At 42.8% G+C, this 144,179-nt stretch overlaps 2 protein-coding genes and 1 pseudogene across 19 annotated transcripts in view; 2 read left to right on the plus strand and 1 right to left on the minus strand.

Moving 5' to 3' along the window:
* Positions 1–1,600: 1,600 nt before the first annotated feature.
* Positions 1,601–65,114, minus strand: LOC139471370 (probable G-protein coupled receptor 45; annotated as a pseudogene).
* A 54,746-nt stretch (positions 65,115–119,860) lies between these two features.
* On the plus strand, positions 119,861–120,493 carry LOC139471430 (uncharacterized). Its single transcript, XM_071253793.1, has one exon. The coding sequence runs from the start codon at positions 119,861–119,863 to the stop codon at positions 120,491–120,493; it is 633 nt and encodes a 210-aa protein (XP_071109894.1).
* Positions 120,494–135,723: 15,230 nt separating this feature from the next.
* Positions 135,724–144,179, plus strand: part of LOC139471385 (basement membrane-specific heparan sulfate proteoglycan core protein-like) — a 231,766-nt gene continuing 223,310 nt past the window's right edge. For 15 of the 18 annotated variants that reach the window (XM_071253735.1, XM_071253736.1, XM_071253737.1 and 12 more), the window contains exon 1: positions 135,725–136,063. In XM_071253735.1, the coding sequence (XP_071109836.1) occupies positions 135,974–136,063 (90 nt within the window). In that variant the 5' untranslated portion in view covers positions 135,725–135,973. Of the gene's footprint in view, positions 136,064–144,179 lie in introns of all 18 variants that reach the window. The other 3 variants (XM_071253730.1, XM_071253731.1, XM_071253748.1) reach the window with 2 other exon arrangements.

The following is a 144,179-nucleotide window of genomic DNA, read 5'->3' on the forward strand; positions in this document are numbered from 1 at the left end:
GTGACGTAAAACTTTAACTCACTCACTCACTCACTCATGGAGACAGCCTCCGTGGTGTAGTGGATAAAGCGGCTGCCCGGAGACCGTCTCCGTGGTGTAGTGGATAAAATGGCTGCCCGGAGACCGTCTCCGTGGTGTAGTGGATAGAGCGGCTGCCCGGAGACCTCCTCCGTGGTGTAGTGGATAGAGCGTCTGCCCGGAGACCGCCTCCGTGGTGTAGTGGATAAAGCGGCTGCCAGGAGACCTCCTCCGTGGTGTAGTGGATAGAACGTTTGCCCGGAGACCGCCTCCGTGGTGAAGTGGATAGAGCATCTGCCCGGAGACCGCCTCCGTGGTGTAGTGGATAAAGCGGCTGCCCGGAGACCGCCTCCGTGGTGTAGTGGATAGAGCGGCTGCCCGGAGTCCGCCTCCGTGGTGTAGTGGATAGAGCGGCTGCCCGGAGTCCGCCTCCGTGGTGTAGTGGATAGAGCGGCTGCCCGGAGTCCGCCTCCGTGGTGTAGTGGATAGAGCGGCTGTCCGGAGTCCGCCTCCGTGGTGTAGTGGATAGAGCGGCTGCCCGGAGACAGCCTCCGTGGTGTAGTGGATAAAGCGTCTGCCATGAGTCCGCCTCCTTGGTGAATTGATAGAGCATCTGCCAGGCGACAGCCTCCGTGAGGAAGTGGATAGAGTGGCTGTCCGGATACCGCCTCCATGTTGTAGTGGATAGAGCATCTGCCCGGAGACCGCCTCCGTGGTGTAGTGGATAGAGTGGCCGCAGGGGACCGCCTCCTTGGTGTAGCGGATCCTTGGGAACATTTCCAGTGAATGGAAGTTTTACGTCCGGTCTAAATCACGAACTTGCATTCGGCAAAAACCAAGTGCCGACCCCACATAGAAATAACAACAAAGTGTAAACCAACCTGCGCATTTGCGACTGCGAAATACTGTTCTTGTCTGTAATTCATATTAAGAGAGTAATATGTTCACTCACTCATTGATATCATATATATATATATATATATATATTGTGTCGTCATATTTTGTGAGATATTCACCAATTACTTGTATAATATGTGAGACGCCCCCATCATTCCCCTATTGCCTAACCAATCATCACGCTTAGGTGCTGGACAAGTAGGTAGACCCCCAATAACTCACCAGGTGGACTGAGCGCCGTCCCGATCATTGAAATTGTGCAGCGCGTCAAACATCGAGCACCCGTTTTAACCCCAGTAAGGGGAATCCCCTCAGTGGCGGAATGTTTCGTTTGGGGAACAATTTCTGCTGTCGTTTTGCAGATTTGCCTCCGTTAGACACGTCAGAAACCCATGATCGGGGATTCAAATCCCGGTTCATCCTGATTAGGTTTCTAGGTTTGTCTGCAGCATACCAGTGCTCGTGGGTTTCACGAAACTGGTGAACAGTTAGAGATCTTCATCACTTCGGGCTTCGTCTAATTATAATCCTGATCTTCACGCATAAAATAAGTCTTATATTTGAAAAGGAATAACTTGGTGACGTCACATGAAGTGGATTTGAGATTTCATGAAGAAGTCAAAATACCAATCTTAAAATCATAATTTTTATAATTACTAAAAACAAAAACCTGTATTTTTGGACATCACAAGATTTCATCAACTGACGCCAATGACGTGATCACATTCTGCTGTCGGCGACCTGGGACGCCCTTCCCCGGACTATTGCCATTGGTTAACACACCGTCGCCAATACCTATAGATAAAGCCGTCCGGAGTTTGATCGCCTTCGCGAGAGCAGCCTGTAAACTGTTTCCTGACAGACCGCTAGCAAATGATTGGGACCTCACTAATAACCGACGTTGGTCTCTGGAGTGAGAAGCCCTCGGAGTGTTGTTATTATGACTCTTTACTGTCGGAACTATTTTCCCATTGACATTTTTTAGAACAGTTCGAGACATATCATCGTTGCTATGGCAACGTCTAAAAGACATTTTGCTGAAATTGGACGGCCGAAGTAACACCTCGTCAGAGTTGTGTTTCACTGATTTAGTGGCGGTCGATTTGGGTTGTATTTTGGAGGATTCGTTTAACGCACAAGCTGTTATTAGTTCATCGTCTGTTTCAGAGACTTCGTGAATCGTAAGCATGTCTCCACGTCTGGCACATGCCACTTTGATGCTGTTAGAGCGCCCCCTGGCGACAGGTACAAACGTCCCGGATGTGTGCCTACTTGATGAGAAGTTGGTGGAGAGAGTCGTCGAGTAGAATTCCTCACTTTCCATGACAGTTGGTTCCCGACCCACGGACCTCTGTGCCGCACGCGAGAAGTATTTCCAAATCTCATTACGAGTAAGTCTGTTCATGAAGGCATAAATGACAGGATTGATAGCACAAGATAGAAACACGAGACAAATTCCCGTCATGTCCAAGTAGGCAGAGGTTTGCGCGCCAAATGCTTTCATGAGGCCCGTGATGATGAAAAACGTCCATGAAATAACATAGGAGCCGTAGATGATAAGAATCGTTTTTACCGCTTTACACTCTGTCCTTCGAGATCTCGGCATGTGAACACGTGACGTGACGTCATCAATTTCAATGGCCGCCACCATGGAAATATCCTGGGTGGCGCTTGTGCTTCCTACAGATGGATAAACCCTATTAGCTGCTTTAGTATGTTTGATTGCTGCTTTAAAAATGCTTAAATAACAACACGTCTGAACAATAAACGGCAAGAGGAATGCGGCTAGGATAAAGAACACGCTGTATTTGCTCTCTGACTCCCATGTATTTCCACACACGAACTGGGTACGTTGATAGGAGAGTTCTCCGTATGTAAACAATGGCGGCATGCCGATGGCGAAGCCTAGTAGCCAGGTGACAGCGATGAGGAGGTTGCCGAGACGAGGGGAGAAGACGTAGGGGTAGCGGAGGGAGTTGATGATGGCGTAGTTGCGGTCCACGGAGATGACGAGAAGGGAATATTGCAGGGCGATGACTAGCACCGTCAGGAGGTACGCCTGTATTCGACACCAGATGTCGCCCATTACCCACTTCCGGGAGACAAGGGAGAGCATCAAGAACGGCATAATTAAGATCGACAGTCCTGAAGAAAAAATCAATAAATTTAATATAAACATAGGTATATATTTACATGCAATGATAACAAATTATTATATACTTCAGTGTGAAAGAGTTTTCCGAAGATGAGAAAAATATTTTTTCATTGCAGTGAACATAACACATAACATTTGACGGAACTATTGTCATACAAGAGTTACCTCCCTTCAAATTGTCTCCCTTTATCTAAGTGTCTGGCCGGTACACCGACTGTTGACTTCCTTTATATCTTAGTTCCACATTGACAAGACAAAATAATGACACTTGGGCATTTATGGAGTTAATATCCCTTCCTGTCGTTTGTTATTCTCTTGAAAATATTTCGTTATAAACTGGACATTTCTCATTTAACTCGTCGTTTCGCAAAGCGCCATTTTTGTCACTTGACCAGCGTGTTTTCCTTCGCTTCCAACGACGGTCTCTTGGAATACGTTTTTAAAGTTGATTTTGTATATACTCATATCCAAATATTTGATAAAGAATTAAGTGACCTTAAATATATTTGATTTCTTTTGTTTATATTTGTAAAATGAGTCATAATGAGTCGCATCATTCGCTTCCATTTTAACTTGGACTTGTTGCGTTATTTACAAGTATGAGCATATCAGCAGTTCAGCGATAACATCAGAAACATTTGCTAATCGTTTCACTGAAGGTTGTAATTTCGATGCAGTGAATTCGGGCAATTTAGACGGGATATGAATGAGGAGACAAGTTGATTGATTGATTAGTTAGGGATGAACGAATATCGATAACATCTGATACATAATCGACATGCGTTAAACATGCACTTGGGAAAGTGTAAACACCGGTGTTAGCAACTTGTCGCCAGTTGATAAACATGGAAGCCCCTCGCCAAGACTGTGTACACCGAAATAACTGATGCTCTCTCTTGTTGAGCCAAAATACTTTCTACCCCAATCACTGGCGTTAGACGATACGGGTACTCTACCACAGAGGCTGAATACACAGTCGGGACAGAATTACCTAAAACAAGTACCGCCTCTGAAGTAAGGTAAATAACGTAGACGCAAGTCCCTGCACACTGATCCGTGAGAGCTGGCTGGCTCTGTGAGTTGTGGACGGTTATTTTAGGAAGGGTAGGCACAGGTGGTAAATTGCGCTGTGCAGAGTTACTTCCCTTAGTTGTGTCGGAATACTGTTATGGGTTTGCGTCCCGATTCGATTATGTTGACGGTCTGTGAGCACCATGGCCGTTCTCGTTGGTGGTAAACGTGGGAAACGTGTAAGACCTGAGAGAGAGAGAGAGAGAGAGAGAGAGAGAGAGAGAGAGAGGGGAGAAGGAGAGAGAGAGAGAGTGGGTAAGAGAGACAGAAAGGGTAAAAGTGGGAGAGAATTGGAGAGACACAGAGAGAGTAAGAGTGGGAGAGAGAGACACACAGAGAGTAAGAGTGGGAGAGAGAGAGGGAGAGAGAGAGTGGGTAAGAGAGACAGAAAGGGTAAAAGTGGGAGAGAATTGGAGAGAGACACAGAGAGAGGGTAAGTGGGAGAGAGAGACACACAGAGATAGGGTAAGAGTGGGAGAGAGAGAGGGAGAGAGAGAGTGGGTTAGAGAGACAGAAAGGATAAAAGTGGGAGAGAATTGGAGAGAGACACAGAGAGAGTAAGAGTGGGAGAGAGAGACACACAGAGAGTAAGAGTGGGAGAGAGAGAGGGAGAGAGAGAGTGGGTAAGAGACAGAAAGGGTAAAAGTGGGAGAGAATTGGAGAGAGACACAGAGAGAGTAAGAGTGGGAGAGAGAGATACACAGAGAGTAAGAGTGGGAGAGAGAGAGGGAGAGAGAGAGTGGGTAAGAGACAGAAAGGGTAAAAGTGGGAGAGAATTGGAGAGAGACACAGAGAGAGTAAGAGTGGGAGAGAGAGACACACAGAGAGTAAGAGTGGGAGAAAGAGAAGAAGAGAGAGAGTGGGTAAGAGAGACAGAAAGGGTAAAAGTGGGAGAGAATTGGAGAGAGACACAGAGAGAGAGAGTAAGAGTGGGAGAGAGAGACACACACAGAGATAGGATAAAAGTGGGAGAGAGAGACACAGAGAGAGGGTAAGTGAGTGAGTACGGTTTTACGCCGCTTTTAGCAATATTCCGGCAATATCACGGCGGGGGACACCAGAAATGGGCGTCACACATTGTACCCATGACGGGAATAGAACCCGGGTCTTCGGCGTGACGAGGGAACGCTTTAACCACTAGGCTAGCCGACCGCCCAGAGAGAGAGAGAGGGTAAGAGTGGGAGAGAGAGACAGAAAGGGTAAAAGTGGAAAAGAGAGAGAGAGAGAGAGAGAGGGAGAGAGAGAGAGAGAGAGAGAGAGAGAGAGAGAGAGGTGTTGTGGCATGACGTCACGCAACGTTACATGGAGAAGACAGTATTTAATACACCATAATAATTGCATGGTACTACCGCGTGGACCCTTGTTGACAATCAGTAATTGCAATCTGTTTGTGTGTCCTTTCCCTTTTATCTCCCGCTGGTAGTAATTAAATAATAATGTTTTAATAATGAACTCATTCCTTGTGCCACGCTACAGTACAGTCAGTGTGGCCTCCAGTAATGTAGGACCACATATTCGTGCGCGTCACACCCGCCTCACCACACATCCAATTTCTTATTGATGCGCGGTTTGCAATCTCAGTAATGGCGCGTTTCCTGAAGCCCACAAAATGCCTTGATACATTAATGGGGAAATATTTGTCAAGGGAGTTCTCCAACAGTGAAGGCACGCTTGTCGAAGCACCACAGACCCAGGAGTGAGTGGACGTATGGTGTTATAAGTCATAACACGTCACTAGGTCGTCAGTGGAATACAAGCAGCGCCGACAGTGCCCCGACTTTGATCCCGTTATTTTAAGGAACGAAAGGAATTTTAAACTTAATTTTGGAACGGTTGTTTAAAAGAACGAACGTTTTTAAGAGGTAATTATGGAATAGCTATTTCAAAGAACGAACGTTATTTAAGAGTTAATTATGAAATGGTTTGAGGTTGAATTGATCTAATATCAGCTTTGATGATAAATTCAGTCTTTGAATTATGTGACTTCGAAAAGGCTGCGGTCACAGATGTACTCCTGATGGATAGTTTGAGTGACTACGAGTGACATTTGATTTAATGCCACATTAAACAGTATTACAGTTACTTCACGGAGTCTTAGTTTCAAGTTGTGAAAACTCACAGTGTTGCATAAAGTGTATGTTTAACACTGATGGGTGAGTATGTGAGTTTAACGCCGCTTTGAACAGTACATCAGTTATATCACGGTGTGTCAGCTTGAAGTGAGAAGGAGGCTCGAAGTGATGCAGGTCTCAGACGTTTCCAGCTTATTTGAAGCCACTAGGCACGGGTATGGTGCTGACAAACCTAGACACATAATAACAAATCAGGTCGATTCTGCGGTAGGTTCTGGCGCGTCTAAGGCGCCGCGATTCGCTGTGCAGTGTTGCGTCCCTTGGGCACGCCAGAAACCTATGATTGTGGGTTCGAATCCCGGTTCGCCCTGATTATGTTTCTAGGTTTGTCAGCACCATACCCGTGCTCGTGGGTTTCACCGTAGTGGTAAACGTCTGAGGCCTGCATCACTTCGGGCTTTCGTCCCACATTAAGCTGACATGCCGTGATATAACTGGAATACTATTAAAAGCGGCGTTAAAACCCAACTCACTCACTCACTACTTCGTCTAAGGCGGCAGGGTCGTTGGCGCTCCACCCTTTTGATGAATTCCACAAGAATGGGAATTATGCTGACAGACCAAGGGGACTAACACGGCCGAATATGTATTCGAACCTACCCCCCCGCAGATCACAGACACTAGGGGGCGCAACTCTTTACAACGTCCGATTCAGTCAGTACGAATCACAAACAAGGGACCTACCCGTCCCAGGGACCCCCATCCCCCACCTACCCCACCCCACCCAACGGCGAAAGTCTTTAAAACCATGTGCCTTCTGTACGACAGGGCATGCCTTCTCTTTTTATAACCGATTTTCAGTGATCCATTCATATCATTATCACCCTTTTTTGCTCTCACGTCAAGTGAGACAGTGAAGGTCTGGGAACACGCCCATAGTGGTCGCGTTAGTAGAGCCCTGGGCGTACGGCGACACGTCCAAACTAAAAGAGGGATTCGTGTTTTTTTCAGCCAGATGTCTATAATGAGTCGGCTTCGTTTTTTGGCACTGCGATTCGGAAATTTCGACTTAACACATCAAAGCCAGATCACACAGGACACAACCATTCCTTCGCTTGAATCACCAAGATTGATACAATTTCCACACCAAAATTATAGCTGGGCCTTTATTATTTCCACTCGGAACTGCCCTCGGACTTTCGTTTTCAAGATCCAAAAACCAGATATGCTTTTCTTAAAGGTCCACTCGTTCATACCGATAGTTTAGAATAGTCCCAGGCAACTTTCTACGGAGGGTTTTTAAATCTTTTTGTCGAGGAGTGTTGTATCGGAATTGGGATTGGAAAATAATAATTATAATTATCTTAATATAATTGTGAAACCAGTGACCATACAAAAATAATATTTCTGATGTGACTTACCAAGTTGACAGCAGGTGAGGTTCAGCACAAAGCTATTGGACACTGTAAGGAGCTGTGGCCTCTTGTGGAACACAACACAGACAGTGCCGTTACATAGCAGAGATAGCAGAAACACTACGGCGAAGTATGATAGCGCTGCGCTGAGCCCGGCTGTGCTGATGACGTCATCGAAATCGAGCTCCACGTCACATGTGTCGCTGACGTTACATAGCGACTCCGTCATGCTGTCACTATGGAAACCTGAAAGTGAATTTAATTATTAAATACGATGTGTTGACTTATTCCTGAGATTTGGGTAATTAGTCGGACGTTGTGTCCGTTCCCTTAGCGCCGAGACGCCCGGGTTCGATTCCCCAGAACACCGGGGTAGTCTTGAAGTTAAACCGTTCTTTCGTTACTGCACAATGTGTGAAGCCCACTCATCCTACTCACTCACTCACTCACTCTTCCGCCACGCTGAAGACCTGGCCCACTTCCACAAAGCGATCTTAGCGCTAAGATGATCGTAGCTCCCACACTTTTAACATACGCTTACGGTAGTCTTAGAGCTAAGATCGCTTTGTGCAAGTGGGCCCTGGGTTCGATTCATAACACATAAATAACATGTGAGCTTATTATTGTTGTGTTACCAGGTGTTCGCGAAAAGGTGAGCGTATCCTGCCCCACCGGTGGCACCGTAAAGAATGGCTTGTTCTTACTTAAACAACAGGTTATTTATTTTCGCAAACACCTGGTGTCATCACTGATTTTCACTGATCCATTCACCGCTATCTTGCCTTTTACGGCGATGGGATCTGGAGACTGGTTACTCTCGGCTCAGACGCCTTATATTTTAAAGAGTGAGTGAGTATGGTTTTACGCCGCTTTTAGCAATATTCAAGCAATATCACGGCGTGGGACACCAGGAGCTACACACATTGTACCCGTGTCGGGAATCGAACACGGGTCTTCGGCGGGACGAGCGAACGCTTTAACCACCAGCCTACCTGACTGCCTCCTCTATTTTTACGACATCAGTACAACCAAGCATTGTCGTGATGAAGCATACACCTGGCAAACCGTAGTGTTACAATGTGATGCGTATAAACAACAGCGACAACTCCCTTTCCATAATCCTAAGTATTGTGACCGCCTCCGTGGTCTAGTGGTAGACCGTCCGCCCAGAGAGCGGAAGGTCCGGGGTTTGATCCCCGGCCGCGTCCTACCAAAAGACATTAAAAGATGGTACTTGTTGTCACCCTGTCTGGCGCTCGGCATTACGGGACTTAAACAAGGACTGGTCGTCTCGGAGTCAGTATACTGTGTCTGAGTGGGGTATTCATGTTTAACTGCGGGCTAGCACTTTTAATGGGCATCAGTCCGTACGAGTACAAGCACACACGCTATGTAAGTGCTATAATCTTGGACGCGACGTTAAACCCCATTTCACCTCACCTCACTTCATAGGTTTTGGTCCATATGCAAAACAAGAGTACAAAGAGATAATAACCGTGAGTACAACACAGCTATAGGGATGTGCTGCATACAAGACATTTGTGGAGACAATGTTACAAAGTAACAAAGACACAAAGACATGCACAGTCGCGTTTTATGGCAAGCATGGATGCTGAAGACCTTTTGTGAACCGGATCTTCACGGGTGTCTCCCGGGTAGAACTGATCTTTAGCCATGTTTGTCGTAATCTCAATCTCAATCGATGCTCATGATGTCAATCACTAGATTGTTTTTTCCAGACTCGGTTATTTACAGACAGCATTCATGTAGTGAAAATATTGCCAAGTACAGTTATAAACAACAAACAAACAAACAAACAAACATATTGTCGAGGACCATTCCTGCTTTATGATTTACTTATTCATTGTAAAATCTGAACAAATCCTTTTTCAACAGCAAATTTCTTTTCGTGACATGAATATTAACGTGTACTTTACTGAAATGCAAAACTAACTGATACAGAATTAATATCTGATGTCACCATGGAAACGACCAACGTGGTACCTGGCGAAAGCAGGCTTATAGAATTTGCCTTGCAGGGTACTTACCACACGCTGATGTTGGAATCAACGTATCAACATTGTCTTGATTGCGTTGGTGGCCTAACTCAACTGACCTTATATTCTAGGATGAGGTGAGGTAAAAAGGGGTTTAACGTCGCGCCCAAGATTATTACACTCATGTGTGTGTGTGTGTGTGTGTGTGTGTGTGTGTGTGTGTGTGTGTTTACTTGTACTCGTCCGGACTGATGCCGATTTATAGTGCGCACAGTATACTGACTCCGAGCCGACCAGTCCTTGTTTTAGCCCCTTAATGCCGAGCTCCAGGCAGGGTAACAACGAGTACCATCTTTTAACGTCTTTTGGTATGATGCGGCCGGGGATCGAACCCCGGACCTTCCGCTCTCTGCGCGGACGCTTTACCACTAGGCAACGGAGGCGGTCTTCTAGGATGCACAATTAAGAGTTGCCATTGGACAGAATACAGAGTTACATGATTTCTTAAAGACGCATCACTGACAAATATGATGTCCGATGCAATTTCCTTTTTGGATTTGTACCATATGTTCCCGTGTTATTTCAGGTGAACAATTTACATGCCTTTGCATGTGTTTGTGACGGGGGTCATCGTTGGGGCAGGATACGCTCACCTTTTCGCGAACACCTGGTATCATCCCTTTTTGAAAGTGATTGATAAACCCATGCTCATGGTATAGCCGGAATCGTACACTCGACTCTGCTCCTAGACATTTAAGTGTTATTTTATAATGTCCTATGCGCTGATAGTGTTGGTGGTGCACAGTACCTGTTACGACTATGTTTTCGAATATTTGCAAAAGCCATTAAAGAGATCCGGATTGGTACAACGGGTGCACCTGCACTTGTGTATCTGCCTTATTTGCATGCCAGCGAGATCCGACAAACGTTGTTCATGCTATCAACTACTGGTTGCCTTATGAAGTATTAGATTCCTATAAGGTGTTTACACATCCTAAACATGATAAACACACTCACACTTGCTTTAGTTTCCTATATAGTATTTACACATCCTAAACATGATCTAAACATGATACGCACACATACACTTATGAAGCATTAGTTTCCTATTTAGTGTTTACAAACACTTCACAAGATACACACACACACTTATAAAGGATTCCTCTTTTTGTGGTGTGGTGGTACCAAAAAACGTTAACAGATGTTATTTGTTGTTACCCTGCTTGGCGATTATCAAAGAACACCATCATATATGTGGAATATTGCTGAGTGTGGCGTTAAACGAAAAACAAAGCAAAATTATTTTTATCAACATCTCCTTAGAAATTCAGCTTGGGTAATCATCATGTTCAAATATTGGGAAAACAACTCTCTGAAACCTCAACAGTCATCCTTCCCAACACATTCTAGCTTTACCCTATATATACACACGCGAATACCATACATGTTGGTTAATACATAAAGAATTACTCGCATTCAAGAGATATTAAATTGGTTCGATGCACAAACGAACATACTGGTATGTTATGTGAACCGACGCTCATGAACGCATCACATGTGACGTCATAGATCCATGACCGAAGATGCAGCTTTTGTCTCATGCAGGAATAGCATGTAAAGTTCGGAAATCACGTGCAGGATATCGTGATAAGAATAAAGACACGCTGTGTTAACACTTGACTGATTGTTAGTTTTGTCATTAAGTGGTACACATTGGAAATATCTCTTCTTAACGTACATACTTCTCTATATGATTCTATGGTTCGCGTTTCCTTGGGGGGTGAGTATATTTCGTTATGCTAAATACAAATACAAACCATCAACGCCAGAGAACAAGTGTTGATCATCCCAAGAATAATATTACATTAGTCACAAGAGGCAAAACAAAGGTGAAAATTATGAATGGATCACTGAAAACGAGTGATAACACCAGGTGTTCGCGAATAACGTAAACGTGCCCTTCCCTCACAGCAGCACCTGCCACGCACAATTAAAAAAGTATGTGTTTGTTGCCTAGCAACTCGACCCGTGAAGATCCGACGTAGAATAGGTCTTCAGCAACCCATGCTTGCCGTAAAAAGGCGACTATGCTTGTCGTAAAAGGCGACTAACGGGATTGGGTGGTCAGGCTCGCTGACTTGGTTGATGCATATCATCGATCCCAACTGCGTGGATCGATGCTCATGATATCAATCACTGGATTGTCTGGTCCAGACTCGATTATTTACAGACCGCCGTCATACAGCTGGAATATTGCTGAGTGCGCAGTTAAACAACAAACCAACCAAGCCTAACAACTCACAGCAGTGCGACGGCGGCTTGTGAAAAACTCCAGACAATCACGTGATGGACCAGAAGTCCATTGACACCATAGCGCATTTTGTTGAACAAGTTCAGATATTCTGTGGCAAAAAATGCAAATCTTAAAATGATCAAATTCTATTTCATCATGATTTGGCAAAACTTTGCATCTCCCTTGTGCCTTATAGGATTTTTGGAATAAATATCAAATATGGAGGTAATTGTCTGCTATATCTTGGTTTTAACAAACTGTACCACTGAACGCTGAACACAACGCGGTATCCCCATCAATGGATGAATAGGATAAATGAAAAACAGTCGGTGAATGTAGAGATATCTCTAAGACACAAATAAATCTATATCGATTTCTGTTACACATTATTGATTGAAAGGTAATTGTTCTGGCACAGGCGTAATTGAAAAGATGAATTAACGGAGATTAACTTTAATGGCGAGTTAATATGCTGTGTTTCATCCTCTAGACGCAATAACTGCACATCTTTCTTGTGCGAAACCACGAGAACATGAATGAAAAATAAAATGATATTTTTCAACTGTACATATTAAAGAGTCCTAGTTTTGTAAGCTTTGTGTGTCTGTCAGATAGAACATACAGGAATTGCTGGCGTGTGATGGACCATTTTGAATATGGTCAGTTATTTGTCAGATGACATCGAGACAAGACCAATGAAGATCTGAGATAGAATAAGTCTTCAGCAACCCATAGTGGCCGTAAAAGGCGACTCTGCTTGCTGTAAGAGGCGTCTAACGGGATCGGGTGGTCAGGCACGCTGACTTGGTTTATGCATGTCATTGATCCCAATTGAATGGATCAGTGTTCATGATACTCACTGGATTGTCTGGTCCAGACTCGATTATCTACTGACCACCGTCACATCGCTTGAATATTGCGGCGTTAAACAAAACATCGATTCAAAACATATCGATATGCATTCAGCGTAGGATATGTTGACACCGTCTAGTGACATGCATACCAATTTCATGCTATACTCCTATAAATATTATACCTAACTACAAGTACAACTTAGTTCTTGTAATGCTGAGTATAGTTCATAAGAGTCCAGGTTCATTATTTCAATAATCACCATCATGACGACATTATAATTAAGATCAACGTGTCTATAAAAATATGAATTAGTTTACACCTGAAATATGGACATGTTTATAATAAAAATGTTAACCAAGTTAATTACCATTGAGTATGTTAGTACACGTGTGCCTATACAAGGTACATATGCGCTTATACACGGATCCGATGAATACAAAGCGTCCCCCTTAAACCACTAGTGTTCCCATCTGTTACATGTATAGGGACTTGATGAAGACGATCTAACCAGCCATGACTTAATTCATTCATTGTTCTAACTTACCTCATTGAGGCAGTGATGTTTGGTAAGTTCGAGCTCGGCATCCATCAACTGCGCTGCGGTGAGCCTTTTGACGAAACGTTTTCTGGAACTTCCGGTAGCCTAGCAACACAGTAGAATTGTGGGCCCGTTGGATGTCGTCTCGTCTGAAAGCGATATTATTGATCCGAGAGGGTAATTATTAGGACAGAATTTCCAGCCGACACACTGATGTCTTTTCATTAATATACTCAACAACAAAGGTTCCTGTGACACCAATATTTTAGTGAATTTTTCAAACAAGTAAAGTTTGGTTTTCAATATTGTAGTACATGTATGGAATCAAGTCACAAAAACGCAACTGCTACAGAAAAGCATGCATTCCATGCAAATGTTGACTTTTATGCAAGCCCCATGCATTTCACTACCTAAGAATGGGTATAAAAACATTTGCGTTAACGGGATTCCATATGCATTGTTTAGCATCGTTCTGACAACAACCACACAGAAAAACAACAAAATTAGGCAATTATTTAACATTACGAAATGCCACGCCTGTCCGAAAATGAGCGTCTGCGAGCAATTGGTATGCTTGAAGCAGGATCCAGTCAATGTGATGTTGCAAGACAATTTAACGTCCACAGGTCCATTTGGTGTTTAATGCAACGTTGGCAACATACGTATGCAGTCAGAGACCATCCTCGGAGTGGCAGGCCACGCGTAACCAATAATCGACAAGGCAACTGGATTCGAACAACACACCTACGAAATCGATTCCAGCCAGCAACGGTGACTGCAAGAAGCATCCCTGGCCTTCGACGAATATCTTCACAGCCGTACGTCGTCACCTCAAATGTGCAGGGATTGTCGTCAGAAGACCCGCCAGACGTCCCATTTTGACAGGAAACCACCGTCAAGCACGTCTACAGTGGTGCAGATAGCGTCTACGCTGGACGGCCATGCAGTGAGATCACTGACGAGTCTCGTTTTCACCTCAGCCACAGCGATGGACGGATTCGAGAGTACCGACGTCGAGGTGAACGTTACGTCAATCATTCCGTCATGGAAGAAGATCGGTCCGGGAGCAGTAGCGTTATGGTATGGGTTTAGATTACAGCAAGACAGAGGACCCGTTTAGGAAATCTCAATGGACCGCGCTACCGCAGATCCTCGGGCCTGTTGTTCTACCGTTTTTGCGTCGTCATGGCGTCATCGAGCACATGTGGGATGAGATGGATCGGCGCCTTCGACGTCAACCACGTGTTTCACAGACACTCCAGGAACTTCGAAACATGACATGGACAGATATCCCACAGGACTTTGGGCGACGCCTGGTCCGTTCCATGTGACGAAGATGTGTTGCTTGCATCGCAGCCAGAGGAGGACACACACGCTATTTATTTGTAAAATGACATTTTGGCATGTTCATGGTTTTTTTAGATGAAATCACGCATTTTCTGAGGTCTGTATGGCAAATTAAACCATTTGAACACTTACAGGAGTCTTTTATCTGTTGCACACCGAAATTGTTTCAGATTTGGTAAAAAACATAACTTTGCATTAAATCTTATTCAATGTCACAGGAACTTTTGTTGTTCAGTATATATTTTGTATGTATCTGTCCGAAAGCTGACGTCATTTTCGCTATCGTAAAGAAAATAATGACATCGTGACCAAAACGCCATGCAAAAACCGTTAACTTGATATCAATAAGGACTTTGAAAAAATGCTTCTCTGAAACAAAAATATGTTTTAACTTTTGTTCTGATTAATGCAGGCACTTTTTTGGTGACGTTTTCAACCCACTCTAATAAACTGGCCACGCCTAAATGCGATCGATGGACACGTAAGCGGATCATTGCGCCAGGGGTATACTAGCCAGCTACAGAAATAGCTGTAAGTGAATATTTGATGAGCGGCATTATCTGGTACTAAGGCTTTGCATAGGAAACCAGTGTCATTACTACTTTCTGTCACGCCCCTGGCTTGGATTAGAAGACTTATGGTTTGTGGAGTGCTTAGTTCAGTCTGACCAGGCCACGTGCTCCCACACAGTTTACCTCAGTATTCCCAAACGTCACCGTTATCCCTAGCCCATCACCCCAAACCATCACCACCCCGACATCAACCCCCATCACCCCAACCCATCACTATCACTGTTCCCATCATCACCATCACAACCCTACCCCACCCCAATACATGACAAACACCACTCCCACCCCCAATACATGACAAACACCACTCCCACCCCAATACATGACAAACACCACTCCCATACCACCCATCACCACCCTAAACCATCACCACACCCCCCCCCCCAATACATGACAAACACCACTCCCATACACACCCATCACCACCCTACCCCCCCCATCACCACCCCACTCCCACCCCAACACATGACAAACACCACTCCCATACACACCCATCACCACCCTACCCCCCCCATCATCCCCCCCCACTCCCACCCCAATACATGACAAACACCACTTCCATACACACCCATCACCACCCTACCCCCCCCCCCCCCCCATCACCGACCCACTCCCACCCCAATACATGACAAACACCACCCCCATACCCACCCATCACAACCCCCTTTCCCCCCCCCCCAATACATGACAAACACCACTCCCATACACACCCATCACAACCCCCTCTCCCCCCCAATACATGACAAACACCACTCCCATCACCACCCTACCCCCCCATCACCACCCCACTCCCACCCCAATACATGACAAACACCACTCCCATACACACCCATCACAACCCTACCCCACCTATCACAACCCCCTCTCCCCCCCCCCCCCAACACATGACAAACGCCACTCCCATACACACCCATCACCACCCTACCCCCCCATCACCACTCCACTCCCACCCCAATACATGACAAACGCCACTCCCATACACACCTATCACCACCCTACCCCCCATCACCACCCCTCTCCCACCCCAACACATGACAAACACCACTCCCATACCCACCCATCACCACCCTAACCCACACACCCAAACACATGACAAACACCACTCCCATACTCACCCATCACAACCCCCTCTCCCCCCCCAAAACATGACAAACACCACTCCCATACACACCCATCACCCCCCCCCCCCCCCCACTCCCATCCACAACACATGACAAACACCACTCCCATACCCACCCATCACCACCCTAACCCACACACCCAAACACATGACAAACACCACTCCCATACACACCCATCACAACCCTACCCCACCCATCACATCCCCCCCCCCCCACACACACACACACTCCCAGCCACAACACATGACAAACACCACTCCCATACACACCCATCACAACCCATCACCACCCCACTCCAAGAACAACACATGACAAACACCACTCCCATACACACCCATCACAACCCCCTCTCCCCCCCCAACACATGACAAACGCCACTCCCATACTCATCCATCACAACCCCCCCTCATCCACCCCCAATACATGACAAACACCACTCCCATGCACACCCATCACCCCCCCCTCTCACCCCCAACATATGACAAACACCACTCCCATACACACCCATCACCCCCCCCCCCCTTCTCTCCCCCCCAACACATGACAAAATCCACTCCCATACCCACCCATCACCACCCTAACCCATCAACGCCCCTCTCCCACCCCCAACACATGACAAACACCACTCCCATACTCATCCATCACCACCCCATCTCCCCCCCCCCCCCCCACCACATGACAAACACCACTCCCATACTCAACCATCACCCCCCCCCCCCGAACACATGACAAACACCACTCCCATACCCACCCATCACCACCCTAACCCATCACCACCCCGTCTCCCCCCCCCCCCCCCCCCCAACACATGACAAACACCACTCCCATACTCAACCATCACCACCTCCTCTCCCCCCAACACATGACAAACACCACTCCCATACACACCCATCACAACCTCCACCCCCACCCCCAACACATGACAAACACCACTCCCATACTCATCCATCACAACCCCCTCTCCCCCCCCCCCCCCAAACACATGACAAACACCACTCCCATACACACCCATCACCCCCCCTCTCCCCCCCAACACATGACAAACACCACTCCTATACACACCCATCACCACCCCCTCTCCCCCCCCCCAACACATGACAAACACCACTCGCATACACACCCATCACTAACCCCCCTCCCCCCCCCCCCCCCCCCAACACATGACAAACACCACTCCCATACTCATCCATCACCACCCCCTCTCCCACCCCGAACACATGACAAACACCACTCCCATCACCACCCTAACCCACCCCACCCATCACTATCTCCACTCCCGACCCGTCACCACCCCCATCATATCACTAACCCCACTCCTACCCATCTACAACCACAATCCATCCCCCCCTCCCAGCCGACAACCACCCTTGCCCCCACCCCTACCAACCTCTCCCATAATACACGTTTTATTCCTAATATATGATAATTACAATACGAGAACACGCTCGATTAATGACCTCCACGTATACGACTGCCATGGTTATACCTCAGCATAATCAGGGAGATTGTCTCACTCCTGATAAAAGGCTCTGTCACATGAACTCGGGTAATATTCACGGTAAACTGACATTGATGTATGTGATGAGGGTAATATATGCCAATGCTTATCGGGTTTAGAACACCAGGGTAATATTTTTATATCGGTATGGGTCAATATTTATCATGACCACATGTGTTATCTATAAGGTTATATTGAACTGCTACGATATCAAGAGTGCGTGTCAATTTGCCTTATATTTTCATTTATATAAACTCTGTTATTTGTAACAAATAAATTCGCATATTCTTTTTTAATAAGTTGAAAACAAAGGTTTCATAAACATGCGGTGAAGGCATTAATCGATATAATAATTTTCAATTACAAAAAAAACATGTAAATCCACATTGTTTTCTTTCTGAAATTCATCTGTATCCCTGGCCAAACCAGACTGTTATATGACAGTGTATTTTATTGTTGAACCATGTTACATTGTTTCTGTTGAGATTCGGAAGACGCTCATTGCATTTTATTTTGGCAGTGACTAGTCGTCAGGAATGTAGTACTATTTAATGTCAGCAGTCGTCAGGAAGTTACAACCCCAGAAGTACACTCTCTCAAAAAAGAAACGCAACCCCTATATTTTCAAGATGTTTATCTCAATATTCAAGTTATCATAACACATTTATTATTGAAGACAACAATATGAAATTTGGCATGGTGGCAGTACAGGCTTCGACAGTTCTCTCACTAAGATTGACTTGACGCAAGGGGGCGTCTTTCTCAGTACCTCGTATGAGCGCCATGAGCTGCGATCACAGCATTGCACCTCCTAGGAACAGAACGGATTAGACGCCGGATTCTTTCCTGAGGGATTGCTCTCCACTCCTCCTCCAGTGCAACGGCTACTGCATCCAACGTCTGCGGCGGCGGTGTACGTGCACGTACTCGTCGGTCCAGATAATCCCAAAGATGTTCGATTGGGTTGATGTCTGGTGGTCGTGAGGGCCATGGTAACAAGTTGACGTTAGAATTCTGGAGAAAATTCACTGTTGCATGAACAGTGTGCGTCCGGGCGTTGTCGTGTTGATAGAGCTCCCTCTGTTGGTCGATAATCGGCAGAAGATGAGGCTGTAAAACGTCATTGATATAGCGCTGGGCTGTCAAATTGCCACAAATGATCACCAAGTCTGATCTTTGGTTGTAAGACATGGCTCCCCACACCATGACGCTCCCACCACCAAATCTGTCGATTTGCCGAACACGTTTCGGGGCAAAACGTTCGTTTCCTCTTCTATAGACACGCTGTCTTCCGTCAGGGCGTTGAAAGAGAAAACGTGATTCGTCACTAAGCCAGACGCGCCTCCAGTTTCTGAGGGTCCATATCCGAACGTTGGTGCACCACCTGAGTCGTTGGCGTCGATGTTCGTGGCGTAAAACAGGTCCAATAAGTGGTCTTCTTGCACGCAGACCGGCCTCTCGTAGACAGTTCCTAATTGTTTGTGCGGACACTCTTCTCAAACCTGGCACCTATGTTGCAGTGACGGTAGGTGTGGCTAGCCGATTACGTAGGTGGGTGACCCGGATGAATCGATCCTGAGGTGGTGTGGTAACCCTTGGCCTACCACTTTTTGGGAGATCTTCAGTTGCATGAAATTGGGTGTATCGGCTCCAAAGTCGGGAAATCGTTGTTTTATGAATATTGAGGTGCAGGGGCAACGTTTCCAAAGCTTTGTCCGGCTTCAATACGATCAATGGCGATATTTCGATCTGCAGCACTCCACCGTGGCATATTCGACCTTGTCTTTCGGTGAAAACGATAGAGTGAATTGCTAATCAACGCGTGCTTTTATAAACCCATACTTCTACTGCTCTTTCCATGAATTGCACGTGCATGAGGCTTTTGGCATGGGCCACGTGAAAATTTTGCTCACTATGATAAAAGTAACAATAAAATGCCCTTGTGCACGAAAATGGGTGTGTTTGGGCGCTTACGTTAATAAACAGTGTACATGGTATACGTGCATATCAGAAAAACTGTATTTACAATCAACATTTTTCTTCTTGGGGCTTTCTAACATTCTCAGACTGGGGTTGCGTTTCTTTTTTGAGAGAGAGTATCTTCAGAACCAACTGAAGTAGAACTTGTTGTTACCGAAGCAAACTTGTTATAACTCGGTCTAGGAGTGGATGAACTATGCTGTCCTGTTTGTAACCCTGACAACTCCTGCCTGTAAACCCTTAGTGCTTAAAGGGGGCACGGGTGGCCCAGTCGTCTAAGGCGCCGCGATTCGCTGTGCAGAGTTGCGTCCCTTGGGCACGCCAGAAACCTATGATTGTGGGTTCGAATCCCGGTTCGCCCCGATTATGTTTCTAGGTTTGTCAGCACCATACCCGTGCTCGTTGGTTTCACCGAAGTGGTAAACGTCTGAGACCTGCATCACTTCGGGCTTTCCTCCCACACTAAGCTGACACGCCGCGATATAACTGGAATACTGTTAAAAGCGGCGTTAAACCCAACTCACTCACTCACTTAGTGCTTAAAGCCATCCATGTTAGTCAGCGAATAACCATCAGCCAAAGTAGCAGCCTTGTGTAACTCCTCCACTTTCTGCTCATCAGGATGTCTCCGAATGTCCGTTGACACACACTGCTTAAAATCCTCCAGCAAAACCAACTGCCTCCAACTATCAAAATCACCATTGTCCTCCTTTGAAGTACATCACCTATCAAACAGTGTTTCCTTCTTCCTTGCAAACTCAACAAGAGTAGAACTTTCCCTTTCCTAAGCAGACCTAAGAACTAAGCAAACTTTTACCTTCAGGATCTTAATCATCAGCCTTCAAAACTTCCGCCTTAACAACCCGATAATCAGAACTCCTGTCAATAGGCAAAGCAGAATAAACTTCCTGAGGTTTTCCCCTAAACACACGTTGCAACAACATAGTCTACTGATATTGTGGCCATTTTAAACTGTTAGCCACCTGTTCAAAATGTAGGAAATCTGCTTGGAAAGATCCAACAATTCATCACCTGTTCAGATACCGGGAGAGAGACCATTCTGTAATTCAAGTTGTTTTCAGCCTAATTTCGTTATCAGCTTTCAATCTCAATTTTACATTCTCAGCTTTAATGTCTTTAAGCTGAAATTCTCTCCTCCTTTCTCAGCTTCTATTCTCATTTTTATTTTTACTTCTCTGCCTCAATTTCATTAAGCCGAATTTCTCTAGCCATTTTTTCTCTTTAATAATATGTGATATATTAAATTTCAAATCCCGGACGAGCCCCCAATTCATGTTACGTGTCGATTCCCAAATTGACACAATATGTTCATCCAGAAATCTGTACGTAAAAGAACTTAGTGTGAAACCCACAAATCAATACAAATTACTGCACAGCAATCACAATGGCAGTACACAATAGAGTGGAAGTACAATAAATAATATGATAGCAGTGGTCAGTATCAAATACAAAAATACAGTGGTGATAGCAAAAATCAGTGATAATAATGTATACATTCACCCAGCGGCGACTGTGGTCAAGCTTCCGAGATGGGCTAGGCAGGGAATCAGTGATGCTTAGCGATCCTCACAACTTCCTGACGACTGCTTAGATCAAATGGCACTACATTCCTGACGACTAAACACTGCCCATGTATAATGCAAAGGGCGTCTACCGAATCTCAACCAAAACAATGTAACACCGTTAAATAATTGTTAAACAATAATAATAAACAGTAAATGCACTGCCATATAACTATATCAACATTTGAATATTAAAGTGATATTGTGAACAACGACCCACGTCGTTCGGGCACGATGATACCCTATCAACCAAGCCACGGAGCCTGACCACCCGAACCATTTTTAAGACAAGTATAGATTACTAGGGAGCAATTCTAACTCATGTTCGTACCCGTGCTCGTGGGTTTCACCGCAGTGGTAAACGTCTGAGGCCTGCATCACTTCGGGCTTTCCTCACACATTTAGCTGACACGCCGTGATATAACTGGAATACTGTTAAATGGGGCGTTAAACCCAACCCACTCACTCACCAACACCAACTCGAAATCCCCACGTGGTGTGACGAAGTACTGGCCACACGATGTTGTTAGTAGGTGACAAACGTTTAGATGAAACTCACTCAGAGACAGGGGCAGGTGTACCAGAGTTCTCGCCTTTGTTAACATATAAATTTAGTTTCACACCACGAGAGATCACTGCCCGCAGGAGATGTCAAGGTACCCACGGAGTCGACCTTTCATTATGGAGTAAAATTTACACCTTTTCTCTCCGTGAAAACATTTATCACCTGTTCGAGAAAATAACAGTTACCAAGCAACACAAAGTCTACAACATGCGCCACATTCACCACTCCCCAGTGTGACATGACGCTGTGACATGATGATGTGACATGACGCTGTGATGTGACGCTGTGACATGACGCTGAAAAGCCGTATATCGCGTACACGCATTACAGCTTGATGTCTATGGTGTTCTCTTCCCAACATCAATTGTCTCATGCTTTGGGTAGCGCAGTATCCACTCTATTGTTTAACCTATAAGATGTTGTGTGGCAATGTATTTGATTGTTAAACAAGGATTGTAACTGTATTACATTATATCTGTTGCGATTCGGTTTTGTATTGTATAGTATTTGGAAAGTGATTAGTTGTCAGGAATGTAGTACTATTTCGTGTAAGCAGTTTTGAGGAAGTTTCTATATTAAGATGCAAGTATAATGTGTAAACTTCCAAAATACCGTGGACTGCGAAAGCGTGTTGTAGAAACACGAAGACTATTCTATACTGTGATTGCACTGTGTAGAAATTTCCAGTAGACAATGAGGCTATTGATAAAGGGACAAGACCGTGAATCTAGTATCTCTCTCATACATTTCATTAAATCAAGACCAGCTTTCGTGTAAAGATCACTCATCACCCCGGATTCCCGGCCTAGACCTTTCTCGGAAGCTTGACCACTGTCTTCGCTAAGTGTATATACTATTATCTCTGACTTTTGCTGTCACCACTGTATTTATATATTTGATACTGACCACTGCCATCAAATCATATCCTGTCATTGAATATTGTACTACCACTCTATTGTGTACCGCCATTGTAATTGCTGTGCAGTAATTTGTATTGATTTGTAAGCTTAGTTAATTTTGTAATACATTTGTTGATTGTATTCCATTTATTGGTTTCACACTAAGTTCTTTTACTACAGAATTCTGGGTTAACATACTGTTTCAAAATGGGAATCGACACGTAACACTACATATAATTATTTCAATGTGCCAAGCGACAATGAATGAGAAAGAAGTTCTTTTCTGTAAATATGCAGACAAGCTGAAACTACTTCGTGACAACAATTGGCTCTCGCAGAGTCATTCACTGTGTTGCCAAGGCAACCACGGCACACATGGCAAGGTAGTCACGAAGAAGACCTTTTGCGAACCAGCAAGTTGAGTTTTGACCCTTTTTTCGCAATATGCAGACGTTGGCACAGATGGGGGCTTCGTGATAAGACATCTTTGCAATACTTATCACTTATATGAAAAAAGAAAAGTTACCAAGCAACGCAAGTCTCCCTGCGAAGGGAAGCGCTTCATGGTAAATATGCTCACGCGGTGCTCTGTCTTCATCAGCTGATGAACGTCAACAAATCCTTATATTGACAGATACATAAATCATAACAAAACAATCCATTAAACATCAAACTTTAATAATTCAAAGCGACCTATATCATCGCGGAGAGTCGTGACGTCGTGACGTCATCCGTCCCAAACATTCCATTTGCAGTGACATACCTTGGTTTTACAAACGGCAGAAAATGGCAGCTACGTCGATGTCATTCACTTGAAATTAAAGTTTCACCTATTAAACTTAGAGTTGGAAAGAAATCCAGACTCGGCTGATGCTTAAAATGTATTGATATTAACGTTCTGTGAACTTTGGGTGTGTGTTTGAGTCATTGTACGGCTGCTGATGACTGGGATTACCGCCTGAGTCGGCGCGGTTGGATTTCCCGAAGCAGCACACGACAGTGTGGAGCTCAGTTATTTCTTTTGGTAAGTTGAGCATTCTCTGTTATAACTTCGAATGGACACTTCATTTCGGTGACCCGGTGACCTGACATACACGTGATCTGTCTGGGTTCAAAGCCTGCATCATCTATAGCCTGTATCGAGGTCGCTTTCAGTGGGCCGTGTTCCGTTTTGAACTCTTTGAATATTTGGTGGTAACATCAGCCATGAAACCTTTGAAACTAGTTTTCCCTAAGGACCAGGGGGTTCGCTCAACCACATTCATGAACCAGAAGTTTATTCTTTATTTGAAAACTTAGATTGTGGCATTAGTTTTGGTGGAATGTGCTCAATCTAAAATAAATTGTCATATGATTATACCGTCCCTATTTGACGTTATTTTTAGACATTGAGGAATTCCCCTAAAGAAGTTCTGTATGTCTCCGCTCGAAAAAAACCGTAATCACGTCACATACCAACGTTCATCGGGAAAGAACGACAGTCAGCTTGGTAGTGTCCACCTGGGCGATGTAATATTGTGATATGACGCTGTGACGTGACCTGTGATATGACGTTATGACATGACGCTGTGATATGGCGCTGTGATATGACACTGTGATATGACGCTATGACATGACGCTGTGATATGACACTGTGATATGACGTTATGACATGACACTGCGATATGATGGTGTGACATGACACTGTGATGAAACACTATCCAATGAAACACTATCCAATGTCATTACCCATTCACGCAATCGCTAATCTATGACCTATCTAGTGTTTGACTGAATCCCAATGATACGGTTCGTTCATTTTAATACTGATTAGAAACAGAAGCCAAATACAATCTGCAAATGTCTTTCTACACAGGAATGACAGTTGGCTTGTCAAAGGATCACTAAAATAGTCAAACCACTGTGTCTGTCAGTAGAGTGCCATCGTTAGTGTAGAGGAGAGTATGAGAGTGATTCTTAATCGACCAAAGCCTCAAAAGATGGCGTTATATCATGTTTATTACCAACGTGACATAATTTCATTATTACCAGGTCAATTATACAGCAGTCTCCAATATCTACAATTGTAGCAAAGAGAAATCTCGAAAGCTTAAATGAGACTTTTAGGAAATAATGGTTAACGTTATGGCGATCGGATGCTGCAAATACATTTCCGAAAACAATTATCTGGCTCGGGAGTCACTCATTTAGAAAATACATTGTCAGATGTCACTTGATTTTCATAATGTATTTTGCATGCGAAGTAACCTAATGCCACCTAATGTGTAATACAAAGATTCTTCTGTCTAAAAATACTAACGATTGTGAGTCTCAAACTAATACCACTAAAGGAAAATACGATTAACAACGACATAAAGGTAGGCCATGCCCTGTGTTCAGCATTTAATTGTTATAACAGTACCGACTGCGAATTAAGCCAGACTCTCCGATCGTTTCTGTCACCGAATGATTAATAAAAAATACATCTGTCTAAAACTACAAACGAGTATTAGTCTAACTAACACTGACACTTGCGTAATAACGAAGAGCGACGCTTTATACGCCCACTATACTTTGCTCGCACACGTTTCAAGGAGAGTATAGATGCAGTAAACTACGTTTATAGCAAACACGCTTATAACGAACTGACGGATATAACGAACCGTTTTTGGTCCCGTCCATTGGCTGTATATGTATTGTATTTATGTTCATAATGAACTACGGTTATAACGAACTAGAATTAGTGGTCCCTTTGAGTTCGTTATAACCGTAGTTCACTGCACTTCATACGGTGACATAAAGAATGTGAGGCCACGCCGCTATTTGTGATGCAAAGGATATGATATCATGGGTCCTGCTATTTAACGTATGAGAACTTCCAAGCGCGCCCAAGAGATTTCATCAGACTCATTTGAGAAATGCGTGCAGTCAGTCAATAAAACATGTCAGTTTGGTACGAACGTGAGAATATCCACTGTTAATGCCTTACAAACAAATAAAACACTGCAAACAAACAACAAGAAAGATAAATTTCTTGGACATGACAAATACTTTTTTTCAACAATGCGTACCAAATGGTAATTACAGACACGTATGTTTAATAAATCAGTATTTATTACAATATAGAAAATACTATTTAAAAATCAACGTTCATCATATCTCTCTGACTCACTACAACGAAACGTATCCCACATATGAAGTTATTATTTAACAAACAGTTCTAAAGTAACAGTACAGTGTTGTTGAAGAACATCATCTTTCAAAAGAATATTTAACATTGATTCCCTAAACAATTGATCAAACTCGATATTAAAACAAGTCCAAGTTGTTCATTCCTTGACATTTCTACTTTCTTAGAGTGAACGTCTTTGCGGGTGTTACTTGGTAGGACCGGGCCGGATTAGAAAGGTTCCGACTTTCAAGCTCCCTGCTGTCATCATAACTTGATTTCTATCGTGTTCTGTTTCCAACATCTATTGTCACACATACCTTGGATATTGTAGTGATCGAAACAATGCATTGTGTGACGTATACTTGTACATGTCATTATTTTAAAATGCCCACCGACAATGCTTGAGAAATAGGTTATCGCATTCGCTTCCGCAGGGAAAGAATCGCCACATCAACTGTTTAAAGGGGATAATGAGTGAGTGAGTTGGGTTTAACGCCGCTTTTAACATTATTCCAGTTATATCGCGGCGTGTCAGCTTAATGTGGGAGGAAAGCCCGAAGTGATGCAGGTCTCAGACGTTTACCACTTCGGTGAAACCAACGAGCACGGGTATGGTGCTGACAAACCTAGAAACATAATCAGGGCGAACCGGGAATCGGACCCACAATCATAGGTTTCTGGCGTGCCCAAGGGACTCAACTCTGCACAGCGAATCGCGGCGCCTTAGACGACTGGGCCACCCGTGCCCCCTTTAAAGGGGATAGTGGGGTGTGTAAACTTCCAGTTCGGTATACCGCCGACGGTGATAGTATGTTACCGAAATTTCTGTTATGTTCTATGTTATGAGCACTGTCTGGTGGCTTGGTAGGTTGTATTTAAGGGGACAGTTGCGTATTTGCGCATCTCTGACGCATTTTCATATGAGGATCGCTCATCATCCCCGATTCCCTGTCTAGCCCATCTCGGAAGGTTGACCACTGTCGCCGCTGGATGAATATATATTATTATCACTTACTTTTGCTATTACCACTGTAATTTTGTATTTGATACTGGCCACTGCCATCATATTATATACTGCCAATATTGTACTACCGCTGCATTGTTTACTGCCATTGTAATTGCTGTGCAGTAATTTGTATTGATTTGTATACTTCGTGAATTTTGTAATACATTTCTTGATTGAATACCACTTCTTGGTTGTTTGTTGGTTTCACACTCTATTAGATATAAATAAATTACATGAAATTGATCGCCTTACCTTGTTGGTTGGTTGGTTTGTTGTTTAAAGCCGCACTCAGCAATATTCCAGCTATATGACGGCGGTCTGTAAATAATCGAGTCTGGACCAGACAATCCAGTGACGCCGAATCTTCACGGATCGCCTTACCTTGTCCATTGCATTTACTTTGTGCTCTTTGAAGATTAAACCTGATTTTCAGAATCTATATGATCAGTTCCCAAAGCCTTGTAACATGGGTGATTTAAAGGGGCATAACCCTCTATCGGGAAGTGCAAGTGCCAACAGTTGGGGGAAAGTCATTGAAGATTTTATTGCTGATAATAATTTATGTTTATTTAATGATGATTCAAGCACATATGTACATCCTTTTACGTCTTTTGTTGGTTACCAAGCCATGTCGGTAACAAAATGGCCGATGCTTTCGCAAATCTTTGACACTACTTCTTATCCCATGCAGTGATTACAAACACATAATTAGGGCGCCAAGCCTTAAAGACTGTAGAGCCCGATTGTAATCATTGTGTTTCTTATTATTATTCCGCACTACTCTACAAAAACAACCAGTGGCCAGAATCTCTCAAAAACCGACAGCAACATCGTCAAGCAACACCAATGTGAAGCAGTTACCACAAAAATCCCATTGCCATAGGCTCAATGGCTAAGGCAGATAACTCATCAAAGTTTCAACTTCAGCAGCAATATTCTTCGAAACAAATTGTCATGTGACTTCCATGAGGCAGCGCATTCAGATGCCCATCATTTCGTACTGGAGGACCATGGTAGCTACAAGGCACCGTTTGTCAGCCATTTTGGATTGAAGGTTTTCGACATGTTTTTACTTTCCCACTACCTGGCTGCCCAAAGGTTCTTCTCTCACAATATCACAGCACATTCGTCACCACTCGCCCCTTTCCGTAACCTGCAAGAAGACTCGTCCCCCTATCGATGAATGTTATGTGCGAAAATACGACAAACCAATCAGAATGCGCGTATGATTTAAGTTCTTCGTCAAAGAATCCCTCAGAAATAATTTTTGAATTTACATATGTCTTTCATCTAAAAATATACCCAAGACACAGTTAAATGTGTTCAATCATTCTGTATAATTCCGCACGTCCCGATGTGCTTTAAATTGCATCTCAAATAATGTGGGAAATCTGGGGAAAATGTGTGAACCATTACGCAACGAGTTGACAATTGTTTTAGGTATGCCCGTTTGCGCTAAGACGGATGTATCACAGCAAAGGCTTCAAAACTTCGCAGACTTGTCACTATGCATGATACCAAAGTGCTCTTACGCCGCCATTTGCGATTTGTTTTCGGTGGCCGCCATATTGAATGATACTTTCCGTCCAAAGTTGTCACAAACATTTTTGCGTGATTTCGTAATGACGTGTTTACATGGAATCTTATCATGCAAAGTAGTTGCAGCAACTGCTTCCTATGCTGTTATTGTCATTTCTGTGGATGCGCATCTGCCGCAGTCGTTTTCTCTGCCTGTATCAGTTGCAGTACTTTCAAAATGTGCATATATTGTCTTTATAACCGTTTTCAGATATCTTGATTAGTTACATACATATTACAGTTTGCTCCTGATGTAAGTTTTGTCATAATTAGTGTTTCGAAAGATCGTATCTTCATTGGTTTAGGATAGACATGTTTTTAAATTGGCAGTAGAAAACAGCTTTGCATGTCGAATATATTTTGTTCTTAGATGCATGTCAAAATGTGATTTGCTTAGCTGCCATATTGGATTCTTTCCTGTGCGACAGATAGCTGAAGTCCTGGCGAATACAGAACACTTTACCGTTGACTTTAGCTCAAAGGACAAAGAAGTTACAGCCTGTAAAAGAGGGGACTCTTTCTTCAAACAGACTACTTGACACCCTGCCCTAAACATGACATATAGCAGACCTTAAACATTTGTATCTCGGTTAATACCAGTCCGATTTTAACCACATTTCGTGACTGTATGTAGACTGGGCCTGTCGAGAATCCTGGCTTATTAAAGCCACATAGTTCCGACGACTACGGAGAGTAAAATGAAACATAATGCATGCATAACAACATCTGTTAATTTATCGTCCCTAACCTGATTTTCCAATAACTGTCAGACTCGGCACGCTTTAGTAATTAAGTATGCAAATTGATATTGAAATGCAGTCACAAAGCCCAAGTCCTACATACACCCAACTGTGATCTGACATGTTTTGAAAATGTCTTTTTGTGGGGAGACAAGCGATTTTATGACACTTCAAACTTGTTCAGTGAAGACACTGAAAGAAGCTGCAGTAAAATTTACAAACAAGCCCCGTCCACTGCATTGTTGTTCCAAAAGGCCTTCTCCAATATTGATTTCTTAACTTAATACCCGACGACGTGTCGTCTGTGATGGGATCCTGTGTCCTGTTCCCTGGTGAACTGCAACTGTGTTATTGCTATGGTTTACCGATTTTAGTAGTAGCGGAGAGACTTACTGCATAATGTCTCCTGAAACCGACCATAGAAATCACGTGCGCACAACATGTCAACATTCGGCTCATTCGACTGTCTGATGGTGCTGTTCGCGGCATAGACGCAGGGTCGTGCATTGATGGTCTGGCCCCATGGTCCAGTACACACCTTGTATATAATAGTGTATCTGCTTCCCTAATACACATGGGAATAGGTAAATGGAGTGCACTGGTGCGTGAGTCACGGTAATGGTATAAGCGTGGTAATTGAGCGACTGGCGATTTGTTGCCCAGGTCCTGAATAAACTGTGTGGCCCCATCCTGCTCCTGACCGATACAAACATGTGAACATGAGTCTTTGAATGACATTTAGAAATTGAGGCACATGAGGAAGATAATTAATGAATGTCAACCTATTTATGATTTATAGATAACGACTTCTTTATTTACGGCAATGGCGACATTCATATTTTCAGTATTAAGTAAAAAATGAATTGCGCATGCGATGTTATAGGACTCACAGCGTGTCACCTTGCCTAAGACCCATGAGTATGTGTCAGTCGTGTGCATATTGGAGCATGAGCCACGGTAACGGGATAGCGAGACAGGGGTAGCGCTATAGCGGGTTTATTAAGCTGTTGGTAGCGGGCTCATCCGAGACCCGTGCATGGGGTACTACAGTCAAAACACGACCCGACGGCCGAGAACACCGGATTTTTAAAAAGTATTTTCTTTGGGTTTGTTACTGAAAGTTGATATCGCTGTACTCACAGATTATTTTCCTAGCTAAGCACGTGTATACTTGTCATAATTTTATTACCCCAACTGAAGGTAATAACAGACCAGCAATGTCGTTTCGACGGTAGCGAGGTGACATTTTAAAGGGGCACTGATCTAACGCAATTCCCCGGACTGGTTGCTGCCTTTGTTATTGTTTTTTTCCCCGTGAGTACCCGGATGATACGCAACGCAACTGAGCGTGACCAGAGACTGGGCTACCGTCTGCAAGGACAGCTAAATGAACATGAAGGCTGGAGGTAATATTTGTTTTACGCATTTTTGCATAAACACTGGTTGGTTAACTGTGATCTATAAAGATTTCGACAAAGGGCGCATGTTAATTAATTTCTTCGGCCTAAACAAACAGACAAAAAGAACGGCGGAGCTCATCGGATGTCGTAATTTGGAAATACCCAAGATGGTTATAGTTTAATACTAAAAAAAAGTATCCATGCAGTGAAAGAATTTTCGGGTTTTGGATCGCGTCGATAATACGATTACTACTCCCTTGTTGTCATCCACGTTTTCTCGTCTAACCCTACACTTGTGTATTTGTCGTCATTCCCTTGATGCTCAGTTAATGAATTTATTACAGGTACAATTAGTGGTAGCACCACTTAGATTCCCTGACAAAGGTTCCCATTTGGCATTTATTGTGTCTGGGGTAATTATTCAATCTAAATCCAGGTTGGAAGTGAGGTGAAATGTGTGTTATGTAATATGCACGTGGCAGCCAAGCAAGAGATGAATGATCAGTTCATTTACTTTTTTTTGTAAATCAACGGATCGTTCCTAGCCATCAAAGGATTAACAGAAAATAAGTTGATTGATTAATCACTGTTATCTTGCACAGTGGATATGTCAAAAGTGAGTGTTTACATGTCTAGGTTTACTAAAACAAAGGGAATACACTCATATCATGGCGTGAAATGCCGATGTAAAAACAACATACTTTGTTCAAAGGGTTAACTGATAATACGTTGATTGATTGATCATTGTTATCTGTCACTCAATGGAACCGTGGACGTTATGAAAATAGTTGTCACGTGGGCTTTCTCAGCCGACCCTTGAAGACTTGACACCTATGTGAAACACCCGAAACAATCCAAGTGATCAGTTGAGAAACGAACACGGGTTATAATATCCCGAAACGATATATATTTTTTAAAATATTTGATTGTTACAGAGACACGTGACATCGAATAAGTTTCTTTGTACAGCTGCAGACGAGTGGGATATTGTTCCTTTGTGTGGATATTCACGGATACATTCCTCGAACAAGGAAGCTGCCTAAAATTTATACCCATAAATGTGGTGGGTTGTAATTATGGTATTTGCATTTTGTTTTCCTTCATTTGAACCGATTCGTTCAATGCGCGATAGACGTTGTTTTCATCGGTCTTTTCCTTTGTAAGCGTGTATATATTACCGTCAATTTGTAAAATTTGATTCTCTCAGGCAATTTATAAAATGTGTAAATATTTCAGCCATTTTGACTAAGAAATCTGTCCAGATTGATTAAGACGAACAAAAGGGCCTACAAACATCACAACAGATTATTATGTAGGATTAGAAGCCAAACAACATAGACATGTACTTTTCAACGAAATGTTTTTCAGTCACTTTGTAAAATATTTAGACGTTTAAAAACAATAAAAAAAACAACAACCAGTCCCGGGGAATTGCGTTAGATCAGTGCCCCTTTAACATGGTGTGCGCATGGTTTCAGTTCCTGTATAATTTTTTTCACGCTGTCTGTAGTACACTGTCAGAGGAAAGCAGGCAGTTTAGCGCATTTGAATAGAGTTGTGTGTACAACGTATATACCAGAACCAGACATAGTCCTGCAAAATGACTGTGGAATATAATTATTTTATGAAAAAAACCAACACAATCTAGAAACGTATACAAAAGCAAGTCTAGCCAGCTCTAGCTGGCTCTAGCTGGCTCTATTCCTACAGCAATCAGCATCGGGAAAATGATTTTATTCATTTTAAGAGTCAAGAAGGGTATTGTGTAATATCAGATTTTATAGACTTAACGTTAGTCTAAACCAGACACTTTGTACAACCGAATGTTTGCAGAGTATTAACGTTTTGAGCTGGGCCAAATGCAGGATTTCTATGTATAAATAGGTTTATATCTTCAATCATAGTCTGATCACCTTTGTCTCGGGTGTTTGTCAATGCCATCAAATAACAAAGTCAAACTGTATAGTATTCATTGATAAACCATCAGGTTTCAGTATATTTCTGACCCCGTTGGTTGATTAAGCTCTGTATATGAACATTTTTTGTTAATATCTGGCGAACATGTTATTCTCGAGCCAAATAACGTCAAGATAATGATAGCTGTCAATATTTTTGAGACTGCCTGGACCTTCAGTTTATCAAGAAGACATCGATAGCCCTGGCCTTTTAAATACATGCATAAAATCACAACAATATAACGTATAATTTTACAACCTGTTATATAAGGATTGAAAAGACTTAACCAAATGGATCCTTCCTTTCTTTAAATGCTTTCAATACATGTACCTCCCAAAGACGCAAAGATCCCGGTTAGAATAGGTCTACAGCAACCCAAGCTTGTCCTAAAAGGCGACTATGCTAGTTTTAAGAGGAGACTATCGAGATCAGGTGGTCAGACTCGATGACTTGGTTGATGCACGCTATCGTATCCCAATTGCGTGGATCAATGCTTATGATGTCAATCACGGGATTGTCTGATCTTGACTCGATTATTTACAGATCTGGAAAATTGTTGAGTGCGGCGTGAAACAACAAACAAGCAAAAATCCAATGATGCGAATTAGTAATGATGGTACTTTTCAAAACAGTATTTTTTATTTGATAGCAATGTTTCACATATTTTCAAAACCTAAACTATTACTCCATGTGAACATAGAATATTATAAACAATTCCTGAAATTATGTATGACGCTTTGTTTGCTTATCATGACTGTATTATCACCATTATGAGTAACACTATTAACCAAGTCATCACAAACGGGACCTATTCTAGCCCTGAATCCAAAGAAAGTAACACATTTCCATCTTGGAATATTGAATCATAAATACAACATGTTAGTGTGGAAACCCTTAAAAAAATCTTTACAATATAGAGTATCCCTGATGTGTACACAAAGATTCATGAAGACATGTTGAACGGTATCGGTTTCATGCTGCAGAAACAAAATGAGATAGATGAATCCCGTTTCTATATCTCCCAAAACACTGAGGGTCATGCTGAAGCTTCATGTTTTGACTGTTGGACCCCATCACGGCTCTCAGCTAATAATGGGCTGCCCCGGTAGATTGCGTGTTGCCTATCCAGTGCATAACTGCCCGCACACTAATTACATCAACCGGCACTGAGAATAGGTGAAATAGCAGCGTTCTAGGCTACAGCTGCTACTGGCGGGCATAGTGGCGGGTAAAGCAGGCTCAAAATGCCAAGGGGGCAAAATACAGAGTTACCATATTAAAAATGCTGAACTGGAGCATCGCCAAAACAGACAAAGAGAAATTATCTGTCAAAACGGACCAGTGCAATATCACATTGTTAATAGAGACCGTATTATAATCATATACAGTAGTACACATATCTTTCCTGATTCCGGAAGTGACTTATAAGACAACATGGGGATATACCTTATAACAATTAAGAACTTGGTTTCATTGTTTTAGTTCTCTGTATAACCAAAGTGAAATATTATGAATGGACCATGAATGTAAACCAGGATCCGCTACTATATTTCAGTAACACTTGGAGCCCGCATCGCTGCTTGCAACTACACTGAGTCAAATTAAAAACTTCACATATTTAAAAGTAATCCCATATATGATATACAACGGACGAATGTATCAGAGAAGGTGATTTTTAATCATTAATGTCCAAAGAAGGATTTTAATTAACGGTGGTAACCATAATTTGTTCCAAGCACCTACGGCATTCGGTAATAACATCAACAGTTTAAATCATAAGTCCCAAGCACGAGAATCTGATGGCACACGAGTTCAGTAGCGTGTATGGCCACCATGTTCGTTGACAACTGCAACACAACGCCCCCACATGGACCTTGTGATGCTTGTGAACACATGGTTGGGAAGACGACGCCATTGTTGCTGCAAAATGGTGCCAAGATCTTGCAAAATCTGTGGTTGGTTCTGGAGAGTGCGCAGACTTCTGCCAAGAGCATCCCAGACGTGTTCGATGGGATTGAGGTCGGGAGACCTTGACGGCCAGTCCATGACGTTGACTCCCGCATTCTGAAGGAAATTCCTTGTCAAAATTGCTGTGTGGGGTCTGGCATTGTCGTGTTGGAAGATCAAATCGGGTCCATGTGCTGCCATAAAAGGCAGAAGTTCGTGTGCCAGTACCTGGTCGGGGCAAGCAGCAGCGTTGAGGTTGCCACGGATGAAAAGAAGCCTGGAACGTGCATTGCCACAGAAAGCACCCCACACCATGACACTTCCGCTTCGAAATCTGTCAACTTTCTGTACACAACACTGGGCGTAACGTTCATGACGGCGCCTCCACACCCTCGCACTACCATCAGCAAATCGAAGATTAAATCGGGATTCATCACCGCAGTACGGCCGTCGTGCTTGAAGGTGAGCAGTTCTCAGACGGTTTCGAACAGTTTGCACACTCAGTCTACCCCTAAACAGTTCATTTCTGGTTGATGTAGCCGTCAAATATCGGTTAGGGAGGTGACGTAAGACAATCTGACGATCCTCTGCATGTGACGTCACACGTGGTCAACCTGGCCGAGGGCTATCAGCGGTGGTACCCGTTTGCTGTAGACGCGTCTGTAAATAATAAACAGTCCGTCGACTACAACCCATCGTCCTTGCGACTTCAGCTACGGACGTTCCCGTCTGCAACATGCCGATGGCACGTTCACGTTGCACATCTGAAAGGCGTGGCATGACAAATGGCCGTAAAGACTTTTGTTTTTTTGTATTTTTCTTTTTGTGTTAATGACTGCTAACAAATATGGCACATTTGCCACTATAGTGCTGTGCACATGATTTTGATCGATTCACCTGCACAAAAACGGGTGTTATCTGAAGATAATACGTGGCTATTACTGTTTAAATACACAATAAGGGCCCACAATGATAACTGGTCAAAATGTTAAAATTTTAGGATTGTGAAGTTTTTAATTTGGTTCAGTATAGTTTGCTTTAAAAATTAAATTTTGATGTTTAATTGGTTGTTTTGTTATGATTTATGTATCTGTCAATATAAGGATTGAAGTTGTTTTTGTTCACGTTCATCGGCTGACGAAGACAGTGCCTCACGTGACATTTGCTCACATGAGGCACTGTCTTCATCAGCTGATGAACGTTAACAAATACAACTTCAATCCTTAAGTGAAGGTGTTCGAGAAAAGGTGAGCCCGTCCTGCCAACCGGTACAGTACTAAACTGTTATTTCAGTTATTGATCACACAAGATCAAAGAATAATCAACAAATGTATGCAAACACATTCAAACTTTGTTTATTACCATAAACGTCAAAACGATGGGGCGAATAAAAGTCAACAGCAACAATCACATGAAGTAACTGGTGACATGAAGTCCATTCACGAATGTCCAAAACTTTGTCACTGTGAAATATCTTGAAACGGGCCCGTCTCTGTTTTGGAATCCAGAATGGTGTTTGAAGCTGGCAAAATGTGTTGCTTAAAGACAGGCATCAAATCAGCACGTATCAGGTAGATAGGAGCCAAGTGATGTCATCAAAAACCTCGATTCGCCCTCGCTTCTACAGCTTTCACAGGCTGGCGTCGCAAGGTAGGACTGCTGTGGGGTGCCGGGCAATAAAAACTTACTTTTTTAAGCGACTTGTATACTTGTCTGCTCCTGTTCGCATCTTTAGCTGTACTTAACGGTCTTGCAAGTAAACCGAGGGAGACCTTGATCTTGGCAAGTTTCAGGACTTTCCTAAACACCTCTGTGACACTGTTGTGGTCCATGGCGCAAACCTCAACGTACTTGGTTTTCCACTCTTTCTTGGCAAACAGTTTTGCTCCTTTACATGAGGTAATTCTCTTTTCATCATCTATGTCACTCTTGTTCCCTACCAAGAGAATGGGAACTTTTGTCGTCTTTTTGATGCGAACAATTTCATCTCTCAGCATGGCCACTGTTTCAAAGGAGCAGTCGTTTCCCAGGGAGAAAACAAGAATAAATGCATCTCCTGTGGCCATTGCCATCCGTCTTCTTTCCTGGAAGCAATATCCCCCTGGAGTGTCCACGATGTCCAGGGAAATTTGTCGCTTTTTGTCAGCAAGAACAGTCGTCTGTTGTTCCAGCTCGATGGTGAAGCCACTGCTTTCCAGAAACTTGTGGTGGAGGAACTGGGAGATGATGCAACTCTTCCCAACTCCAGGAGCTCCCAGGACAACGATATTGAAAGCTTTGGTGGCATCAGATGCAGACATGTTGTCAGCTGACGACGGCAGGAGTAAAGTTGAAATTTTTGTGAAGAGCGGATTCACAAGAAACTGAAGGTGATGTATGAAAGATAAGGCTTTTATACTGAAACATTTCATTTTAGTTTATCACACCTTTCTCATGTCTATCACCTGTACCTGTTCTGGTGCACGTCGTGCCACATTAATTCACAGAATTGACGTTGTGAGTGTCGGAAAGGGAGTGCCTATTCCAAAATGACGTATGTAGTCGCGGAAAATATAGGAGAGACCCGAGACAATTTATTATTGCAAGGAACACTTGAAAAAAATAAGCTTAGGTTGTGAATGATTATCTTGCTCGAATAGGCAAATACCCTGATATTGTTTACACTGTTATGTTTGAAATGGTGTTTGAAAACGACGCTGAAAAAAACCAAAATGGTGTTATTAGTTTTGAGTGTGTTCGGTTAGTATTGTTGTAGTATTTCTTGATAAACTGCGTGAATTATAAGCGTATTGGGAACAGGCTAGAGAGGAACATGCAGCAAATTCATGTTGTTAATTTTTTTGAGGGGATAACACTTTCTCAGTAGAGTACAAATTCTAATACTTTTTAGGGTTGAGTCCCATCCAGGATTCGAACCCACAATCTCAGAGAGAGACTTGGAAAGTTGTAGTCATCCCTCTTGTCATACAGTCTTGCGTGAAGCGTTTTGTCTCCCTGAATCTTTATGCATAGATCTGAATATGAAACAGATGAGGCGGTCTTACTGATCTCCTTTATTTCTAGTTCTGGTGCTTTATGCAGAGATTTCTATTGGATACGGAAAGGGTTTTGTCCATCTAATTTAGACTGATTCAGCTGAAGTGATAGGCAGGCAAACGGCCATGTCCTCAGAGTATCGTGAAGTCGACCTTATTTAAAACATGTGTTAAGTTTGTAACAAACACAGTTTATTTCCAGCTTCCACTTACATCTTGCCAGTCCGGTGTCTGTTGATTAACACATTAACAAATTAATACATTACTGTATAGATAACGTCGATACACTGGACACCTATCACTCCAGCTGCCCATGAATGAGTCAGTTTCAAAGCCGGAAGAGTCGGATTTCTGGAACTTCTGATTGGAAGATTTTGACCCCTGCATCATATTGTGCGTTATTCGGGTCCACTCGGCCTATTCGGTGAATGCTGCTCGACGCCAGCTGCAGGCAGCCAACACTGACACGTTTTGGCCAATGGTGTGAGAGCTGTGAAATGTGACAACGATCAATTGAAACGAGTGAATCCCGTTCCACTGTGGAATGAATATTGTTTGCTGAGATAACTACAAATCTATGGCAGCTTTCATTAAGAAAGATGGGTTCTGATGGGGCAAGATTCGCTGACCTTTTCGCGAAGACCTGGTATCATCACTTATTGATAGTTGTTCATAAACACAGCATCATATAGATTGAATCTTACAATCGACTCTGCTGAACAGATATTTTATTTATAATTATGGAAAGTGTTATCATCGCTGTATTTTTTCTGGAATCAATGCTATCATGTGGGTCGCGTTTTTAATGGTTGACACAAGACTAGTTAACGAAGATGTCGTCCAAAGTCTGTGACATACCTGTTTATTTCAGTATTGGATGCGTGAGGAACGTCATGGTCGCTTGATTATAGTAAGTAGAAAAATCGAAAACTTTGTGTGTGTGTGTGTGTGTGTGTGTGTGTGTGTGTGTGTGTGTGTGTGTGTGTGTGTGTGTGTGACTGCTTGTACTAGTCCGGACTGCTGCCGATTTATAGTGCTAGCCCACTGAGATACATCCCTCAGTTACCATCTGTTAACGTCTTTTGGTATGACGCGGCCGGGGATCGAACCCCGGTGTTCCGCTCTCCGGGCGGACACTCCACCACTGCTAAATAACAATAAATCACTAAAGTATCATCACTACCATCCTATTTTGTATTTGATGCTGCCATTGAATATTGTAGTACCACTCTATTCCATACTGCCATTGTAATTGCTGTGCAGTAATTTGTATTGATTTGTGAACCTAGTTAATTGTCTAATACAATTGTTGATTGTACACCATTTGTTGGATGTTCGTTGGTTTCACACTAAATTCTTTTACGTACAGATTTCTCGTGTATGTTTCATGTGAAAAATTGACTTGCCCCTGCATGTGTTTGTGACTGGAACCACTGATGGGACAGGATATGTTCACCACGAAAAGTATGACACAATATTCAGGGTTATACTGACATATCACCACGAAAAGTATGACACAATATTCAGGGTTATACTGACATATCACCACGAAAAGTACTACAGTCAAAACACGACCCGACGGCCGAGAACACCGGATTTTTAAAAAGTATTTTCCTTGGGTTTGTTACTGAAAGTTGATATCGCTGTACTCACAGATTATTTTCCTAGCTAAGCACGTGTATACTTGTCATAATTTTATTACCACAACTGAAGGTAATAACAGACCAGCAATGTCGTTTTGACGGTAGCGAGGTGACATTTTAACATGGTGTGCGCATGGTTTCAGTTCCTGTATGATTTTTTTCACGCTGTCTGTAGTACACTGTCAGAGGAAAGCAGGCAGTTTAGCGCATTTGAATAGAGGATCCACTCAATTGTGTGTACAACGCATATACCAGAACCAGACATAGTCCTGCAAAATGACTGTGGAATATAATTATTTTGTGAAAAAACCCAACTCATTCTAAAAACGTATACAAAAGCAAGTTTAGCCAGCTCTAGCTGGCTCTATTCCTACAGCAATCAGCATCGGGAAAATGATTTTATTTATTTTAAGAGTCAAGAAGGGTATTGTGTAATATCAGATTTTATAGACTTAATGTTAGTCTAAACCAGACACTTTGTACAACCGAATGTTTGCAGAGTATTAACGTTTTGAGCTGGGCCAAATGCAGGATTTCTATGTATAAATAGGTTAATATCTTCAATCATAGTCTGATCACCTTAGCTGGCTCTATTCCTACAGCAATCAGCATCGGGAAAATGATTTTATTTATTTTAAGAGTCAAGAAGGGTATTGTGTAATATCAGATTTTATAGACTTAATGTTAGTCTAAACCTACACTTTGTACAACCGAATGTTTGCAGAGTATTAACGTTTTGAGCTGGGCCAAATGCAGGATTTCTATGTATAAATAGGTTAATATCTTCAATCATAGTCTGATCACCTTTGTCTCAGGTGTTTGTCAATGCCATCAAATAACAAAGTCAAACTGTATAGTATTCATTGATAAACCATCAGGTTTCAGTATATTTCTGACCCCGTTGGATGATTAAGCTCTGTAAATGAGCATTTTTGTTAATATCTGGCGAACATGTTATTCTCGAGCCAAATAACGTCAAGATAATGATAGCTGTCAATATTTTTGAGACTGCCTGGACCTTCAGTTTATCAAGAAGACATCGATAGCCCTGCCCTTATAAATACATGCATAAAATCACAACAATATAACGTATAATTTTATAACCTGTTATATAAGGATTGAAAAGACTTAACCAAATGGATCCCCCCTTTCTTTAAATGCTTTCAATACATGTACCTCCCAAAGACGCAAAGATCCCGGTTAGAATAGGTCTACAGCAACCCAAGCTTGTCCTAAAAGGCGACCATGCTAGTTTTAAGAGGAGACTATCGAGATCAGGTGGTCAGACGCGATGACTTGGTTGATGCACGCTATCGTATCCCAATTGCGTGGATCAATGCTTATGATGTCAATCACGGGATTGTCTGATTTTGACTCAATTATTTACAGATCGCCCTCATATATCTGGAAAATTGTTGAGTGCGGCGACGCGAATTAGTAATGATGGTACTTTTCAAAACAGTATTTTTTATTTGATAGCAATGTTTCACATATTTTCAAAACCTAAACTAGTACTCCATGTGAACATAGAATATTATAAACAATTCCTGAAATTATGTATGACGCTTTGTTTGCTTATCATGACTGTATTATCACCATTATGAGTAACACTATTAACCAAGTCATCCCAATCGGGACCTATTCTAGCCCTGAATCCAAAGAAAGTAGCAAATTTCCATCTTGGAATATTGAATCATAAAAACAACATGTTAGTGTGGAAACCCACACAAAAAATCTTTACAATATAGAGTATCCCTAATGTGTACACAAAGATTCATGAAGACATGTTGAACGGTATCGGTTTCATGCTGCAGAAACAAAATGAGATAGATGAATCCCGTTTCTATACCTCCCAAAACACTGAGGGTCATGCTGTAGCTTCATGTTTTGACTGTTGGACCCCATCACGGCTCTCAACTAATAATGGGCTGCCCCGGTAGATTGCGTGTTGCCTATCCAGTTATCCAGTGCATAACTGCCCGCACACTAATTACATCAACCGGCACTGAGAATAGGTGAAATAGCAGCGTTCTAGGCTACAGCTGTTGATACTGGCGGGCATAGTGGCGGGAAAAGCAGGCTCAAAATGCCAAGGGGGCAAAATACAGAGTTACCATATTAAAAATGCTGAACTGGAGCATCGCCAAAACAGACAAAGAGAAATTCTCAGTCAAAACGGACCAGTGCAATATCACATTGTTAATAGAGACCGTATTATAATCATATACAGTAGTACACATATCCTTCCTGATTCCGGAAGTGACTTATAAGACAACATGGGGATATACCTTATAACAATTAAGAACTTGGTTTCATTTTGTTAGTTCTCTGTATAACCAAAGTGAAATATTATGAATGGACCATGAATGTAAACCAGGATCCGCTACTATATTTCAGTAACACTTGGAGCCCGCATCGCTGCTTGCAACTATACTGAGTCAAATTAAAAACTTCACATATTTAAAAGTAATCCCATATATGATATACAACGAGCGAATGTATCAGAGAAGGTGATTTTTAATCATTAATGTCCAAAGAAGGATTTTAATTAACGGTGGTAACCATAATTTGTTCCAAGCACCTACGGCATTCGGTAATAACATCAACAGTTTAAATCATAAGTCCCAAGCACGAGAATCTGATGGCACACAAGTTCAGTAGCGTGTATGGCCACCATGTGCGTTGACAACTGCAACACAACGCCCCCACATGGACCTTGTGATGCTTGTGAACACATGGTTGGGAAGACGACGCCATTGTTGCTGCAAAATGGTGCCAAGATCTTGCAAAATCTGTGGTTGGTTCTGGAGAGTGCGCAGACTTCTGCCAAGAGCATCCCAGACGTGTTCGATGGGATTGAGGTCGGGAGACCTTGACGGCCAGTCCATGACGTTGACTCCCGCATTCTGAAGGAAATTCCTTGTCAAAATTGCTGTGTGGGGTCTGGCATTGTCGTGTTGGAAGATCAAACCGGGTCCATGTTCGCCATAAAAGGCAGAAGTTCTGGTGCCAGTACCTGGTCGGGGTAAGCAGCAGCGTTGAGGTTGCCACGGATGAAAAGAGGCCTGGAACGTGCATTGCCACAGAAAGCACCCCACACCATGACACTTCCGCCTCGAAATCTGTCAACTTCCTGTACACAACACTGGGCGTAACGTTCATGACGGCGTCTCCACACCCTCGCCCTACCATCAGCAAATCGAAGATTAAATCGGGATTCATCACTGAAGACGACTTGATTCCAATTCCTCTTGAGTCCATCGTAAGTGTCGCTGTGCCCACGATTGAAGTTGACGTTTGTGTAATTAAGACAGAATCGGCCCGCAGTACGGCCGTCGTGCTTGAAGGTGAGCAGTTCTCAGACGGTTTCGAACAGTTTGCGCACTCAGTCTACCCCTAAACAGTTCATTTCTGGTTGATGTAGCCGTCAAATATCGGTTACGGAGGTGACGTAAGACAATCTGACGATCCTCTGCATGTGACGTCACACGTGGTCAACCTGGCCGAGGACTATCAGCGGTGGTACCCGTTTGCTGTAGACGCGTCTGTAAATAATAAACAGTCCGTCGACTACAACCCATCGTCCTTGCGACTTCAGCTACGGACGTTCCCGTCTGCAACATGCCGATGGCACGTTCACGTTGCACATTTGAAAGGCGTGGCATGACAAATGGCCGTAAAGACTTTTGTTTTTTTGTGTTTTTCTTTTTGTGTTAATGACTGCTAACAAGTATGGCTGAAAACACGTGCGGTATTATGGCCACGTGACCAGTTGCACGTGAAAAAACACATTTGCCACTATAGTCCTGTGCACATGATTTTGATCGATTCACCTGCACAAAAACGGGTGTTATCTGAAGACAATACGTGGCTATTACTGTTTAAATACACAATAAGGGCCCACAATGATAACTGGTCAAAATGTTAAAATTTTAGGATTGTGAAGTTTTTAATATGGTTCAGTACAGTTTGCTTTAAATAATTAAATTTTGATGTTTAATTGGTTGTTTTGTTATGATTTATGTATCTGTCAATATAAGGATTGAAGTTGTTTTTGTTCACGTTCATCGGCTGACGAAGACAGTGCCTCACGTGAAATTTTCTCACATGAGGCACTGTCTTCATCAGCTGATGAACGTTAACAAATACAACTTCAATCCTTAAGTGAAGGTGTTCGAGAAAAGGTGAGCGCGTCCTGCCAACCGGTACAGTACTAAACTGTAATTTCAGTTAATGATCACACAAGATCAAAGAATAATCAACAAATGTATGCAAACACATTCAAACTTTGTTTATTACCATCAACGTCAAAACGATGGGGCGAATAAAAGTCAACAGCAACAATCACATGAAGTAACTGGTGACATGAAGTCCACTCGCGAATGTCCAAAACTTTGTCACTGTGAAATATCTTGAAACGGGCCCGTCTCTGTTTTGGAATCCAAAATGGTGTTTGAAGCTGGCAAAATGTGTTGCTTACAGACAGGCATCAAATCAGCACGTATCAGGTAGATAGGAGCCAAGTGATGTCATCAAAAACCTCGATTCGCCCTCGCTTCTACAGCTTTCACAGGCTGGCGTCGCAAGGTAGGAGGACTGCTGTGCGATGCCGGGCAATAAAAACTTACTTTTTTAAGCGACTTGTATACTTGTCTGCTCCTGTTCGCATCTTTAGCTGTACTTAACGGTCTTGCAAGTAAACCGAGGGAGACCTTGATCTTGGCAAGTTTCAGGACTTTCCTAAACACCTCTGTGACACTGTTGTGGTCCATGGCGCAAGCCTCAACGTACTTGGTTTTCCACTCTTTCTTGGCAAACAGTTTTGCTCCTTTACATGAGGTAATTCTCTTTTCATCATCTATGTCACTCTTGTTCCCTACCAAGAGAATGGGAACTTTTGTCGTCTTTTTGATGCGAACAATTTCATCTCTCAGCATGGCCACTGTTTCAAAGGAGCATTCGTTTCCCAGGGAGAAAACAAGAATAAATGCATCTCCTGTGGCCATTGCCATCCGTCTTCTTTCCTGGAAGCAATATCCCCCTGGAGTGTCCACGATGTCCAGGGAAATTTGTCGCTTTTTGTCAGCAAGAACAGTCGTCTGTTGTTCCAGCTCGATGGTGAAGCCACTGCTTTCCAGAAACTTGTGGTGGAGGAACTGGGAGATGATGCAACTCTTCCCAACTCCAGGAGCTCCCAGGACAACGATATTGAAAGCTTTGGTGGCATCAGATGCAGACATGTTGTCAGCTGACGACGGCAGGAGTAAAGTTGAAGTTTGTGTGAAGAGCGGATTCACAAGAAACTGAAGGTGATGTATGAAAGATAAGGCTTTTATACTGAAACATTTCATTTTAGTTTATCACACCTTTCTCATGTCTATCACCTGTATAACACCCTTCTGGTGCACGTCGTGCCACATTAATTCACAGAATTGACGTTGTGAGTGTCGGAAAGGGAGTGCCTATTCCAAAATGACGTATGTAGTCGCGGAAAATATAGGAGAGACCCGAGACAATTTATTATTGCAAGGAACACTTGAAAAAAATAAGCTTAGGTTGTGAATGATTATCTTGCTCGAATAGGCAAATACCCTGATATTGTTTACACTGTTATGTTTGAAATGGTGTTTGAAAACGACGCTGAAAAAAACCAAAATGGTGTTATTAGTTTTGAGTGTGTTCGGTTAGTATTGTTGTAGTATTTCTTGATAAACTGCGTGAATTATAAGCGTATTGGGAACAGGCTAGAGAGGAACATGCAGCAAATTCATGTTGTTAATGTTTTGGGGGGGGATAACACTTTCTCAGTAGAGTACAAATTCTAATACTTTTTAGGGTTGAGTCCCATCCAGGATTCGAACCCACAATCTCAGAGAGAGACTTGGAAAGTTGAAGTCATCCCTCTTGTCATACAGTCTTGCGTGAAGTGTTTTGTCACCCTGAATCTTTATGCATAGATCTGATATGAAACAGATGAGGCGGTCTTACTGATCTCCTTTACTTCTAGTTCTGGTGCTTTATGCAGAGATTTCTATTGGATACGGAAAGGGTTTTGTCCATCTATTTTAGACTGATTCAGCTGAAGTGATAGGCAGGCAAACGGCCATGTCCTCAGAGTATCGTGAAGTCGACCTTATTTAAAACATGTGTAACAAACACAGTTTATTTCCAGCTTCCACCTACATCTTGCCAGTCCGGTGTCTGTTGATTAACACATTAACACATTACTTTTTAAATAACGTCGACACTCTGTTCCCTAGGTCACCTATCACTTCAGCTGCCCATGAATGAGTCAGTTTCAAAAGCCGGAAGAGTCGCATAACTGGTACTTCTGATTGGAAGATTTTGACCCCTGCATCATATTGTGCGTCATTCGGGTCCACTCGGCCTATTCGGTGAATGCTGCAACAAACACCCAGACACGTTTTTGCCAATCGTGTGAGTGCTGTGAAATGTGACAGTGAACAACTGAAACGAGTGAATCCCGTTCCACTGTGGAATGAATATTGTTTGCTGAGAAAACTACAAATCTATGGCAGCTTTCATTAAAAAAGATGGGTTCTGATGGGGCAGGATTCACTGACCTTTTCGCGAAGACCTGGTATCATCACTTATTGATAGTTTTTCATAAACACAGCATCATATAGATTGAATCTTACAATCGACTCTGCTGAACAGATATTTTATTTATTTTTGTGGAAAGTGTTATCATCGCTCTTATTGTGGCGAGTAATGTTTTTTTCTGGAATCAATGTTCCGCTGCTATCATGTGGGTCGCGTTTTTAATGGTTGACACAAGACCAGTTAACGAAGATGTCGTTCAAAGTCTGTGACATACCTGTTTGTTTCAGTACAGGATGCGTGAGGAACGCAATGGTCGCTTGATAATGGGACATATACTGACATATTACTACGAAAAGTATGACACAATATTCAGGGTTATACTGACATATTACTACGAAAAGTATGACACAATAATCGGGGTTATACTGACATATTACTACGAAAAGTATGACACAATATTCAGGGTTATACTGACATATTACTACGAAAAGTATGACACAATATTCAGGGTTATACTGCCATATTACCATGCCAAGTATGACACAATATTCAGGGTTATACTGACATATTACCATGACAAGTATGACACAATATTCAGGGTTATTTCGACATATTACCATGCCAAGTATGACACAATATTCAGGGTTCTATTGACACATTACTATGACAAGCATGAAATAATATTCAGAGTGCTCAATTCAGTTTATTCACATATAACTGTAAGACCACAGGCCCATAGTACAGAATACATGACAATGTGGAAGCGGTTAAAAAATGTAACAAGGATTCATTTCTTCATAACATGGCATCGTCTATAAACAGAGACATATTTCAAATAGTCGCTTTGCTCACACGTGACATTAAAGAGATAAACATGTGTTTATTTGGATGTACCAAAATATTTTTGTTCAATATATTGTTTTATTAAATTATCATATTTACAACAAACAAGCACAAAGTGAAATTTTCAACGACTTTTAAGGACCATTGTCTACACAATCTTAAACTTTTTGGTACTTTTTTGTGTGCTGCTAACTTCAACCATTAACCTGTGTGAGCTTCAACCATTAACCTGTGTGAGCTACATCCACATTGTGCTAATGATATGTGCATTTTAAAATATCTATATAGCAGAGTTGAGAATAATGTTATTTGGTCTTGGATTTTAAGTTCAACATGGTTAATTTAGTATTTCCAAAATAAATGAATACTTACCACAACCCAATAAGGGTCCCCAGGCCACAGAGAGCCTCATAGTTATTGCAAGGTGTCATTTCTAAAAAAGAAGTGTGTCATCACATTTGATTGGCTACAATCTTCTGTAAACAAGTAGAACCAGTTTGATTGGTTTGGCAATGCACATGCTTTTCGTGCTGTGGCATGCTACATGCATGATCACTTGGTTGGTGACATCAGGAGTGAGGACGCGTATTCCTTTCTTGCTGGGTTTGTGAAAACCATACTTCAGGTTAGTTTAGTTTGTTTCAGAAAAATTGTTTTAGAAAAAGTATGAAATATGGATAAAAAGTGTTGCATTGTTTTACACTGTATAACAGTAGTATATAATTGTTCATGCAATTTGGTAATAACTTAACTTGGAAAATTTCACGTGTGTAGTCGGGTACAGAATTACTGTTGATAGTAAACGTTTTGCAGTTTTGTCTATGCAGTTAATTATTGTATTATTTGGTTATTTAATACACTGTAGGATGGATATGGCAGTGGTCAATGCCTGCACGTGAGAATGTCTGGTTCAGCCCATAGTTGGTAATTTTAAGTGTGTATATATTGCATCCATTTAATTCATAATAATTATAAGGTACAGTACAAGAGATTTTGTTAATATCTCTATTGTAATTAAGCAGTCACTTGCCATTTACCTTTTGTTAATGTTTTGTATGTTGTGATGCTATTTTGCTATTAAGTTATTGTGTATGTCCTGTACGTCCTGTACGGAGTAATGTGCATCCAACTCTACATGTATGTCTGTTACAGTTGGTACGGAGTATTTTATATTGGATGTGATGATGACAGGACCATTGTAACCACGAGATCAAGCTGTACAATAAAGAACTCGGCCCAATGGATCGTGTCTTCGCTGATGGATGCATGCGTTACATGTACAATATTCGCATTTGCTAGAAACATCTACAGTAGATCTCCATGTTTGAAAGTACATGTAAAAAAGCCCCGTTTGTTATATTTTCGACATAAACATAGCATGGTTGTCCCAAATGTAACTATACCCACATTTATACAGTGGACATTTAACAATGTATGCCCAAATTTGAACTCAATATAATAGAATTACTAATAATTTCAAGTAAATGTCCCCGAAAGTACCACTTTTCATTCTTTGAAAGCGTATTTCCTTTGCTAAATACAACAATTTTTGTCTTACCCAAATTGACATTAAGTTTCCATGTATTGCAGTTCAAGTCTAGCTGATTTATAACAGTACTTGAGAACATAATTATATCATCTGCAAAATAGTAACATAAATAATTTGATAAGTTCATCATCATAATTTCTTTTGATTTGGGCTGCATCCTTTGCGTACACCAGAATGGCAGATAAAAGAATCTAAATACATGCCGTTTTGTTTAACACATAATTTAATTTCCTTCAATACTACATAAAAATTGGCCCATTTTGCTGCTGACGCCTTGTGAATTAAATGGATACCATAACTTGTCTCTACTGAATGGACTGCTTTAGAAAAGTCTACAAATATAGCGTACAATTTTCTACGTATACGTTGAATATACAGTAAACTACGGTTACAAGGAACTCAAAGGGACCACTAATTTCAATTCGTTATAACCGTAATTCGTTATAAACATATATACAGCATATATACGGCAAATGGCTGGGACCCAAAAAACAGTTCGATATATCTGCCATTTCGTTTTAAGCGTGTTAATTAGTTATATACGTTGGTGACTGTATGTATCTTTAAGAGCCTGGATGATAAACATTATCAGTGGTAGAGTAATCTTGTCTAAAACCTGCTTGCTCTTCCTCGAGTGTATCCGACCATAATACCAAGCGTGTATTAATAATGCTAATAACTATCTTACTGAATATACTGGTAAGTGTAATCCTCCTATAATCGTCAACATCGTCACTGAGCCTTTCTTGTGAATTGGAACGATAGTACCAAGTGTCCAACCTTTTGGAAACCCGTAAAGATCTGGGATAGAATAGGTCTTCAGCAACCCATACTTGCCGTAAAAAGCGACTATGCTTGTCGTTAAAGGCAACTAACGGGATCGGGTGGTCAGGCTCGCTGACTTAGTTAATGCATGTCATCGATCCCAAATTGAGTGGATCGATTCTCATGATATCAATCACTGGATTGTCTGGTCCAGACTCGATTATTTACAGACCGCCGTCATATAGCTGGAATATTGCTGAGTGCGGCGTAAAACCACAAACAACAACAACAAACAATAGTTTGGGAAGTAAGAAGTAGCCATTATTGTATTAAAAACTATTTCCAAATATGGCAGGATGTTATGAAGAGTCTTTACAGCATTCTGATATTAGTCTATCAACTCCAGAGCTTTTCAGCAAAGGTTCATCTTACAAAGAGAATCGGGACCTTTAGTGAACCCTTCGTGTGATGAGTGAGTGAGTTTGGTTTTACGCCGCTTTTAGCAATATTCCAGCAATATCACGGCGGGGGACACCAGAAATGGGCTTCACACATTGTACCCATGTCGGGAATCGCACCCGGGTCTTCGGCGTGACAAGCGAACGCTTTAACCACTAGGCTACCCGACCGCCCCTCGTGTGATGACGTTCATTCCAATCGACGGCTGGCTTTCCATACGTAATACATTGTTTTACCATTAAAGATAATACGTTGAAGAATGGAGGCCTGCACAGGATATTGACAGCTACCAAGACGATGCAGTAAATCGGACATCGGCATTGAGGATAGCAATCTACTTTCATTCTCTTAATGGATCCCTCGGAAAAGATGGCAGTCCTAATGTTTGTTAAATAGTTTCGTTTATAATCGTGGACCAGATATGGGTTTGTACATACAGACTAAGTAGACACGAACACGACAGGACACGTGTTTGTTATTTCCAGCTGGGATGTCCCTGAAGTCCCTGTGTTCCTGTAACTAGGTTTCTGTTGGATTTGATGGCCAAGTAACATCCTGCTTGAAGCCGAAGGACCTAATTAAGTTTCAATTAAGAGAATGGTATGGGGTTTCAACTACTTCCACCAAATTAAGGGGTCCGTTCATAGCGTGTCTATCCTTATATTCTAAACGCTGATCAATACAAACAATGCCGCCTTGTTTGAAACATGGTCTAATGCAATGCGCTCAACTGATTAGTGCTGACTCAAACTGCACAAGTCTTGGAATCTGGGTAATTGGTATCCATTATTTCCGTAACAGGAAACCGCAGGTATTTACTTCCTCCAGTCACAGGAGCCACAGGACGTTGGTACACACGACGCCCATGATCATGCTACAGATGTTCTTTAGGGCTGAGGGGCGTTTATCTGGCCAAGGCGGGACCGGATGTTCTCAATGACATTATTCTGTTGGATTTTAGATCCTACGCGCAAGGGGTACCGCGACTGGCTTCATATCACGATAGCGAACTCCTGTCTTGACTATAAAGACATGAGTGATGGGGCCTGGGTGATGCCAGACTCCCCATGCCGTGTACTGACGTACTACGAGTGTCTCTCATGACCACATCTCGAAACAAGACTCCAGCCATCCATAGAAATCCAGAAGAAACCTCGATCCGGCACTGGACGTAGTTTGACGCAAATGTGGCAGCTGCTAGACTGTACGACGTCGCTCTCACTTGTCACCAGTAATCCTAATCGCCCTTGAATGATGGCCATACACACAGCGTTTAGATGCTTGAGGGTGAACTGAATCGGTCCCTCAACTCCATGAGTGTTATCTAACGGTCTTCACGGACTGTAGATTCTGAAAATCAGCGTCGACAATACAACATTCGCCTATGCAGATCAATAAGCTTGACATCATGCAGATCGATTTGATGTAATCATCAGCAACCTGTCGGAGTACGACCCCCGCCTGGTCGTGCCTATTTCTGCCATTTGTCGGCTACTGTCATGTATGTCGGCTCGCCGTCATGACTACTGTCACAAAGCAATAATGTTCCTAATTTGCACGTGCCAGCATGCTTTCCACGAAGACGTCGGGAAACTAGGAAGCAAATGGATTTATCCGTGACTAATATTCATATTCAGGCACCTTCCTAGTTTATAAATGGTTTATTTACCAATTGATTTTATTAGTCGATAACACTGCCTAAACTAGATAGATAATTATAAAAAGAAACCCTTCTCCCTCAAATTGCCATGATCAAAGGAACTGTTCAAACGAGTCCGTTCGTGATTGTCAGCTGAGGCTGGTCACGTGAAGGGGTAAGACGTCATAACTAACTCGCAAGCGAGAAACGTTGATAAACATTGTCACGTGTTCCGTCTGTAGAATAGCAAATGAGTTATCCCCACTTTGACCAGTAATCATGTAATATCACTGTCCACATATTATAGAAAAAAAGCCAAAATAAGAAAATAAAACGAAGAAAGAGCAAATACTCCAAATGTGTATTTATCTTACTTACAGAACATGCGCTATCGTGTCAGTTGGTTTTCTGGTCTGTTGGATTGGTTTGTCGACAGGCCGCCGTCGCATGGCACTGGTGCTGTTGTGCGATGCCAGGCAACAAACGCTTATTTGTTTACGCAAATAGCGTGAGTGACGGGTGCTACCGGTAAAACAATTGAAAACAATTACATTTCAGTGTTGAAAAACAGGAAATTCTTCCACAAAAGATTCATTGTTGCAAGATCCTTTTAGAAGAAATATTTCGGGTTGTAGTTTTAATTCTACTCAATGGATGTATATTTTTCATACAGTGTAACGTCATTGCCTTCTGGGTCGATATTACCATTCTAATTTTCTGATCAGAACCAGAAGCGGAAGCAAAACCCAAAACAAGATGCCACCCCATGAAACCGATATGACTAAAGACGATAATAGTTATGAGGGATAAATGAATGTCACGCTGGATTGACATCTGCGCCGCTTCCTGTCGTTTTGTATTCAATATTTCTATACATTATGTTAAAACACAACCCTAATGAAATATATATACTCACACGCAAAAGAAACGCAAGTCGAGTATGCAGTATACATGTTATTTATTTTCAACAGTAGAGACAAGAAATATTGATAGGGCAAGATTGACAAAAATTTGACTGAAGACAGTTTAATGGATAAAAAGGCAGATGACATTGTTTTTTTCAAATGTTAAGGGCTTACAGTTTCGGGTCAATACCCAAAATGTCAGTCAATACCTGGTGTGACCACCATTAGCATCGGTCACTGCCACACATCTCCTGTACATTGAGAGGATCAGACGATTTGTGAAGGCCCTAGGGATCCTCCTGCATACATCCAGATTATCTCTGCGTAGTTCATCGGCAGTTGTAGGGACTGGGTGCACATTGTGCAGACGCCTTTGAACCTCATCCCACAAGTGTTCGATGGGGTTCAGATCAGGGCTGAGGGCTGGCCACGGTAGAACACGGATGTTGTGTTGTTGCAGAAAGGCCATGGTAGGTCTGGCAACATGGGGACGAGCGTTGTCCTGTTGGAAAATTTGTTGTTGATGTTGTGCAAAACATGGAACAACGTGGGGTCTGATCACTTAGTCGATATACCGCTGAGCAGTGACGCCATGTCCCCGACCTTGACCAACGTTCGGAAAGCACATGGGTCCAAGTCTCGCATTAAGTCCAATCCCTGCCCATATCATGACGCTAGGTCCATCCCACGGATCCCTTTCCACAGCGTTTTAGCGAAACGATCACCTCGACGCCGCCAAATTCTGACTCTTCCGTCTGCATGGGAGACACAAAAGCGACTTTCATCAGAGAAGATGACACGCCTCCACTCACGATGACGCCAATTGTGATGACACTGTGCCCACTGAAGTCGTGCTTGTCGATGCCGTGGTTGGGGAACAGGACGACGTGCTGGTCGGCGACATCTGAGGTTGTTGGAACAGAGACGTCGGATCACAGCGTCCCGGTAATCTGCCGATCTTGTCGAGGTGTGGTGACCCTAGGACGACCGCTCCGAGGAAGGTTATCTGTGGTCTGTGTAGCATTGTATCGATGCAGGAGACGGTAAATCGTGGTTATGTTAACGTTGAAATGACGGGCAACATCATGGATAGACTCGCCAGCTTCCAAACGTCCGATAGCCTGGTTTCTCTGAATTTGAGTTAGGCCTGGCATTGTTGACCAAGGAGTGGTAGGTCCAAGAATCGGTCACAGTTTGATACCCACTACAGTTCGTGACACTTCGTGCATTTTCGATTTCGCGAGAAATGGGTCCATGATACCCACAGTCATTGAAATGGTGCGTTTTGGCGATTCGTTTTATGTGTTGCGTTTTGGCGATTCGTTTTATGTGCTGCGTTTTTACTCGGGGGCTTCCAAAATGCAACCAAAAATATTGATAACACCATCGGGCTTCACTACATGCTAAAACTCGTACCAATTAATGGTTCCGTGTTTGTTACCTATTTGCTTAAAACCACTTGCGTTTCTTTTGCGTGTGAGTATACATAGTGACTTTCTACATGCTTTTGGTTTCTTTGTTAGTCTTTCAAGCTCTTGGTTTATTTTCTTTTGGACATTAGTTTATAAGGCACGCGGGATTCACGGATCTGTCTGGAGGCTATTCGGGATTCAGTTGTGTTGTACGCGGGACACAAACACAATTGCAGGAATCGCAGGAACAAATTCCTGTATATATACTTTCGACAAAAAATAAGGGAACTATTCATTTGAATGGCATTTTTGTTGGGGTGTACATTTACAATAGCGTGGCTTATCACAATTCAGTTTCACATCATGCATGAACAGCACTTACTGCACGTACATACAGAAGCCCGTATGTGTGTGTGTGTGTGTGTGTGTGTGTGTTTGTTTGTTTGTTTGTGTGTGTTTGTTTGTGTGTGTGTTTGTTTGTGTGTGTTTGTTTGTGTGTGTTTGTTTGGGGGGAATAAATGCTGTTACGGAAATAATGGATACCAATTACCCAGATTCCCAGACTTGTGCAGTTTGAGTCAGCAGTAATCAGTTGAGCGCATTGCATTAGACCATGTTTCAAACAAGGCAGCATTGTTTGTATTGATCAGCGTTTAGAATATAAGGATAGACACGCTATGAACGGACTCCTTAATTTGGTGGAAGTAGTTGAAACCCCATACCATTCTCTTAATTGAAACTTAATTAGGTCCTTCGGCTTCAAGCAGGATGTTACTTGGCCATCAAATCCAACAGAAACCTAGTTACAGGAACACAGGGACTTCTCGTACAACTATAGGGGGACGGACATCCCAGGTGGAAATAACAAACACGTGTCCTGCCGTGTTCGTGTCTACTTAGTCTGTATGTACAAACCCATATCTGGTCCACGATTATAAACGAAACTATTTAACAAACATTAGGACTGCCATCTTTTCCGAGGGATCCATTAACAAGAGAATGAAAGTAGATTGCTATCCTCAATGCCGATGTCCAATTTACTGTATGGTCTTGGTAGCTGTCAATGTCCTGTGCAGGCCTCCATTCTTCAACGTATTATCTTTAATGGTGGAACAATGTATTACGTATGGAAAGCCAGCCGTCGATTGGAATGAACGCCATCACACGAAGGGTTCACTAAAACGTCCTGATTCTTTTGGTAAGATGAACCTTTGCTGAAAAGCTCTGGAGTTGATAGACTAATATCAAAATGCTGTAAATACTCTCTTCATAACAGTCTTTGCCGGATACAAGTTCCCGAGCAAGGCCATGCTAACAATCATTGAACATGCTCCCAAAAAGGACGCCCAGCCCCCATTAACACAAAGATGATAAATCATCTCGAGGGTGGCATCCAAATATGTACGAATGCATTTAGATGCTGCAGGCTGGGCAGGGTCCTACTGCGATCACAACCTGAGTAATCTGATGTCACCCAAGCAGGAGCGTCAAAACCTGGAGCATGTCCTTGAGAGAAGAGACAGCCTCTTCCAAATCAGAAACCAGTGAACCATTATCACAATGCTGTTTTACATCTGGACCGTGAATTATGTAAATGGACATGTTAAATGTGAAATTGGACAAATAAGATAATATTCAATACAGTGCTCATTCTTTTTATCAATTGTTTATTAAATATCTTAAAGTAAACAAATGCTGGATGTACGGATGTATATTACTTAAACAAGCACGATGAGGATAACCCCTTGGCCAGCTGCTGGACAAGTAGGAAGTTACCTTTTATGGTGCTCCAGCAGGACGTTAGTCGTAACAAGCTCGTTACAGACATAAATTGTTGTTTTAATTATTCACAGTGTCAAGATTAGTAATATTCCAAAAGCTCCAGCCTTTGGTGTCTTTTTCCTACTTTTAGGAGTGAATTATTGTGGCTTTGGAAAGGGTTTTGTCGCTTCAATTGTATCTTGTTAAACTAGACTAACCAGGATATCTTAAACTGCCGCACTCAGCAATATTCCAGCTATATGACGGCGGTCTGTCAATAATCGAGTCTGGACCAGACAATCCATGAGCTGCCAAATTTTAACAGTGTATGTCGTTTGATAAAGGTAACAATTTAGGTATTAATAATAATTAAAGGTAACAATGAAAGGCCAGTTTACCTTGTTATCACTTTTGAAAAAGAGAACTGTATAGAAACATTCTTTGAGAGCTGACTAGGCGCCAATACAGTTCATTTGTTTTGGATATATCATCGCTAAGTTAAGATATTTTCAGGCATTCTCGAAGAGCAGCCTCCTCGTGGTGAGTGCTGGGTGAAGCTAATCGCTCTTCCCCCGTGTGGACCCGGGGTTGAATGTGTCCTCAGCACCCCATTGCTTGTAAGAGGCGACTAAATTGGGCAACCTGTTTGCCGTGGGTTGCGCCCCTGTGTGGGTGGAGGAAGGTAGTCTGGTGGTTGAAGACACCGGTTCCAGGAACTGTTCCTTTGCCCCACACACCACTTCGACCCTGACGTCACCAAGACGGGCAGCAGCATGGCCCCGGTTCTATGTGCAGTCTATTTGTTTGATTCGATATATTCAATCGTTTATTGCAGGATCTTGGTAAAAATGTTAATTGACTTTTAATACCTGTTGGCTGTAAAAAATGAATAAAATCATTGCCTAGGGTCAAATATGCGGTGGCTCATGGGCCAATCTGATAGATCTATAAGTCTTGGATTAATACTTCTGCTTGAGTATACCATCCCAGTTTCTATTATTTCTTTCGTTTGAAGGATGAATTAGAAGGAAAATACTTTCTCCTAGTAGTGTGTAGCGTTGATGTAAGTGAGTAGTCCGCCCCGCTAGCTGGCTAAAACTGTCGTATTTAAGGGGTGTGAAGATTTCAATTGTTCATTCAGTAAACACGGCCATTAGATTATTTCTATTTCTTTATGTGAAAAGTATTGCATTTGCAATGTTTTAATCTGTTGTCTGTATGTTTCAGATGTGTGACAGTGGGGACAGATTCAGATGTTATATTTTCGGGCGTATTGTTGTCGCCAGGCTGCAGAGCCATTATAATACAATGTAAGCTGCCGTATGTACAGTCTTACGATGTGATGTTGCTCTGGTCTGAAGAGAGCCATTATAATACAATGTAAGCTGCTGTATGTACAGTCGTAGATGTGATGTTGCTCTGGGCTGAAGAGAGCCATTATAATACTAATGAAAGCTGCTGTATGTACAGTCGTAGATGTGATGTTGCTCTTGGCTGAAGAGAGCCATTATAATACTAATATAAGCTGCTGTATGTACAGTCGTAGATGTGATGTTGCTCTTGGCTGAAGAGAGCCATTATAATACTAATGTAAGGTGTTGTGCGTGCAGTCGTAGATGTGGTGTTGCTCTGGTCTGAAGAGCCATTATAATACTAATGTAAGCTGCTGTACGTGCAGTCGTAGATGTGATGTTGCTCTGGGCTGAAGAGAGCCATTATAATACTAATGTAAGGTGTTGTGCGTGCAGTCATAGATGTGATGTGTGATGTTGCTCTGGTCTGAAGAGCCATTATAATACTAATGTAAGGTGCTGTACGTGCAGTCGTAGATGTGATGTTGCTCTGGGATGAAGAGAGACATTATTTCATTTCAGACAGATTTATTTCGTATGTAAGGCCAATAGTACAATGTGATTTTGTTATAAAGAAAATTCGTCGTGAAGCACCACTTGTATACTGATTAGATTGTAGCTAAATATGGTGTACACAGTTTTATTAAATTCAATGTATACCCACACGCAAAAGAAACGCAAGTGGTTTTAAGCAAATAGGTAACAAACACGGAACCATAAATTGATACGAGTTTTAGCATGTAGTGACGCCTGATGGTGTTATCAATATTTTTGGTTGCATTTTGGAAGCCTCGGGTAAAAACGCAACATATAAAACGAATCGCCAAAACGCACCATTTCAATGAATATGTGGGTATCATGCACCCATTTCTCTCGAATTCGAAAATGCACGAACTGTCACGAACTGTAGTGGGTATAAAACTGTGGCCGATTCTTGGACCTGAAAGTCGCTTTTGTGTCTCCTATGCAGACGGAAGAGTCAGAATTTGGCGGAGTCGAGGTGATCGTTTCGCTGACAGAAACGTTGTGGAAAGGGATCCATGGGGTGGACCTAGCGTCATGATATGGGCAGGGATTGGACTTAATGCGAGACTTGGACCCATGTGCTTTCTGAACGTTGGTCAAGGTCGGGGACTGCTCAGCGGTATATCGACTAAGTGATCAGACCCCATGTTGTTCCATTTTTTGCACAACATCAACAACACATTTTCCAACAAGACAACGCTCGTCCCCATGTTGCCGGAGCTACCATGGCCTTTCTGCAACAACACAACATCCGTGTTCTACCGTGGCCAGCCCTCAGCCCTGATCTGAACCCCATCGAACACTTGTGGGGTGAGGTTCAAAGGCGTCTGCATAATGTGCGCCCAGTCCCTACAACTGCCGATGAACAACGCGCAGCTGCTCTGGGTGTGTGCAGGAGGATCCCTAGGGCCTTCACAAATCGTCTGATCCTCTCAATGTACAAGAGATGTGTGGCAGTGGTCAATGCTAATGGTGGTCACACCAGGTATTGACTGACATTTTGGGTATTGACCCGAAACTGTGTAAGCCCTTAACATTTGAAAAAAACAATGATGTCATCTGCCTTTTAATCCATTAAACTGTCTTCAGTCAATTTTTTCTCAATCTTGCCCTATTAGTATTTCTTGTCTTTACTGTTGAAAATAAATAACATGTTTACTGCATACTCGACTTGCGTTTCTTTTGCGTGTGAGTATATTCCTTCTTTCAAATATCTTATAAACACAAACTGCAAGTCTGAGAAGAATATGGCTATTTTTGCTGTTCATTAACTATACAAATTTTCTTTGTGATGGATACGTATAATAATAGTTAGGCAGGTATTTGATTCTTATATCTTCATATACTGGACATATCAATAAAACATGGTATTCATCTTCTTGGTAATATTTGCAGTAAGGACACATCGATGTTAAAGCAGCATTATCTTTGGAGTGTCTGTATAATTGTATATTAAGGGTATGTATACCACACCTGAACTCTGTTAAACATCTGCGTAAAGATAAAGATCGAATTGTTGTTGAGTACATTCCTGGTATTATTTCCATCTTAAACACTGAATAGGCATGTAGCGATTTTGAACAAATTATATCGGCTGACCAGCCTTGACAATACATATCTTTACATCGTTGTTTAAACATTGTTAAGAACATTATTTTATTTCCAACATCCTGGTATATCCACGCGTATGCAAATCCATGCGAAAATAGAATTTTTCTAACAGCTGAAGCCCAGTTTATATCCCCAAAGTCATCAAGGCGCTTAAGCATTTGATAGCATCGTCTAGAGTATCATGTATCTGGTTGTCTGAGCAAACGTATCCAGTATGAGATAACCCTTCATTGATAGTGTATATATATCGGGTGCCTTCCGCATTCTGCTAAAATTGTCTTATTTGGTGACCGGTAGCCGACGCCAAGAAGAAACTTTTCTCAATACTGTGGCGATATAAGGTTCCCCAAAGTCCCGAGCCGTACGTCAGTATTGGCTGTATTTTACCATCAAATACCCTGAATAGCGATTCATCAGGTATATTTCAAAATTTACTGATAAACTTCTTAGCTGAATACATTGCTTCATCTGCTTGCCTTGAAAGTACTTCACATGCTTTTGTAAATAGATTTCGACATGAAATTGTTAAGCCAAGATATTTGTAGTATGATACTACTTCTAGTCTTTCTGGACCGAAGAACCATTTCTCATGTTTAGATATCTTTCCCCCTTTCTTGAAAACAACAACTTTGGTTTTGTTAGTATTTACAGATACTCCCCACTTGGCACAAGTTTTATAAATATTTATAAAGAACATCTATCTTTTTCTGTAAATTTAGAACACTATCTGCAAATATTACAACATCATCCGCAAATAGTAAAATCGATAATGCCTGTACAACTTCGTCTACAAAAATTCCACTACAATCAGTGTTCACCATATCCTTCACAAGTTCTTCAATGTACAGGATAAAGAGGAGTGGTGATAATATACATCCCTGTCTTACACCTACACTTGTATTGAATACATCAGTCATAGTATTTTTACTGCATCTTACAGCTGCTTTTACATTCCATATATACTTCTAAGTAGTGTACTTATCTCACCATGTATACCGTTACCGAGCAACGTATATAAAAAGTGTATTTCGATCCACGGTGTCAAATGCCTTTTTGAAGTCAACAAAAATACAGTAAAATTTTCCACGCTTCTTCCTAATATATTTATGTGTCAGTGAATATAAATTAAATATGTGATCAATCGTTGAGTAATCTTCTCTAAACCCTGCTTGGCATTCCGACAGTATCTGTAGTGTGGAGTCCCAAAAGTGTATTCGAGATTCAATAATTGATAAGAATATTTTACTTATAATGTCTAACATGGCAATGCCTCTGTAGTTATTTGCGTTATCCTTCGAGTCGGATTTTTGTAATGGGACAATACCTCCAAGACTCCATGATTCCGGGAATTGACCTGTCTCAAGAATATGGTTTAAAAGACGTTTATAGAAGGGTAACAACAGGGAACAGGCTTCCGTCACAGCTTCTGTTGGGATCCCGTCATGTCCCGGTGATTTTCCAGTTTTCAAATGCTGTAAAGCATATATAATTTCACGGTCTGATATTTCCCCACTGATCAGTTCATCGCAGTTTCTACAGTCATCACAGACTACAGTAGAATGGTTTTCTAGGAAATCTGCGACATCTTTATCAAAAGAGTGATTTGGTTTTACTTGCGGATTTAGAAGTTCTCTGAAGTAGACATACCAATCATCAGCAGTGATGGATGACGATCCCAACTCACGTCTATAGCAATATTTCTTAATTGTTTTCCAAAATAATTTACAATCTTTACTTTTTGCAGCTTTTACAACTTCTTCAGGGACAGACATTTCATATCAACCTTTTGTCTTTTACAAGTTTCTTTAAAAGGTTTCTTGGCGTTTAAATACTCACTGCAATGTTCACTATCATTCGTAATCCTAAACTTATCTAGAAGGACATATTTGGTACGTTTCAGTGTCTCGCATTCCCCATCAAACCAATGCGGCTGGTTTTGATGTAGTTTGTTTACGTGAGGTCGTCTTGCTTCATGGTGTCCCATAATGGATATAGAGCTATTTTTGAATAGGTCTTATAACATCTCCACAGCAGAGTCTAAATTTGTGTTTAATCTATTATCAAATAATGTTGAAAAACGGTCAATGCAACTGTTCGTAAAGTTTGCAAACTCACCCCACGTGCTTGGTCCCACCGAAATCTATCTATGCTGTGAGATGCGCATGCAGAACGAGCGCCTGCGGGGGGCGCTTGTTCACGCGATACATCATGTTATAAGGCTAAGTCGACTGTCAAGGGAACATGATCAGATTCTGTTCTAGTTACTATTTTAAAGTTTTTAAAGCATTTATACATAGAAGAGGGCACAATACAATAATGTACAACACTATAACCTTGATGGCCAATAAACGTAAAATCACCCTCTACGTCTGAACCCGCTCTGCCGTTTAGTACATGCATGTTCATGTTTACACACATATCGAGTAACTGTTTTCCTTGGGTATTAATAGTGAGTGAGTGAGTTGGGTTTAACGCCGCTTTTAACAGTATTCCAGGTATATCGCGGCGTGTCAGCTTAATGTGGGAGGAAAGCCCGGAGTGATGCAGGTCTCAGACGTTTACCACTTCGATGAAACCCGTGAGCAAGGGGAAGGTGCCGACAAATCTAGAAACATAATCGGGGCGAAACGGGATTCGAACCCACAATCATAGGTTTCTGGCGTGCCCAAGGGACGCAACTCTGCATAGCGAATCGCGGCGCCTTAGACGATTGGACCACCCATGCCCCCAAGGGTATTGATAATACTGTCTTTGGACTTTCTTGGAATAGCAAAGTCATCATATTCATAGTTTAACTCATCAGTTGGGTGATAATCGACGGAGTTCTGATCCTATACGAGCATTCATATCACCAAAAATAGTTATTGCAGTACCTGGATATTCATTACACAGTGTATACAGTTTTGTCTCTAAGAGTTCTACACCAGTGCAGTCTCGCATACTAGCTGCTAGTGTTGTAGCATCAGTTACATATACAAATCCCAGTACAATGGGAAGCCTGGGCAGTATGTTTGTTAGGAAGAAAACACAATCTGTCCATTCGTTGTGCAATCGGGTGAACGACTGGTTGACAGGCTTCCTTTTATACTGAACCAAATTAAAAACTTCACATTCCTAAAATTTTGACCAGTTATCATTGTGTATTTAAACAGTAATGGCCACGTATTGTCTTCAGATAACACCCGTTTTTGTGCGGGTGAATCGATCAAATTCATGTGCACAGCACTATAGTGGCAAAAGTGTTTTTTCACGTGCAACTGGTCACGTGGCCGTAATACCGCACGTGTTTTCAGCCATACTTGTTAGCAGTCTTTAACACAAAAAGAAAAACACAAGAAAACAAAAGTCTTTACGGCCATTTGTCATGCCACGCCTTTCAAATGTGCAACGTGAACGTGCCATACTGTAAACCCTCCGGTAGTTGCTGTTGGCAGTCGGTGAGGGAACACGGTTCCAGAGTATTTTCTCTAAAGGACTTGTTCACCTCTGGTTTTACGTGTCGGGCAACAGCAAGTTAATTTGTGATCAAATAGTGTATGTTTCAATGTATGTAAGATCTTAGGTATGGAACATCAAATGTATGTATGTTTACGCAATTGCGGGATCAAATCTCGGCCGTGCAATGCACAGCGTGTCCCATCATTAAGTGTGTTGTTCTAATGTAGCGTAACTGTTGGGTATAGGAGAACGTTGGTGCTCTTAGCTGGAGACCCACTTGCACACCGACAATTAATGCAAACAAACTGAAATACCCAGTTAGGTAGAAACAAACTTCATGAAATTAAACAAACCCTAGGTTAAACCTACTTGGTTTGCCAGTCCAGACATTTTTGCGACAATATCGCATTGGCTATTGCCGTTATACGCTTGAATAGTTATTGAAAGGTGAGGATCCTCCGTTGTCCCTCGCGATGAAAGAATCACAGTCAGGCGTGTTTGGCTTGACTGTATAGACTTTTCTCTCACAAGGGATACCTATTATCATTCAACGTCTCTGAAGGATATATTATTAATAATATCAATGTTCGTTTAATTCTCGCTTTTTAAAGGGAAATAGAATTATTTGATAAATTTTTAATTCAGAATTGTTATAAATTGGTACGATGTTATCAACAACTGAGACTATTGAAGGCTGTGCCTCTTGAAGTGTATAATATCAACTAGTGTTTTAATTACTTAATGTAGTTTGATTTTTTAATATTGGTTAGCATTGAATATTGCCTCTGGTGACCAAAGTGATGGCATAAATCCTGCCGGGAATCATGCAGGAAGCAAAAGCACTGTAAGTCCCCTTGATCGCCAGTTAGTGGTCTCGCTTTGGTTGCCAGTGGTATATAGCCTAGTTTTATTGTCTACTAGTTAATCTACTAAAAGTATGTTTTATACCCAAACTGTGATATTCACCTAACTGTTCTGCTGTCCTTTGTCGACAGGAATTTAATAATATTTAACTTGTTTTCATCACAATAAGGCTGGAATATCACCTATGCGATGTCAAGTTTTAACTCACTCGCTGAGATATTTTCAATTGAAAATCAAACATGGTTCTTTTGCTCATCAATTCATTATATTAAAAATAATGTCTATCGACAATCGAAAACAATCGATCTAAGGCACCGACTTACAATCACCACACGACTGTTCTGGTCCACTTGCCGATCTTAGCGCTATTGTGAGACGGCTTGTAGTTAAAAATTGTAGGGTTAAGATGGCTTTGTGCAAGCGGGCCCTGGTAATTATAATGTAGCGTCATGAGAATCACTCGGTGAATGGAATGTGACGCATTGTAGTGACTGAGTATGTTTTTTACGCCACTTTTAGCAATATCACGGTGGGGGAGACCAGGGGTGGGCATCACACATTGTACCCATGGGGATTGGTGCGTGGCAGTCACTTCACACCCTATTTCTCAAAATACATCAACTATATATTATATTAAAAATAGTGTCACACCAGGAGCTCCACCAACTCGATAGAACTATTAAAAAAATAACTATTTCTATACATGATGGAGTTATATCATGAGCGATAACCTATTTCTGTGTCAAGTGTTACTCTCCAGTAAGTCCAGAGAGTGTGAGAGGTGTTAAAAGCAATAACGTTTTATACTGACACCGTTATATTAAGAACTGAAATATCGAAAATAGGCTGACGTGAATGGGTTTCCAGGTTAGACTTGTCTGTTTGCACACGTTTTTCTTTCTGAAAATGACAAGTGTAATATACAATTTTATTCAAATTACTTTTTGCAAAGTTTGGCCCGGTCCAGAGTCGGTCAAGGTGTAGCCAATGTGAAAACAAATCAATGGATTCGTCATGACATTGCAGAGATCCATTCCCATTGGCCTTAGGACTGTGTCATTTTTGGACGCCCCCAACCTTTCCCAATTTTTGTAACATTATTTCATGGCCTGCTCATAACATCTTTTCATTTGAATGTAAAAACAATCAACTCTCTCATTCCACATTACGGTTACTGAGAACAATATATCATTCAAACACTAGAAATTAGATAATGGACATCCGGTAGTATTACCATTGCTTGGGTGAGGACTTCCACTTCGATGACAGGAAAACACTTTGTTTTTAAGGAAGTACTCTACTCAGTGCTAATAAACGGTGTTATTTGCTGTGTTTTTTTATAACAAGGCCTGGGGGCGGGGGATCCAATAAGACTCCAAAATAGGGCCCAAAAAAAATCAAATACTTTTTACGCAGCAATCCGTGGATTGTTATAAAAGCACCAACGTGTGTACTGTTAAATCATGTTTAAGTAGATAGTGAGAAAATGTCAACATTCCATCCATATGTATAATTTGAAATGTGACTGGAAAAATCTCAGCTCTCTTTTATGATTAAAACCCACCTCAGCCTCCGCCGACTGAGGTCAGGTTTAACAATTCATTAATGTTGTTTTACATATATACTTTTTATCGTATAGAAACACATAACACATGCGACCCCTATAGTGGCCAAGAGGGAATATTGCCATACCGCGAGAAAGCGATGTCCCCTCTCGGCCACCATACATTTGAGGATTCTCTTCTGATATTCAAAGCTACGCAAGATAAAAATGGATCTTACCTTCAGGTATCTGCGGACTCCGTGTATCTCCCAGCTATTATGTTCACGTTGAATCCGTTCGTTTGCGTCATCGATGTCGTCTGCTCAGACTATTTAAATTCGTCTTACAGTAAAAGTTTGGAAACAACACTTCCGTTATCACAATTTCTGCTCTCGTGATAAAACACACGTGTCATTTCATTCCATGTATCGTTTCCTCAGTCAAAATACATATCGTCTGCTTCAAGTTAAAGTTTGAAATACAGCACGATATGTTATAAACCATCCTGCGGTGACACCAGCTCTCAAGATGGATTACCGATCAGATTTCCATCTCGGCGATATATATTTATCATGACAGAGACTTCATTTCTGTCTCTAATCTACAGTTGAACACGTTACCACTTTTGAAGGTACCAAAAGCAGTGTCCAGTACAATTCCATGGTACCGGAACAAATCTTTGCAGACCTTTGTATCCCCTACTGTTAGTAATCTAATATGGTCTCCTGTTCAAAGCTTGTTCGCGCTATTTGATCTCGTCTGCTCTGGCTGTCTATGCAATGACCATATATTCGATGGTTAAAATCGACTGATGAATTGTATCTACCTTATAGAAATCGGCATCGTCTGCCCGAAAAATTACCGTGTGTCTGCTCCATACAATTCGGAGTCGTCTGCGAGGAAACTGATGTGACAGATGCAGTTGGGATCCAGTCTCCCAGAGGCTCGGGGACAAGCCTTCCCATCGATCTCGCTCTGCGTGCTCCAGGCTGTTAGCGCCAGGGATTAGTGGCCGGACTAGACTTAATGAGCATTAGGTAGCAACACGCTGGGTATACGCATGTAGATTTGATGTGTCTCTGAGGATTATTTAAAATAGACATAATCCATCTGGAGGTTAATCGATTTTTAAGCCAAATGAGGCGTATTCTAGTTTATGCTGACTTATTCGTTATGATATATTGTAGAGCTCGGAAGGCGGCCAGACTATTTGTATGTACACTTAGTGGTATTTGATTATAAGGGCGGTGTCCTCGACACTGTTACAGGTGGGGCCGGCACGACCAAACGCTACGACTGCGAGTTGAAGACGCTGCAAGGTTATTGGTATAATCCAGCGTCTCTATAAGACCAATATTTTATATATAGATGCCAGCAACCAGTTTGTCGTAAGATTTTTGTGTTTGTTTGTTTGTTGTTTAACGCCCCACTCAGCAATATACCAGCTATATGGCGGCGGTCTGTAAATAATCGAGTCTGGACCAGACAAGCCAGTGATTGACATCAAGAGCTTCGATCCACGCAATTGAGATACGATGATATGCATCAACCAAGTCATCGTTTGGGTTGTCTCTAATAATGGGATATTCTGCCTCGGAACCACAACAGGCAAGCACGCATGGGTACTGGGGACCTTTTCTGTCCTAGAATCCCACCGAGAATCAAGTATGGGTACTGGTGACCTATTCTGTCCTAGAATTCCCACCGAGAATCAAGCATGGGTACTGGGGACCTATTCTGTCCTAGAATCCCCGCCGAGAATCAAGCATGGGTACTGGGGACCTATTCTGTCCTAGAATCCCCGCCGAGAATCAAGCATGAGTACTGGGGACCTATTCTGTCCTAGAACCCCCGCCGAGAGACAAGCATGGGTACTGGGGACCTATTCTGTCCTAGAATCCCCACCGAGAATCAAGCATGAGTACTGGGGACCTATTCTGTCCTAGAATTCCCGTCGAGAATCAAGCATGAGTACTGGTGACCTATTCTGTCCTAGAATTCCCGCCAAAAATCAAACATGAGTACTGGTGACCTTTTCTGTCCTAGAATTCCCGCCGAGAATCAAACATGGGTACTGGGGACCTATTCTGTCCTAGAATCCCCACCGAGAATCAAGCATGGGTACTGGGGACCTATTCTATCCTGGAATCTACTTTGGGAGACAAGTATGGGTTTGGTACTTATTCTGCACCGGAATCCCGACTGAGAGTCCACAAGGACCTTGGGACCTTTTCTGCACCTGAATTCCTACGTTGGATGAAATTCAGATATACTTCAGAAGCCTGCTGCTAGTGTGGATTCCGCGACAAACTAGGTCTCAAGGCCCCGGAGTGAGTAAATGTATCACTTATATCACGTCGGGGTTTCCTCCCCTCAAGCTGACATGGCGTGTTAAATCAAGCTCACTATTGGTCATCTCGATGTCATCTCGATGTCATTTCAAAAGCAGTCCAACGAAGCGCACGGTGAACGGACCTAGTCCGTCACATACTCATACACTATGTTCCTGATAGTAGTCTGTCACACAAACCCTGAAACAAGTATATCCAATACAGCCCATGCAAGTCTATAATATTTGGCTAGTCTAGTCTAGATTACTGCAGTATCTGAAAATGAAGAGAGTCTCTGGGCTCCTTTTTATTATATTTTTATTTATACAAGGCCCTAACACATCCCGTATTAGGTATGGCATGGTGTGTGGTTAAACAGTAAGCCAGGTGCATAAAGGGAGACATGGGCAACGGAAACTGTTGTTCAAGCAAGGTTTATACGTTACACAAGACGTTATTCAACATGACAGAAATAGTTTCACTCCTGGCTGCGAAGACAGGTTTGTGAGATTTTACGGCCGCCTGTTATTGTTACCTAGTAGTTATCTCCCTTGGACTACTTGATACTTATATCTGTTGCATGGTAAGTCGATTCGGGGTCAGGATGCAATGCACACTTTAAATTTAGTATATGTAATAAAGGTCGTCATTTTCGCAGAATCTCTTAATGTCGGCCTTCTGCCCGAACCCGAATCTCTATTTATTGGCCTTCTGTCTAAACCGGAATCTCTACAAGTCGGCCTTCTGTTTAAACCGGAATCTCTATAAATCGGCCTTCTGTTTAAACCGGAATCTCTACAAGTCGACCTTTTGTTGAAACCGGAATCTCTATAAATCGGCCTTCTGTTTAGACCAGAATCTTTATAAGTCGACCCTCTGTTTAAACTGGAATCTCTATAAGTCGGCCCTCTAAACTGTAACTGTTATAATCAAACGTTTATTTGGAAAGATTTTTATAACCGCATTCGTGCAGGTAATATACTCAAACGCCTTATTAAAAAACCCATCTATGCTAACTCGCACCCTATATTTCCGACCCTCAGCCTTAACTGTAGTTAAAATCAAACGCTGTATATTTGAAATGTTCTTCGAGTCCCCTGAAAATATAATTATAACATCAAATATTTTCTACATTCCAACATTTACCTTTTTCCACATACAGGCACTTCTGTCCAGCCCACACAATGGAGGGCCAAATAATGTACACGCTCATGTTTGATGGTGGCATAGAATGAGAGTGGTTATTCGATGGAGGTGTATTTGATATGGGTACATACAGGTACGTTAACGTATATACGTTTACTAAATGCACATACAGACTTACATTACTTATAAGCATAAAGAAATATAAAGTTCAAAATAAAATCTTTAAAGCATAACCTTGTCGTCTAGAACAGTTGTCGCACTGACGTAAGGGTCACAACTTGACCTGTCCGTCTCTTGTGGCTTTGTCCGTCATTTGTAATTAAGGATTACTTATTGACGCCCCAATCATCCTCCCGAGGCAAGGGCTTTAGCTGGTTATAAAAGTCCAGTTTCCACCCTTGCCGAACTTGGCTGGTATTTCCAGGCTCGATCGTAGCACCATCAGTGGCTATTACGAATTATGTCGACCGACTCCGTGGTCTAGTAGTAGAGCGTCCACCCAGAGAGCAGAAGTCCGGGGTTCGATCCCCGACCCCGTGATACCAAAAGACGTTAAAAGATGGTACTTGTTGTTACCCTGTCTGGCGCTCGGCGTTAGGGGGCTAAAACAAGGACTGGTCGGCTTGGAGTCAGTATACTGTGTCTGAGTGGGGTATTCATGTTAAACTGCGGCATGGTATCTCAGTGTGCTAGCACTATAAATCAGCATCAGTCAGGACCAGTACACGCACACGCACACGCACACGCACACGCACGCACACACGCACATGCACGCACACAGGCACGTGCATGCGCGTCGCTATATAATTGCAATAATCTTGGGCGCGACGTTAAACCCATTTCACCTCACCTCACCACAAATGTCCCTGCTATATCCCTCCTATTGTCCAATCAGATTCCATTTCTCATATCACTTGCATTCAAACAAAATGGCGGCGCCCAGTCAAGACGATCTGGTCGATTATCAAGATCTATTGTCTGTATTGTAATAAAACGGGTCTTACCTCAATAAGTGCATCAAATCACTTGAGCAGCTTGAATGAAGACATGAACAGATTTGCAAAATATTTGTCGACGCCCAGTAGGCGGTACAGATGCTTTGCAAATTCTGAACATTGAAATCCATGTTGTTTACGAACCAGATGTCTAGTTCGTTACGCGATGTTGATTGGCTTATATATATATCGTTAATGCAGCCAAAATCCGGAATTCCAGCCAAGTTTGGCAAGGGTGAAAACTGGAATTTTATAGTCAGTTAACTCCCTTGATTCAGGAAGATGCGCCCTTAGTACCAGCTTTATTATAGATAAATAAGCTAAATAATGTCAATAAGGTAAAATCAAATTAGTCTAATTCAGCAAATGCATTCATCATCGTGTATAAAAATGACACTGTTGATAAAAGACATTGCATACAAAAACACTTAATACTTATGTACTTATTAATACGAAGTAACGACCACCTTTAACAGCCTGCGTCAATCCTCAAGTAACAGTATCATAGGTGTGTTTTTGGACATTAAGTTTGCAGTGTTTCGGCGACTGTTTCATCAAAGTAACGTTTTGATAAAGTTTGTAACCTTTTGGTCAAATCCAGTTGACAAGTATATACTTTCTTTTACCCGACATTTTACTATGTTGTCAGGTACACACACACCTGGTATGTCGGCCCCACAGAACGCCGGGTCAGTGCCCAACCCGCTCCGGTCTGAAGGCAACCAAAACCGCCCAATATGTAAACACTATCATGTTTATATGAGTAGAAGATACAGACTGATTTGTGTACCGCTCTCAATCTATGAAGCGGCTAGTTGAATAAACCCAATACGTCTGCATTAAAAACTGAATGGCACACAGTTCGTATTTCAATATAGCGTCGTGCTGCACCCCACGTACACATCGTGTTACCTTGGCGTCGCCATCTTAGATTTTGTTTACTTAAATCTCGTTTCGTTTACTTATACATTCAATGATTTGTTATTAGACAATGCGACACGGGTGGCCAGTCATGTAAAGTGTCGAAATTCCTTGTACAGAGTAACGTCCCTTACTCGCTCAAGGATCCGCGAATTGTGGTTTCGAAGTTTAAATTGCCATCATCATACCCAGGGTAGTGGGTTTCACCGAAGTGATAAACGTCTGAGACATGTATCAATTACGGATTTCCTCACACATAGATCCGGGGTAGAATATCTTCAGCAACCCATGCTTGCCGTAAAAGGCGACTAACGGTTGATGCATGTCATCGTATCCCAATTGGGAGGAGTAGGGGTGGGGGAGAGGCGGGGGCATTCATCGTCAATTACAGCTTCTTATAGGGTTGTGGAAGTAACCTTGATGTGTTTCAGGGTTAGAACACGGCAGGCCACAGGTACGCTAATCTTGGTGTGATTGTGACTTGGCTGAAGTCAATGGCGCCACTGATGCACCCAATCACTGGATTGCCTGGACCAGTTTCCACAAACAGGTGATTGATATTATGATCAACGCCCCGTGCTGTTGGTGCACGATGGCACACCAATCAACAAGTCACTGAACCTGACCGCCCGCTCCATCTGAGTCGACTCGAACACCAAACACAGCCTGCAATTCTACCCCTGATTCCCCAGGTATAGATATCCCACATCTATGTACGAGTTACAGACAAAAGTTTCTTTCCGACAGGGCAACAACAGGTGTATGACAAGGGAGGGGTGAAAGATGGGGTGTGGTCAAAGTGAGAGAACGAGGGTAAGGTGGGGCTGGCGGTGGGGTCGGGGTTGGTGGAGGGGGTGGGGTGGGGGATGGGAGTGGGGGGTGGGTGGGGGGGGGGTGTGGGGGGTGTGAAGGGGGTAGGATTACCTCGAACAAGAATCTCCTGTTCCGTCTAATCCGAGACAGGTACCAGGCTTACAGGTAGCCACTTGACACTCTGGCCTGGGTCTCTTTTTATGAGACCCATTTATTACATCAGTGAATACAAACAGTGTTCTTTGTATGAATAACAAATTGCACTCTGAATAGATCCTTTTTTATATTTTCAGGGCAGTTGCTTTAGACTTCTCGTTTTGGCTTTCTGTTCAGAGTCTTCATGTGAAGACTATTTACTTGCAGCGCCTTACTTCCCAGAGGTTGAGTCAGGTTTCTTCCCTGCCCGATAGTCGATACCAGGTCGACCCCTCAGGTGCAGATAGTACCTGCGTCCTGTCCAGGCCACTCTTGTTTTTGAAAGTGATAGAGTGTGGTTTTACGCCGCTTTTAGCAATGTTCCAGCAAAATTACGTCCCAGAAATGGGCTTCACACATTGTACCCATTTGAGGAATCGAACCCGGATCTTCTTCGTGACGAGAGAACGAGCTACCCAACCGCCCCTGTTGTAAGTAATGTCCATAGTTGCAGCTTGGACATTGAATCGTCTTTGAATCCCGTTTTGTGTACAGATGTGTTTTCTAAAGGAAAGGACCCTCTGAAAAAGAATGGGTATGGGGTGCACGAGTAGCCCAGTCGTCTAAAGTGCAGCTATTCGCTGAGCAGAGTTGCGTCCCTTGTGCATGCCAGGAACCTATGATCGCAGGTTCGAACCCTGGATTCACCCTGATTGTGGTTTTAGGTTTGTCACCGATATCCCCGTGGTAAACGTCTTCGACATGGATCAAGCCTGACCACCCGATCTCGTTAGTCGCCTCTCACGACAAGCATGGGTGTCTCAAGACCTATTCCAGCCGGGCACCGTTAATCATCTTTTGACTTTCTAAGTAATCAACAAGGTGTAAATAATCGAGTCTGGACCAGACAATCCAGTGATTAATATCATGAGCATCGATCCACGCAGTTGGGATCGATGACACGCGTCAACCAAGTCAGTGAGCCTGACCACCTGTTCCCGTTAGTCGCCTCTTACGACAAGCATAGTCACCTTTTACTAGTAATCAACAAGGATCACACCCTTTGCATCCCCGGATACAGTGGACCTGACTTTCTTCACTGATCTTGAAGATTTGAATTTCTTTGGCGTCGGAGAAGTGGAATGGTGCCATTCCATGGATTGACGTTTTGACAGGGGATCATAGTGGCAGACTCGTTTCATCACTCATTACAAATTTCTTTTTGAATTTGACGAAATCCTCCTCAATTAGCTTTAACGTTTCACTGGCAATGTAAGTTTGTTTTCCTTTGGCACCCAACGAGCCGATATCTTATTCATCTGTAAATGTTCATGAATAATAGATCCAATCTCTCCATGGTATAGACCTGTGTCTTCCTCAAGTTCAGCAATGGTAATACGCCTATCTGACAGTATCAGTATTTCTGTCGCCTTGATTGAAGGATGAAAGCTAAGGGACGTCCAGACCTAGGGTCATCATCAAGGCTTGTTCTCCAAGTCTGAAATATAGCTGTACAACGTTTAACAGTGGAATAGCTAGGGCACTTATCCCCATACACTTGTGACATACGGTCATGAATGTCTTGGGGATTACTTTTCTCTAAAGTAAAAAACTTGATGACTGCTCGGTACTCGTTCTTTTCCATTTCTGCGTCCATTTGGACCCCTATCACGTTCAACTGGCTGTCACTAATACACAAACAGCCTCAACAGACCAAATACACTTGAAATGAACTACTCAAATAATGTGCTGCATTGACTAGTTCACTCTGTTATGGACCATTGTTGATAGTTAGTCAGGCTTAGAACTTTTTGACCAGTCCTCGTACACTGCCTTTTGTCTGGCAGCGTAGGTGACCGATGCTTGTCGCAAGATCCTGTCCAAATAGCGATTGGTTGTCACGATGTTGATGAATGTTTTGATGACACATATCATGATATACACGCATGTCGATAGCATACGGTCGTCACATGACACCCGGTGTCGACTTTTGATATCATGCATATAATTGAGTCTGTCAATCCGTTGTCATGCAATACTCGAGTCGGACCCGATCTCAATAATCGGCTCTTACTACAAACATGGGATGCAGCGCACCTATTTTACTCCGAAGATGATATTGTTTGTCTGTGCTCCGCTGTCTGTGACAGTATTTTGTCGGTGACAAGGCCCTGTTTTCTGTTAGAGGAGTTTGGCTATCACAGGGCCATGTTTTCTTTTAGAGGAGTTTGTTGGTTACAAGGCCCTGTTTTCTGTGAGGGGAGTTTGACTATCACAGGGCCATGTTTTCTGTGAGAGGAGGTTAGCTATCACAGGGCCCTGTTTTCTGTGAGAGGAGTTTGGCTATCACAAGGCCATGTTTTCTGTTAGAGGAGTTTTGCTATCACAGGGCCAACTTTTCTGTGAGGGGGGTTTGGCTATCACAGGGCCCTGTTTTCTGTGAGGATGCTATCTACCTGGGGATGCTGTCTGCGAAAGCGTTAGACGTATTTAATGACTCCATGGCCTCGGAATTCAAGCCGGAAACCACCTAGCCTGACGTACTCAGGACGTGTTTAGTTAAATTTACAAGTTCGTTTGTAGGTTTGCTTTCCTTCGCCATGCGGCACTATAGGCAGATCCAGAGGTTGGGGTCCAGGGGGCGTGAAACGTACCAGCCCCCCTCCTTCTCCTCTTGTGAAAACCAAATGTAGTGTGTTGTAGGCAGTAAAATTATATCAGCTATCTCAGAGAGGATTTTCATATTTTAGACCCATGCCTTTTAAAAATTATGGATACCCCCTTGTTCACTTCGGGCTTTCCTCCCACATGAAGCTGACACGCCATGATACAACAGGATACTGTTCAAGGCGGCGTAAAAGCTCCACTCACTCACTCACTCACTCACTCACTCGTCCGGATTTTGAAGATGATTTGTCGCTGTGAATCCAGGCTCATGTCATATCACTCACTGGTCGACAAAGCTGTGGTCGTGATAGAGCAGAATATATACTACACAACTTTTGATAAGGATACCGAGGTGATATCTGTACCTACCTTTTGTAATGACAATAAGTAGGGTCAATCAAGATAATAATATACAATTATCCCTATCAAAAGTTGAGTAGTGTATATCAATACATTTTCCCCCAGCTTTTACTAAGATCTCTGACATAATATACCACAAGCCATGCTATAACGCCTCCAGTAATAATAACACAAGTATCAAATTCCACTTTACTTGGTCTGCTTAATCCCATTGTATAGGGTCAATCGTTCCCGTGATGACACCCTTCAGTTTGAGGCAATGTCTCAATTTCACACAGGGCATTATTTACGTCGTGCAGACTTAGACAACAGACTAGTCCCCCTTTAAGTGAGATAGTTAAATTTTAAATTCGCATCGGCATTATCACCCTTTAGTGAGTGAGTTGGGTTCAACGCCGCTTTTAACAGTATTCAAGTTATATCACGTCGTGTCAGCTTAATGTGGGAGGAAAGCCCGAAGTGATGCAGGTCTCAGACGTTTACCACTTTGGTGAAACCCACGAGCACGGGTATGGTGCTGACAAACCTTGAAACATAATTGAGGCGAACCTGGATTCGAACCAGCAATCACATGTTTCTGGCGTGCCCAAGGGACGCAACTCTGCACAGCGAATCGCTATCGCCCTTTAAGATTCCAGGGGTCTCAATATTATAAGAAAGAGCGTATGGCTAGCTCAGTGGTCAAAGTGATCGCTCGTCACGCCGAAATCCAGGCTCTATTCCCAACAGTGAATAACAACACAAAGACCACTGGTGGAATATGGCGATTTGTCCGCGATCTTGTTAAAATCTACGTCGAAACTCCCTAGCCACCTCCCCACTCACTCACTCACTCGTATCACAAATCCTGTAACCTTTAATTCATCCGACACAGTCCCTTTTAAACAAGGTCAACGCCCTCCCATGAGAAAGATGTCACGGCCACCCATCAGTTTTTTTCAAATTACGGCGACATATTTCAGCCGCCTACGTGTAGGCGATGCGAGTCGACTACTGGTGTAGGCGTATAGGACATATTTGTCACTGTACTGGAATGACGAGATCAAACCTCCATATTACCATTAAAGGATCATTATTATAGACTCGCAGCCTTTGCACCGCTAAGAAAGGCGTCATAAAATTCAAATTGAAGAGAATATTGTCAATATAAACGCCGTGTCGTATCATTTAGTTGTCGCAAGCTTAGCCACCTGTATGCTTTGTTATTGTTGAGTATTGAGGTTGTTCTGACATTTATCGTAGGTTCAGGGACCTCGGTGTGTAATCAGTATTGGTTTAATTCTAGGGCTGGTTTGTCCTCTACATGAATAAATGTATCTAGCCGCGATAAAGACCTCGTTATATTATAGCATTCGGTAGTTTCAGAAAATCGAATCGTTTGTGAGTGAGTGTGTGTTGGTAAGTTAGGGAGTGGGTGAGTGAGGCGGGTCTGAAAGACGATTGCTTGAAGGTAAACTAGTTGCCTCCCTTAGGCATTCCAGAATCCTATGATCGTTGGCTCGACCCAATTGGATTATGTTTCTAGGTTTGTCAGCACCATGTCCGTGCTCGCGGGTTTCATCAAAGTGGTAAACGTCTGAGACAGGATTCACTTCGGGATTTTCTCCCACATTAAGCAGACACGCCGTTTTATAACTTGAATACTGTTCTAAGCGGCGGTAAACCCACTCACTTATTGAAAACAGATGACACTCGTAGTCAGATGTAGCACTGTTCAACATCTTAAACACACTGCGCTTGTTGAAGTTATCACGTGACCCGGTTATAATCCTGTGTTTGATAACTGCTATAACAGCCCGTCGGTGAGTTAGACTGTAGTATTGACACAGACGGAGAACTGTTTGCCGTGTTAATAGTCCGGGGCATACATTCTTGTGGTTTAGAGTGGTGTTTGGTAGTTACTTAAAGGGGCACTCATCTTCGAAAATATTTTTTTCATCAAATTCACAGACGCTGCAGTGATAATACCAGGCATACTTTATTTGGATTTTGTCTGGAATTGAATTTTGGCCATTTATTGAACAGTTCAACATCATGCGGGGGTTACCTCCCTTGAGTGGTGCTGGGCAGAATCGTGACCAATTCGTGCCGTTCCGGGACAAGCCTAATGGAGAAACCGTCTCGAATGTAACGGAAATATCCGACTGATGAACGCTGTTCGTGGATTCAGCACGGGTAATTCAGACAGCTGGTGGATCCACTGTCAGCATCACTGGATTGTCTGGTCCAGACTTCATCGTGAACAGCCCTTTATTTAGTCTTCAATTAGCTTAATTAACAAACAAACTTTGTACTATGTCTAGCACACACACACACACACATCACACACACATCACACGCGCACACACACATCACTCACACACACATCACACACACACGCACACATCACACACGCACACACACATCACACACGCACACACACACACACACACCACACACACATCACTCACACACACACACACACACACACACCTATACCTAGGAGGCGATGCATAGTTGTCTATTTTGACATTTGATAATAAAATGTTTAATTCAAAAGCGAATGAAACCGGGTTAAGCCGAAAAAAGCCTAGAAGAAACGAATGTTTGATGATGATGGAACGAGGCTTGTGGAGACTCCAAGAACACAGGAGGGTGGGGGGTGGGGGGATATGCCCCGGACTCGTTTAACGTCACCCCCTACAAACCCCCAGGCTGTCTACCTGTCTCCCACCTCCCCCTCCCACCCCACGCTGTCTACCTGTCTTGTCATGTCGGCAAACTGGGTGACCCGGTGACTCCCTTAATACCTGTGTGGTCCCATCGCGCTACAAATTGCTTTCATTGTGAGCGCGATAGATATACCTGTGTTATCAATTATGTGGCGTTCGGGTGGTTCCGGTAAGATGCTACTCACGATCTGTGTCAGTGAAAGGAAGAGGTATGATATGGACCCTCTTGGGGCCCTGTTGGCCCACTAGAAATTTAAATTGAAGGAAACCTTTGAAGGAATCAGAACATGCGAATGGTTAAATGAGTGAAACAGGGCAATATATTCTGTCAGATCTGTCAGCAAGTCCGTGAAAAAAAGTAAATTATTTTCCGTTGTGTCGTTATCTACTAAAATGTCTGCTTGGGACAATGACTTACTGGTGCTCTGAAACCTCTTAATTCATGGACATCGTTTTGTGCTTATACGCCCATGCAAGCACATGTTCAAGTGAAGTCTAGTTCTCAAAGTGACAACTTTCATAACAATTTCTAAAATGTGTGCTCATTTAATAAAGGTTGCTGTTTTTGTTGGCTCCAAAATGTAATTTTTATGTCTTCATTTTTGTGGTAGGTTTTGATTTATATAAGGGACTGTTGGAGCCGTTTTGTGTCACTCATAAGTCCAGAAAGCTCTGTCACACACACGCACGCACGCACGCACGCACGCACACACACACGTATGCACGCACATACATACGTACATACATACGTGCATACGTCGAAATTACAATCCATAAGCGATATCTATTTATGTCAAATATAATATTCTATTAAGAGTGGCTATAATTAAGTAATATTTAAACTGTCACCGAGGCAGCGTTGTGTAATCACTCAAACATTCATGTGAAAAATGAAAGAGTGTCCCAGAATTTTTGTATTTACTCAAATCTAAGGTCTGGTCCTAAGATGACTGTAAAGACCGATTCATACTGACACATTCAGAACACATACTTTCAAGCAAATAAACACGTGCTATAGATGAAAGGATGCCGCTGTTTGCCTTATATTTATTCAACTACATACTATATTATTTTTCATTTTCATAGACATTTTGCCATCTGCTCATACACAGTGTTAAGAATTGAATTATTCATCCTTTTGAAACAGTGTCTAAATATATATTTTATTTATTTTATAAGTATTGAACACTTAAGGGTAGTACTTACAAGGTATGTGTGAGTGTGTGAGTGAGTTGTATTTAACGCATCTTACAATAGAATTCCAGTTCTTTCACAGCGTGTCAGTATGTGGGAAGAAAGCCTGAAGTGATGCAGGTCTCATACGTGTATCACCTTGGTGAACCGGGATTCGAACACACGGTCATCACAATCATCTGGCGTGCCCACGGGACGCAACTCTGCATAGCGTGATGCGCTGCCTTAGACGACTGGTTCACCTGTGAACCCGTGTTGTCTATGAACAATTGATTCATAAAGACCAAAGCGATGTTCTCAATTTTAACTCATTTGATACCGTTCACCTTCAATCACAATCATGTTTCAAAAGGTTTCGTTTACACACGGCCTTACGTCTACAAGAAGACACCTTCACACCAGGAGTGATCGTTAATACACGGCCCTACGTCTACAAGAAGACACCATCACGCCAGGAGTGTTCGTTAACACACGGTCCTACGTCTTCAAGAAGACACCTTCAAATAGGAGTGTTCGTTAACACACGGTCGTATGGTTACTATCGCTGCGTTTATGGCACAGAGCCGTCATAGTTTGATATACTACTATCAATATTTATGTTCGTGCTGACCACGTGGTATCGATATTGTGATGCTGTGAGAAAGCCACGTGGTGATGACACCAGGAAGTGCCCGATATTCCCATATGTCCACAACTGCACCTTTCAAACGCCAGTGACCCATAAGCCGGCTCCCGGCACGTGTAACACGTGCAACAATGGCTTATATATCGCGTACATATCCAGGTCAGAACCAAGTGTTCGGGATTACCTTTTACAGCTGTCTGACACCTCCTCGCAGAAGGTCGTGCGGATGCATTGGTCGTGGAATCGAATACCCACGTTTGCCCCGATGTGGATCCTGCGATTATGAAAGTAATATACCAGGGGAAATGGTGAACGTTCAGATCCGTTGTCACTTCGGGCTTTCCTCCCGCATAAACTGTGAAAAGGCCTAAAAAGGTGACCACGACGTTTTCACTTAAACGCAAAAGGGAACGGTGCGGCAGCCCAGTGGTTAAAGCGTTCGCTTGTCACGACGAAAACCCGGGTTCGATTCCCCATATGGACCCATTAGGGTGTCCCCCGCAGTGATATTGCCGGAATATTGCTAAAAGCGGCGTAACATGATACTCACCTACTCACTTATACGCAAAAAGATCAAACATTACACTTTTCCCAAACCAAAAGACCAACAGACGACAGAATGTTCTTTAGATTCCCTCTCCAAAACAATTCACAACACATTCTTTCAGGATATCTAGCATGTGCACCTTTCTTTATGAACTCCCAGAACCTCCTCAGAAATATCAAAGGGACGCGATTTTGTAGCTCCCCGTCTTTCAGTCATTGGCTGGTGATGCAACATCAGCAAGAATGTACCGTCCTCTTGAATACATGGAATGCACTCCACTTAGGTAACGTTATTTAACAGTAATGCCGTTGAGTAATTACCAGCTATTTCCTCGAGGATTTCCGATATGTCGTTAAACTGGTTTCAGTACATACCGCCGCAGTAGAACTCGGCGTCCGCCTGTGAGATGGGGGCATGTCGCACGCCAGACCCGATGTGTCATGGAGGTCAAGCTGTGTAAACTGGGATACCGACCCCACGTGACATGAGTAGACATACTGGTCTTCCTTGTCATGGGGGTGAGGGCCGGTGTTGGCGAATGTCACAGGTTATGGGTGGCTTGTTAAAGCGGGACTATATCCGTGGAGTAGGCTGTCTCCCAGAGCCGAGGTGAGGTGAGGTGAAATAGGGTTTAAAGGGGTACTGATCTGAAGCAATTCCCCAGGACTGGTGGTTGCCTTTGTTATTGTTTTTCCCCCGTGAGTACCCGGATGATAACGCAACGAAACTGAGCGTGACAAGAGACTGGGCTACTGTCTGCAAGGACAGCTGAATAAACTTGGAGGCAATAATTGTTTTACTCATTTTTGTACACTGATTGGTTAACCGTGATCTATAAAGATTTCGACAAAGAGCGCATGTTAATTAATTTCTTCAGCCTAAACAAACAGACAAAAAGAAGCTCATCGGATGTCGTCATTTGGAAATAGATATATGATTGTTATAGTTTAATAATAAAAGAGTATCCATGCAGTGAAAGCATTTTCGGATTTCGGATTGCGACTATAATACAATTACTACTCTGTTGTCATCCACGTTTTCTCGTATAACCACGGACGTATATACGTCTTTGGTATAACCCTACACTTGTGTGTATTCGTCGTCATTCGCTTGATGCTCAGTTAATGAATTTATTACAGGTATAATTAGTGGTAGCACCGCTCAGAATACCCGACAAAGGTTCCCATTTGGCATTTATTGTGTCTGGGGTAATTATTCAAATCTAAATCCAGGTTTGAATTGAGGTGAAATGTGTGTTATGTAATATGCACGTGGCAGCCCAGCAAGAGATGAATGATCAGTTGATTACTTTTTTTGTAAATCAACGGATCGTTCCTAGTCATCAAAGGATTAACAGAAAATACATTGATTGATTAATCACTGTTACCTTGCACAGTGGATATGTCAAAAGTGAGTGTTTACATGTCTAGGTTTAGTAAAACAAAGGGAATACACTCATATCATGGCGTGAAGTGCCGATGTAAAAGCAACATATTTTGTTCAAAGGGTTGTCAACGTGCATGTTGACGGGGAATTAGCTCTTGGGGGAATAAAGGACAAAATCGACATCACTGTCCCGGAACGCTTTATGCACAACATGTAAACAATAAACAACAATTGCACAATGAGCGGAATACCTGCTCTGACAACACAAACACAGCAATGAGCAGACTTTCCAGCTCAGGCGTACAAGAGGTGAGCGGAGCTCCAGCTCACCTCAGGGCGTTTCCTACGAGCAGCATCTCCTGCTCGAGGTCGTCCCTATGCCAGCACTCGGAATACCAAGCCTGACTAACACCCTAGTAACTGTGTAATGGTAGCACATATATAGTAATGAACAACAATGGACAGACAAAGAGACAACGACGTTGCTTTGGACATATGGGCGTGATTAACAAACACAGTTCATGGGATGATCAATTAGGGCAATAAATGCCATACTATAAAAAGCAGTAGTTAGTGATATGGTAGTCCAGGCTGACTGACAGTCAAAATACAATGAAATGTTGGTGAGGATTAACAACGGGGATTAGCGCCTAAAACGTAATGACAATTAAGTTATGGAGACATGGCTACAGGGTGTATTGCCCTTGAAGTCAAATGTACTGCAGACAATGGTAGTCATAAATCAGTCGCTATGACAACTTCCCTCCGTTCCGTGAAGCTTGGACCCCAAGCTTTGACAAGTCCAAATTGATATGTGTGAACTTTTTCACCAACGGAAACAATAGTGCAAAATGTGAACAAAATTAGTTAGATGAATTCATGATATCGTTGAAATTCTTGTGCAACAAATATACCTATGCAATGACAGTATGAAAGTGATCTTTGTAATATGCAAATTCACTACGAGTTAATTACCGCTTTGGACAGATTCAATAAATATATTATTGAGGTTCTTTGAATTCAGGAGTCTGGTTTGGCGGTGCGACTCAGTACTGAATAATGATAATGAGTAATGTCATAAAAAGTACAAATTAAACATCTCAGCAAATATTTCACATAAAGAAATTTGAAACCAGGAGTCTAGCTTTACCGCGTGACTCAAACGGTACTTGTGGGTACTACTGACCTTTTAAGTACAATGGGTGCTCTTCCCGTGTCTTTGACGGAGCTTGCCCAGATATTGTGGGTGCGATGCCCAAGAAAAAAAATCCTTAATTCCGACATCAAAATTCTGAAATGCTGAATACTGCTGTGCTGTTAATTACTTAATACTGACATACAATAAACATATGTGTAGGGGTGGCTCACCCAAGAATATCCCTAATCTGAATTCAAAGTCCTAGACAATACATTCAATTTTGTACCAAGCCGTGCACATTAATTACTTGTAACAAATGACAAATTTTGTCGTTTAGATCTTTGAAATTACGAGTCGAGCTTAGAGGTGTGACTCGATAACCCTACAGCTTAGGTTTGTCTGGGCCCTAGCTGCAACTATATGTCTGGCGTGGCCTGAAGACATTTCAAAGATTCCCTACACAATAACTTCAAAGATCTAGCTTGACTAAAGATGTAATTTTGAATATATTGTACACATACAAAACTGAATTTTGGAAAGACACATTTTGGCATTAATATACTGGCTTTGATTAAACATACCTGGTTGCACTTATCAACAGTCACACATCATATATCCTGGATTGAGTCCATGTAACTAAACACAAATTAGTAAGTCCCAATGAGATATTTTGTACACAGTGTCCATCTTGTAGGTGCCCGTGAGGCGGTTTCTGTATGATCTGCATCATGATGGCTGTGGTCAGGATCACTGCGGGATAGGCGTTTATACTTCCTTGGTCCTGTGTATGAACGAAATCTTGAGAGATTCGGAGAGATTCCTGTTGTTTTCTTCAATCTTGTTTCTTCATGGCTCGAGTTGATGATTGTTCTTCAGGGTGGTAGGCATACAGAGAGGTTACGGGATCGGGAGTAAGCTGAAAAGTTACTCCAGGCGGATTCTAACACCAGTTGTCAACGTGCATGTTGACGGGGAATTAGCTCTTGGGGGAATAAAGGACAAAATCGACATCACTGTCCCGGAGAACTTTATGCACAACATGTAAACAATAAACAACAATTGCACAATGAGCGGAATACCTGCTCTGACAACACAAACACAGCAATGAGCAGACTTTCCAGCTCAGGCGTACAAGAGGTGAGCGGAGCTCCAGCTCACCTCAGGGCGTTTCCTACGAGCAGCATCTCCTGCTCGAGGTCGTCCCTATGCCAGCACTCGGAATACCAAGCCTGACTAACACCCTAGTAACTGTGTAATGGTAGCACATATATAGTAATGAACAACAATGGACAGACAAAGAGACAACGACGTTGCTTTGGACATATGGGCGTGATTAACAAACACAGTTCATGGGATGATCAATTAGGGCAATAAATGCCATACTATAAAAAGCAGTAGTTAGTGATATGGTAGTCCAGGCTGACTGACAGTCAAAATACAATGAAATGTTGGTGAGGATTAACAACGGGGATTAGCGCCTAAAACGTAATGACAATTAAGTTATGGAGACATGGCTACAGGGTGTATTGCCCTTGAAGTCAAATGTACTGCAGACAATGGTAGTCATAAATCAGTCGCTATGACAGGGTTAACCGATAATATATTGATTGACTGCTCATTGTTATCTAACTCAATGGATTTTTTTAGGAACCGTGGACGTTATGAAAAAAATATCACGTCGGCTTTCTCAGCCGACCTTTGAGACATGACACCTATGTGAAACACCTGAAACAATCTAAGTGATCAGTTGAGAAACGAACACCGGTCCTACTAAATAACGTCCGGGAGCGTCCGGGCAATGCCAGGGAGCGTCCGGGAGATTGATACTAAAAAATAAAGTGTATTAAATATAATTGTGTTCTTGTATTAATTATACAAAATAACATATAGCTGGAAAAAAATTACATAAACCCCTATTTTTTTTTAAATGGTGAATCTGTGAAGCAAATACGTTTCGATTTTATTCGAACTGACGAGGTAGTCGTAACGTAGGCTTTGAAGGATACAATGTAAATTTGCTTATGGAACAAAAATAATGTTCTTTTATAGTGTCATATTCTGTATACTATTCCGTCATTAATACTGAAACACAGACGTTTTCAAAAGTTCATGCGTGGCCCCAGATGGTTCACTGAGTGTAAAACATCCGGAACTATAGCGTCCGGGCAACGTCGGGGAGCATCTAGTGGGAGCGTCCGGGAGGTTTCATCAGACGTCCGGAAACGTCCGGGAGGTTTCATCAGACGTCCGGAAACGTCCGGGAGGTTTCATCAGACGCACGGGAATTTAAAAATATAGTGCAGTCAATAAAACATGTCTTTCTCAGTTTGGTAAGATCGTGAGAATATCAACTGGCGTACGTGTTTGCCACGTGCAGCGGCCAGAAAATGGAAGTACCAGTAACCGGAAGTTTCTGGCCGCTGCACGTGGCAAAATCGTACGCCAGTTGATATTCTCACGATCTTACCAAACTGAGAAAGACATGTTTTATTGACTGCACTATATTTTTAAACTCCCGTGCGTCTGAAGAAACCTCCCGGACATTTCCGGACGTCTGATGAAACCTCCCGGACGTTTCCGGACGACCCCGGACGATCCCGGGCGTCCTCGGACGTTAAATAGTAGGACCCACGAACACGTGTTATAATATCCCGAAACGATATATATTTTCTAAAATATTTGATTGTTACAGAGACACGTGACATCGAATAAGTTTCTTTGTACAGCTACAGACGTGTGGGATGTTGTTCCTTTGTGTGGAGGGGCACGGGTGGCCCCGTCGTCTAAGGCGCCGCGATTCGCTGTGCAGAGTTGCGTCCCTTGGGCACGCCAGAAACCTATGATTGTGGGTTCGAATCCCGGTTCGCCCCGATTATGTTTCTAGGTTTGTCAGCACCATACCCATGCTCGTGGGTTTCACCGAAGTGGTTAACGTCTAAGACCTGCATCACTTCGGGCTTTCCTCCCACATTAAGCTGACACGCCGCGATATAACTGGAATACTGTTAAAAGCGGCGTTAAACCCAACTCACTCATTCACTCCTTTGTGCGGATATCCACGGATACATTCCTTGAACAAGGAAGCTGCCTAAAATTATACAGTCACATAAATTTGGTAGGTTGTAATTATGTTATTTCATTTTGTATTGGACAGATTCCTGTTTCTCTACGTCTTGGTTGGGAAATTCTTCGATGCGCGATAGACGTTGTTTTCACAAGTCCTTTCCTTTGAAAGCGTGTATATATTACAGTCAATTTGTAAAATGTGATTCTCTCAGGCAATTTATATAATGTGTAAATATTTCAGTCATTTTGACTGAAAAATCTGTCCTTTTCTTTAACAAATTGACTAAAACTGATTAAGACGATCAAAAGGGCCTATAAACATCTCAAAAGATTATCATGTAGGATTAGAAGCCAAACAATATAGAAATGTACTTTTCATCGTAACATTTTCAGTCTCTTGGTGATGATATTAAACATAGAAATGTTTGGAATTCGTTATCATAATAATCCAGATGGACATATTTTCCAGTCAATTTGTAAAATAACTGAATATTCAGGCTTTTAGTAAATTTCCAAAGTGAACAATTTTCACATTTTGACTGTAAAAAATATAAACATGTTAAAATTAGCAATGCTCAGGAGAAATATTTATTTTGTGTTGCAAGTCAAAATAGTGAACACGAAAATCGCACAATTACCAAGCAAGTGACTTATCAAAAGTTCGTCACCATTACCGATGCTACCCACAAAGATACCTACATTTCCTTATTATTTCCAAAACTGTATTTCATTTTGTTGATAGATGTGACCATAGCCCTTATACTATCAATAAAAGTGACAAATGCGCTTACGAATTGCGCAGCACAGGTCGCGAACTAGTCTAGGTTTCTGCTATATCATCCGGGTACTCTCGGGAAAAAACAATAACACAGGCAACAACCAGTCCCGGGGAATTGCTTTAGATCGGTGCCCCTTTAACGTCGCGTTCAAGATTATTGCACTTATATAGCGACGTACATGCACTCGTGTGTGTGTGTGGCTGCTGGTACAAGTCCGGACTGATGCCGATCTTATAGTGCCAGCCCACTGAGATACCATGCCACAGTTTAACATGAATACCCACTCAGACTCAGTATACTGACTCCGAGCCGACCAGTCCTTGTTTTAGCCCTTTAATGCCCAGCGCCAGACAGGGTAACAACAAGTACCATCTTTTAACGTCTTTTGGTAGCAGCCAGGGATCGAACCCCGGACGTTCCGATCTCCGGGCGGACGCTCTACCACTAGACCACGGAGGCGGTCCCAGACCATAGAGAATAAAATAAAGAGGGGTCCAACTCAAGTCTAGATGAATATAGGATTGTTCTGGGATCCATTTGGATTTTATTTGTTTTTGATTTCTAAGATATTTAAAAAAATAATATAATTGTCGTAAAATAAAGAAGTAAGAAACTGACAGAAAATGGTCTTGAATGGTTGCCGGAGATATTTCGTCTTCTTTTCGATAACTGTATTTCCGGGACTCAATGTCCGCCCACCCGTGGGAATGGTCCCCGGCAACCTATGTCTGTCTAACGAGGCGACTATGTTGATCGAATGGTCAGGCTCGGTGACCTGGTTGATTGCACGCCATTGCTGCTGGGACGTTGCTTATAACATCAACCACTGGATTCAAAATCGAATATTTACAGGCCACCGTTATATACTAGACTATTGAAGTGTATCTATATATGGCAACATTTCTTTTCATTCTGTTTGTCCCAAACGGCGCCCAACATCCACATTCATTAGCTTGCTTAGTAAACTTATAACTCAAACCCTGCCACTCGCGTAACGCTTTGTAGCAGAATGTCACGTGACTACACGTAATCATCCACAGATAATACACAACATTGTTACCTGCGTCTGACCGAGCCCTGAATAACGCCGTCAACAGCTGTACAAATGTCAAGTTCCGAATCCCGACGTCGTCCTTAGCTCTCAATACAGCCCACGTCCAGTTGATGAAGTTGCGTGAGGAGAAAAGATGGATAGTCTTCACGACAGTGTCATTTGAAATATTAGTAAATTTGGCGACAAAACACTTTCCATATTCATAAAAGTAGATGCTAAAAGCAGAGTCGATTGTACGATTCGACTACATCATGAGTATCTGTTTATGAATCACTATCAAATAGTGGTGATACCAGGGCTTCGGGAAAAGGTGAGAGTATATTGCCCCACCAGCGGCACCCGTCACAAACACATGCAAAGGCAAGTCAATTGTTCACACACATTAATGTCCTGCCTCCCAGTGTTCCACTGTCAGCTCTGGTTTAAGGGTGGCACGTGCAGACTATGTTACACATGTTATGATCGTGGGTTCGAATCCAAAGTGGTAAACGTCTGAGACCTGCATCATTTCGAGCTTACCTTCTCGAACTATCGTCCCTGATATAAATAGAATACTATTGCCGCGTAGAACTCATCTCACTCACACGCCACTGAAAGCGACGTTAAAACAAAGTGTTTGGTGTGTGTGTGTGTGTGTGTGTGTGTGTGTCTGTCTGTCTGTGTGTCTATCTGTGTGTGTGTGTTTGTGTGTCTATGTGTCTATGTGCTAGGAATGTGTGCGACAGCGCATCACGGTGGCGTAACTCGTCATATGTCTAAACAATGTGTAGATTCAATTTTCTGTACATTTAAAAATAATTACATTCTACCGATCGTCAAATTAAAATAAAAAAAATATTCTTCTAGTGTCTGTGATAAGATCTTATGAAACACAACAAGTTCATCGCAATACTCTCACGCACCAGTTTAACATAGGTGCTGACTCGACATTTTCATTGATTTATCGTTCATAAACAATGATATCTTCAAAAGGTTTCCCGTCAATCAAAAATGTAAGCGTAGAGGAAGAATGACAAGGAAACACGAGCAAGCACGCGTCAACATTTCGTATGTCGCTCCGAACAAAACAGCCTCAGAAAAAACATCTGGGGAAGCACGTAATTGTCACATCCGCTGTTGTCTTAATTAGGCGCCAATTACCGGCGTATTTCGTCGACACCCGCGTGACAAGGCTTAACACTGTGATAAACGAAAGGTCCGTGTGTTTTAGAGCAAATTACATGTGTAAAATGTGAAGTACATATCCACGGATAGAACAAACAAGCTTGCTGGGATAATAACGGGATGTTTAGGTAGAGTTTAACATCGACCGATGTCATAAAATTTGTTGAAAATGTTCCCTCGGTTGATAAGGTGATACCACGATATCACTACATCAGCGCAACTTCCGCTTGTGCACAGAAGCCCAGACCATCCAACGACAGCAGTCGTAATGATCGTGAAAAAATTGGAGAATATGCGGTAAACCTCTTGTATGTGTCACCCCCCCCTGTTTATCCTACATCGATGCACGTAACCTTTGTTTGTATCTGTCACTGAGCGGCATCGGTATTAAATAACTTTAATTATCACCCATGAGGGAATATTTACCTTATATCTGCGACTGTCCTACCCAGAGTTCCTTGCGACCATGTTTTGTTTGTTTGTTTGTTGTTTTACGACGCACTCTGCAACATTCCTGCTATATTACGGCGGTCTGTAAATAATCAAGTCTGAACCAGACAATCCACTGATTGATATCATGAGCATCGATCCGCGCAATTGGGATACGATGACATACATCAACCAAGTCAGCGCGCCTGACCATCTCGTCCCGTTAGTCGCCTCTTACGACAAGCACCGTCGACTTTTACGGCAAGCATGGGTTGCTGAAGACCTATTTTATCCCGGATCTTCACGGTCTTGCGGCCAAGTACAGCTGTAGAGTAAGTGCACGGACTCTTGTATCTGATCAACTCAAGCTATAAACAATGTCATGTTGATAACCATTTCATTTTTTCAGATTTGTATTGACCTTTGTTACGTTCAAACGTATGTGTGTATGTACTGAGGGGAGTGTAGGGTGTCTCTGTATTTAATTTGGTGTGTAGTGCATGGTCTGTGTCTGGTGTGTATGTGTGTGTGTCTGTGTGTGTGATGTGTGTGTGATGTCTGTATGTGTGTTCTTGTGTGTGTGGTGTGTGACGCGCGCGTGTGTATGTTGTGTGATGTGAATGTGTGCGTGTGATGCGTGTGTATGTGTGTGTATGTGTGTCTGTGGCCTGTGTGGTGCGTATGTATGTGAATGAATGTGTGTGTGGTGTGTATATGTGGTGTGTGTGTATGAATGAATGAATGAATGAATTATCTTTATTTCCTCCATTAGTTTCGGAGCCATAGGCTGAAACCCTGCGCTGCGATGTTTATAAATTGTGCCCACATCAAGCGACATATCGTCAGCAAGAGGTGGAACACCACCAAGCAATGACACAGTCTTCACTTCATTGTCAAGACACTCTTCTCTTTAAGGACTGGCTTCATGACAAGTGGCCAAACAGTTTCTCAGACAGAATATTCCGCTGTGCTGTGAGCCGATCACAGGTCACAAGCTGGTGATACACACTGTCATCATAGTCACACTGACACACGTGACACACACCCCAGATGTGACCGGGAGAATTCCCAGTTTAACTATAGCATATATTCGTCTATTATACATATTGTATTCTCACACGTGTTCCATGGCCCTTGCGGAGCTGGTTGTTCGTGTAATTTGCAGAATCGTAGATCCTGGCGTCTTGATATTTTCTCTGATCATTTCCGGGCTTCATGCCCTCCTATTGTATTTTTCACAGCTCTCTTCCATGTCACCTTTGCAGGGAAATATCTGTAATTAATATACGCTTCAATTACATGGAACACTCCATACTTTTAACTACGTTAAGTAGATCATGTATCACCTATGTACGTTGGATGTTATGGCTCATGTATTGTGCCAACCAAAACAAGATCTTGATGAACTGTTGTGATTTAGATCTACATAATCTACCAATGAAATGCATTTGCCAATCATAGATTCCACTGTCCACAGACCAAGACTTTGCGAGGTGACGTCATTTGGCGACATTTTGTGAAGTTCTGCACTGATCTGGCGAAATAACGTTGTGATATTATACCTGATGTAGTTCAGCTGGTTGTATGTTGAACCACAATTGGCACATGCTCTTGTAGTTTTCTGTTTCTTTTTGTGTAGTCAGCACAAACACGGCATATTTTGTGCTGGTTTTAACAGGAAGTCTCTTTCTGTGGAGCTTGTAAACAATGTCCCAATCTGCTCTGTGGCTGCCAGTGCACACAAGAACACAACTTTTCTTCACGTTGTATGATAGTCTCTATTTACAGGCATATTCACCAAGGGACCTCCGCTTTCCTATCTGGGAAGAACTAATCAGTGTTGTATTGGCAGGGTCTAGGTCAATAATAAGTCCATCAATATAAATTAAAAACATCCATGCTGATAGAACTCGTCCTTGCCCAACACCCTAACGAACTTTTGAAGAAGTCACATGTATATCCGTCATACTTGAAATATGATGTGTCGCCTTTGTACCAATGTTGTATCAGGTGCCAGACTCGACCACATATTCCGTATTCGAACAACTGCGTAGCCCCACAAGAACACTGATCATCCTAGGATAAACAATAACAACAAACAGATTCATAATTTAACAGACAAAGATAAACTTACATTCTTTTATTCGAGAAACCATTAAAGGAATATAAATGTTAAGTCAATTATTTTCAAGAGATGTGATTTTAACTATTCAGATACTAAGTAAGATATATTACTAACTACTAAGATATAAAAGTGTTGTATTGATGTGCAAAGGACAAGATCCGTGAAGATCCGGGGTAGAATAGGTCTACAGCTTGCCGTAAAAAAAGCGACTATGCTTGTCGTAAGAGGCGACTAACAGGATCGGGTGGTCAGCCTCGCCGACTTGGTTAATGCATGTCATCGTATCCCAATTGCGTGGATCAATGCTCATGATATCAATCCCTGGATTGTCTGATCCCGACTCGATAATTTACAGACCGCCGCCACGAAGCTGGAACATTGCTGAGTGCGGCGTTAAACAACAAATAAACAAAACAACAACAACAACAAGCAATGGACAACCTGCCGAGTTCCATCCAGCACTCACCAGGAGGGTGGTATATCTACCTCAACCAGACTATCCAGAGAGTATCCTGATATCCAGAATCTCGAGAAATCAGAACGGAACACGGTTGCCCAATATCCACCTGGTGCCCGACCTCACCCCACCAAGACTAGCTACAAGGAGTGAGTGAGTGAGTGAGTGAGTTGGTTTTAACGCCGCTTTTAACATTATTCCAGTTATATCGTGGCGTGTCAGCTTAATGTGGGAGGAAAGCCCGAAGTGATGCAGGTCTCAGACGTTTACCACTTCGATGAAACCCACGAGCACGGATATGGTGCTGACAAACCTAGAAACATAATCGGGGCGAACCGGGATTCGAACCCACAATCATAGGTTTCTGGCGTGTCCAAGGGACGCAACTCTGCACAGCGAATCGGGTTGCCTTAGACGACTGGGCCACCCGTGCCACCCTTGCTACAAGGAGCTGGTCAGAGAAGACCAAGGACCAGTTGTCCATAGGGTTCAAACATGGAGTTCCTTCATGCGGTAGGACATACGGTCTGTTGCACGTGCTAGGGTCACTGTGGTCTATTGCACGTGCTAGGGTCACTGAGGTCTACTGCACGTGCTAGGGTCACTGTGATCTATTGCACGTGCTAGGATCACTGTGGTCTACTGCACGTGCTATGGTCACTGTGGTTGACCGCACGTGCTAGGGTCATTTTGGCTGACTACGTTCTAGGGTCACTGTGGTCTACTGCACGTGCTAGGATCACTGTGGTCTACTGCACGTGCTTTGGTCACTGTGGTTGACCGCACGTGCTTTGGTCGCTGTGATCTACTGCACGTGCTAGGATCACTGTGGTCTACTGCACGTGCTAAAGTCACTGTGGTTGACCGCACGTGCTAGGGTCAGTATGGTCAACTGCACGTGGTAGGGGACTGTGATCTATTGCACGTGCTAGGGTCACTGTGGTCTACTGCACGTACTAGGGAGTCTTAACGAGTTTACAATTCAACAGTCTACAAACTGACATAATCCAGTGGACACTCTACAAGTCCAGGACAAGTGTGATCTTGGTTCATGGCATAGGTGATAAGTGGGTCACTAATCCCGCTGTTCTTCGCTTTTTTCACACAATTAAATCCTCAAGGCAAACACACGTCTACAAGTATCCCAAGAATGAAGCTAATATGTCGCCCTGATCCTACCACGTGTTGCCCAACGGACACTTACATCGAAGTCACTCACTGGGTACTAGGTACGTGTTGATTTATCTCTTTGTCTCTGCTTGTTTCTTGTATCTTGTTTTACGCCGCACTCAGAAAATATTCCAGCTATATGACGGCGGTTTGTTAATAATCGAGTCTGGACCATATAAACCCGTGATTGACATCATGAGCATCGATCCACGCAATTGGGGTACGATGACATGCATCAACCAAGTCAGCGAGCCTGACCACCCGATCCTTTTAGTCGCCTCTTACGACAAGCACAGTCGCCTTGTAAGGCAAGCATGGGTTGCTGAAGACCTATTCTACCCCGGATCTTCACGGGTCTATCTCTTTGTCGTACTTCGTCACATCCGCCTGTAACCACTGTAGCCTATTCAGGAAAGACATCTACCCATAACCATGGTTACTTATACTGGCAACACATCCACCTATAACCATGGTGACGTATACAGGCCACACATCCACCTGTAACCATGGTAACATAGAGGGTTCACATCCACCTGTAACCATGGTAACCTATATAGGCCACACATCTACCTGTAACCATGGTAACTTATACAGGCAACAGGTCCAATTGTAACTATGGTAACATATACATGCCACATATCCACCTGTAACCATGGTAACTTATACATGCCACACATCTACCTGTAACCATGGTAACTTATACAGGCCACACATCCACCTGTAACCATGGTAACTTATACAGGTCACACATCCACGACTGTGCCGCTGCATTTTTTCACACTACGGTCTTCACAAAGTTAAATAGATCGCCAGTTCGTTTACCTTACTTCGTTTTATCTTCCTTTTTGAAAAGCCTTTCTGTAGATTGTTAAAGGGACTGTCTGCAGGACTATGCCCCAGCTTGTCTCTACCTCGTGCATTGGTTTGAATATGTGACCTGCCGCCTGTGTGGCTCGACAGACTTCTCACTATCGATACAGTGCAGAGAAAGGTCAGGCATTAGTTCTTATAAAAGCAATATCTTGAACCCTTGTGTGAATGAATCCCGACCTGTGCTGTGTGAATGTGTCACGCTGTGCTTGTGTCGCGGTCGGGAGTTATTGGACGGGCGTGAATGAGACCATTCACAATGCTTGTTTATTAAATATTCATTGTGTCACTTCAACGACATATTAACCCATCGTTTGTATACTTGCATATTCTGGCGATCATCGTGTTTGACAAACAGGATAGAGTCCAAAAAGGTCATGGCTGCCGCCCTTCATATATCAACATGAATGAATGAATGATTACAAATGTCTGTCACTCTCCCAAACCAGGAGAGGAATAAAGAACGCTCATTCTTTCTTTATAGATGTTTATGTTACAGAGTACAAATACACATGTGATATACATGTAGATGTTTATGTTACAGTAGACAAATACACATGTGATATACATGTAGATGTTTATGTTACAGTGGACAAATACACATGTGATATACATGTAGATGTTTATGTTACAGTAGACAAATACACATGTGATATACATGTAGATGTTTATGTTACAGTGGACAAATACACATGTGATATACATGTAGATGTTTATGTTACAGTAGACAAATACACATGTGATATACATGTAGATGTTTATGTTACTGTGGACAAATACACATGTGATATACATGTAGATGTTTATGTTACAGTGGCCAAATACACATGTGATATACATGTAGATGTTTATGTTACAGTGGACAAACACACATGTGATATACATGTAGATGTTTATGTTACAGTGGGCAAATACACATGTGATATACATGTAGATGTTTATGTTACAGAGGACAAATACACATGTGATATACATGTAGATGTTTATGTTATAGTGGACAAATACACATGTGATATACATGTAGATGTTTATGTTACAGTAGACAAATACACATGTGATATACATGTAGATGTTTATGTTACAGTAGACAAATACACATGTGATATACATGTAGATGTTTATGTTACAGTAGACAAATACACATGTGATATACATGTAGATGTTTATGTTACAGTAGACAAATACACATGTGATATACATGTAGATGTTTATGTTAAAATGAACGAACGACATGTGTTGTATTTCATATGCACACATGTAATACAGCTGTTCGTGTTTGGTACATGTCAGTACATACTTTCTGAAAAATAAATGGTTAACGTTCATGGAAGGTCAGACAGGTGATAGTATTGTTCGACAGAAAGTAACAATCGTCAAGAACCTGCACTGTACGGAAACGACGTTGATGCAGCGCTACAGAATGACTGGCAGAACTGCAGACGGGCCCCTAAGTGGAAGACGCCGCGTTACAACAGCCATGAGGACCGGCATCTCCGCACCGTGCACCTGCGTTACAGATTCCTCCCTGTGACGTCATCGGCACCGACTGCTTGGACGTGTCATCAGTCGTCACAGCATACGACGCCGACTTCGAGAGCACAGTATCAGGGCCTGTCGACCTTTCAGAGGAATGATGACGAGGTAACATAAGCTGCGGCGTTGACGTTAAGTTCGACGCAGGGAATGTCGTAACTGGCAACGTGTGTTATTTTCTGATGAGAGGAGGTTTCGGCTGATCCAACCCGACGTAATGTGTGGGAGAAGGAACGTCCCCTTGTTGTTTTCAGGTGCCTGTACCGTGTGTGGCAGTGTGATGATGTGTGTGGCAGTGTGGTGATGTGTGTGGCAGTGTGGTGATGTGTGTGGCAAAGTGGTGATGTGTGTGGCAGCGTGATGATATGTGTGTGGCAGTGTGATGATATGTGTGTGGCAGTGTGATGATATGTGTGTGGCAGTGTGATGATGTGTGTGGCAGTGTGATGATGTGTGTGTGGCAGTGTGGTGATATGTGTGTGTCAGTGTGATGATGTGTGTGTCAGTGTGATGATATGTGTGTGGCAGTGTGATGATGTGTGTGTGGCAGTGTGATGATGTGTGTGTGGCAGTGTGATGATGTGTGTGGCAGTGTGATGATGTGTGCGGCAGTGTAATGATGTGTGTGTGGCAGTGTGGTGATATGTGTGTGGCAGTGTGATAATGTGTGTGTGTCAGTGCGATGATGTGTGTGGCAGTGTGATGATGTGTGTGTGGCAGTGTGGTGATATGTGTGTGTCAGTGTGATGATGTGTGTGTGGCAGTGTGATGATGTGTGTGTGCGGCAGTGTGATGATGTGTGTGTGGCAGTGTGATGATGTGTGTGTGTGGCAGTGTGGTGATATGTGTGTGTGGCAGTGTGATATGTGTGTGTGGCAGTGTGATGATATGTGTGTGTGGCAGTGTGATGATATGTGTGTGTGGCAGTGTGATATGTGTGTGTGGCAGTGTGATGATATGCGTGTGTGGCAGTGTGATATGTGTGTGTGGCAGTGTGATGATATGTGTGTGTGGCAGTGTGATGATATGTGTGTGTGGCAGTGTGATATGTGTGTGTGGCAGTGTGATGATATGTGTGTGTGGCAGTGTGATGATATGTGTGTGTGTGTCAGTGTGGTGATATGTGTGTGTGGCAGTGTGATGATATGTGTGTGTGGCAGTGTGATGATATGTGTGTGTGGCAGTGTGATGATATGTGTGTGTGGCAGTGTGATATGTGTGTGTGGCAGTGTGATGATATGTGTGTGGCAGTGTGGTGATATGTGTGTGTGGCAGTGTGATGATATGTGTGTGGCAGTGTGATGATGTGTGTGTGGCAGTGTGGTGATATGTGTGTGTGGCAGTGTGATGATATGTGTGTGTGGCAGTGTGATATGTGTGTGTGGCAGTGTGATGATATGCGTGTGGCAGTGTGATCATGTGTGTGCGGCAGTGTGGTGATATGTGTGTGTGGCAGTGTGATGATATGTGTGTGTGGCAATGTGATATGTGTGTGTGGCAGTGTGATAATGTGTGTGTGTGTCAGTGTGATGATGTGTGTGTGTCAGTGTGATATGTGTGTGTGGCAGTGTGATGATATGTGTGTGGCAGTGTGGTGATATGTGTGTGTGGCAGTGTGATGATATGTGTGTGGCAGTGTGATGATGTGTGTGTGGCAGTGTGGTGATATGTGTGTGTGGCAGTGTGATGATATGTGTGTGTGGCAGTGTGATATGTGTGTGTGGCAGTGGGATGATATGCGTGTGGCAGTGTGATCATGTGTGTGTGGCAGTGTGATGATATGTGTGTGTGGCAGTGTGATGATATGTGTGTGTGTGTCAGTGTGGTGATATGTGTGTGTGGCAGTGTGATGATATGTGTGTGTGGCAGTGTGATGATATGTGTGTGTGGCAGTGTGATGATATGTGTGTGTGGCAGTGTGATATGTGTGTGTGGCAGTGTGATGATATGTGTGTGGCAGTGTGGTGATATGTGTGTGTGGCAGTGTGATGATATGTGTGTGGCAGTGTGATGATGTGTGTGTGGCAGTGTGGTGATATGTGTGTGTGGCAGTGTGATGATATGTGTGTGTGGCAGTGTGATATGTGTGTGTGGCAGTGTGATGATATGCGTGTGGCAGTGTGATAATGTGTGTGTGTGTCAGTGTGATGATGTGTGTGTGTCAGTGTGATGATATGTGTGTGTGGCAGTGTGATGATGTGTGTGTGGCAGTGTGATAATGTGTGTGTGGCAGTGTGGTGATATGTGTGTGTGTCAGTGTGATGATATGTGTGTGTGGCAGTATGATATGTGTGTGTGTCAGTGTGATAATGTGTGTGTGTCAGTGTGATAATGTGTGTGTGTGTCAGTGTGATGATGTGTGTGTGGCAGTGTGATGATGTGTGTGTGGCAGTGTGATGATGTGTGTGTGGCAGTGTGATAATGTGTGTGACAGGGTGATGATGTGTGTGACAGGGTGATGATGTGTGTGACAGTGTGATGATGTGTGTGGCAGTGTGATGATGTGTGTGGCAGCGTGATGATGTGTGTGGCAGTGTGATGATGTGTGTGCGGCAGTGTGATGATATGTGTGGCAGTGTGATGATGTGTGTGTGGCAGTGTGATGATGTGTGTGTGGCAGTGTGATGATATGTGTGTGTGGCAGTGTGATGATGTGTGTGCGGCAGTGTGATGATATGTGTGGCAGTGTGATGATGTGTGTGGCAGTGTGATGATGTGTGTGGTGATCACACATACACTGCTCTCTCTGCATCTCAAACACACACAGTGACACATACTCACACTGATCACACATACACTGCTCTCTCTGCAACTCAAACACACACAGTGACACATACTCACACTGCTCTCTCTGCATCTCAAACACACACAGTGACACATACTCACACTGATCACACATACACTGCTCCCTCTGCATCTCAAACACACACAGTGACACATACTCACACTGCTCTCTCTGCATCTCAAACACACACGGTGACACATACTCACACTGCTCTCTCTGCATCTCAAACACACACAGTGACACATACTCACACTGATCACACATACACTGCTCTCTCTGCATCTCAAACACACACAGTGACACATACTCACACTGCTCTCTCTGCATCTCAAACACACACAGTGACACATACTCACACTGATCACACATACACTGCTCTCTCTGCATCTCAAACACACACAGTGACACATACTCACACTGCTCTCTCTGCATCTCAAACACACACAGTGACACATACTCACACTGATCACACATACACTGCTCTCTCTCCCTCTCTTCTCTCTCTGATTGCATTGCCCATCATCCTACACTGTATCTGTGTCAGAATTACTATCTCAGTCCTATAAACCCTCCAAACCCTCCTGTCTATTAAGACAAAGGCTTATACAACAAGTACAAATTCGGAAGAGTTAGTCACCGTATCAAACAGAGAGAATATTGGTAATGTTAACACAAGATAATACTCTAAACTCTCTCATCGGAGGAATTACACTCGTCCCTTCTCTCTGTGTGTCTCTTTCTCTCTGTGTCTCTCTCTCTCTCTGTGTCTCTCTCTCTGTGTCTCTCTCTCTCTGTGTCTGTCTCTCTCTCTCTTTTGAAAATAGTTGGCTAGATACAGCCAACATTGGCACACGTTTCTAGCATGGGGATCAGTAGCCCACACAGTTACATATGGAAAAACCGATATGAAACGATGACCGCAACGGTAACCGCAAACAATTTTTACCCTTGTGATGCAACCAACCAAGGCCTTCCACTTGACGCGCGAACGCTAGGTCCTTTAGGCTACCCCACCGACCCTTTTGATGCAGTGTCCATTTTGTGCTGCAAATAGCATGGTCCTAATACGTTTCACTAGTCAACTGTACTATAACATTTCTGTGAGAGCGTGTTACGTCAATCAACACAAATATGTGACACTCGTGTAAGATAAAAAATATCTTTTTCAGCGGAAAAGGAAAAACACCCATATCCCATATATCGCCTGTCACTTATAAGTCTTTTAACGACCTTCGGGAAAGGGAAATAATCGGTATCTGACTCGAGCCGAAATGTCAGACCGATCAAATGTCGACAGGACATACGACTGTCATATAAAATGTCGGTAAGGATCAGGAACCGTGTCATAATGTCATATGAGGCTGGGTAGCGAGTGATATTTACACAGAATGTAGATTGCTCTATAATCGCTTTGTCATATTTTCACAAGCTGTCTCAGCTTTTCTAGCCTGGTTCCCTGGGTCGACTGCGCTTGCGCAGTGTAGCGCAAGCGCAGTCGACCCTGAGAACCAGGCTACAGCTTTTCATGGCGCTGAAAACAGTGGTTCAGTATATGAATATGTATATCTTGTGGGCAGGCTGTTCCTTTACGTCAATGACTGGGTCTTTGTGTGTAATCCTGGGCAGGACAGGTCCCCAGTACCCCGTCCTTGTGACCCCAAGGGTATTCCGGATCAGAATAAGTCCCCAGCACCCCTTGCTTGTCTGTCCTGGGTTATTCCGGATCAGAATAGGTCCCCAGGACCCCTTGCCTGTCTGTCCAGGGTTATTCCGGATCAGAATAGGTCCCCAGTACCCCTTGCTTGTTTGCCCAGGGTTTTTCCGGATCAGAAAAGGTCCCCAATACCCCTTGCTTGTCTGCCCAGGGTTATTCCGGATCAGAATAAGTCCCCAGTACCCCTTGCTTGTCTGCCCAGGGTTATTCCGGATAAGAATAAGTCCCCAGTACCCCTTGCTTGTCTGTCCAGGGTTATTTCGGATCAGAATAGGTCCCCAGTACCCCTCGCTTGTCTGTCCATGGTTATTTCGGATCAGAATAGGTCCCCAGTACCCCTCGCTTGTCTGTCCAGGGTTATTCTGGATCAGAAATTGGTCCCCAGTACCCCTTGCTTGTCTGTCCAGGGTTATTCCGGATCGGAATAGGTCCCCAGCACCCCTTGCTTGTCTGTCCAGGGTTATTCCGGATCAGAATAGGTCCCCAGCACCCCTTGCTTGTCTGTCCAGGGTTATTCCGGATCAGAATAGGTCCACAGCACCCCTTGCTTGTCTGTCCAGGGTTATTCCGTTTCAGAATAGGTCCCCAGTACCCCTTGCTTGTCTGCCCAGGGTTATTCCGGATCAGAATAGGTCCACAGCACCCCTTGCTTGTCTGTCCAGGGTTATTCCGGATCAGAATAGGTCCCCAGTACCCCTTGCTTGTCTGCCCAGGGTTATTCCGGATCAGAATAGGTCCACAGCACCCCTTGCTTGTCTGTCCAGGGTTATTCCGGATCAGAATAGGTCCCCAATACCCCTTGCTTGTGGGATTCCAAATGATTCTTGGTCAAAATAGATCCCAAGTACCCCGCTTGTCTCTCCGTGTGGATTGAGGGACAACATAGGTCCCTATTCCCTATGTTTACTCCCTGGGTATTCCCTGTCTTGAAGGTCAATGCCATTAAAGACCACGTCCGGGTCTTAAACAGGATCAGGAGTTAATATGTGACCTAGTTATTGTATGTCATCGTTCCTGAATCCTTGCTCATATTTGCAATCACTGGTTTGTCTGGTCCAAACACGATTATTTACAGGCAATATAGCTGGAATTGTTCAGCGTGAGACAACATCCAATCACACAGGTAGCGTGTATAGGTTTAGGTAGCGTGTATAGGTGTCCTGGTTACAATAGGTCCCATATAACCATTGCTAGTACCAGGCGACAAAGTGGATCATACTTGCTGACTTGCAAAATTGGTTGAGTGTCATCGTGTCCCGGCTCGCTGGACTGTTTAGTCGACACGAAATTATTTTCAGGCCGCGTCTTTGCTGGAATATTGCTGTGGGGTGTTACATTACAAACAAACAAACAAACCAATGTTGATCACTTCTTTGTCAACGCCCATCGACAATATATGAATATTCATATACAGACCCCGTCTGTCGTTGTCAATGATTACATAATATGTCGGGATTCTTTTTGACCGTTTTCTAGTTTGACCTTTATGGTGCATAATTCCGTGTCAAGGACATACAAATACCGAGACACTGTTGATGCTTATTTATATTTTTCAACATAACGCGACAGTCTAGGTTCACTGTCTACGTTAATGGCGACCACTGTGTTTAAAGGCATATTACCTGATAACTGGTGTGTATCTATTGAGGTTAAATCAACAACAACAACAACAACAACAACAACTACTACTACTACTACTACTACTACTACTACTACTACTACTGCTGCTGCTGCTGCTGCTGCTGTTGCTGCTGCTGCTGCTGCTAGAGAGTTTAGATTATTATCTTGTGTTAACAATACCAAAATTCTCTCGGTTTGGTACGGTGAATACCTCTTCCGAATTTGTACTTGTTGCATAAGCCTTTGTCTTAATAGACAGGAGGGTTTGGAGGGTTTATAGGACTGAGATAGTAATTCTGACACAGATACAGTTTATGATGATAGGCAATGCAATCATCATTTTGAGTGTGTTGCCACTGATAACAGAGATTCGAAGTTGATTTTGGAGTGAGGGAGTGTACTTTCTCCGACAGGAGAGCGTCTAAAGTGTATTTCCTTCGACAAGGGAGAGTTTGGAGAGCACTCTCTCCGACAGGATAGTCTAATGTGTACTTCCTTCGACAAGAGAGAGCCTAGAATTTACTTCCTCCGATGATAAAATGTGTACTTCCTCTGAGAAGGGAAATCCTAGAACGTACTCGAATCATAATCTGAGAGAGAAAACGCCATTCGAATACCTCCGCTATTCCGATGTGTTCTGAGTGTGCATCGATGGGTTAGACGCTATAGCGATGATGTACGGCGCTATTGCCATGTACCGCCACGCCTGGAGGAGCTTCACACTCGCCTCTAATCGACGGATCCCCATCTGCTGTAGGCGGGTTGAAACGCCCTGATGTACTTGCATGGTGTATGCCAGAAATATGAGCGCGGCTGTACATAACCGCGTTTGGACGAGTGGTTGAATTCATGAGCAGCCTTCCAGGACGTCGGGGTCCGATGGCACAGCCAGGTCATACATTGTGACCACCCGATCCTCACGTCGGCAGGAGGTGCTGGAGATATGCCCATTGATCGCCACGGGGCTTTTACGGTTCAATGGTATACACTGAGGATTATCTTTTGAAATGTCTTCTAAATGTAAGTGATTCTTCGGTTGTCTGAATATTTCTATCCACGTCAAGTGATAGCATTTCCTGCTCCTCAAACCACTACGGATTAAAGTGGTTGCTATTTACGTCGAACACCCAGATGTGGCTTCGCGCCAGCTCCCGCCCTCCGCTCCCTCACTCCCTTCTTCCTTCCTCCTTCCCCCCCCCCCCCCCCTCCCGTCACCTCTTGACTGGACACATAAAGAGAGAGGAGATAATTATTGACTTCCTCCGAGAGAGAGAGCTTAGAGTATTATCTTGTGTGAACAATCTCAAAATTCTTATGTCATAAATTTGGTACGGTAAATTTATTTGGTACTCTTTCGAATTTGTACTTGTTGCATAAGCCTTTGTCTTAATAGACAGGAGGAAGACCCGGGTGTACACCTATCCAATTTGTATTTGATTACCATTTATTACCAGCCCATACCTAGCAATCACCCTAACAACCGGTAATCAACCCATTTCACATGACGTCCTCAGAAGTACGTTGTGTATTTGGCCCGGTGTAGAAGGCCAGGATGTTCCCCATTGTGTGTTCCTGTGATGCGGGGACAATGAAAGGCGAGGTACACAGAGATTGATGGATGTACAAACTATAAACACAGAGACCAGAATGGAATGCGCGAAATGTGAGCACCATGTGGTCAACAGACGTGGTCAGGTGCCCAGCTTAGCTATTGACCTTAGCTTAGCCCTATTCGTCGAATGATAAAGCCCTGTAGATCTCACAAAAAGGGACGCTGTGAATCCATTATGCGTTTATAATTTATATATTTTTCAGGTTTTTTAAGCACAAAACGAGTACGAGTTGTGGTGGGAATGAATTAATTGGATCTTGAAACAATATCCGTTGTTACATGTAACGATATTTACTGTAGGAATAACGGATCCTTAGACCCAAATCGACAACGACAAACATGCACGTGCAGGCATGGTATTGTGTTATTTCTTCAGGCTCTTCCTCCTAACACTACAAACATTACCCCGTAACGACATCGCTTTATATCCATTTCCGCCTTAAAATACCCACCCCTGACACAAATGACAAAAAATTCATCCACATCCGCTTCCGGTTGGCCTGGGCTAAATACATTCTCGACCAACTCGTGTTATACCGGGACAAGCCGATATGCGACTCGTGCCCTTCTCGTGGCCATTTTTGCGACCGGGTTCCGTCTTAGCGCAAAGGGGCATAGCTAAAAGAATTGTCACCTCGTTGGAAATGATTCACGTATATTTCCAAATATACACTTCGGATGCAACTGAAAGCACATCGTGGCATTCGGTATTATACAGTATGATTGAACACATATAACTGTATCTTGGTTATATTTTTAGACGCAAGCCATGTGTAAAATCAATAATGATTCCTGAGGGATTCTTTGACCGAAGAACTTGAAGTCATACGCATATTTTGATTGGTTTGTCGTATTTTTGCACATAACCTTCATCGATAGGGGAACGAGTCTTCTTGCAGGTTACGGAAAGAGGCGAGTGGCGACGAATGGGCTGAATAATGCGTACTGGTTTTGAATATTCAGCCCGGGATAACCGGAAGTCAGTATCCTCTTTGGCTCTATAGTACCTCACATTAACGAGAGACAAGGTCTGTTTTTCTGTCTGTATTTCTTTCTTATGTTGCTGCAGGCGGGATGTCCTGCTGGTTCAGTATAGGTGTCCGTTTATAGCATTATGTCTGGCCGTTAAACTGACCTGACAAAATGTGTTATTTGCGTTTTTTTGTCAATCCGTAGATTCATTAACTATCAATAGACAGTGCCCAGTTGTTCTCTTACCACTTGACAAGCCGGTATTACCCCACGTGACAAGCCGATATTACCCCACATGGCAAGGCGATATTACTCCACGTGACAAGCCGATTTTATCCTACTTGACAAGGCGATATTACCCCACTTGACAAGCCGATTTTACCCCAAATAACAAGGCAATATTACCCCACGTGACTAGCCGATATTACTCCACATGACAAGCCGATTTTACCACACTTGACAAGCCAATATTACCCCACGTGACAAGCCGATATTACCACACTTGACAAGGCGATATTACCCCACTTGACAAGGCGATATTACCCCACGTGACAAGCCGATATTACCCCACTTGACAAGCCGATATTACCACGCTTGACAAGGCGATATTACCCCACGTGACAAGCCGATATTACCCCACATGACACGGCGATATTACCCCACGTGACGGGCCGATATTACCCCACATGACAAGGCGATATTACCCCACGTGACAAGCCGATTTTACCACACTTAACAAGGCGATATTACCCCACGTGACACGGCGATATTACCCCACATGACAAGGCGATATTACCCCACGTGACAAGCCGATTTTACCACACTTAACAAGGCGATATTACTCCACGTGACACGGCGATATTACCCCACTTGACAAGGCGATATTACCCCACGTCACAAGCCGATATTACCCCACATGACACGGCGATATTACTCCACGTGACACGGCGATATTACCCCACTTGACAAGGCGATATTACCCCACGTCACAAGCCGATATTACCCAACATGACACGGCGATATTACTCCACGTGACACGGCGATATTACCCCACTTGACAAGGCGATATTACCCCACGTCACAAGCCGATATTACCCAACATGACACGGCGATATTACCCCACATGACACGGCGAAATTACCTTACTTAACAAGGCGATATTATCCTACGTGACACGGCGATATTACCCCACGTCACAAGCCGATATTACCCCACATGAGACGGCGATATTACCCCACATGACACGGCGATATTACCCCACGTGACAAGCCGATATTACCCCACATGACACGGCGATATTACCTTACTTAACAAGGCGATATTACCACACTTGACAAGCCGATATTACCCCACATGACACGGCGATATTACTCCACGTGACACGGCGATATTACCCCACTTGACAAGGCGATATTACCCCACGTCACAAGCCGATATTACCCAACATGACACGGCGATATTACTCCACGTGACACGGCGATATTACCCCACTTGACAAGGCGATATTACCCCACGTCACAAGCCGATATTACCCAACATGACACGGCGATATTACCCCACATGACACGGCGATATTACCTTACTTAACAAGGCGATATTACCCCACGTGACACGGCGATATTACCCCACGTCACAAGCCGATATTACCCCACATGACACGGCGATATTACCCCACATGACACGGCGATATTACCCCACATGACTCGGCGATATTACCCCACGTGACAAGCCGATATTACCCCACATGACACGGCGATATTACCTTACTTAACAAGGCGATATTACCACACTTGACAAGCCGGTATTACCTCACTTAACAAGGCGATATTACCCCACATGACAAGCCGGTATTATTCCACGTGACAAGCCGATATTACCCCACATGACACGGCGATATTACCCCACGTGACAGGCCGATATTACCCCACATGACAAGGCGATATTACCCCACGTGACAAGCCGATATTACCCCACATGACACGCCGATACTACCCGACGTGACAAGACGATATTACTCCACGTGACAAGGCGATATACGGTTGAATCCGAGAAGCGACCCAATACGGTATGTGTTTTATTTCTCTTCAGGCCTCTACTTGTTGTGGTACACATAGGGTGGTTACAATGTGTTACCTGGTCGAGTGTATCGCTCCGCGACAGCGCGGATCGTTCTTCATGATCAACCAGTGGTTTGCCGGATCCAAACAGTTTGCTTTTAAGAACTGAAATATGGCCACTGTTTTCCCATTACAGAGTTGATTTAATATCTACAAACACTCCCGTGTCAGCCATTGCTCACAGAGTTAATCAGCGCCATGCAGCCTTGATGCACATTGCTGTCAAAAAAGTCGAAACATTACTCGAAACAGGATGTGATTTAATTAGCCCATAAATTAAATTTATGTTGGACTGCAATTAAATAAACACGTTGGGAGTATTGCAGGAGTATTGCTGGAGTATAGCTGGAATATTGCAGGAGTATAGCTGGAATATCGACGGAGTATAGCTGGAATATTGATGGAGTATTGCAGGAGTATAGCTGGAATATTGATGGAGTATAGCTGGAATACTGCAGGAGTATAGCTGGAATATCGATGGAGTATAGCTGGAATATTGATTGAGTATAGCTGGAATATTGATGGAGTATAGCAGGAGTATAGCTGGAGTATTGCAGGAGTATAGCTGGAATAATGATGGAGTATTGCAGGAGTATTGCTGGAGTATTGCAGGAGTATAGCTGGAATATTGATGGAGTATAGCTGGAATATTGATGGAGTATAGCTGGAATATTGATGGAGTATTGCAGGAGTATAGCTGGAGTATTGCAGGAGTATAGCTGGAATAATGATGGAGTATTGCAGGAGTATAGCTGGAGTATTGCAGGAGTATAGCTGGAATATTGATGGAGTATAGATGGAATATTGATGGAGTATAGCTGGATTATTGATTGAGTATAGCTAGAATATTGATGGAGTATAGCTGGGGCACTGCCGACCGTGACGGGAATTGTTCAGAAACACACACGAGCCTGTACGATCATCGGAAAGAAAGTTACGGGAAAGAAACACGATAAAATTCACAACAATATTCCAGCAAAATGACGGAGGTTTGTAAATAATCAAGTCTGGACCAGACAATCTAGTGATTGACATCATGAGCATCGATTGAACCGTATTCAGAAATTGGCCCAAGTAATTGGTGAGTTTCCTCGTTCTCTCCACATTAACGAAGTTCTGTCAAACATAATTTGACTTCATCAATATTTCTTTTGTTTCAGACAGTTGGTTGCTTGGCTCTATTGGGTGTCTGCATCTATGAATTATATAAGTCTTCTAAATATGCTTATGTCTACAATAAAGTAAACCCGATGTCAGTATCCATGCTGTAAATTACAGTATGTGTGTCTCCTCCACAGTCACTATTTTTTTGGTTACGTTACAACCTTTAAAAAACAAGCCATCCTATATTACTGGGCAACTATCTGACGTCCTATTTAAACGCGACATGGGGGAAGCGCATTTCATAAGAAGTACCAGTTGATGGATAAACGCTGCTGAAACGCATTTTACCGCTTCGCTGAAAGTCCGCGTGGCAAATCCTTCACTGATGAGCGGTCCGCCATTTCAACGCCTGGCAAATCTTTAACTGATGACTGGTTCGCCGTTTGTACGCGCTGAGTAATATGTATAGACGGAAGCCCAGTTTAGGCCCTCCCCTTTACCCTTCCTTTACATTCAATGGCGGGTTGTTTCCCCGGGTTTATATAGGCCTCTGTTTTATTCTCAGCCCAAGTCTGGCTTCCAGCTGCCTCCAAACAATAAACCAAACCACCTGGTGGGTCGACTTAGCTTGTCTCCGTTTGTGTAGGGAAATTCAAGACAGAGCAGCAAGAGTCTAGCCCTATTACCAATCGTGATTTTTGTGTATTTTTCATGGAGATGTGTCAGAGGTGATGCCATATTAATGGCGAAACCTGAGGATTGTTCTGACTGTAACAACGTAACTTATATAAAGACCATCTACGGACGGAGAGCCAAGTGTATGCATTAGGCACTTCCCTTTGTATTTTATTTCTGATACTGGTGTATATACGACTTAACGCCCCCCTTTTAATGTCTTTGTGATACGTTTGTACATACGATTCAACGCCCTACATCTGAGTATGGAATTGTAGTATCTGTCATTTCCCTCTGTCCGCGCTTGCAAAGAGTGAAATATGTTGTCTGCAAAGTCCACAAATAAAGCTGGGTGGCGCAATCGACTTCGCTGTGCAGAGTTGCGCCCCTTAGGCGTATCACGATCCTATTATAGCGGGTTCAAAACCAAAATTTACCCTAATTGAGATTTTTGGTTTGTCAGCACCATATCCGTCCGCGGGGGTTTCACCAAAGTAATCAAATTAAACGGCTGAGACCTGCATCATATCATCTGTGTGTCACTAGATCACCGTACCACGCCTGCTTTGTAGCACATAGTCACAGCTTCACCCTGCTTGGCACAAGTGTCCACTAAGGATTTGGGGGGTCACGCCCTGTAACTCGGCTGTTTGCGTGGCATGGTGATCCGATGGAGTGGATCATTGCGCGTCATGGTGATCCTATGGAGAGGATCATTGCGTGTCATGGTGATCCTATGGAGTGGATCATTGCGTGGCATGGTGATCCGATGGAGTGGATCATTGCGCGTCAAGATGATCCTATGGAGAGGATCATTGCGCTACAAGGTGATCCTATGGAGTGGATCATTGCGCGTCAAGGTGATCCTATGGAGAGGATCATTGCGTGTCAAGGTGATCCTATGGAGAGGATCATTGCATGTCATGGTGATCCTATGGAGTGGATCATTGCGCGTCAAGGTGATCCTATGGAGAGGATCATTGTGTGTCATGGTGATCCTATGGAGTGGATCATTGCGTGTCATAGTGATCCTATGGAGTGGATCATTGCGCGTCATGGTGATCCTATGGAGTGGATCTTTGCGTGTCATAGTGATCCTATAGAGCGGATCATTGCGTGTCATAGTGATCCTATGGAGTGGATCATTGCGTGTGATGGTGATGACTAAATTAGTTACATGCCGTCGTGAGATAGCTGGGTTGCTGGATGGTTTAGTTTGGCAGTCATATTGAAGAGGGTTTTCGACAGCGTTTCACTTTCAGGCATGTGGCTATTTTTGCAGAGAACATGGTCTGACACCTGCCGAGGTAAAAGTCTTTCGGCCAACATCGCCCCTTTCCGTAACTGCAAAGAAGAAATAGCCGATCGTGTTCAGATGGCTAACAAAGTGTCAGAGCTATCTCCTGATTAACAGTAAAACTAGGACCATTCTTGATGTAATAAAAAATAAAACGAACTCCGCGTTTTGAGGAAAATACTGCTTTTTTGTTGTAAGACGCAAAATAATATTTGTATAATATACTGATAATATAAATAATATCGGCTGTGCAAGACCCCAATCTAATCTAACAGCTGGAATATTGCTGAAAGCGTCGTTTTACAACATTCAATCACTCGCCTATCTTCCGGTTAATCCGGCATGTCAGTCAAACAAATACTTCTCTATACATGTGTTCCTTTACTTCTTTCCGTCAGTATATGTGGTGTTTGCATCGAGAGTGTTGGTGCGCGTGGCCCCTCCCTTGAAACAGCTGCTGTCGTCAATCTTCGCTAATTGGTGACTCAAGGATGCTTTGGTAAGGTCGTATACCTAACTATTCGCCAAACTTACACCATACTCCATGACCAAGAGTCTAGACAATGCCCAATGTCATTGCCTGTTCAGGAAAAATAAACAAAAAATAAAGGTGAGCGCAGTTCCTTTGGGAGGGACAAAAAACGCGATTGAAATAAACGAGAACTGAACATACATGGGAAAGAAGGATTTAGTAAGGGAAATACGTTTCAACTTAATCTCATTAAAAACTGTTCTAGGTTCTCGCTACTGCCGAACAAAGTGTTTAGCGGTAACGAGAACTGAGATCTGACTTGATAAGCTTGGTGTAAACTTTAACGGGCCAGAGTGACATGTGGATCTTCCAAAGTGTTTCCAACATCAAATATCGCATCCTCGATTATCCAGGGTACAATATCTCCATTTTATTATGCTATATATCCTTATTATTATCCTTATTATGCCTATCAAACAATTTATATATCCTGAACCCATTCGCCTTCAGAGTGTCGTGTCGGAAGTGACGTCAATCTCAATCTCCTTTCACCAACTCAGCACAGAATTTCTTTCGCTCATTTGATTGGACGGCTATTTTAATTAGTATGTCATTTGATTCGGGCTTGATACGAAGCTAGTGTACACACTAAACATTCGTTCAGATGGTAAACAAAGTGTGTACGTAGTAAAACAGCAGACCTAAATACTTTTGTGGTATCGCACAACAAACACAAACAAAGAATTTCGTGAATTATTTGCATTCGTACAGCATATGTGTCAAAGTACGGTATCTAATCGTTATTATGTTTACCAGCATTAAACTTGATATCACAAAATATTTTGTTAATATTTCTGCAATACATTTTCCATTATGACTCTAGGCATAAAAAATCTGTTTGAAAATAAACGTCAAAAGAGTGTTTTCGAACTTCCAGCGAATGCACTTATAATTACGTTAACGCAGTCTTGAACTATCAACATCGGCAACCAATGAAATCATGGTAATAAAATCAACTATCCAATCAGCACTACTTCATATGTGCAAGATGTGTTTATGCGATAAGATATGAAACCAGGAACATTGTTATTGTAGTGTGTTTCCTCGTCATGCCAAATTCAAAAGAACGTCTTTAAGTAAACACAATAAACAGGATAACAGGGGTGCTATCGGGAGCTTCATCACAACAGTCGCGGCCATTGTAGGCCGAGCTATCTCAGATCTTCCACGGTGAGTGCCAGGACCTCTGGGCCCTCTGCTGTATCTATTCCCCAAACCGGAAACAAATGTTGTTGTTCATCGCCTTATCAGTGCATCAGTCTCTGGCAAGGGAGGTAATGCAGTAATCAGGCGTATAAACAAAATATACATAACACAGTTGCAGCATATCTCTGACATCTCAGCTCGTTCTATTTTCGTTAGGAATTAAGTTAGAATTCTTGATGCTGCCGACAATACTGGCGCTGTGCAGAGTTACATCCCTTAGGGCGTTGTGCAGAGTGACGTCCCCTACGCGTGTCAGAACCCTGCAATCGTGAGTTCGAATCTTAGATGTTTCTAGGTTGTCAGGACTCTTCCGTCGTCGTGGGTTTCACCAAAATCTAGAACGTACTCCGGGCTTTCCTCCCACATGAAGCAGACACGATGTGGTATAACTGAAATACTGTTTAACGCAATTTTAAACCCGAAGTAACGTATTTCATACATACTTAACCAAAAAAGGTTGCGATCAGTCTTAAAAACAAAACCATTGCCCAAAAATAGTGATAATCCCCAGTTTTTTAGTTCAGTATAGTTCTATTTTCAAAAAGAATAAATTCTTTCTTATCAATTCCTAAAATCTTGGACAGGTAATGGTCAAGAGTAAGATAAAAAGTAAACTCCCTACTTCTTAATAACTCTATTTCCCTCATCCTCGAGTATCAAGGGTATATTCTCGATTGTGATAAAACATCTAACCACATTCGCTATCATATAAACTGGCGGGCAAAAGAAAGTATACTCCCATGTTTGATGGAGGCCAAACATGAAACAAGCAAGAAATGGTTACTCGGTGGATGGTGCCGTATTTTATACGGGTATCATAGCTGTGCTTTGGACATTAATAACCGTGAAGATCCGGGGTAGAATAGGTCTTCAGCAACCCATGCTTGCCGTAAAAGGCGACTATGCTTGTCGTAAAAGGCGACTAACTGGATCGGGTGGTCAGGTTCGCTGACTTGGTTGATGCATGTCATTGATCCCAATTGCGTGGATCGATGCTCATGATACTAATCACTGGATTGTCTGGTCCAGACTCGATTATTTACACACCGCCGTCATATAGCTGGAATATTGCTGAGTGCGGCGTTAAACAACAAACCAACCAACCAACTTTGGACCCTAAGTTTGCAGTGTTTCGGCGACTGTTTTCAGCCTAGTAACTTTTGGATAACGTTTTTAATTTTTTAGGTCAAATCCAATTTTAAAGTGTATACTTTCATTTTCCAGTCAGTTTATCTTTGTTTTGTAACCGATACGAATTAAACGAAGTTGAAAATATATGTCCAAGCAAAATACAGTCATATTAGAGAGTTTATGTGGGAGGGCACTTTCAAAAGTATTGGAGATGTGACTTCGCTTCCAAAACGAGGCTAAGTTAGCGAATACAGGTATCGTATTTATTACCTTGAGTGGTTATATAATACACCAATTCCGACACAGTGGGTCATTGCTCATACTATCAGTCATTGGTTCTCCTGGTCCAAGGATTCGATCCACATGGCGTTTGTTTGTTTTTTGACGCCGCAATAATCCAACAATATGACGGCGGTCTGTAAATAAGGGAGTCTGGACCAGACAATCCAGTGCTTAACATCATGAGCATCGATCTACGAAATTGGGATACGATGACATGCATCAACCATGTCAGCGTGACAATTCCGTGAGTCGCCTCTTCGACGGGCATGGGTTGCTGAAGACCAATTCTAACCGGGATCTTCACGGGTCTGAAATCGTTCGTAGCGCTACCGCATTCGCAAACCTCTGATTAACTATAGAGTTACGACTGGTCGTAACACTACGACCGCCTTGTAGATAGGGACCAAGACTCGACTTTTGCCTCGGATCGATGGGTAAAATAGTTATATTAGATTTTCTGACGATAAACTAGACGTAAACAAAATATTACGGTCTTAAGTGATTGCGTTGTTGATATTTTTTCTAGTTTCAGTTTATTCAGAATTAAAGGCATCTACATACACGTGCAACACTCATACAGGTAACATTTCAATATCAATATATCCTTTCAAATGGAGGCATCACTTCATTTCATAAGCTGGAATAATTTACACGTCTACATTATTTGTTAACATACTCCTACAGTAAGTTGGTAGTTTATAAACGCCGGGTCTATCAAAATCTTAAAAACGAACGACAGTAGAGTAAGTAGAGTTGCATTATACGTTTGGTATAGAGGTTATATATGGTATAGGTTATATATGTGATACAGTCACATGTCGTTCGTGATACACGGGCTACGTGTGTGGTAGTGACCCGTCTGTGGCACGTGCGTAAGGCTGCTGAACTCAATTAACACACCTCAAGGTTCTGAAAAGAACCATTACACCCAAACCCATTTGCGGTTTATGCGAACACTTGGTTTGTTGTAGACAGTGTATCAAAATCACAGAACCTCACACTCGCTTCATATACAATACATTAAAGATCTATAAGACCAGAAACCACATGATAGATTATATGGTCTCTGATAAGACTGTATTTTCTTTCCTCCTTGTTTTTATGCAACATGCGTCGCCGCTGACCTAATGTATTCATGAAAGTTGTATAAAGACAGAGCCCAGCTCTCTGAACGCATGGAGATTGGCTTTTTAATCACGTAAGGTTGCATCGTCTGCATAAACCCACCACGGTGTCTTTAAAACCTTTTCACACTCTCAACATTGAACGGGTTCTGCCTTTGGAAAGCGCCACTGGTTGACGCGATTTACATGCAGGCGAGCATAGACGGGGCCAAGTTGCATCTGTTTTCTCGTGCTGAGATGGGCACCAGCATCTTGGAAGAAGGTAACATATAATATAATGTTGGCGAGACTCGGTACGTTAAGGTGGTACCAGTGATCTATGGCTCAGATTGTAGATAAGATGGCGTGTGCTCCTCAGATGGGGAACGCTGTGTGTATTAGTGAGATCGCAAACGTGGTTAATAAGCAGCGAGCTCTCAACAGTAACACAGGCGAATTCGGTGTATCATTTTGTCATACGGTTTTTCAGAATTATACATTGACAACTCATGTGTTTTTTTCACTTGTTCGGGCATTGAAAACAGAGTCAGAAAAACTCATTTATTAGCTGACGAAATATAATACCACCATCTCGTGACTATAATAATCACCATGGATACCTTTGATTTGAAATATAGCATACAGTGTATATGTGCCTGCTTTTAGAGCCTGCGAGTTGAAATTTAGCTTCGTATCGGCATTGTTGCAACCTTCATGTGAGTCCACCACCATAAGGAAACCCAGGAACTGACAAATGACGGATCATGGGTCAGCTGATCCTGGCAGGGCTAAGGAAGTAACTATGTACTGTGATTGTCACGGATCTGATGGGTACAGAGTCAGCGTTTTAGACCTTCATTTCCTCATTATATGATTGAAACATTGGGTCCATGGGCGTGTGACGTCTTAGGTACATGTGGAATCGACAGATGAAGATCCAGGTTAGAATAGGTCTTCAGCAACCCAAGCTTGTTGTAAGAAGCGACTAACGGGATCGGGTAGTCCGTCTTCCAGACCCTGATACAAACATATCAAATACAGCCCATGCAAGTCTATAATATTTGGCAAGTCTGGATTTCTGCAGTATCTGAAAATGAAGAGAGTCTCTGGGCTCCTTTTTATTAATAAAAATTTAATGTCATTTAATTTAACAACTATTTTTTTCTGTACGATATGTTCATTTCAGAGACTAGATGTTAGTCTAGGGATTGGGTGGTCAGGCTCGCTGACTTGATTGATGCATGTCATCGTATCCCAAATGCGTGGATCGAAGTTCCTGATGTAAATCACTGGATTGTCTGGTCCAGACTTGATTATTTACAGACTGTCGTCATATGTCTGGGATATTGCCGAGTTCGGCGTTCAACAATAAACAACAAATGGAATCCTCTCACCGTGTATATACACCGTCCGCATTCTGCCAGTGATGACGTAAACCCAGCTGCCGTCACAGTTGTCGTGCACTGCCATTATATAACCGGTGCCAATACCACGTTTCCTCGAAATGTCAGATTTCCAACTTCATAACAGGTCGGAGTTATTTCTAAATTGTTGAGGTGGAAATATGTGAATTTAGACACGGCACCATTTGTTTTCTCAATCAGGGCCGTTCTTCGCTCTCATCTGCAGCTGTTTTATAGCCGGTTGGAATTCTACGTAGGTGTTAGGAAGCTAGTATGAGCTTTCCTCAACACGGGCCACGCTGACACGGCAGTTGCAGGATTTACAACTCCACGCATAGATGGCGCCACCTCCCATTTCCCATCCCTCTGCGAGGGGCCATCAAAGCCTTGATGAAATGAGTGAGTGAATAATACTTAACGAATATCAACAATTCCGTGACGTGCGTAGAGTGCTGTCAATCACGAACATCAAAGTCCGACAAGCTGGGTGTGTTTGGGCGAATTATCACGGAAACACAAACAGAAACCCTAAACCCTGAACCCTTTCCGGTAAGGGGTCATTTTTATTCGTAGAGAGTCCAATATATGTGGATCCAGAAGTAGTCAAGGGCTGTTCTATTTTTTTGTTTTGGTGGTATACTAACTGTAAACGCATCGTTACTCCACAACTCGTTCCTTTGGCACATACTTGTAAACAAAAAACCCCACAACTTTCCAACGCAAATTGCTTCATGGATTATTAGCACTCATCCTCCACTTGTATGCTAACGGGGGACTATTACAAAAACATCCCCTTATTCCAGACATCTATGTCGGCGCCCGCTACGTCACGACTAAGTCCTGAAGGTGATATACTACTCAAACTAACTTAAGGATAACCCGATTCTTTCATTGTACTATATTTAATCCCTGACCCTGACATCTCTGACCCTGGCATGAGAGATTGCCAAAAGTAATATGAAAGCATCGGGTGGTCCTTAACTTCTTTTGAGCAGTATGTAATCAGACGGTTATTTATCAAGTGTTCGTTTGTTTGCTGGTTTGTTGTTTAACGCCGCACTCAGCAATATTCCAGCTATATGACGGCGGTCTGTAAATAATCGAGTCTGAACCAGACACCATGAGCATCGATCCACGCAATTGGGATACGATGCCATTCATCAGCCAAGTCAGCGAGCCTGACCACCCGATCCCGTTAGTCGCCTCTTACGACAAGCATAGTCGCCTTTTACGTCAAGCATGGGTTGCTGAAGACCTGTTCTACCCCGGATCTTCACGGGTCGGTCCCGCTGAGAGATATCCGGGACATAGATTCATGTCCCGATAACACGAGTCGGGATTTTCAGAAAATGGCGAGTTACGTTTTGGTGATTTCTTAAAACTGTAGAACTGAAGTTTGAGAACCTTGTCCCGTTTGCTAGTACGTAATAACACCGAGTTATAAAGTGCGTATCAACATGTCCTTATCACACACAGGCCGTGTTTCTGATTTGTCTATTTCCGACGGCCTCTCATCTTATCCGAATATTTCAACTTAATAACCCATGACCATGGTCCTCGGCTCGTATGATGTAACACCTGTAGATAAACAACATGTAGAAATGTCCAATAAGCCATTACCATTGCACACGGATTGGTTTAAACATTTTTAATCGTTTCCGTTTTAATACAGAGTTTACTTTTGTAAGACTTGGATGAATACGATGCTTCGCGTGTCTGTTCGGGCTTACTTGAGTCGAAGTAATTAGGGTTTCCTTTGATACTGACACGCTCTTCGTGTAAACAGGGCAATCTTTCATTGCCGGGTTGGTTTAGATTCTAAAACTTTAGTTACCAGACCAGTTGAGTGTTGTTTTTATTTTATGTTTCAAACCAGCGAGGGTGCCACCTCCACTACACTTCCCTTTATAGGCCTCAAATTAAAAACTCATGTCAGTGTTTGTTTGTTTAACGCCGCACTCAGCAATATTCAAGCTACATGACGGCGGTCGGTAAATAATCGAGTCTGGACCAGACAACCCAGTGATTGACATCATGAGCATCGATCCACGCAATTGGGACCTATGACATGCATCAACCAAGTCAACACGCCTGACCACCCGATCCCTAGACTATCATTTAGCATAGTTGCCTTTTAGCATGGGTTGCTGAAGACGTATTCTCTCCCGGATCTTCGCGGGTCTCATAACAGTTAACACAGCTGGTACAAGTAAATTAGACGGGAATTTTCTCTTTCTTTATTCAGTATAAAGGCCACAGGCCCATGTACAAATAAATATTGACATATAGAATAACATACTACAAATGGGATGAACGTAATACAATAGCCTCTTTAATATATTTACAGCATTGAAGTAAATCAGTTAGCTGTTTTGAGTGACGAATAAAATTCTAAATGTTTATAATCATTAACTTGTGAATGTCATGTTTGTATATAACAATCTTTAATCTTTAATTTAATCTTTATGTCATGGTGTCTAGGGTAGTGCACTGCAGTTTCCGGAATACCACGTCAGTGCTAGGCATCCGGTGTACGAAAAAGGGGGTTGGCACCCTTGGTCCCAGACTCAGTGCTTCTTTAACAGGCCAACCAATGAAAACTAAAAGACTGCAACGAAAAAAACACCCTGTCTACAATACACAGTCTCTCTATGGCTGAATGATGCCGATCCGACGTTAAGTTTTAACTCTCTACAATACACAGGGAATCGGCAACAAAAAACGAGAACATAACCAAAAACTAATAAACAACATCATAAATCATGTCATTTACATATTACAGGGCTAATATAGAATATTCTAGATGTGTATTATTATATTAGCGCTGTAAGATATACATTTACACCCCATGAGAATATACATCTCTAATCGGTGAAGCTGTCACGCCGTGGCGTCTTAATGTGTTCAGACCTGTTGTCGTGGTTGTCATCGTATACACCAACGACGTGTGGCGTTGCTGAAGGAATATTCCAGCAATAACATAGTGGGATGTTTCGATGGGGAAACGAACCCGGGGTTCGGCGATATGAGAGAACACCTAATCCACTAGGCTATACCCCAGAACCTATATTTAAGATAAAACTAAAAAAGATATAAGCGTTATTACAAGCCGACATACCAGTGTATCCAGAACGATGAACTCTGATCGTGTAATCTCTTTCATAGAACATTATACAGAGACCATAACACGTGCCATGCCAGAGACATCATAACGAGGCTATCACAACCGGAAGTAGTGCAGGACTCTTACGTAGGCTCCTCGTGGTGCGTTAATCGTGCCGTATCACAGGTTCGCCATATATTACACTCCAGTTTTCGACCCAGACACGCGAGGGAGTATAATAAATTTGCTAATCTGCTGGCGAAAAACACTGTGAGTTGATAAGTCGGTTATTATGAGATCGTGTACATGCAGGCTGGTGTGTCTGGCTGGGGTGAACCAGGGGTAGGTCAGTCATTATCCACCCATGGTCGACCTGACTGATTTGTGAAACGCTCACTGCAAAATTATTGACAAGTTGGTTTTTTTCATATTTCTTTACGTTGTATTTCTTGTTATATGAGATCGAATTTAAAGTTTTACTAAACTCCCCAGGAAGACCCTGTTTTACATACATGAGTGAATGTAGAATATACAACGCTTAAACCGGAGCAATTTTGAAGCTTTATTGGGATGTTGGACATGAAGATTTGTCTGACACGGTTCTCCGTTCGGCGAGTGAGTGGATGGGTGGTTGAGTGAGTGAGTCATAGCCTTGAGGTGAGGTGAAATGGGGTTTAACGTCGCGCCCAAGATTACAGCAATTACATAGCGACGGACATGCGCGTGTGTCTGTGTGTGGCTGCTTGTACTAGTCCGGACTGATGACGATTTATAATACTAGCTCACTGAGATAGTATGCCGGAGTTTAACATGAATACCCCACTCAGACACAGTATACTGACTCCGAGCGGACCAGTACTTGTTTTAGCCCCTTAATGCCGTGCACCAGACAGGGTAACAACAAGTACCATCTTTTAACGTCTTTTGGTATGACGCGGCCGGGGAGCGAACCCCGGACGTTCCGTACTCCGGGCGGGCGCTCTACGGGCGGTCCCATAGCGTGGAAGTCAGCAGTACAAAGTTCAACCAGAGGGTGGGGGCCCTGGAGGTAGCCTAGTGGTTAAAGCGTTCGCTCGTCACGCCGAAGATCCGGGTTTGATTCGCCACATGTGTACAATGTGTGAAGCCTATTTCTGGTGTCCCCCGCCATGATATTGCTGGAATATTGCTAAAAAACGGCGTAAAACCATATTTATACAACCCATTAATGCTGGTCATAAGAGGCAATTAAATGTTCGCTCGCCGAAGGCCCAAGTTCAATTCTCAAGGGTACAATCAACTTCTCGAGGCAAGGGAGTTAACTGACTATAAAAGTCCAGTTTCCACCCTTGCCGAACTAGGCTGGATCGATCGTAGCGCCACCAGTGGCTGTTACGGATTATATGGGCGGCGCCCAGTCAAACATTTATCAAGATCAAAATTGTAATAAAACGGGTTCTACCTCGCGAAGTGCATAAAATTTCTTGAGCATCTTGATTTAAAACATGAAAAGATTTGGAAAATAACTGTCGACGCCCTCCTACTGACCAATCAGATTCCACCTATCATATTACTTGCATTGGCTTCAAACAAAATGGCGGCACCAAGCAGAGGCGGTCTGATCGATAATATAGATCTATATTGTCATAAAACAGGTCTTACCTCGCAATGCATGAAATTATAAACCCAAAAGATTTGGAAAATATCTGTGGGCGCCAAGTTGACGGTACAAATGCTTTGCAGAACCTGCAATCAACTGAAATCTGCACGGCAGTTTTCGAACCAGATTCAGTTCGTTACGCCATTTTGATTGGACAATGCATAGACTCATTAGTCCAGCAGGAACATTACTCCAAACGTTTCAGTTCGACAAACTAACTCAACTAGATACTCCATATAAAATATTGTGTTTCAATTGACGCTACCAAAACGGCAAATGCGCCAGCAGGAGTTACGTTGATTGAGAGCGATACCGGTGACGTTCACCTGTGATATGACAAGTTCCGGTTTCGTTGGAAGAGTCGCGGCGAGAGGAAGGATTGGCGATTTGTGGTTGCTGGCTCGGTAGGGCACTAGTGTCCATCTCTCAAACACAAAACAGGCTGTTGCATTGAGAACTGGCGCGGTGGGGTAGCCTAGTGGTTAAAGCGTTCGCTCGTCACGCCGAAGATGCGGGTTCGATTCCCGACATGGGTACAATGTGTGAAGCCCATTTGTGGTGTCCCCCGCCGTGATATTGCTGGAATATTGCTAAAAGCGGCGTAAAACCTCACTCACTCACGCATAGTGAACTTGACCGCAACCGTACTCAACCTGCAGTGCCATTTGCGATTGAAAAGAGACGCATTCAAGGCCAGACAGAAAAAAGGCAGAGACTCCCCAATCCCAACCATATGTGGAGATGATATCTCTAATATGTAATATGAATAAGATGATATTTATTTGTATGTAATTTGTATGAAATAAAAGAATAACTTTGAAAGTGCTATGTAAATTGTTAATCACATTTGGGAGCACGGGTTGCCGAGTTGGCTAAGGCGCCGTAACCAAATATGCAGAGTTGCGTCCCTTGGGCACGCTAGAAACCTATGATAGTGAGTTCGAATCCCGGGTTTGACCCGATTATGTTTTTTCACTTCAGCACCATACCCGTGCTCGTGGGTTTCACCAAAGTGGTAAATGTCTCAGACGTGCATCACATTTGGTTTTTCCTCCCACATTAAGCTGACACGCCGTGATATAACTGGAATACTGTTAAAAGCGCCTTTAAACCCAAATTTATCTTTTTCACATTTGGTGATTCCATTGTTTTCGTTTTCTGTTATCGTCACAGACCCGCAACAGTGAACTGTTGCAAGTACCGGAAGCGTCACAGATCCGCAACAGTGAACTGTTACAAATACCGGAAGCGCCACAGATCCGCATCACTGAACTGTTACAAATACCGGAAGCGCCAGATCTGCACCACTGGACTGTTGCAAGTACCGGAAGTGTCACAGATCCGCATCACTGAACTGTTACAAGTACCGGAAGCGTCACAGACCCGCATCAATGAACTGTTACAAGTACCGGAAGCGTCACAGACCCGCATCAATGAACTGTTACAAGTACCGGAAGTGTCACAGATCCGCATCACTGAACTGTGACAAGTACCGGAAGCGTCACAGACCCGCATCAATGAACTGTTACAAGTACCGGAAGCGTCACAGACCCGCATCACTGAACTGTGACAAGTACCGGAAGCGTCACAGACCCGCATCACTGAACTGTTGCAAGTACCGGAAGCGTCACAGAACCGCATCAATGAACTGTGACGAGGACCGAAAGCGCCACAGACCCGCATCAATGAACTATGACGAGGACCGAAAGCGCCACAGACCCGCATCAATGAACTGTGACGAGGACCGAAAGCGCCACAGACCCGCATCAATGAACTGTGACGAGGACCGAAAGCGCCACAGACCCGCATCAATGAACTGTGACAAGGACCGAAAGCGCCACAGACCCGCATCAATGAACTGTGACGAGGACCGAAAGCGCCACAGACCCGCATCAATGAACTGTGACGAGGGCCGAAAGCGCCACAGACACGCATCAGTGAACTGTGACGAGGGCCGAAAGCGCCACAGACATGCATCAGTGAACTGTGACGAGGGCCGAAAGCGCCACAGACCCGATCAATGAACTGTGACAAGAACCGGAAGCGCCACAGATCCGCATCACTGAACTGTTGCAAGTATCGGAAGCGCCACAGACCCGCATCACTGAACTGTGGCGAGGACCAAAAGCACCATAGCAAAGTGTACCTGAAATTGAGATGTTGCCCTTTCGGGCATGAACCGGTACTGGCTACCTATTCTAGAAGGGATTCCAAACAGATTACGATGCCTTATGGTTGAACCAGGGTAAAATCTAACGAAGCTCTAGAGCCAATTATCGAAAGATCTGCGCGATTATTCGAGGCCATCGTTTAAAGGGGGTGCCTTATACACAATACTACACAATTTCTATATCTCAGGATTTAAGTTTTGATGAGATGTGGGTAGTCTATTTACTTTCATATGACGATACGCTGGGCCATTGTCAAGACAATACTTCTCAGCCAAGTCTCAGAGCCTGCAAGACCCGTCAGGGACCCGTTTTGACCGATTATTCACAGTGGTTGTACCCATATATGGAATCAAACCCGGGCAAAAACATAACGAGCGAACGTTTTAACCACTAGACTACCATAAAGTCCAGTTCAACACGTAGTCTCATTACACACTTTTATCAAGGAATTTAATACATTAATTGATATCCCCGATATCATATAATTACATCCGGCTGCACCGCACCAAATACTTCGTATCTAGCGTTGAATTCACCTTGCGGTAACCGGAAGTGCACCATTACGCAGATCACGCGTGACTTCAAGTACAGAAAGTCGGGTAGGACGGGCACCAGATGCAACAGCTGCATTGAAGTTCATCTTCCTAAGTTATGGCTAGGACAGTTATCCCGAGAAGTTGATGTTTAGATCAAACTTCGGTTTGCCCCAAAGGTCTACCATAAATACTATAAATAAAAATGATCTAAACACTAATTGTTAGCTTCGAAAATGAAATAAGCACAAATTTACCATTTAATATTATAGATAGGGATGTCTGGTTTTGACATTCAGTTTTTTCTGGGACAACTTAAACCATTCATACCTTTACTCACGGAGCGGAAGTACTCCCTCTGGCAGCAGACACCTGCATCAAGGAGACAACCAGACTGGATTCAGCGTCCGACACTGACTCCGAGATACAAATACCTGTAGTGATATATTTGGAGAAAAACATACACACGTTTTTGGAATATGATAATTTTTACCTTAAATAACTTTTGTAAGCTACCGGGCAAAAGAAAGCAAACACGCTTGTTTGATGATGGCTAAAAAGTATCACAGTTGTGTTTTAGGTTGGCAGTGTAACGATGACTGTTTCATCCTATTAACGTTTCGATCTGTTAATAAGGTTTGTAATTTTTGTAATACATGCAAGTGTATACTTTCTTTTGGCCGGCACTGTATTTAACTTTCAGTCAACCAAGATTGCCATGTGAATTGTATTTCCTTTTTATTTTGATAAAAAATATCCTGGACAACTGTGTTGCGTGTTAAACACTCACTACTTCTCTATATCGCTTTACTGCCGCCCCCGAGGTCTAGTGGATAAAGCGTCTGCCCGACAGAGGAAGGCCGGCGAAGGCCCCCCACCTCACCCCCACCCCCACCCCCACCCCCACGTCATTCCAGCTACTCGACTTACCCTTATTAAAGAAGAAAAGAAAAGAAGAAAAATAGTTTATTTAAGTGTCCAGCGGTGTATACATAGAATTATATCAATTTATACAGGAGGTAAAATATATTAAAAGATATACATCGCCCGTCCAGCGTGGGCCTATTAGACAGTAATAGACACTAATGTTCTTAAAAGCACTGCAAGTGCTAAAATAGTTATAGTGGACAGTGATGAATTTATTTATCAATGGTGCACAAAATACGTGATAAAAGTATAATACTCGTAAATTTATAACAAGCATTGCCATTCAATGACATGTTTTATAAATACTAGAATGGGTTTATGACACGTTGTTATATAACCTACGTTTGTACATGGATTTAATTAAAGTGACGAGAATCGAGTTGATTATGTCGCCTAACAAATTACAAGTCACAAACACGCCCGGATCCACTAGTCATGGGTTCGAATCCCCATTCTCTCGTTGATTTCCCTCGTAGTGGCTCTGCAACCAGCGTTATTTTGACCCTTCCCTCTGATGTAATTGACAGAGACATTTAACCCCATATCACTCGCTCACCCAAAATGTCCATGAACTGAGTGTAAGATAAATCACCCGTTGAACTACGGCTATTCAGCACAACAGCGCTGTTTAATTCATCAAGGTCAAAAGTCTCCATACCGCTGCTACGTAGGAGCCTTCGGTCATACGAACTGCGCTCCGTCTATACATCATATATAAGAAATAATCGCTTTCTGATGTATCGCGCAAACAAACCCAGTCTTGAAAATCCAGGTCACGAACAGAGCAAGAAAAGCGGTCATTCACCTTGTACCGATCTATCAGACACACCAACCTGCTTTCACCGGGCTCCTTGAGTTATTTTAAACCGATGTTAACCTAGTCACGATCGCTGTTCAAACACGAGATCAAGGCCTCCGCGCAACAGATCACCATGTTACGTAACACCGAGAGTCTCTGAAGAGGGACGTTCCCGTTGTTTAACTGCAGCGCCGGGACGACTGTCCTGCCTAAACCATGCTTGGTCAGTCAATTCCTTGATTGCGTCATGCATCTTATCCTACCGTGACGCTAGAGTCATCTTACGTCACGTTCTTATTTGTTTTGGTACGCCTCTTTGCTGTTGTTGGATTGTGTTGCCTTCAGAACTTACAGATACCGCTTCTGACAAGACCCCTTGGGACCTGGAGCGTGACGTCAAGGTGTTTCGTAATGCGGTCTCGTCTTTCTGTTGAGCCTTGGCTTGAGCGCGTGTTTTCTAACAGTAAACGAAACTTTGACTCTTCTGTTACGTTTTCTTTAAAAGCCCATAACGACACCAATCGCCTAGCCATGACACACGCTAGTCATTTGAGGAAATCGAGGTGCACATGTTTCACGGGACGGATTATCCAGACACATCACCCGTGTGCCGCCGCTTGCTTCAATTAAACGGATCCTTTCATTGATCCGCACGCAAGGGCGGATCTAGACTAACATCTAGTCTCTGAAATGAACATATTTAAAAGAAAAAAAACAGTTGTTACATTATAGTTATAAAATATAATACAGTGGAGCCCAGAGACTTTCTTCATTTTGATATTGCAGTAGTCTAGACTTGCCAAACATTATAGACTTGCATGGGCTCTACATGTATTTGTTTAAGGGTCTGGTTTTCGATAGCTGTGTGTGGTCCGGATCCCCTGGACGCTCCCCGTACATCGTGAGTTAGGAAGTTAGGAATAACGTGGAGATGGGGGGGGGGGGGGGGGGGGGGGGGGGGGGGGGGAGGGGGAGGTGCCTTTCATTTAACGCCCCTTTGGACAGACAAAAGCCCGTTCACCACCCCCACCCACCACCCCCAATATATTGGTTAATGCTTCCCCCCCCCCCCCCCCCCCCCCCCCCCCCCTCTTTGGATAGATATACTCAGCCTCAACCCCGACCCCAATCGGTAACGTAACTTGTAAACGTTAAAAAAATGTTGAAATCTTTTTTCCCACTCTCCAAAAACATTAGCGACGATAAATACGATCAAAATAAAGAACGATCGTACGAAATCTTCCCTCTTAGTCTGAGACGAGTGTAACAGAATCTTCATCTTATCACGCCAGATACCCGATCAGCAAGTTTGTACGTGATGAAACCAATTTAGTTTTCTATCGGCTACAGGTTAATTCTCTCCGCGTTAAGTGTCTGTTAATGGCGGTTGAGGGGAAGGGTTTGGTTTATCGCTCTCCCCCGGTGCAGATCCAGGTAAACCCGTACTGCTCCCCATAACGACTTGAACAGAACGCCGAAACAAATTGCCATCTGAGTGAAGAAAACGTTGCGATTATTTACCGTTTGCTATGAGCATCACTGTGTTTTTTGCATATCAATAACGTGAATATTATTAACTTTTGGCATCATATTATATTAGTCGTCAGGTAAATACAATCATAAATACATAATTAGTTGTGTTTAGAACTTCCGGTATAGTATTTTTTCTGTCGGTAGGAACTTGTTTGATTCATTGACGTGTCAATACAGATGTTTTATACGTAAGTGTTGGAAATACACCTTGAAAGAAGATTTTGTCATATGAGGAGTAGGGATATATACTCCCTATACAAAAAAAGCCGTTATTCAGAGAAACCCGTCTCTAGGACGAGTGTATTCGGAACGTCCATAAATAACCAAAGAAACAGTATCCTTCGTACCAATCATTCGTTTTTTGGAAAATTTGTAAATGAACAAATTCAATGGGAACAATGGCGTTCGGATTAAAGCTTGAATAGTGTTGACTGCGACGCAAAGCGACCTTCACAAATTACGAAGGTAAAAACAAGCGTTAAGTTTCAGTTTAATGCGAATCGATTCATAAGTGGTAAAAAAACCCATGAAGGATTGTTCCTATTGAATTCTTAATCAAGAATGCGAGAAAGAGAACCGTACGCATGTTAATTCATAGCACTAGTCTGATGCCCCACAGTCTACGTGTTAAATAGGGCCTTATATTCACAACTGCAGTTGCATACAATGAACATTGTTGTCTGCGGTGTCAATGTGAAAAGCACATTGTGTGACCCACCGACGATGTCAGCGTGTGTGGGGACCGGCGGATCAGTCTAGGGGGGGATTAACTTGAAAAGTAACTCAGCGTCACATTTGGGCTCTGAGGAGTAGATAAAAATAGATCCGTGTCTTAATTTTGGTTTGTTTATTTGTTGCTTAACGCCGCACTCTGCAATGCTCCAGCTATATGACGGCGGTCGGTAAATAATCGAGTCTGGACCAGACAATCCAGTGACTGACATCATGAGCATCTATCCACGCATTTGGGATCGATGGCATGCATCAATCAAGTCAGCGAGCCTGACCACCCGATCCCGTTAGTCGCCTCTTACGACAAGCAAAGTCGCCTTTTACCGCAAGCATGGGTTGCTGAAGACCTATTCTACCCCGGATCTTCACGGGTCCCCGTGTCTTAAAAACCCGACCGGGACTCGAATACCCAATTTCAACAGAAACATGCCACACAATTGACACTGCAGCCTTTATTCAGCATCATTTTAGTGAAAATGCGCCAAGACCCTATCCCGTTTCTCTTCCATTTTAGCAAAAAATAGAGAAGATGTGAATTATCTCCCCTGGTCATCATGCGATTTAGTAGATTCGGTCTATCAGTCGCAATGAACGTAAAGGCGAAAAGTTAACCACCAGTGGAAGCAGTTACGTTCCACAAATAAAAACTTAAACGTATATTAACTACATTTTTAACGAAACGCGGCCTGGCGAAAAATAACAACATCGAAACAGTATTCTTTTATTTTCGCTTTACATTCGTACAAAGAGAGTGGACTGCGGCAATGAGCTTCGACAAATCTCACCCTAATGCGTTGATGCTGTCTGCAAACATCCCGGTAAAGAATGAAATCTAACATGTTGGCATATCCAAGTGAAATATTCTTGATGCCACGGTTCGAGTCGAGCGTTGAGGTTCAAACTGCAGCTCAGGATTTTCAACTGCGTTTACTATGACGCGTTTTTCTCCCTGGGGATTTTGGAAATATTCTAATCCCGCCAAGGGGCCGGCGATGGCTCTCGACTAATTCAGACAACTCTGCTTGTACTGTGAACTAAGGACAACCTAGACTTGCACAAGTTTCTAAGGCATTAATAATTAGTTTAAATCATAATTTCTAGAATTTGTAAATAATAAGAACCAGTTGTCCCTATAAGAAACTTTGTCCACATATCTAGACTTGCCTATTAGGAGGATAGAATTACTACACATCCATGGTCTTATCTTTCAGTACAGCCTTGGAGCAAGGCTAGGGACAGCCTTGCCCCAGGATATGCGCGGACGACAACGAGATGTCCGAATCCCTCCACGGGCAAACGGGAATGGAATGTTGCGTTTTGGCGCAATCACAGTTTGTAGGAAGTTCCCAATCTCGTTTATAACAATAATCGGAGTTTTCATTTTGCTAAGGGACATGGTACATTCTTAAAATAAATACAAATATTACACGTATACAGGTTAAGTGTGTGTGTGTGTGTGTGTGTGTGTGTGTGTGTGTGTGTGTGTGAATAGTTTGTTGGCAGTGGTGAACAAAACGCGTAGTTTGTTTTGTGGAAAATACCCAAACGTCAAAAAAAGTTCGTTAGTAGTGAAAATGAATGGATTGTTTGATGGTGCTCAGAAAATAAATAGTTTGCTTGGAAAAATAGATTGTTCTCAAAACCATTTTCATGTAGTGCTAAACGCTTTCAACCTTCGTCCCCGCGGGCTTTCCTCCCACATCAAGCTGACACGCCGTGATGTAATTGGAATACTGTTCAAAGCAGCGTTAACCCCAACTCACTCACTCACTCGCTCACTTTAGGAATGTAAATGAGTGAGCAAACGTTACCGTCGCTTTAGCAATATATAAGCAATCTGAGGACTGATCGACTCGGAGTCAATATACTGTGTCTGAGGGCGTGGTATCTCAGTGGTCTACAAAGCCAGCATTAGTCCGAACTAGTGAAAGACGTCACACACATAGACGCGCGCGCGCGCACGCACGCACGCACACACACACACACGACGTACTCTACACGTGACGGACTGAAACAATCGCCCAAACACACCCGTCAATCAACTGTTATATCCGACCTAGCGGTCAGAGCTCCCGAGATGAACCAGTTCTTGTTGTAAATGTCAGTGGAGTGGGCACCCACGCATAACTCACAGGTTCAGGGAGGAAGGGAGGGTGCCTTGGACGTGGTTGGTAGAAATCATCCTGAAATATATATATAGGGTACATGAAACTCAGAGGAACAGTTTAAACATCAGCTATACCTTTGCGGCTAGTTTACAAGGCTCACACACACAAAAAAATCCGTTTAATTTCCTATGTAGCAAATCGGAGTTCATGTTAAGTTAAAACAGTTGTAAATTGTATCTTATATCCTAAGGTTTTTTGTGCACCACATTTCAGTCCCTTACAGGGCGCGGTCGGGTAGCCTAGTGGTCAATGCGTTCGCTCGTCACGCCGAAGACCCGGGTTGGAATACCGACGTGGGTACAATGTGTGAAGCCCATTTCTGGTGTCCCCCGCCGTGATATTGCTTGAATATTGCTTAAAGCGGCGTTAAACCAAACTCACTCACTCACTCAAACCCTTACAGTATCCATCAAGAGTATGATGACTCTTTTAATATTCACACGTCGTAAGTTAAAATGCACGCACGCACGCACGCACGCACGCACACACGCACGCACGCACGCGCACGCACTCAATTTTTTTAATTTTTTTTTAAAAAACCCACCAAACACACAAGAAAACACAAAACAAATGAAAACACCATCTTAACTCTCTGCTAAAATCAGTATCATTGGCAATCATACAGTTTATGAGTTTATATTTGCCAAGATATGAATAGCTCGGGTCCAACGTTGTACATGTAATTTCAAAATAAAACATTTCCTCTACAATGTCATCACTCTTGGTGTCAGATAGCGAATACATAAATAATCACTTAATAAATAATTCCAGTAGGGAAGCAGATAATTTAGTCTATAATGAATCGGTTGGACAATAATATTCACTATATTCCTGTTTTGGGACAGCCAGGATCAAATAAAACATCCCTGTACTGCAATATGATTCAAAACCTTCAACCAAGGGGAGCCACTCTTCGTTAGAGCATTGCACACCTCAGCGCCATATAACAACTTTATCACACGTAGATACACAATGTACTCTTTATTGACTCGTGTGTCACCTAAACGAGACATAAGGAGGTTTATATCTCGTTCAGCGGGCTTTTCTCCTTGCTAGACACCGTTTGGTCGCCCTTACTTTCATAACAAACATTTCTCAGGCCGCAAGGATTAACAGTTGACCGAGACGCACGAATGGATGCTCGTGAATACGGGACGTGTTGTCGCGGCCAGCTATAGGGGTGTATGGTAATGGGGCAAGCGTCTACATAAATAAGGGAAGTCTAAGGGGCGCTGTTGTTAAATCGCGGGGTAACAGGTAGAAGAAATTGTCCAGCCCTGAGCGTGAACGTCAGCTGGCTATTTATCTATTTGTGAATCTTGGAAAGTTCTTTGCTAATTTCTTCTGATAAGTACAAACAAAACACTATTTTAGGTTGATCACAGATAGGTGTGTGAATTGGTTGGACAAAATCGATATGGTTGTCTACGACCTTTCTGAAATGAGGAGACGAATATATTTTCTTTATACCCAGAGCACCTTTTAATAAGAGTGAGTGAGTGAGTGAGTGAGTGAGAGTATGCCTTTTACGCCGCTTTTAGCAATATTCCAGCAATATCAAGACGGGGGACAACCGAAATGAGCTTCAATGTACCCATGTCGGGAATCAAACCCGGGTCTTCAGTATGACGAGCAAACGAGCCCCCCCCCCCCCCCCCCCCCTTTTAATTACAACAACCTGTGAACAATTAACGTTTCTATTTTTGCAGAAATGACAGCCTATTGTCGTACGGAATAGCTGACAATCTGAATCTTGCTCCATACTCGTGTTTGAAGTTCTAACAGTAACAAACATTTATAGTTTGGTTTGATCAGTTAATCATCAATTTCAGTATTTGTTTGTCAGTCGAAAATATTAACTTTTTTTTATTCAGGTCTGAGTAATGTCAGTGATAAAGCTGAAATATTCCCCGTTATGGACACCAGTTCACTCCCACTGTCAAACAGGCAGAACCCCGTGTCAGTGGTAGCCCTATACTGGCCCGGGAACAGTGACGCGCACCTGACTCAGGGAACTGGTCGTTAGACGGATAAGCATTACAATATTTGCTCGCACATCACGGGTGATTGGTTCGTCACACCTATAATCCTCACCTACGTGACAGTGTGAGACACAAGACCCCTTCCAGGGCACACAGACGCCGGACTCGCCCCTCAAACCCACTTGCCATGACATAAGGTCTTAAAGTATTTTACAGCCAGTGAACAGTGCTAATGTAAGGTCAGGTTGGTGAGAGGTTGTTAGACACTAATCAAACAGAGGTCTGTGGTGACACGACGGATAGAGACAGAGAGAGGTCTCTCGAACAAAACCCGTGGAGATTCCGATCAGGGTACCAGGTGTATACCCTGTTTGTCGCTTGAGTCGACTGTCGAGGATCGGTTGTCAGGCCCATCTTCCTGAGGCATGGGTGTTACCTGAACATTAAAGTCCAGTTTCCACCCTTGCCGAACCTTGCTGGAATTATGGAGTTATATTTGGGCCGGACTAACGACTCCAAACAAAACCGCGTAACGAAATCAACATCCGGTTCGTAAACTGCCGTGCAGATTTCGGTCGATTGCAGGATTTGCAAAGCATCTGCACCGTCAACTTAACGGCAACAGATATTTTCCGAATCTTTTCATGTTTTTAATCAAGGTGCTCACATGATTTGTTGCACTTTGCGAAGTAAGACCCGTTTTATTACACTATAGATCGTAATTATCGATCAGATCGTCTTGACTGGGCGCCGCCATTTTGTTTGAAGCAATGCAAGTGATATAAGAGGTGGAATCTGATTGGTCTCGTAATAGCCACTGGTGGCGCTACGATCGAACCCAGAAATTTCGGCCTAATTTGGTAAGGATGGAAACTGTACTATTACAGACAGTTAACTCCCTTGACGCGGTAAGATGAGTCGGGCCCGGAGACTTGGCTGATGACGTGCCATCGTGCCCGATGATGTACTCTGTTGCTCCATTCCATTCGTCACCACTCGTCCCTTTCCGTAACCTGAAAGAAGACTCGTCCCCCTATCGATGAATGTTATGTGCGAAAATACGACATACCAATCAGAATGCGCGTATGATTTCGAGTTCTTTGTCAAAGAATCCCTCAGAAATAATTTTTGATTTTACATATGTCTTGCATCTAAACATATACCAAAGACACAGTTAAATGTGTTCAGTCATACTGTATAATTCCGCATGTCCCGATGTGCTTTAAATAGCATCTGAAATATATAAAATATATGGGGAAATATGTGTGAACCATTACGCAACGAATTGACGATTATTTTAGGTATGCCCATTTGCGCTAAGACGGAACCCGGTCGCAAAAATGGCCATGAGAGGGGCACGAGTCGCTATTATGCTTGTCCTGGAATAACACGAGTTGGTCACGAATGGCTCCATTCGTCACCACTCGCCTCTTTCCGTAACCTGCGGCTAGTCCCGGAATAACACGAGTTGGTCACGAATGCTGTTGCTCGTGCCTTCTGTGTTCCCGTAGCTTGTACGGGTTAGAGTTGGTCCCCAGTAATCAGTGCTTGTTGCAAGAGTCAACTGAATGAATTGAATGGTCAGGCTCGGTGACGTGGTTGTTTAACGCCATTTGAACAGTACAGTGTATTCATTTCAGTTATATCATGGCGTGTCTGCTTGATGTGGGATGAAAGCCCGTTGTGATGCAGGTTTTAGGGTTACTCTATGGTATGTAAATGTAACGGAGTCAAATCATTGGGTGTATGACTGTTCCATCCTTTAGTAGAGACCCGTCGTTGTTTAGCCCCTGCCCTGCATCTCGACTGTTTATATGGAAATACGGGGCGGTCGGGTAGCCCAGTGGTTAAGGCGTTAGCTCGTCACGCCGAAGACCCGGGTTCGATTCCCGACATGGGTACAATGTGTGAGGCCCATTCCTGGTGTCCCCGCCGTGATATTGCTGGAATATTGCTAAAAGCGGCGTTAAACCATACTCACTCACTCACTATAGGGAAATACGGGAAGTCGAATTTTCTTCTCCCTGGGTACCTGGTGTATAGATTATCTTGAAGAATGGGGTTTCATGTTGTAGTGAGTGAGTAGTATTTTACGCCGCTTTTAGCAATATTCCAGCAATATCACGACGGCGGTCACAAGAAATGGGCTTCACACATTGTACCTATGTGGGAATCGATCCCGGGCATTCGGTGTGACGATCGAACGCCTTAACCACCAGGCTACCCCACCGCAACGCATGTTATCGGACGCTCGCTCGTCACGCCGAAGACCCGGGTTCGATTCCCCCCTGGGTACATTGTGTGAAGCCCATTTCTGGTACACCCTCTGTGATATTGCTGGAATATTACTTAAAGCGGGTAAAACACTACTCACTTACTCACTCATGTTATCGGATGTAGGAATTCCTCTTTACCTGCCAGGGCTCCATTCACAAAGCGATATTAGCGCTAAGACGATTGTAACTCCCATATGCTTCAACGTATTGACTTACAAAAGTCGTAGAGCTAAGATCGCTTTGAAGAACGAGATCCCGCCAATAAAGTGTTTACGGGCGTGGTCCCGTGTAGTTGTAATGGACGCGCCCTGGTAGTCTGTCTTACAGATCCTGATACAAATATATCAAATACAGCCCATGCAAGTCTATATTCTTTGGCAAGTCTAGATTTCTGCAGTCTCTGAAAATGAAGAGAGTCTCACGACTCCTTTTTATTCAATTCTTATTAAGATAATTTAACAACTATTATTTCCTGTACGATATGTTCATTTCAGAGACTAGATGTTAGTCTAGGGGCCTGGATCACACAAACCAACTGTTGGCTGGAGTGGCCTGGGCACGATCATACACTAAATACTAAATATATAGTATATGTGTAAGATGTTCAAGTTGTCACTCATGCAGGTGCCTGTGTAGATTCCGGGTATAAACTGGTCCCAAGCAACCTATGCTGCATCTTCGCGAGGCAGGGGAGTTTCCTGACTGTAAAAGTCCAGTTTCCACCCTTGGCTTGAATTACGGAGTTATATTCAGCCCCAGTGTCTATACTATTCAGTCGCATGGATTGGTGCCATGGTGTTAATCTTGGTGTTAGTCTGGTCCAAACTCAATTATTTACTGACCGTCGTCATAGTGATGGAGTGAGGCGTTAAATAACAAACAAACAAGTTACAGCTGATGTTCGGTTTGTTCATGTTGTCAGTCATCCGGGTATTCCGGGAAATACTTATTCACCACCAACCTATGCTGGTCATGAAATATTTGTTTTTTGTATTTTGTTTTTATTTAACGCCGCAGTCAGCGATATTCCAGCTATATGGCGGCGGTGTGTAAATAATCGAGTCTGGACCAGACATTCCAGTGATTAATATCATGAGCATTGACCCAGACCAATAGGATACGATGACATGTATCAACCAAGTCAGCGAGCCTGACCACCCGATCCCGTTAGTCGCCTTTTACGACAAGCATAGTCACCTTTTATGGCAAGCATGGGTTGCTGAAGACCTATTCTACCCCGGAATCTTCACGGGTCTGGGCATGAAATCCATGGATGTGTAGTCATTCTTTCCTCCTAAAAGGCAAATTTAGATATGTAGACAGTACATCTAAGGACTCCAGTCTCTTATAGGGACAACGTGTCCTTATTATTTACATAATCTAGAACCTATGATTAAAACTAATAATTATTGCCTCATAGACTTGTGCAAGTCTAGGGTACTGTCCAACAGTTGTCGCAGCAACCCGATCGGTTAACTAACTACCTCTCACGAAGAGCATGTGTCAGCAATCATACACTGACTGTGGACATTAACTCGATATTTTCACAGACCGCCATGATACAACTGGGATGGTGGTGGCTGCGGCGTATAACAACACTCGTTCTAAAAAGGTCATCCCTGCCACACAACCCACACCCCCCTCCATCTCTATGGACCTGCCCGCCTACAGGGTGTAACCTCCCCACTTCTCTATGGATCTGCCCGCCTACAGGGTGTAAGTTTCACACAAATCAGTTTCCGCTGCACTCGCGTCACAACAATGCGTATTATGTACGATTTGTTTATGTCACCTCAAACAGCAGGAGCTGCCTTGTGTAAAGATGCTTGTCTATTATTACGCTACAGTCACACCGATATATACCTGCCAGAGAAACAATGATGTTTCATCACCGTGTGTGGAACATGACCTCACACCGGATGAATAGGATAGGAATATCATGCACTGAATGTTAATTTCCACATGGCTGAGGCGGCACGGGTGGGCCAGGCGCCGCAATTTGCTATCCAGAATTGCGTCCCTTGAGCGTGCCCGAAACCTATGATAGTGGCTCCGAATCCCATATCCGCCCTGATTGTGTTTCTAGCTTCCTCAGCATCTGCCCGTGTTCGTAGGTTTGCTCTAAAAACTCGAGGTTAGAGCTACACATGTAGCTACTGTGTCCACGCAGAGCAAACCTCGGGGTATATACCCTGTATATTGTCCATGTAGCTACTGTGTCCATGTAGCAAACCTCGGGGTATATACCCTGTATATTGTCCATGTAGCTACTATGTCCATGCAGAGCAAAATTCGGGGTAAATACCCTGTATATTGTCCATGTAGCTACTATGTCCATGCAGAGCAAACCTCGGGGTATATACCCTGTATATTGTCCATGTAGCTACTGTGTCCATGCAGAGCAAACCTCGGGGTATATACCCTGTATATTGTCCATGTAGCTACTGTGTCCATGCAGAGCAAACCTCGGGGTATATACCCTATATATTGTCCATGTAGCTACTGTGTCCATGCAGAGCAAACCTCGGGGTAAATACCCTGTATATTGTCCATGTAGCTACTATGTCCATGCAGAGCAAACCTCGGGGTATATACCCTGTATATTGTCCATGTAGCTACTGTGTCCATGCAGAGCAAACCTCGGGGTATATACCCTATATATTGTCCATGTAGCTTCTGTGTCCATGCAGAGCAAACCTCGGGGTATATACCCTATATATTGTCCATGTAGCTACTGTGTCCATGCAGAGCAAAACTCGGGGTATATACCCTGTATATTGTCCATGTAGCTACTGTGTCCATGCAGAGCAAACGCCGGGGTAAATACCCTGTATATTGTCCATGTTGCTTTTTTGTACAGAGCAAAACTCGGGGTATATACCCTGTATATTGTCCATGTTGCTACTGTGTCCATGCAGAGCAAAACTCGGGGTATATACCCTGTATATTGTCCATGTTGCTACTGTGTACAGAGCAAAACTCGGGGTATATACCCAGTTTGTTTGTTTGTTTGTTTGTTTGTTTGTTTGTTAAACGCCGCAGTCAGCAATATTCCAGCTATATGACGGCGGTCGGTAAATAATCGAGCCAGGGCCAGACAATCCAGTGACTGACATCATGAGCACCGATCCACGCAGTTGGGATACGATGACATGGATCAACCAAGTCAGCGAGTCTGACCACCCGATCCCGTTAGTCGCCTCTTACTACAAGCATAGTCTCCTTTTACGGCAAGCATGGGTTGCTGAACACCTATATTCTCTCCCGGATCTTCACGGGCTTAATTAGATAGATCTTCGACAGATAAGCATAGGATTACATGAAAGTTGTTGAGTTCGCACGTTATCCTGTTGTTATACACCTCCTCTTCCTCCAATGTGTTTCGTTCCTGGCGATTGTACTCACACAATAAATGCTATACGACCGTGTCAACTAAAGAAATTTCACAAAAATATTACTCATATTTGTCAAGACGACCTTTGAAAAATTAAACCAAGGACCGTGAAGCAAGATCATTCACGGACCAAAATGAACGCTGAAAAAGTCGGAGCACAATGGGCCACGATGAATATTTAAAGCTTTGTTATTTCCACAAAACGGCAGCTAAATTAGATCCGAAACTTGCTCATCAAGCAGAAATGTATGTGTCTTGATAATCCAGTCAAATATGATTGTTGATGTTCAAATATCTGTCAACTGCTATGATTTGTGAAAAATAACTTTTCTAAAGAAACCCTTCACATCCAATGTTACTTGTAGCTGTAAAGCGAGATGGAAGACTTTCACAGGCATGTATATGATTTTCTAGCGAGCTCGCGCTGCTTTGGTAACTGGAGAGAAGGTGCGAAATCCAGAACGGCGGCTGCAGACGCACCGCAGAATACCATCCCCTTCTGTCTTGGTTTGGGAAGCTGTTGAAGGAATTGCACACACCCCTTCCGCATAAGGGGGAAATACTTGTCAAACTACGCCATTCGTGAATAAACAATGTCCATAGTCTAGCATAATGAAGGAAAATATTTCCCCCCTGTCCTGCGCTGTAACGTATGCATGACTAAGTCGTTTTGTGTCATTGGACGACTAGTTCCTAAGGAAATACCCCCCTCAATACGAGGGCGGCGCGGCGGTTCATTCAACTCCGCCTGAGACCAGTGAACCCACTGGATTATTCCCAGTGTCGGGGTAAGGAGAAGAGCTATACTCTCTTTCGCTGTTTGACTGAAAGAGTTAGACAGTGAGATTTGTGGAGTTAGCGAAAGGCCTGCATGCAATGCGGACAGCATATTCTTTCTAAAGAGTGTGTTACCTTTGCATTGGGAGGGAGATCAGAAAAGTTAGGATATCGAACAGAAGTCCACTGCCAGTGGCGAGAGAAAAGGCCCTATGGCGAATCTTATTCAGGGGCCGGGCGGCCGGAGGACTTTATTTATAGTGGCTGTGTTTTTTGTTGGATGGGCAATCGCCGAGCAAGGTGTGAGTATGCTATTATATTTGATCAATATATTTATTTCTCGTGGCGAGATCCCACTGTTACTGGTGAACTGACTTGTTTTACAGGATATTTCTTGAATGGTGTTTTAAGATGCTTAACTTGAACCGAGTTTCACACAAAGCGTACAAAAGTTCACGATTGTACTTCATGTATCAAATTATTGACTGTTTAGTATTTATGTTAAATGAAAATTGTCCAAAAACTTTGAGACTGAAAACAAAAAGTTTTGAAAGTTTTGTAAAAAAGTTAGGTTTAATTATTTATCATACAGTTCAAGTCTGGAAACACATGTGATAGAATGTACTATTTCCTATCTAAAAGTGCCAAACATTCCTTGAGTAAAATGGGGGCATATAACAGTTTTATCACATTTTCTTATCAGCCAATATTGGATAACAGTTTGTTCGGGTGCAATGTTGCACAGCAAGAACTTTGTTTGCAGGATTATAGCATGGGGCTGATAACAATGGTATCACACTGTTATCCAGTGTTGAATAACTCACTATAGAAATGTGCTATCATTATCTCCCCTATGTTAATTGAAAGTGATGTATTGGTCCAGCTTGCAATAAACAAGGTGATAATTACACCAACAATTAACAATAAGCATTATGTAAGTACTCTGTAATTCTATGCAATGTTTGTGAACTCATTTCACAAGTGAAAAAGGGAGACATATTATATATATATATATATATATATATATATATATATATATATGCATGTCATTTCTATACAAACTGCCAGACAGTGAAAAAGTTTAAATTCTGTCAAAAAGGACATTCCAGAACTTTCATATTTTGAGTGTGTGCAGCACATGTTCGTTTCAGCCTGTGGTTGGCCCAGATATAGCAGTTTCCCTTATTTGAAAGTTAGCCACACTGAAGCCATTAGGCTGGCTGTCTTGTGTCCTATGTACTAAACATACAGAGAACGACTAGCTTGCAGTTTTACCCAGTATCATATTAAATAGACATTGATATGGCTGAGTGGTCTGAACACGCTAAGGCCTCCGCGTAGGTGTTCTGTCAACTTGAATAGGCAATATTCAACAATGCATGTCAGTGTATTCAGTGTACAGAACAATTTTGTGAAAAGAAATTAAATGTAGCCCATTCATTAGAGCAACTGTTTCATAGGGCTTACTTAACAGCCAACAGGTGCTTTCCTGGAGAAAAGCTTGTTTAGTCCGAAAACTGATTATTGTCTGTCATCCAATGTAACTGGCTGTATAAAGTAGCATTTTCACACCTCAAAATTTGAGATAATAGCGATATACTCTGAATGGTGTCTGCAGTCTGAAATGAATCTGTGGTGCGTGTCTGATTCATGGAAATTACTGTCTGACACAGGTGGGGTGTGTTTCTTGATATCATATCGTTATATTATCTGGAAATTTTGTGGTGATACTTTTAAAAGTGTTTTGCTTGAAAAGAATGTTTTTTTTAAGTTCTGCTTTAATAATAAGTTTGTGTATATGCTATATCCAACACATACGGGGCATGAGAGAGGCAACAGCTTACTCAGGTGCTCAGTCAGTTGTTGTTTACTTCATGTTCACCAACATACCAGAATATGATGTCTGCCTGTAAGTCATCAAATCTGGACCACATAAGCTAGTGATTGATATCATGAGCAACGATTCACAATGTCACGGTATGGTGACACACAATCAACAAAGTCATCAAGCCAGACTACCGAACCTTTTCTAACCCTGGATTAGAGAGGAGGGAGGATCTCATGGGAGAAGATCTCATGGGAGATGGAGGGTCTCATGGGAGAAGGGAAAAGGGAATATCTCATGGGAGATCTCATGGGAAAAGGGAGGATCTCATGGGAGAAGGGAGGATCTCATGGGAGAAGGGAATATCTCATGGAAGATCTCATGGGAAAAGGGAGGATCTCATGGGAGAAGGGAAAAGGGAATATCTCATGGGAGATCTCATGGGAAAAGGGAGGATCTCATGGGAGAAGGGAGGATCTCATGGGAAAAGATCTCATTGGAAAAGGGAGGATCTCATGGGAGGAGGGAGGATCTCATGGGAGAAGGGAAGATCTCATGGGAGAAGATCTCATTGGAAAAGGGAGGATCTCATGGGAGAAGGGAGGATCTCATGGGAGAAGGGAATATCTCATGGAAGATCTCATGGGAAAAGGGAGGATCTCATGGGAGAAGGGAGGATCTCATGGGAGAAGGGAGGATCTCATGGGAGAAGGGAGGATCTCATGGGAGAAGGGAATATCTCATGGAAGATCTCATGGGAAAAGGGAGGATCTCATGGGAGAAGGGAAAAGGGAATATCTCATGGGAGATCTCATGGGAAAAGGGAGGATCTCATGGGAGAAGGGAGGATCTCATGGGAAAAGATCTCATTGGAAAAGGGAGGATCTCATGGGAGGAGGGAGGATCTCATGGGAGAAGGGAAGATCTCATGGGAGAAGATCTCATTGGAAAAGGGAGGATCTCATGGGAGAAGGGAGGATCTCATGGGAGAAGGGAATATCTCATGGAAGATCTCATGGGAAAAGGGAGGATCTCATGGGAAAAGGGAGGATCTCATGGGAGAAGGGAGGATCTCATGGGAAAAGATCTCATTGGAAAAGGGAGGATCTCATGGGAGGAGGGAGGATCTCATGGGAGAAGGGAGGGTCTGATGGGAGAAGGGAGGATCTCTGGGAGAAGATCTCATGGGAGAAGTGAGGGTCTGATGGGAGAAGGGAGGCTCCATGGGAGAAGGGACGATCTCATGGGAAGAGGGAGAAGGCAGGATCTCATGGGAGGAGGGAGAAGGGAAGATCTCATGGGAGGAGGGAGGATCTCATGGGAGAAGGGAGGATCTCTATGTTGAAGAGGCAGGTGGGAATATATTTTGGGCTAACAGTGTCAGTTTAGAGTTGTTTTCAGCTTATAATATTAATTTACTCCCCGTGACCCACTTGTCACCTAGACACTGGTGTAAAAACTAACTGTTACATCCCTCAGATATAATTATACATGTCGTGGACCACAATTCTATTCCTGTTCTCTGGGTTGTTGTATTGACATTCCCAACTGCAATAAGGACATAACCCGTGACCTCAATGCACATGTTTTGTATGCACCATGATTCACAAACACGTCAAGATGAAATAACTCACCCATCTTGAATTGGGTGAATAACCGATAATAAATGAGGCTTTCAAATTTATTTACCCGTATAGGTTGGATAAAAACGTTATTCACGATTAAGACCTTGAAGAGGGGTGGTTAAGACGTGTGAAGATAAGACGAAGAAGCATCACATCGCCTGTCAACTGTGCCGCAACCATTGTAAACATTCTAGTTATTAAGATGTATTTAAATACTGTCTGGTAACCACCGATAGACTTTCAGTGTTGTATAAGATGCTGTATTCAATAACCAGGCAATAACAATTTACATAATCACAAAGACCTGCGTGATATTTAGTATGCTGCTGATTCGAGTGTAAAAGCATGTACCGGTAAATCTGAAACCTGTTCATCTTCAAAATGCGTTGATTATTTGAGCAAAATGGAGAATAGGAGCAAGATAGATAATATAGGAACGTTGTAAAATTGTTTGTTGTTTAATGCAACTCTCAGCCATATTCCAGCAATATGATGGTAGCATGTAAATACTGGCGTCAGGACTAGATCGTCTTTAGTATTGATGTTGTTTATTAGTGTAAAGGGGCCGCAGGCTCATGATACAGTTTCAAATCGTGCAAAACAGTTTTCTTCCAGAGCGCATAGATGGAGTTGCTGTCTAATGTAATACAGAGTGGAGACAACCACAATAATTTATGAATAATATAAAGTATAAAAAATGCAGTACAGATCACACAGAAATTAAAATATTGCTACAAATACTTTATGTCCTGAAAATAATTATCTCACATTTTTTTAGCTACGAATATATACTTTGGAAGATATTTTAGAGGGGAGTTATGAACTGAATTCACATGGCTAAGGAATTCACAATAATCTTTAGTTGTAATAACATTAGTATCTGTATCATTGCTTCATCTTTTGTTATAAGCTAGAATAGGATACGGTTTGTGTCCTATGCAGATCCAGGGTAGAATAGGTCTTCAGCAACCAATGCTTGTCGTAAAAGTGACTGCATGTCATAAGAGGCAACTAACGGGATCGAGTGGTCAGGCTCGCTGCTTGGTTGATGCATGTCATGGATCCCAATTGTGTGGATCGATGCTAATGATATCAATCACTGGATTGTCTGGTCTAGACTCGATTATTTACAGACGGCCGTCATAAAGCTGAAATATTACAGAGAGTGGCGTTTAACAAACAAACCAACCAACCCAATCCATTGTCCAGTTGGGGCGGTCGGGTAGCCTAGTGGTTAAAGCGTTAGCTCGTCACGCCGAAGACCCGGGTTCGATTCACGACAGGGGTACAATGTGTGAAGCCCATTTCTGGTGTCCCCTGCCGTGATATTGCTGGAATATTGCTTAAAGCGGCGTAAAACCAAACTCACTCACTCACTCCATTGTCCAGTTAGAATATAATAGGTATCTCAGTCATACAGTGTTTCCAGCTGTCCTTACTGTCTATTAAACGTAACTGGCAGCTCATCTGAGACTAACAGCTGAACAACCTGGTTGCAAAATCCTGGGTTTTTTCAATCTTTCATTTTACCCAATTTGATAGTTTCTTTCTTTGACAGACAAGCGTGGGTAGCCTGGTGGTTGTTCGTCATTCCAAAGGCTTGGTTCAATTCCCCACATGGGTACATATTTGAAGCCCATTTCCTGTGTTCACAGCTGTGATATTGCTGGAATAAAAACAGCTTTAAACTCACTCACTTATTGACAGACCACTAGAATTATTATTTATTTCCTTATCAAAGGTTGTATTGCAGTATAAAAACTCAGAGGGTCCTTGAGATTTTCTGCCCAAGTATTAGAACATACAGATCCCAAGTTTTTTAACATCGGGTTACGACAAGGACCCCTTGACTTTCATGCTTAGTGTCAAATGTTGTATTGAAAAAGCTAATGTGTCATATTGGCAGCCTTAGCATGCAATACGGGCAGTCGGGTAGCCTAGTGGTTAAAGCGTTCGCTCATCATGCCGAAGACCCTGGTTCAATTCCCTACATGGGTACAATGTGTGAAGCCCATTTCTCGTGTCCCCCGCAGTGATATTGCTGGAATATTGCTAAAAGAGGCATAAAACCATACTCACTCACTCACTTAACTTGCAATACCATTCTGTATTGCTGTGATTGGTGGACATATTAATAGTATTCCTTTGTCCTCGGCAAGTAAACTGTCAATATCTCTTTGCCTAGTGTCCATGCTACTTGTCCAGATCTATGTGGATAAGGATGTTCTCTCTAGACTTGCACATACCTCTAATGCAATAATTATTAGTTTAAATCATAATTCCTATATTATATAAATAATAAGAACAAGTTGTCCCTATAACTGAGACTGGAGTCCTTAGACTGTCCACATTGCTTATTAGGATTATAGAATTACTACACATCCATGGTCTTATGTTTAGTATGGCCTTTGAGTAAGGCTGGTGTTTTGCATTTTGAGGTCACTTCCCAGTATATGAAGTCTATGTACCTGTTTCCAGGTGCCTTTCATTGTCAGTGCAGGTCTCAGACCTTTCCCCAAGGATAATTCTATTTGTCCGACAGCCTTACAGGAAATAGTATTTACTGGTCCTGAAATATTATAAAATACTGCACAGCTGTTATAAACTCCACTGCAACCTATGATAGCACTCTGTGCATATTTCACCTTATTCTATAGCTAAAACTTGTCCCGTGATAGTATTTCCTGTAGATGTTGGTGTTCATATATGGAATTTTACATGGCACACTTACTGGACCTAAGGACACTTGACTAGACACGGTAATCGGACCAGTGTCTTGATTTCAGATTATGAAGACTTATTTTAATATTTATGATACTGTAGTGATCAAATGAAATTAGCAATCAAGCTATAAACTAGTTATACCACTGTATCATACTATAAACTAGTTATACCACTGTATCATACTATAAACTAGTTATACCACTGTATCATATTATAAACTAGTTATACCACTATACCATACTATAAACTAGTTATACCACTGTATCATGCTCTAAACTAGTTATACCACTGTATCATATGCTATAAACTAGTTATATCGCTCTACTCTGAGTCAAGGATGGAAAAACAAGTGTTTCATTATACCAGTGATATTTGCTAGCCCTGGTGAAATATTTTAAGGAGTGCTTTGTGTGTGGAATTCCAGTTCCTCATAAGTTGGAAGGAAAATATTTATTATTCTGCATTGAGACAAGGGGAGTATGGCTTCGTCATTACAGGAAGCTTAGTGGGGCTGCCTGGAGATGTATATCGGCTTGGAAATGTCGGAAATACGCTTAGCTTGCACATGTGGTACACTCTGCTACTGGCTGGTGTGATCTGATGTTTCCAGGAATACCACGTCCTGGTATAGTTTTAATTAGAAACTGCATTGAACCTGATTATTTACCATATAGCTTGATATCAGAATTATCGGGCAAAGTTTTTGCAATATTTTGATGATTCAGTTGCTTGAAAGTATTAAAATGATTATTATTTTGTATGCAATTATGTCAGGTAATTCATTAGGACCTCACCCACTCGCTAACAGAAATATCTGCCAACATAATTTTTTTTATGAAAGTAGACACTATCCTGTCTTTGAAAGTGTACTTACAGGGATTTTTTTTCTGTAAATTAAAACAAATAATTTTCCTGATGCTAAATTTGTGGAATAGAGCTGGCTACAGCTGGCTACAGCTGGCTACAGCTGGCTAGACTTGCTTTTGGATATACATGTATGTCTAGATTGTTTGTTTTCATAAAAATAAACTGAATGATGCTGACATAAACCTTTAAAACAGTGGAGTGTAGGAGATGTTGGAGAGTGTTAGTGGAGATGTTGGAGAGAGTTAGTGGAGATGTTGGAGAGTGTTAGTGGAGATGTTGGAGTGTTAGTGCAGATGTTGGAGAGTGTTAGTGTAGGAGATGTTGGAGAGTGTTAGTGGAGATGTTGGAGAGTGTTAGTGGAGATGTTGGAGAGTGTTATTGTAGGAGATGTTGGAGAGTGTTAGTGGAGATGTTGGAGAGTGTTAGTGTAGGAGATGTTGGAGAGCGTTAGTGTAGGAGATGTTGGAGAGTGTTAGTGGAGATGTTGGAGAGTGTTAGTGCAGGAGATGTTGGAGAGTGTTAGTGGAGATGTTGGAGAGTGTTAGTGGAGATGTTGGAAAGTGTTAGTGTAGGAGATGTTGGAGAGTGTTTGTTATTTGAGATGTTAGAGAGTGTTAGTGGAGATGTTGGAAAGTGTTAGTGGAGATGTTGGAGAGTGTTAGTGGAGATGTTGGAGAGTGTCAGTGGAGATGTTGGAGAGCGTCAGTGCAGAAGATGCCTCTATCTCCTTAATAGTTCCGTTCTGTGAACAGTTACAGTGTTGAGTTAAGGCACCAGGCATTCACCATAAACATTACTACCTTATTACATACAGTGTGCTTCACAGGCCATTATACACATGCACTAGTCCGTACTCAGCCCTGCCCATCAGAATGTAATCCAGTTTATCCCCTACAGCGGGGTTTAACTGGTTGCCTGCTTTCTGTTTGAACGTAAACCTCTGATGCAGAACTTTGTAAATTTGAAAATTGATTTGAACTTAATTACTTTCAAGGATGGTTTGCAGTGAAGGAAAGTTTCCAATGTATTACTTTGTTGGTAATACGTGTATTTAGTTGGTTGATAACAGATTCCTAGTGCATGTCATATAGTATATGTTGTGCATTAGGGGGTTAGGAGGGGCACCTGCCGTCAGCATTATTTGTACATTTGCTATATATTTATGTTGACAATCCTGTATCTAGGCCTCATCGAAAGAAGTACAGTGACTTGTGTAGCATGTAAAACTTGTTCTAAGGATTAGACTATTTGATTTCCAAGTCATCTTTCTTGTTACACATATTTTTTGTTACACATCTTGTTACACATCCTTCTTGTTACACAAGAAACAAAGAAGTGAAGGATTTTATAGTGTTATTTGCCTCCCACAGGAAGTTG

Source organism: Haliotis cracherodii, unplaced genomic scaffold (genome assembly GCF_022045235.1).
Source record: "Haliotis cracherodii isolate W230 unplaced genomic scaffold, xgHalCrac1.p SCAF_22, whole genome shotgun sequence".
Classification (NCBI taxonomy): domain Eukaryota; kingdom Metazoa; phylum Mollusca; class Gastropoda; order Lepetellida; family Haliotidae; genus Haliotis; species Haliotis cracherodii.

Bases quoted from the DNA above. Each gene is read 5' to 3' on its own strand.
- LOC139471430 (XM_071253793.1), top strand. From the start codon at position 119,861: ATGAACTGTTACAAGTACCGGAAGCGTCACAGACCCGCATCAATGAAC.